Genomic DNA, 138,532 nt, shown 5'->3' with positions numbered 1-138,532 from the left:
AAAAAAGTGTGAAACAACTGAAAATATGTCATATTCTAGGTTCTTCAAAGTAGCCACCTTTTGCTTTGATTACTGCTTTGCACACTCTTGGCATTCTCTTGATGAGCTTCAAGAGGTAGTCACCTGAAATGGTCTTCCAAGAGTCTTGAAGGAGTTCCCCGAGAGATGCTTGGCACTTGTTGGCCCTTTTGCCTTCTGTCTGCGGTCCAGCTCACCCCTAAACCATCTCGATTGGGTTCAGGTCCGGTGACTGTGGAGGCCAGGTCATCTGGCGCAGCACCCCATCACTCTCCTTCTTGGTCAAATAGCCCTTGATGCCTTTAGTGTGACTCTACAATTTTCATAGTCATGAAAATAAAGAAAACTCTTTGAATAAGAAGGTGTGTCCAAACTTTTGGTCTGGACTGTATATATTACATGTGTTTTAAAAAGTACTTTGATATGACAAAATGTAAAATCTAGTTTTTTATTATAGATTATATTGTTTTGAACAAACTGTTTAGAGAAAACACTAGCGTATGATTTAAAAGGGGGAAAAAGTAAAATGTTTATGTCTTCCTAATGTAGAATCATAACTTTCCATTAACTGTTTATTACTTCTGTTACAAATAATATAAAATCTCTGGCTCAATGCTGCTACAGAGACAAATGTGTTTTACTATCTGTACTAATATACCTTGAAATGGAAAATAAGTAACAAAGCAGCAAATATTTGTTTTGCTGTTTATTACTACAACCCGATTTCCGGAAAAGTTGGGACGTTTTTTAAATTTGAATAAAATAAAAACTAAAGGACTCTCAAATCACATGAGCCAATATTTTATTCACAATAGAACATAGATAACATAGCAAATGTTTAAACTGAGAAAGTTTACAATTTTATGCACAAAATGAGCTCATTTCAATTTTGATTTCTGCTACAGGTCTCAAAATAGTTGAGACGGGGCATGTTTACCATGGTGTAGCATCTCCTTTTCTTTTCAAAACAGTTTGAAGACATCTGGGCATTGAGGCTATGAGTTGCTGGAGTTTTGCTGTTGGAATTTGGTCCCATTCTTGCCTTATATAGATTTCCAGCTGCTGAAGAGTTCGTGGTCGTCTTTGACGTATTTTTCGTTTAATGATGCGCCAAATGTTCTCTATAGGTGAAAGATCTGGACTGCAGGCAGGCCAGGTTAGCACCCGGACTCTTCTACGACGAAGCCATGCTGTTGTTATAGCTGCAGTATGTGGTTTTGCATTGTCCTGCTGAAATAAACAAGGCCTTCCCTGAAATAGACGTTGTTTGGAGGGAAGCATATGTTGCTCTGAAACCTTTATATACCTTTCAGCATTCACAGAGCCTTCCAAAACATGCAAGCTGCCCATAGCGTATGCAATTATGCACCCCCATACCATCAGAGATGCTGGCTTTTGAACTGAACGCTGATAACATGCTGGAAGGTCTCCCTCCTCTTTAGCCCGGAGGACACGGCGTCCGTGATTTCCAACAAGAATGTCAAATTTGGACTCATCTGACCATAAAACACTATTCCACTTTGAAATAGTCCATTTTTAAATGAGCCTTGGCCCACAGGACACGACGGCGCTTCTGGACCATGTTCACATATGGCTTCCTTTTTGCATGATAGAGCTTTAGTTGGCATCTGCTGATGGCACGGCGGATTGTGTTTACCGACAGTGGTTTCTGAAAGTATTCCTGGGCCCATTTAGTAATGTCATTGACACAATCATGCCGATGAGTGATGCAGTGTCGTCTGAGAGCCCGAAGACCACGGGCATCCAATAAAGGTCTCCGGCCTTGTCCCTTACGCACAGAGATTTCTCCAGTTTCTCTGAATCTTTTGATGATGTTATGCACTGTAGATGATGAGATTTGCAAAGCCTTTGCAATTTGACGTTGAGGAACATTGTTTTTAAAGTTTTCCACAATTTTTTTACACAGTCTTTCACAGATTGGAGAGCCTCTGCCCATCTTTACTTCTGAGAGACTCTGCTTCTCTAAGACAAAGCTTTTATAGCTAATCATGTTACAGACCTGATATCAATTAACTTAATTAATCACTAAATCACAAAAAACTGCTTGCTTTTTTAGCCATTTGTTGCCCCCGTGCCAACTTTTTTGAGACCTGTAGCAGGCATTAAATTTTAAATGAGCTAATTAAGTGGATAAAAGTGTAAAATTTCTCAGTTTAAACATTTGTTACGTTATCTATGTTCTATTGTGAATAAAATATTGGCTCATGTGATTTGAAATTCCTTTAGTTTTCATTTTATTAAAATTTAAAAAACGTCCCAACTTTTCCGGAATTCGGGTTGTATTATGTTGCACTCAAATACTGTATATAAAAAAGTGTTTTATACAATTTATAAAAAAATATACATTTATTCCAAGATTTCTGTATGTGAGCAGGTTTTTGAAAAGAGCTTTTGTCTTTTATCCAGAATAGCAACAGAAATAAAATGTTTTGTTGTTCCTTTGGAAACCGAGATCAGCAGAGTTTTTCCCTTCACATACACAGACAGCGCTAAAATGAAAACAGACTGATTTCTGGGAATGTGTGAGCTCGGTACACAAACACTGCAGGCTCATTTTGTTCAATCTCAAAAGGCTAAATCAAGGTCCAGCTCACACACTCTCCAAAAAGCCATTCTCTCCCATAAGACATTAAGCAGCATTACTGGCTAGTAAAGAAGTCATATTCTTATTTGAGAGGAAATGGTATTGCCCTTGATGTGGCACGAGTATTCTGCACCAGAGACAGAGGATTAGAGTTATAACTTTGGCAAACCCACTGGTTGGTTCTGCAGTTTTATGGGGCATTTGCATTTGGTCTGTTCTTCCTCCAGGATATTAGTGGAGAGGAACAGATTTACCTGCTGATAAAGCAAAGCCTTGTTATTTTCAAATGGCAATGAGTAAAAATTATTTGCTCAATGAGGATTGTTCGGAAAAATGCTACAACTGAAATCACTCAGTAAATGCTTTGTCTCTCCGAGAATAATTTTAAGATGCATTCTAAGAGTTTTCATGGTGAAATAGTGTAACATCCAGTACAATTTTAAACATGTTCCATTTACAAACAGTGACAAAAATACATTTTAGGAATATTATGGATTTAAATATACAGGCACACACACACACACACACACACACACATTTGGTAAAAAGTTTTAGATCAATCAAATTTAAATCAATGTTGAAAAAAGTGGAAAAAAAGTGACATGACATTCAGCCAAGTATGGTGACCCATACTCAGAATTTGTGCTCTGCATTTAACCCATCCAAAGTGCACACACACAGAGCAGTGAACACACACACACTGTGAACACACACCCAGAGCAGTGGCGCCCAGGGAGCAGTTGGGGGTTCAATGCCTTGCTCAAGGGCACCTAAGTCGTGGTATTGAGGGTGGAGAGAGCACTGTACAAGCACTCCCCCACCCACTATTCCTGCTGGCCCGAGACTCGAACTCACAACCTTTCGATTGCAAGTCCAACTCTCTTACCATTAGGCCACAACTTCCCCACTTGAAAACAGTAGTGTGCAATTTTTTTTTTCTCAGGATTCTTTGATGAAAGACAGTTCAAAAGGACAGCATTTAGCTGAAAAAGAAAGCTTTTCTAATATACAATACTGTCCAAAATTATGGGGTCAGTAAAAACTTTTTTTTTTTTTCTTTTTTTTTTATTAAAGAAATTAAGAAATTAATACTTTAGCAAGCATGCATTAATTGATCAAAAGTGACAATGAGACTTTAGAATGTTACAGAAGCTTTATATTTCAGCTAAATTCTGTTCTTTTTTATTTCTATTCATCAAATAATCTTTTTTTTTTCAACATTGATTATAATCAGAACTATTTCTCGAGCACCAAATCAGCATATTAGAATGATTTCTAAAGGATCATGAGACATTGAAGACTGGATTAATGATGCTGAAAATACAGTTTTGCCATCACAGAAACTTGCAGTAAATAGCATTTTAAAATATAATCAAATAGAAATTATAGAAAGTTATTTTAAATTGTAAATAAATATTAAATTATATGTAAAACAATTAGTGTATATATTGTTTTTAATTTTAGCATTGGATTGGACTAAATTTTTTGAAACTTTGAAAAGGTCAAAGAAAGGTCAAATAAAACTCCATAGTCATATCTTTTTGGACACTGATAAAAGGAAACAAAATAAGCAAAATAATGAATTTAAGACCTAAGTGCAATGTGAGCAAGAGTTTTTCCATGAGTGTATTTACTCATATCCCCCACCGGTAAGCAGGCAGATCATGGTCAGCAGATGAGAGACTAATTGAAATGCCCTTGATTTCATATTTAAAAAGCAAACTTCATAATCTGTCAACCAAGGGGGAAATTAAAATCAATCCAGTGTTAACGCAGGCCAGCTCTGCGTTCTGGACTTGAACAAAAAGGAATGAAACAGAAGGACTAAAGCAGGCAGAGGCTGAAAGATTCTCATAAGGTCTTTTTGAATAAATTGACAATCGTTTTGGAACTTCTAGGAAATGTTGCATTAAAAAGATCGGTGACACACTGGCTGCGTGGCGTTTCTGCTGCATGTCAGTTTCGTGGCGGCTGCTTCGCGTTTTCTGAGTCTTTACACACCAGAAGCGTGCCTGACGCGGCGATGGCGCGCTGCTGCTGCTGTAGGTAACATAGAGGGAGCCCGCCGACAGACCAGGCTCTCGTCTTTATGACAACAATATAAACTTTTTTTTACACAACTACACCTACACCTACTGATAAAGGACACTGTCAACAGTATTGACAGCAAAATATACTATGTTTGACAGGTGCAATATTTGAAAATCGATAATTATTTATTTATTTTTTAAATTACATTTATATCTGAATTTATGTCAACCTATAGAATTTCAAACATCAAAATGTCATGAATTAATATATATTTGTGTACAAAATGACATATAAACATATTTTCCTATTATATTTTGCCTGGAAACGCTTCCAACACACTTGCGTGTCGCGTGAAAAATAGTCATTGTCATCCTGAGCTCATTTTTCACTCGTTTAAAAAAAAAACTTTCGATCCCTGGAACATTTTGAATTGTAGCTAAACGTCTAGCGTCCTTGTCTTTCTTTAACTTTCTTTTTGCAAAACCACTCAATTGACGTCAGTCCATTTTGATTCATTTTCTGTAGCCGTTAAAAAAATGACACATTTGCGCGTACTTGTTGTGGACCAACTCAACTCTGACCGATTTGGGACGGAAGCCCAAATCATGTAATCTTTATTTATTTATAATTTATTATTATTATTATTATTAAGTTAGTGTTCATAAACGAGTTATGGTCTTTCATGAATTTCAAGTTAATAATAAAACAATTTACGAAAAATATTTTTAAAGCTTGTGTCATGTGGTGCCCCCCTAGTTGTTGTGAATGTGTCTCGGTTTAATTTTCCCCTTTAATGTGACCGATTCGGATGTGATCACATCTACAGGACATGTGCAGCACATTCAGTAAAGAGTGTGAATGAGTTCTTAACTGAGGGAAAACTGCAGTTTGGCTGAATTTAGATCAGCCCCTTCAAATGACAGCCATGTTGGCTTTGGCTTCAGGTGTTCAGCCTCAAAGACTGGCAGTGAATGTGTTGTGTCTGTTGTAGGATGCAACATCTAGTGTACACTGAATCTAAATATATGCTTTTGCAATAAGTTATGTTGCCAGATACATTTAGCAATGTTAGGAAAGGGAGGGTCTGTTGTTTGTTTCTGAGGAAGATGTTGACTCGTTCAATGCCTTTGACTCACTGCCATTCAAAAACAATCTTTTGGCCTCACACTACGACTGGAAAAACATTGTGCAAACTGCTTAAAAAATTCCCTCCTGTAATTGACTATGTTCATATTAAACAGTGTCAAATATGATAATAATATGAATATTGGTCAAAAAAAAAAGAAGAATGAATAATATCCAAAAACATCAAGCAAGTGTATTACATGAAAGCTGACCAAAACCATCCTTGAATTATTTTAATCAACCCAATGTGTTTCATAAATGCCCAAACAAATCAACAGGGATCAGAAGAAAAAGTCCAGAAGATTGAATTCTTTAATCCATCACAGCCAAGTGTCCTCAAGTGCTTCATTCATGAGGAGGAGCCCTTTTGGTTTGGCCTATCTGCTATGTGAGAAATGCCAATGGCAGCAGACAATGGCAGTCAGTGATGTTCAGACCTCCCAAACTGAGTTACAGTATTCCTCCATTTCCATCTACAAGCTATCAGCACCAATTTTAATCCCATTCTCTTCAACGTCTAGTGCTCGCTCTTTTTCAACCCCATCAATAGTTAATCAGCACAGCACAGTATTGAAGCAGGAAAGAAAAGGGAGAGAGAACCGAAGAACTGGCCAGGAAATGAATAATAGATTTGAATTTGACTATGACTATATTCTTGCCTCAACCAACCACAGTATATAGCCAACAGTATATGGACACCCAATTAACACACCCATATGTGTTTTAAAGGTGCTGTAAGGGATTTTTAAGTCAAATTACTTGTTTATCTGAAAAACAATGCCACAGTCAGTTATTCTCCTTTGAAAAATGCATTTCAGAGCTGGAAAGTCGGTCTCAGTTTTGGTTTGTGAAACCCGCACACTGCCAGTTAACCAAATTGTCTCCATAAACTTGCTCAGTAGCTCACCCGGTACAGCACTGCACTTGCAGAGTGTAGCGCTCAGGTATGAATTTCATAAAACACAAGTCACAAAAGCTTGATAAAAGAACACAAATATTTTAGAAGCAAGCTAAAATGGCATGGATGCTTCAACAAATGTTTTTGTTTTTTGTGTTTTTTTTTCATGTTTCTCTTTTTTGCACTAATGGTTAGGTTTAGTGCGGCTTTAGTGTAGATGGTTCATTAGTTTCAAATGCTATTGAGCATTAACGTTTTAGCACCAATAACCAGACATTTAATTTACTAACTGCTGCAATATGTTCAACAACCAACCACATTCACCTGCCTCTAAAAAAACTCATTGTACGTTTAGCTTCTCTGACTGGACATTGGTCTTTGAAAGTGATGTTAAATGTGCAAGAAGTAATGTCATATCATTTTGTGGTAATGTCAACTAACAGATCAAAACTCACTTTCACTAGTCTCACAGAACCATATTTCATAATGTGAAAACACAAAGCACATCTGTAACATTAGGACATTCTCACTTCTCAAGAAACCATGATGTGGCTAAGACCACATGGAAAAGGAATAAAAAATCATCCTGATGAGAAGCTGACCTGAGTGAGATGTCTTTCAGAGTAGTATTTACATCTCTCATCTACCTTGTTGGCTGGTTGCCCGGTAATGGCCAGAGGAGAGCACCTGGGTAAACAGATACTTCAGTGGTATGAGTTCCGCTAGTACTGAACCATGAGACCCATGGGACAGTGCCACCCATCATACCCTTCACCCTTTAAGCCCAGACCCGGCCTTTGGAATCGGATGTTGTATTCAAACACAACAAAAACATAGCGGTCTCACATCTCAACAGACTTGGACTGTTTGCTTTCCTCTCCCAGATTAAATCTTGCTCCAGGTTCCATTCTCTTTCTTTATTTTGTTGTCTTTCGGGCTAACTTGGAGGCTGAAAATCTGAAAAATGTCTTGAATACTTGAGTGTGCAAGAAAGCAAGCTGTAACAGCCTCGGGTAACCCATGTGCGAGATACAGACCTGCTCTTCTTAAAGTGACCCCTTCATACCTGCTGAAGCTTGTGATTGGTTTAGAGATACTGAGACAATGAATACACATACAAACCACTCAATTCATGAATGCACACGATCCTTCAGAAATCAATCTAATATGTTAATTTGGTGCTCAAGAAACATTTCTTATTAACAACGTTGAAAACAGTTATGCTGCTTAATATTTATGTGGAAAATATGAAACATTATTTCAATATTCTCCGGTGAATTCAAGTTCAGAAGAAGTGCATTTGTTTTTGATTTGACAGAAAAGTATTAATTTCTTTAAAAAAATCATTTCTTAATATTAATATTTTAATAACATAAATAACTAGTAACTCGTTTTAAATCTTCTAACAAATGGGCTGTTAAGAATTATTTAACTTAGTGATGATAGTTAATATTAATATCAACTTATAAAGCTACTGAGTTAATGTTACTGAGAAAATCTAACCTTTTATAGTAGGAGAATGAGAGCCCATTTCTGCCTCAGAATAAAAAAAAAATTAGGTAACTGAATCTTTACCTCACAATGACACACCATATTTCAAAATGTGACATTCTATATATATATATATATATATATATATATATATATATATATATTACTTATTCTCATTGCTGCGACAAAAACCAAGACAAAAAAATCAGAAAAAGGTTTTCTCTTTATTATACAAATGAACCCCAAATTATACAAAAAAAAGCTATTCATTCATATTTCATAAAAAATAAATAATAATAATAAAATAAAAACAATTCTAAGACTGGATCTAGCCTGTTTTCAAGCCGTCTTTTCTCTAGAAATTATTAGACTTGTGTTCTATTTCCATTTAAACCATTTCCACATAAAAGTAGAGATAACATCTTCATCTGGAGCAGCTCATCATATAATCTGATTGATCGTTTAGTACTTCAGTATCCATGCCTGTTGAAAACACCAGTATATGTTGTGCTTTGCTTGCTGGTCTGCCTACTAGGCTTTTTAACTAGCTTAACCACTCTTTTTACTAGAAAATCATGAAGCAACTCTGACCACTCTGGACTAGCATAGAAACCCGTGCTGGCATTTTCAACAGAATCGCTATGGCAGAAAAGTAAAAAGACAGATCAAATTTTCACATTTACCTTTACCGTGACATGCATTTATTAAGATTCCACACTGTGCCTTTCCTTTTAACCATGACACTGAGGTAAGCTTGATCTAATCTCTTCTGTAAGTACATGTACCATTAAAATAATAATTACAGGTGGCATCTCTCAGCTCTTGTGAGATCAGAATTTTTTCCCGAAGCAGTCAGCACGTTTCATCTGAATCATGACATGGAAAATTAAAACAGTGTAATAAAATAAAGAGAATCTATTCTCCCCTGGAGACTGAGGGGTCTTCAGCCAAAGCACACATTATGAGTCAGTTCAGAAGTTTTTTTTACACCTCCATCAAAGACCACAGTGAAATCATATTAAATGTTACTGATGCAACTGTCCAGTTATGACAATACACAATGTTTTAAAAAAATTGTGGATTCTGAGCTCTGTAGCTACACAGATGCACTGAAATCAGTGATCCTGTACAACCCGAAGTCCGGAAAAGTTGGGACGTTTTTTAAATTTTAATAAAATGAAAACTAAAGGAATTTCAAATCACATGAGCCAATATTTTATTCACAATAGAACATAGATAACGTAGCAAATGTTTAAACTGAGAAATTTTACACTTTTATCCACTTAATTAGCTCATTTAAAATTTAATGCCTGCTACAGGTCTCAAAAAAGTTGGCACGGGGGCAACAAATGGCTAAAAAAGCAAGCAGTTTTGAAAAGATTCAGCTGGGAGAACATCTAGTTAATTGATATCAGGTCTGTAACATGATTAGCTATAAAAGCTTTGTCTTAGAGAAGCAGAGTCTCTCAGAAGTAAAGATGGGCAGAGGCTCTCCAATCTGTGAAAGACTGCGTAAAAAAATTGTGGAAAACTTTAAAAACAATGTTCCTCAACGTCAAATTGCAAAGGCTTTGCAAATCTCATCATCTACAGTGCATAACATCAACAAAAGATTCAGAGAAACTGGAGAAATCTCTGTGTGTAAGGGACAAGGCCGGAGACCTTTATTGGATGCCCGTGGTCTTCGGGCTCTCAGACGACACTGCATCACTCATCGGCATGATTGTGTCAATGACATTACTAAATGGGCCCAGGAATACTTTCAGAAACCACTGTCGGTAAACACAATCCGCCGTGCCATCAGAAGATGCCAACTAAAGCTCTATCATGCAAAAAGGAAGCCATATGTGAACATGGTCCAGAAGCGCCGTCGTGTCCTGTGGGCCAAGGCTCATTTAAAATGGACTATTTCAAAGTGGAATAGTGTTTTATGGTCAGACGAGTCCAAATTTGACATTCTTGTTGGAAATCACGGACGCCGTGTCTTCCGGGCTAAAGAGGAGGGAGACCTTCCAGCATGTTATCAGCGTTCAGTTCAAAAGCCAGCATCTCTGATGGTATGGGGGTGCATAAGTGCATACGGTATGGGCAGCTTGCATGTTTTGGAAGGCTCTGTGAATGCTGAAAGGTATATAAAGGTTTTAGAGCAACATATGCTTCCCTCCAAACAACGTCTATTTCAGGGAAGGCCTTGTTTATTTCAGCAGGACAATGCAAAACCACATACTGCAGCTAAAACAACAGCATGGCTTCGTCGTAGAAGAGTCCGGGTGCTAACCTGGCCTGCCTGCAGTCCAGATCTTTCACCTATAGAGAATATTTGGCGCATCATTAAACGAAAAATACGTCAAAGACGACCACGAACTCTTCAGCAGCTGGAAATCTATATAAGGCAAGAATGGGACCAAATTCCAACAGCAAAACTCCAGCAACTCATAGCCTCAATGCCCAGACGTCTTCAAACTGTTTTGAAAAGAAAAGGAGATGCTACACCATGGTAAACATGCCCCGTCCCAACTATTTTGAGACCTGTAGCAGAAATCAAAATTGAAATGAGCTCATTTTGTGCATAAAATTGTAAACTTTCTCAGTTTAAACATTTGCTATGTTATCTATGTTCTATTGTGAATAAAATATTGGCTCATGTGATTTGAAAGTCTTTTAGTTTTCATTTTATTAAAATTTAAAAAACGTCCCAACTTTTCCGGAATTCGGGTTGTATAAGCAGTCTAGTTTCGGTCAAGGGCATACTATAGGAAATCACAATATTTACATCCAAAGCTAACAACTTTGAAAACGGAGCACGTACAGCATTTTAAAATGCCTTTTTCATTGAACCACACACAGTTCATTCACCTTTGGTGAATATTCTGCATAGCAAGCTGTAATGTTCCCACTTAATAGGGTTAAAAAAAAATTATCAATTTATAAAAATGAATACACAATTAACATCTACAAAAAATAGTGATACATTTACTAAGCTGACCGGTTTAGAATTTACTCCTCCTTTAAAAAAGGGCCAAAACAAAACACAATGAAAGTGGTCCATATGATTTGTGTGCTTTCTTTCCAGACTTCTCAAGCCACTGGCAAGATTTGTGGGAGAAACAGACAATGGTTTTCATTGTCTGTTCTTCACACAATGTGATCTTATACTTTAAAAAGACTGTGTTTATGTATGAGGAAAAAAAAATATATGAGTTGTGATGATTCCCATGAGGGAAAAAAATTGTTTTGATATTTCTACTTCAAAATTGCAATTTTAATTCAGTGAGTTACTTGCCATTTCGAAACATTTATGTATTTTTATTTATTTATTTTAATTATTTTTAGTGAAATTTACTAGCAATTTTCTGTGTGAATATCTTTTCAAATAAATCCAACAGCAAATTATTTTCATTTTATTCACATATTTTCGTCTTATGTTATACAATATGCAAATTTCTTCTTATTTCTCACACAAAACTATTATTTGTCTTGAAAGACAAAACATAAGTTGTATGAACTACTTTTAGGGTGCTTTTTTGTGCTTTTTTTTGACAATGGCCATGGACACTTTTTACTTGTGTGGAAAATATCTCTTTCTAGTAAAAGACTTTACTGAACTCTATATTTCAAAGTTGTAATATTTTAAGTAATATTTTGGTTGTGGTCATGGTAAATTATTAAATAAATAGACATCATATCTTATCAAAGAAGTTTTACTTTACAAATTTGGTCTGGGTCTATGTTTTTGCAGCTAGATCACAGTGAAATCCCACATGTATAAATCTGAACAACATTTTGCTAAATGAAACTGTGTTTTGCAATACTCATCCATGCCTAAAACATGCACCAATCCCAAGGGCAGTCGTAAGTACTGGTGAGGGTCAAAAGTGTACAGTATGAATCTCTTGTGAATGTATTTATCAGAGCACAAGGAAGACCTTGCGAGAAACAGATGGCCTGGAATATGTTCTCCTGGAAAACCTGCTAGCATAATGCTGCCGATATGAGACTGAATGCACTCATAATCGCCTGTTACACACTGGGACATGGTCTTTCATAAAGATCATTACAATCACAATCTTATCCCATATCGCACTTGATGAACATGAGGATCTTTGATTTTTCCTCAATCTAGATGGAGTGGAATGCTTATTTGTCTTAAAAACAGGGATCTTTTCTGGTTCCCATCTGGAAAGCGAAGCATTATTTATACAGGTCTGTTAGTGACGACACTGCAGAAGTGACAGGTCCATGGAGAGTTCATTTTACAGCTGACTCCCAAATACCTCAGTGCGAAAACAAAAGAAAAGCAGAGAATCAGAGATCAAGCAGTGTGGAAGAGATGTCAGGAGAGGAGAGGCACCGCCCTTCATGCCCCAAAGCAAGCAGTAAAGGCAGCGAGAAGAGTTAGTACAAGAGGCCAAAGATGGGAAGCCCAGAACTTGGAGGCTGAGGATTTGTTTCCACCAAAATAAGCCACCTGGGCTGCAAGGGGAAAAGGAAAGAGAAGCAAACTACACTGTTAATAATAAAAAATAAAAAAATTCGACATTGTAAATAAAATGTAAAAAAAAAAAAACTTAATGTAATTTAATTTAATTAGTTGCTCGCCTTTTCTTTGGAATTTTGAAATGTACTAGTCATTTCTAAACTTTTAAATAAATCTTAATCCTACTTTTCCAGCGCTGTCATTGGGAGAAATGAAAATTGAAAGATATTAGATGATAGTTGATGTAAAATAAGAGCATAGAGTTGTAAAATCAATTTGCATATAGTCTTGGATGTGAGAAATGTTTGAGCTCATGTTGAAATTTCTGACTTGCAAACTTTGGTAATTTGGTAAACTTTTTTAAAAATTTACTAGCACTTTTTTTTTTGTTGATCTTTGCATATTATAGCACAGGTTGAGATATTTTTGCCCTAATCTCAGCCTGAGACATCACGCCCTTGGACCGCTGACTAAACGTCTGATACATATGGGACAGAAGTATCAAAGTCGTCATCAGATTGGTTGAATTCTACAGGATTTCCGCGGAAACAAAGATACCCGTGGCACCAAACCCCCTCATGAAAGAAGAAAGCTGCTGTGTTTACAACAGTGACGACGAGCGCTTTTCAGGATCAACTAAACACTGGATTTTCAAAAGTATGTGAAGTATTTAAAGTTTGCGGCATATAATTTTTAAAATATGTCAGAGAGTTTTACACACCGGTCTGTTATTGTGGTGACATTTCCACGCCACAAAACTTGACAATGAACGAAACAAACTGTGATTGGTTGTTTGACAAACGGCCTCATGGGCAAGCCTTGGCCAATGAAAGCTGCCATGAATTCCAGACCTACCTATGTGAAATGAGGGCAAACAGCTATTCTCAGGGGCTTCTTATTATATAAATCCACCATAATCATCTGGCTTTAGTCTCAACTCACCTACACATGCTGTCCCTTCATGATTAGGCTCGTACCCCTGGTTACACCTCTTGTTTGCACGGCACTTGAAGCTCCCGTAGGTGTTGGTGCAGACAGGTCGCTCAGAGGGACAGACAGACGGGAACTGTGTGCACTCATCTTGGTCTAGACAAAGAAGAGGAGTGGAATAAACATGAGGTCTGATACATGATGCTCTCTCCACAAGTTTAAGAAATGACAGCCACATTTATTTGTGGGAGTGAAATGCTTCAAGATACCATTATATGTGTGCATCGAACCAAGAAGTCACACCTACTACACCAAACTCACGATGACTGACACAGTTTCTGTTCTTAAACCTGCTGAGTTGCCTTGCTGTCTGCTGCATACATAGGAAGATTCCAATTAAGGCAACATCCTAACTTAAATGGAATCTTACTGTATAAGTGACTGATTTGGACTGCTTTGCACCAGATGATGCACATGTGAATCACGTAGGAGTCTTGACTCACAATTTTCCGTTAGCATGTTGCTAAACTAACAACACAATACCTTTATTTTATTTTTTGCTTTCATTTTTGCTAGAAACTACTTTACTGTGTATGGTACATAATTCAGACCAGTCTCACGCTATATATTTTTTATAACTAGTGAGCAGCGACACAGTTAAGTTGGGAAAGACATACTGAGCACCTATCAGCTTTTTATTTAATAAAGGCAATCTGCAAATTCTACATTCTGGAAAATTATAGATGATTGCAGGGTTTGGATAACTGCATGCAATACAGATACTATTCACTAACAAAAAGTTCTATGGTACACTAACAAAAAGCACCATGGTATTTACTTTTTTTAATGAGAGTACATTGAAAGAGTACATTTGTTGCAATGGATTATGGAGTTTAGGCCTCTGGGAGGTTAAAGGTCAGATTGCTCAAAAACTTACCAGTGCAGCGGCCATTTTCATTGACCTCAAATCCTGGTCCACACTGTGAAAAGAAATAGATATTACTTACAACAATTCAACCTCTCAAATAAAGAAAGAACACATGAATATGACAGGCGGGGTACTCACTTCAATCTCCACCACTAGGGTCGCCTCCTCCTCATTCTCAGGGTAATAGATCTCCATCACTTTGTTCATATCACTGGGCTCCAGAGGTCTCGCCACAGAACGTCCACCTGGCCAGAACACTTCCAAACTGGTGGCCACATCCTTCCCTGTCAGGGTGGCAAAGCATCAATCCTTTTAGTACCTCGTGAACGTCTTTAAAACTTCCCCTCAGGCTTTGGAGACATAATAAATTATTTATTTTCATAATGTACATCTCTCCATGGAAAAATACCATTCTGGAAAAAGGGCCCTCCCAAGAAGTTCCTCGGCAATAGCCAGGTTGGACTAGGCTCTGGTTTGGCACAGACCACGTAGTCTCTAAAACAAATGCACAAGAATGTGTTCAGTCTCAGCTGTGGGCAGCTTCGTGAGCAGCGAGGCCTGAACACATCTCCTTTGATCGGGAGAACCGGTTTCTCATGACTGCTGGTGTGTGGGGTTCACAGGCCAGAGAGTTTCTGGCATAGCAGCCACTGAGGCATTAAAGCAATGAGGTTCTCACATGCCAGACCGATGAAATCTGTCTGTTGTTTGGTGGCTGCAATAAGGAGCCATATAAATGGCACAGTGGTTGGAAAGCACTTAATTTAAGAAAGTTTACAGAAGCATCCATTAACTACCTTCAATCTAATTGTCAGAGACACTTTCTCACAGACGGCGGGGACAATAATTAACATGGCCATTAGAGGAGACTGCCATAGTGATCATGAACGGAGAGATCGTCCATTGGAAATGAATGTGGTGGAGGAGGAAGACAGAACTTCAAAAGGAGCTGAAATGAGAAGGGACATGGTGGGCATTAGACTTTCTTTCCATTATAGCCTTTAGTCAAGCAGGAGAGAAGCTGACTGCCTTCCCAGTTCTTAATTAAAGCGACATTTCTTAGGTAAACAGATCCATGGGGCTCCTGGCAGTGCCCAGGCTGGCCCAGGTGCCTCTCGAGACAAAAAGCATGAGATTTCACCAGTGGTTACTGAAAGATGCAGTTTAGTTGGGAACGACATACTGAGCACCTATCAGCTTTTTATTAAATAAAGGCAATCTGCAAATTCTGCATGTGGAAAATGATAGATGATTGCAGTGTTTGGATAACTGAATGCAATACAGATACTATTCACTAACAAACAGTACCATGGTAATTAATTAATTAATTAATTAATTTAGTTAGTCTGAGAAATCAGAAATTCTAAATATCTAATAATCTAAATAATAATAATAGTAATAATTTATTAAATAAAAATCCATACATTTTTCTGTTGAGATGTATAATGGTAATCTAAAAACACAAAATGTCTAAAAAAGATTAATTAATTACATTTAAAAAATTGTCTTTTTTTAGAAGTATAATGGGATTATCTGAGAAATATAAATGTTTTAAATATCTAAAAATCTTAATATAATGTATTTAAAAAATAATAATAATAATAATTTAATCAAAAAAAGAGACATCTACCATAGTAATGTTTGGCATATAAATCTAAATATTCAAAATATCTAAAAATCTAAATAAATAAAAAATAATATAAGGTGCAATTGTGAGGTACCACAAGCTATATTTCCAACACCCTGTTGTTATGTGCATTTTGAAGTATCACATTAGAAATGAGTAATGGAAATTGCTAATAATTAGCAATTTCTGGTGATGGTGTTTTATTTACTGTTGGTTACTAGATTACCAATACCACCATCATCCGCTCAAACAACTAGATAGAAAGGCCCCTAATTGGCTTTTCTTGTTTGTTTTTTTTTGCAAACTCTGAAAATATTTGCTTCACATTTGGATGGAAATCGATCTACTGTAAGATATAAAGTCATATTGTGAGACAACACTGCCACTGCAAGAAATAAAGCTGCAATTGTGAGACAAAAAGTCAGAATTAAAAAAAAAGGAAAAGAAAGAAATCGACTTCCATAATTCGACACCGTAAACTGTACTATCGATTTATTTTGTAGTGCAGATATTTTACATCAATTTACAAACACTCTTACTGAAAGAAACATCGATGAGAGGCCTGAACACATACGCACATATTTACGATCCCTCAGGGTGATCCAGTGACCACTGATGGCTATCATTTTGTTTTTCACAGCACATTCAGAGCAATACGAGCTTCCAGCTGGCAGCCTACTCCTGCCACAAATCTGTCCGATAGCTCCCAGTTGAAGCCATGTGCCTCCAAGCATCTGTAACATGGCCGAGCCATGGGGAAAAGGTCCGGTTTGCTGCCACCGGCTGCTGCACCTGCAGGCTTCTCTCCGGACCTTCAGTCTATGAGGATATTCAAGGAACCGGCCTCAACATGGAGGATAATGTTACTGAAACCCGAAGCCCCCCACTGAACATGACCTGGCGTTACATCATAATTGTTTCTCTGTAATGAGTCAGCAGAGCGAACACTTGTTTTCCCACTACTCTGCGACCCTGAACATTTCCGAGACGGTGGATGCACTTATGAAATATATTTTACAGGTCTGGTCAATTAAAAAAAAATTTAGGCAGGCTTTTTAGGCAAAAGAGAGTGGGAAATAAATACATACCTAGTCCAAAGTGAGCCACTGGCTCCATCTCGCACAAGTACCCTGATCCTCCATCTATAATGCGTGTGTGAGGGCCATTCCACTTGGTGTAGACTATCACCTTTGCCCCACGAGCAAAAGCCCCAAACTGTGTGCGTGGAATCACACGGAGCCATTTATTAGATGAGCCCTGTAATGAAAAATCAACAACTTATGTCAAAACAGTTGTTAAACTTCAACCATAAATGCAAAATACTGTTTTAAGATGACCATATGTCCTCTTTTTGTCCATGTCCTGGCCAGGACTTCAAAATTGCCTAAAATTTCTGGCTTTCAGCTTTGTTTTCCTATTGCTCTCTCATAGTTTTTAACTTATATACCTCTACAAAATTTAACAACTGTTCTGATGCCATATTAGGCTAAATTATTTATTAAAATTTTTAGATCACAAAAGAAGACTTGCTTGCACTTGTCCATTTAATGAATTGTAACCTTCTTCAATCTTACAAAATTACAAAAAGAATTAAAATGTCGTAAAATTATCCCACGCAACTCGTTCATATTCCAAGTGTTCTTAAGGCATATGGTGGGTTTGCCAAGAAACAAGTATAAAATGTAATCAACTAAGTGAATGTCCAGTCGCATTCGTGTATTTGAGTTCACAGCAGTTTGCACCAGTACGTGCGTAAAAAAAAGCACACAAACTAGTCATTTTGAAGCACCAAGAGAAATAAAGTCATGATACGAAACACGATCCTTTCTTCTCTGAGGTTCTGAGACAATCAGATTATACAGCGTAGAAAGTGCACAGAAAGCACTCCCTTAAAAGCTGTCATTGACTTAAGTTCATCGCAATCTCCTGACGTTCCGTTAATCAGTGAAGCTGTCTGCACTGCACTGCACAATCTCTTATTTACATCGTATCTACATGTTGTTATAATGAGAGTTTTCGCGAGCTTGCAGAAGAACTCAGCACTTGTCAAAAATCGCCGTTTTGAGTGGTGAGTGAAACGTTGACGCTCTCCAGAACACAAATACACACTGGAGCATTTGCCAAACATGTTTCACCAATATCAGATGGGGCCCCCTGATTCCCTGGGCCCTAAGCGGCCGCTTACCTCAATTATTGGTTAGGTATTGGTTTGTCTCATTTCTGAATTCAAATCTTTTATTTCTCTTAAGGGATTTCAGAAGAAACATTTGAGAAAATGTGATACTGGAACAAAGCATAACTTATTTCTCAAAGAAATCTGAAGTGTTTTGTCTATTTAAATGTGGCTGATCGGTCTAAAACACTATCTCACCTGAGTGACTTGATACACAGAGATGGGTTGAGCTGCACTTTCCCCATGCACCACCAAAAGATCCAGCTGCCCATCTCCATCAACATCAGTCACAGCTGCTCCTGAAATACAGATCATCCTGCTCAGATACAGCTGTAGCACATAGTTTCCAATTCTCAACATTAATACCAAAAAAATCTTTAGACCACTTATACATTGATACATTGGCTTTCTAATGATGATGATGATGGTGATTTAGATTGAGGGGTGACTGAATGTCATAAATGTCATAAAAGTAACAAGATGCAGTTATAGACAAGCCTGGATTTATAATGCCATCTAGTGGTCGAGATGAAATAATCGGGATTAAGTTTTGGAGTTGAACGCAACCATCCCATCACAGCAAAGTTTAGTTGTTTGTTCATCTGTTCTAGTACACCAAAAACTACCAACTTCTTCTTTACACGAAGGTGTGCCCAATTAACATACACTACTGTTCAATACCGTAGTATAAACCAAAAGTTAGGGGTCAGCAACTTTTTTACCTTGGTTTTTAAAGGTTTGTTTTATGTTTCTTATCCTTTTTTTTATTAAGAAAAATACAGTAGAACAGTCATAATATGAAACATTATTACAATAAAAGTTTTCTTATTTTTTTAAAAATGTAAATTATTTCTGTGGTGGAAAAGCCAAATTGTCAGCATCATTACTCCAGTCTTCATTGTCACATGATCCTTCACAAATCATTTTAATATGCTAATGTTATTGTCAACTTCTTATTAATATCAATATTGATAATAGCTGTGCTGCTTAATATTTTGTGAAAACCATGACACCTTTTTTCAGGATTCTTTGATGAATAGAACTGTAAATATAACATTTGTAATGATGTACAGTAAGTCTTTGTCACTTTTGTTTTGTTTAATGCATCACTGCTGGATTAAAATATTAATTTCTTTCAAAAAAAAAAAACGTAATGACCATAAAACCTCTGACTAATAGTGTATTAGTATTTCACTAGCCATGTGCCTTCACTCTAAACAAATGGGTAAAAAATCTGCACTTTTGTCAATATACCAATTAATGTAAAATTATACCTCAAATGACAATAAATCTCAACGTGATCAACAGTTTTTTTTTTATCTTGACACATTAACACACAATGTCCAAGTGCAAAGTGTAATCTATGACGAAAAAAAGAGAAAAAAAATCAGAAACTCTCAGAGTATTAAATAAAGCTAATTTAAATTTATAAAAAAAGAAAGAAGAAAAAAGCACATTGATTGATTGACAAGCATATCCTTTGATGTTTTCCAAAACTCATGTTGTCCAAAATGTAATGTGACAAGCTTTTAAACAACATGGAGGTGAGAACATTAATGCTGTATTGGTAATAACATTTTGACATAACAGGCTCCTCAATCCTTTATAATTAAAAAAAAATAAAACAAATGTTCATTTTCAAGTTATTTTAAGGGGAAAATCTTAAATTTACCATTTGTAAAAGTCATGAATTGGATTTACAAGATAAACAGTACTAAATTTGGATGGAATGAACCAGCCAAACCCTTCGTACCGGTTCCCCGTCCCTCTGGTTCGGCGGCCTCCCCGACGTTCAGCTCCTCGATCTGTGGATCTCCGTGTTCTCTCCGAGAAACTCTGCCATGGTAAAGATTAATTACTTACTCAATTTGCATTTTGCAACTCGACGCAAATGAACAGTCAAAGACAAATGTACCTTGTCAGATGTATGTTATATAACATGTCTCAATGGAGATATTCATTTACAGGCTCATGAAACCCACACAATATTGATTCAGTTAAAACATTTTTTAGGGCTGGAAGTTCATACGCTACATTTTGATGACTAATAATGCTAACTAAAAGGTTTCTTTATACAAAAAGCTTACGGCTTTGCTTTCTGAGAACCGATGTCCAGAATGTTTGAGTATGGGATTAGAAACTAATTTGAAACAATGTCCTGTTTAATGCTACGTCCAGTCTTCTCATTAGAAAGCCATCGTTTAATGGGTGAGGTTGGACGTAAGGGGAATTTCCCATCAGGTAGAGTTGTGGTTGGACTGGGTTGTGTTTGTGGTCTGGCGGTTGGACTTGCTGGCTTGTCATGCCATCTGGGCTTACTACCAAATCCCCAAAATAAATGTTAAAGAAATAACTCTGTTACATAAAGTTAATACTGTTTTCTTAGGTCATTTTGATCAACGAGGCAATTGTATAAATCACAAAAGACAGGTTACATTCATAGAGTGAAATGAACTATCCTTCTGATATACTGTATTATGAGTGGGGGGGGGTATCAGAATGTTGATGTTGTTCTTTTCCCATACAATGGCAGTAAATGGTTACCAGCAGGTTTTATTGGCAACTAAAAAACTATTAAAAAAATTGTTTGTCAATTAAAATGCTGAAATAAAATAAACTATTAGATTTAAATATAGTTAAAAAGTTATAAACAAATATTATAAACTAACTATATAAAATAAGCAAAAAAACCTATGATTATTAAAACTAAATTGCAATGAAAATCATTGCAAGCTAAAAAGTATTAACAAAAATATATTTAAAAAATACACAAAATAAAATTATTAAAATTAAAATTAAATTTTCAATTAAAAGCTAATTTAAATATTAATAAATACTTTAATAGTATATAAATACACCAAAATTTGTTCACAACATTTCTACAGTATATTCCTCATTGGATTTGAGAACTATAACGGGGGTAATTTTTTATATTCCTGATCATGAATAAACTTTCAGTCTGTCCTTCAGACAGGTATTAGGTGACTTGGAAAGACATTAAATAATGCACAAGATTATTTTTTTTTTTTTGCCTTTGATGGCCATTCACTTACACTGCATAAAAAAATCAGTGTGAACATCCTGTTAAACATCTCCTTGTGTTCTGCATCCCTCTAAGATCTAACCTATGTCTGTATAGTCTTTTTGTTCACACCTGAAGAGTCTGTTGGCTGATGGTCCTCTGTAGGCAATGTTGTTGAAAAAAACTTCCAGTTCATTGTCATTATCAAAGTCGGCTGCGATGACAGTGCGAACAGGAGATGGCATGGAAAACTTCTGTGTGGCGACGTCCTGGTACAGAGAATATCAGCGTATCAAAATTTGAAACTCCACAGTGCTGACACTCTTTACACTTGGGAAAATACTTACAGTAGTTGTCTCTACATATTAAACTGGGACAGGAAAGTATTTTACCTTTGCTGACAGGAGAACATCAGCTTTAAGATCTGGAGAGTCAGATATGTGATATCTATAACAAAGTTCTAAGCTGCAGATAAAAACATTCTAAAACAGTCTAAAAACTGCAGGGAGTTTTAACAGAGAAAAGTAACTGCTATTGTTGCGCTTCAATAGTGCAGCAACGAGTCATGGAAGAGTTATTGAGCATGCCGGCACTCTCTCAAGTATTAACCCCAATTTTAATTATAGGGCTCATAAAATCTGCAGGAGAAAGCCCATGAAGTGACCTTCTGCTGTCTGGTTGAAGGAGAGACAATGGCCATCTCTGGACAGGAACCAGCAGAGGTGATGAAACAGTTGAGCACGAGACAATACTGATGCACTTGCAAATACATGCACTTCCACAAGCTGGTGTACTTGTTCAGCCAAAGTTGAATTAACACTCGGAATAACAAAGCATCTTAATCACAATGCAATTATATTGGCAAAGGTCACAATACCCTACTCGGATTCACAAATCCTTCTGTAAGGTCTACCATTAGACATTACCCCAACAATTCACCCCCATAAAACAGCTTCCTGCTGACATTTATCTCTGTGCTAAAGAAGCCGATCACTGCGGTTAACACTGAGATCAAACTAAAGCTGAAGAAGACCTACACACACAGCACTGTTCCATCCATAACAAAAGTCCAATAAAACACGATTACCTGACACACTCTGGTGATACAGAGCTCCAAAGGTTAATGACTAACTACTGCAGGAAAATAAATAGATAATAATGTTTTTTATTATTTATTTAAGGACAGGCTTGATTACATAGCCTAATTAAACCATTAGTTTAAGATTACCAGACTTACAAATTCTGACTGGCCCCACAGGACAAAGGTTTTTTTTCCTTCTGCTCACCAAAGCTGCATTTATTTGATCAAAAATACAGTAAAAACATGAAAAATTGTCACAATTAAAAATAACAGTTTTCCAGTCTTCAGTGTCACGGGATCCTTAAAAAAATGTAAAATGCTGATTTGCTGCTCAAGAAACTTTATTATTATCAAAGTTAAAAGCAATCGTGTTGCTTATTATCATTGTGGAACACCAATTATTATTATTTTATTTTTTTTGAGGATGTTTAGATAAAGAGTAATTTCAAAAGAACACCATTTATTTAAAATATTTGAGTCTTTACTGCCACTTTTGATTAATTTAACACATCTTTTCTGAAGGTCACTGTGCAAACAATAGAACAATGATTAGAGAATAACTAAATATTTCAATCAGACCGCAGATGTTATTATTTTATCCTCTGTTTTCTCTCAGAATGATTTAATTATACAGATCAGAATGTAGGGATCACAATTTGTTCTGTATAACAAAGCTGATCCTCCCATTATTTAGTATAATATATATATATATATATATATATATATATATAAAACAATCTTAAAGTTTCTGGCCTGGCAAGGACAGCAATAAAAACATCTTCTCTTCCATTACAGCTAAAAGAATTGCAAAGAGTGTTTTTAAAATCTGCACCTTAAACCTTTGCTTGCGATTATTGCTGAGCTGTAGGAACAGACGATGTGGCCCATTCCAGTTTCCATAGACAATGTCTGTCTTCCCATCCCGATTAAAATCTGCTAACGCCACTCCACGGCCATGCTGCATTGGGTCATCAACCCCTGTGACAACAAATACAAAAATTTCATTGCATGTTTGCTTTGAAAGGCTAACAAACTCACCTTTCAAAACAAAATCATCACAAAAAATGAAAAGCGCCAGCTCTTACTTACCCGCTTGTGCCGCCACATCTGTAAATGTACCATCCCCGTTGTTCCGAAACAGAAAGTTAGGGCTGTACTCATTGTCACAGAAAATATCAGGTAGGGTCTGACTGAGGATGGGACTCACCACGACCCCCCGTCCCCCTATAACTCACAGCAGAGACGGCCATCATCACCAAACGCACAGCAGATATCGTTAGTGGCTTTCCAGCTCATTTCCCCAGCAGCGGCTCTCTGCTGCTTTTGCTGACACAGACTCTGACTGCCCATAATCACATTACAGAGAGTGTGAACGTGCATTTAACCAGCTCTCTTTCAACACATCTCACCCAGCAATCACTATTCTACAGCTCTGACCTCCAGTTGAATTACAGCAGCAAGTAATTTTTTTGTATAGCGCTTTTCACAATGAGCATCATGATGTTTCAAAGCTGCTTTAAAGAAAAAAAGAGCATGATATTAAGAGTTGTAATTAGGGGTGTAACGGTAGGCAAAAATCACGGTTCGGTACGTACCTCGGTTCTACAGTCACGGTTCGGTTCATTTTCGGTACAGTAAGGTAAAGAAATGCAAACATTAAACTGCAGGTTGTTTATTACTATAAACTTTTTTTTATGTTTACACTTTTCTAAACACTTTTTTAATAAAATATAATTAAAAAATATATAAAATAAAAAAAAAGAATAAGAAATAAAATACTGCCGCAAAGTTCTCCACTAAATAAAATACTCTCAGTCTCAAACCAATATCACATAATAAAATATAATGAAAAATATAAATAAATAACTATTACAGGAGACCTTAATGATATGGGTGACTCTTCAAGGTCCGGCTTGTCCATACTGTCTATGGGCTTGTCTGCATTGGCCATGACCCTTTTACTGTCATTGGTCATGATGCTAGCTAGCGAGAGGCTGGGCTAAAGCATGCCGTGTATGTTGGTGTCATAGACAGTAAAAGAAATGGACACAGCGTAGACAACTATTGTCCCCCATTGGATTCAACGGAGACAAATGAAGTCAATTAGAAGCACGTACTTCCTGGGGGTCGGGCGTACTGCGCAGACTCAAACTGAGCTTGATGACGTAGATGTCACATGAGCAACCTGTAAGTCTTCTAATCGCTGTGCCAAGAGAAATCTGAATCACCCACCGAATCTTCCAGAGAAGGCGAGCGTGAACAGGAGCAAATTTTGGTATTTTTAAGTTTTTTAAATTTTAAGTATTCTGATTAATTATCTCCCTTGGCTTTATGCCTCCACGTCCCCACGATTGCCTTATAGACAGTAAAGGATTGTCTGCGAGCTTCTCCTCCTGTCCATACGGTAATTTCTCTACTGTGTGACAGAGATTCGCTGGTTATGACCTAATCATTAGCCTATTTTTTACAAAAACTGCTTCTACGGGACCATAACGTAAGATACAAGGTAATGGAGCCTTTTATACATTTTCGTGTTTCTTTAGAAATAATTAATGGACAAATGGAGTCTTTAAACGCCTCAGATGTAAAGTTATTTGCTGTCAAAGTGACGCCAAAATGAATGGAATGCTAACAGCAGGTGGGGGTCCGCTAGCCAATGGCGGCGCCCAGGGGTGCTTCAAAAAAATTTGAAACCCTGCCCCCCTGGTTGGTGTACAGCGCGCGGTGTGTGAATTATTTTTTTTTTTTTTAAACCAGTTCAGCGGAAATCCTGCGCTACAGTCGATTTCATTGGTTAAGGTTACAGTGACATCGGGTAGGTTTTAGAGCTGAAACAACTAATCCAGTGGTTCCCAACCTTTTTCAGCTCGCGGCCCACACAAGCACACACATATGTTTGCGCGGCCCACTTCAAAAAAATTAACTGACCCCGGTATTGTTGGGTTAATAACTAAGTAATCAGAAGCTAGATTGTTAACTGTATTTATTGAATGAACTAGGGCTCTGCGATATGGACAAAAAAAAACAAACAAAACAAACCTATCACGATTTCTTTGATAATTTTTGCGATTGTGACACACACCGATATGCTTTTACAGTCATAAATGCATTCAGGATTAATTTGAAACATATTTCCAAAAGAAAACCAATTAGAGCTTTATCAAAAAATTGTAACGTCTCTAGAACAGACATAAGTCAAAATTATCACTATAGTAAAGATGTATAAAAAAATGTATAGACTTATGGCAAACAAAAAAAAAAATCCCCTGTCCAGGGACTTTTTTTTTCTTTTTTGCCGTGCATTGTTCATAGAGCTCATTAATTGTAGCAGTGCCTCAGGTGTTTGGAGTGTGTATACAGTATGTGTATGCGGTCAGCAGCGAGAGCGCATAAATATAACGCGAAAGCACAGTAAAATAATGCACGAGAGCGAATCTCTCTGTTCGCACGCAGATTTCCTTTGCGCTGTCACAAAACCAGACGTACTTGCTCAGATACACGCTGCTCTGCGCGGAGAGAGTTTGCGCACTTAAAACATGTCTCCCCTCACTTAAACTGCGTCCTGTGCGCTCACAACTCTCTCTATGCTCATGTGCTAGATATTAATTATTTTCGCACGTTTTTATTTCTAGCCTTTTACCGCGTGTAGTGTGAACCTTCTGATCCGTTAACATTGGCTCGGAAAAAAGGCGCATCACAGACAGTGTGTGAACCTGGAGTTACAGGCATATGCCCAGTCTGTTCTGTTCTCGCGCTAGGCGCAATGCATTCTGATTGGATCGGATAGCATACTACGGGAGGTGAGGGCCGCAGAAAATCGTGCTATAAAGCGATTTAGAAATCGTGCACGCTCAAATCATGATTTTATGACGATTTCTATTAATCACACAGCCCTAGAATGGACTGGAAATGAACAGAAAATAACTCTGGCTGGCACCGCTCAGCAAAATGGGAAAACAAGATCCAGGCAGAGCTCGGCAGCGGGTAGATAGTCACCGGAGCAAGCAGTCAGGAGGAAACACAACAGCCATTAATGCACTGAATTTGTTGTTCTGTAGCATATGCAGCAAAAATATCTAAGATAAATTGGTGGTTTATTCTTAAACCAATCAGCGTTTAAAAACCAGTCAACATTTAAAGCTTTACAAACATTTTCTGTGATCAGTTTGTTATGGAAGCATATGGGTAGCAATATTCAATTTGGAATGTAATATGCAAAATGACAATGCAATATGTAAAATGGCAATGCATTTCTGTATTTACATTTACATTTTCCAATACATTTGTGCAACGTTTGGTACAAAATGAAAATGAAAATTAAATTACATAATTTTCATTTGCCATTTCTAATTTTAATGCTTTTTAAGTTGCTAAATTAAAATGAAAATGTATTACAGAAATTATTAGATATGTATAACATGTTCAAGCAAAAACTTTGGCAAAATTATCATTTAAATGCTATTTTTCTTAAATGCATTAACACTCACAGTCAAGACACTTAGGATTGCATTTTCATTCAATGTCCCGCAATGAATGTAGCAAAATTCAATGTGCCCGATCACGTGTCCGCCCCCTCTCGCCATGTCAATCACTGCGTGAACAAGGCGGGGCTTGCAGAAGGTCAGAGACTCAAATCTCAAGAATGAGAGAGGTAAATGTTTAAATGTATTTTATGAATGAGAGAGGTAAATGTTTAAATGTATTTAAATGTATTTTCACTGCTCTTTTTCACACAGCGGGTTTTTTGTGTGTGTCCAATTTTTTTTTTTTCTGGACAACCTTCTGATAGATTTTACTTTAAAATGTGAGTTCCATTCAGGTTTCATGCCATTGGCACTTTATTCGAAGGATTGTTTACAATTTCACAGCATAAGCTATAAAGCTGTTTCCCAGGTATAAGCTCTGTGTTTACAGGAAAAAAAATAATAAAATGCAATGCACTGCCATCTTATTCAGTTTTATTCTTATTCTTCGTGAAAATATGTTCTGAAAGATTTCTTAATAAGCTTTGTTCAGGATGTTAAACGAAAACTGATGTTTAGTGAAAACTGCCATGGTGAAAACATTATTTGAAATCTCCTTGCGAAATTTGCTAGAGTACGTATGGGTCTGTGTTTTGATTGCAGAAGTTGCAGTGTATGTTCCGCACACAAAATATTGCATTCGGTCATTCGGTACACACGTGCACCGTACCGAAAGCCCTGTACCGAAACAATCCAGTACGAATACACGTACCGTTAAACCCCTAGTTGTAATAGCTCTTACTTTCAAATATATGTTTGAAAAACATTTGAAAAGACATTTGGAAGAGGGAACAACTTTTGCTGTATTAAAGATTTGTTATAATTAAGTATTTATATTCTTTATATTGTTACAGACTGGTAAAATAAAATAAAATAAAATAAAATAAAATAAAATAAAATAAAATAAAAGACTGCCTTTGTATTACCCCTTAGCCTGCTTGCCGTTTGGACTTATTACTGTGGTTTTGACCCTTTGCCTGGCTTCACGTTACTGATTGTTGGACTGTACATTTTAAACTTCTGCAGATAGACTCTAATGCAGCTTCAGCCTCCTCATTAAATATGTAAATAAAGTGAAAAAATAGGTTTATTCATAAAATAAAATAAATGGTAAAATAATGGTAATGGTAAAATAAATGAAACAAACATATTGTGCTAAATCAATTCCATATTTTTGTGTCATTACATAACAATTATTATTACAAATAAAATAGCATGTATAATTTAAATGAAATAAAACATATTGCTGAATCCATTCCGTTTTGTGACATTAAATGTGTTATAATATGAAATAAAAAACTGTATTAAATTAAATTAATTCAAATATAAAATAAGTTAAAACATATTGTGGTCAAAGCCATTCCATGTTTTGTGTCATTCAATCACATGAAGTCTGCCAAGGCTTTGACAGAATCCTCCATAGTGAGGCAAGAATAACACAAAAGCTTCATTTTGTTACTACAGCGACATTTCCATTCGGAGACTATCCTAGTTGAACCCTTCTCAACAGTGCCTCTCCAAAACTGCTCTGAACGGTGGTCCAAAGCCCTGCTCGCCCCATAGTAATTGATGGAATAGCTGCTTCATTGATTAAGTCAGAGTTGAAATACGGCTCACTTGTCCTTGTGCCTTCACATGACTTTCAGTGGAGTAAACAGCTGAGTGCGCCAAAACCTCCATCTCTTTATTCAGCGCTCCCTTCAAGGGCCCTGTTCTCTCTATTACTGGCGGCTTTAGCTGATAAACACGGTCAATAACTCAGTGATTCAAAGCGGATATGAGCACCGAGCTCCACTGTAAATCAGCCACAAGACAAAAAACCTGGATCCTACAGCTCATGGCCATTAAAGAGTCCTGGGTAATATATTCACTGACATCATCGTACACTTACCCAGTCCCATTCACATATTCATAAATAAGCGGACATGCACCTGTGAACTTGTTGACTCCGGCCTGCTCAGCCACGTTTGACAGTGCAATGATTCCCTTGGACGGGTCACTTGAACTTTCATCCATTTCAATCAGAGCATGTGGACCTACAGTTCCGCTGGCATAGTTAGCAATGTAGATGGAATAACGACCTGTTCCCTTAAAAAAGAAAGAAAGATGCATTGTTTATATTGATTAAAATACTAATAATGCTTAATCTCATAAACAATTTTAAAAACCTTTTTAAAAATTCTCACAATTCTACAAAATGAAAACGATATACACTATATACTGTACAACTATATACAAATGTCTCTATGCTTCTACACTTTTGAACACTTTTCACACTTATTTGGTAATTTTTTTTTTTAATTAAATAATTATAAAATTTGATATTGTTGCATACAGGTTAAGACTAAAATAAAATATTGTGGTTAAAAACATTCTATATTTTGTGTTTTTTTTTTTTAAATTGATAACATGAAAACATGATGTGAAATACATATAAACATGCCTATATATATATATATATATATATATATATATATATATATATATATTTCCAACAGTAGATAAACAAATATACAAACAGGATAATTTGTATTTGATCTGAAAGTCATAACAATGACAACTCCACCATTTCTCAAATTAGGGGCAAAATTATTGTGGTGCCATGTGATTTGTGGAAAATCTGATGTACGGAAAATCATTTTCTAATTATTGCAAGAAAAGTTTCCAAGACATTCATGTGATCTTCGTACAACATAAGAGAAATAAGTCAAACACTCGTCCACATACAGTACAGTTGCATGCACATGCACACATACTTTCACACACCACACACATATTTAAACTGCCTCCCCTTGGATATTAATTTCACACCCCATTATCAGAAATATTCCCTGTGGACATGAAGTCAGTGAAGTAGCCAAGCAAATGAACTTGCACACACATTTTCAATAAAGACACCCACGATCCAACAACATGGAAATGGTGAAATAAAGAAATATATACATAAGTATATAAATATCAGCAGCTCAAGACCAGAATCCTAATGAGGCACAACAATGAAAATGTCAAACGCTCTCTGGTTTCTACATAACTGCCACTTCAGGTCAGAAAATACAGATTAAAGCATAATGGAGTTAAAACAGATGTTGCCCCAGAATGTATGAGCAACTCAGGTTGTAATGTCATGATTTACATTTTTTTCATGCTCTGTTTATAAAGAATTAGATTTACAGACATTTTGCTAGTAACAAGGACCAGAAAAGTATTGGAAACTAATACGTTCAGAGTATATTTTGTACCATCTCTGGTTTCATGGAAGTGATGGGTTGAAAGGTGGGTGTAAAACGTTGAGCTCCCACCCAATGAACTAAATAATTACAACAATAATAATAATTATTATTATTAAGAAAACATTACACACATTATTAACAATATTTAGTTTTTAGTCAATATTTAGTTATTTGTTATTTGATGTATGGTACATACATACCGATTAATACTGCATGAACATATGGGATACCTCTGTTTTAGCACTTTTAAATCAATTTTGTTCAGAGAAAACTCTTTAGTTGCAGACTTAACTATAAAATCTTGTCTTTGTGTATTATTAGGAGAGAAAGCTGCAATAATGCAGGTAATCACTAACCCATGCAGATAGGTAAATGTGAGGACCAATCCATCTCAGGCTCATGTGTCTTCCTGTCCACTTTTAAATAACAAATGACAGTGCTTTGGTTTCAAGCTGAGAAAAACTACATTGCATTTGAACATTAATGTCTGTGAAGCTGAAGGGAATATACAAAATACATGGGGCATTTTATAACTGTGCAGGTGCTGTCACTCATTTTTAGACTTAAGAAGTCGATTTACAGAATTCCAGTTCAATGTACACAGTTCCCAGAGGAAACCTTTGGTTTTTTAAGATGTCAGTTTAATGTGTTAATTCAATTTATTGGTTATGGGACTTATCTCTGTCAGAGAGATTTTCTTCCTCTGTCAAAACTTCGACCAGATTCCAACGGAGGCTGGAGACATTGAGTCCGAGTGGACCATGTCCTCCGCCTCAATTGTCAATGTTCCCACTCAGAGCTGGGGCCGTAAGGACTCTAGTGCCTGTCAAGGTGGCAATCCCCAAATCTGGTGGTGGACACCGGAAGTAAGGGATGCTGTCAAGCTGAAGAAGGAGTCCTACCAGGCCTGGTTGGCTTACGGACTCCTGAGGCAGCTGACGGGTACCGGCAGGCCAAGCGGGCTGAAGCTTGGGTGGTTGTGTAGGCAGAAACTTGGGTCTGGGAGGAGTTTGGTGAGGCCATAGAGAAAGACTATCGGTTGGCCTCGAAGAGATTCTGGCAAACCGTACGGTGCCTCAGGAAGGGGAAGCAGTGCTCTGCCAACACTGTTTACAGTGGAGGTGGGCAGCTGTTGACCTCAACTGGGGATATCGTCGGACGGTGAAAGGAATACTTTGAGGATCTCCTCAACCCCACCAACATGCCATCCGTTGAGGAAGCAGAGGTCGAGGGCTTGGAGGTGGACTCGTCCATCACCCAAGCTGAAGTCACCGAGGTAGTTATGAAGCTTCTTGGTGGCAAGGCACCAGGGGTGGATGAGATCTGCCCTGAATACTTCGAGTCCCTGGATGTTGTGGGGCTGTCTTGGCTGACACGTCTCCGCAGCATCGCATGGCAGTCAGGGACAGTGCCTCTGACATGGCAGACCGGGGTGGTGGTCCCTCTTTTCAAGAAGTGGGACCAGAGGGTGTGTTCCAACTACAGGGGGATCACACTCCTCAGCCTTCCTGGGAAAGTCTATGCCAGGGTACTGGAGAGGAGAATTTGGTCGATAGTCGAACCTTGGATTCAGGAGGAACAATGAGGTTTTCGTCCCGGTCGTGGAACACTGGACCAGCTTTATACCCTCGCCTGGGTGCTGGAGGGTTCATGGTAGTTTGCCGAACCAATCCACATGTGTTTTGTGGATTTGGAGAAAGCATTCGACCGTGTCCCTCGTGGCTTCATGTGGGGGGTGCTCTGGGAGTATGGGGTCCGGGGCCTTCTGTTAAAAGCTGTCCGGTCCCTGTATGACCGGAGCAGGAGCTTGGTTCGCATTCCTGGCAGTAAGTCAGATTTGCTCCCGATACCTGTTGGACTCCTGCAGGGCTGCCCTTTATCACCGGTCCTGTTCATTACTTTTATGGACAGGATTTCTAGGTGCAGCAAGCGGCCAGAGGGTGTCTGGTTTGGGGACCACATGACTTCGTCTCTGCTTTTTGCAGATGATGTTGTTATGTTGGCTTCATCGGGCCAAGACCTTCAGCATGCGCTGGGACAGTTTGCAGCAGATTGTGAAGCGGCTGGGATGAGAATCAGCACCTCCAAGTCCGAGGCCATGGTTTTCAGCCAGAAAAGGGTGGCATGTCCCCTTCAGGTCGGTGGAGAGCTCCTGCTTCAAGTGGAGGAGTTCAAGTATCTTGGGGACTTGTTCACGAGTGAGGGAAGGATGGAGATTGACAGGCGGATAGGTGCAGCTTCTGCAGTGATGTGGGTGATGTACCTGTCTGTCGTGGTGAAGAAGGAGCTTTCTCCATAGGGTGGCTGGGCAGTCCCTTAGAGATAGGGTGAGGAGCTCGGCCACTCGGGAGGAGATCAGAGTAGAGCCGCTGCTCCTCCACATTGAGAGGAGCCAGCTGAGGTGGCTCAGGCATCTGTTCAGGATGCCTCCTTGACGCCTTCCTGGGGAGGTGTTCCGGGCACGTCCCACCGCTTCTGGCAAAATACCGCTATAACTGATAATACGTGTTCTCTTCCTGTTGTCTTCTCACATCAAAATCCTCCAAAATATTTGCTTAGAACTGTTTTGGACTGTTTTGCTTTTAAACTGTGTTTGATCTGTGCATATTTATCTTCTGATTCTGACTGTTTGAAATTAAAAAATGTCTTAAACGCAGAGGAAGTAATGTAATGCTAAATTTCTTCAAATATTTTCAGATGAAGAATAATACTCATCTACATCTTGCCCTTAGAGTCAGTAAATTTTTTGCAAATTTGTATTTTTGGGTGAACTATTACTTTAATCAAACTGATTAAAGAGCATGGTACCCATTGGTAATTTTTTTGTTTTTTTAATTCACAATTATTTCTATTGCCTTGAATTAATTGAGAATTAAGATACAATCAAATAAATATAATATAATGAATGTATTTAAATAAAAAAAAATAATGCTTAATGCTTCTGTGACCTTGTATGACTGTAGTTAGGAATAAATAAGGCAAACTCGAAAAATCTGCATCAGCAGTTCATTTCAACTTGTTAAAGCTTCTTTGTGGATTGACATAGTATCCAATGACAGGGTCATTTTTTGGTTCCCAACTGAACTCTGTGAAGACCAAACACATTTTGTTTTGTTTCTCTCCAAACCTATTATAAGCCTGATCCTAAATCATTTAAATCATAAAATCATTGCTGAAGGACTTTTAACCAGCACCATCTCACAATTATGAGCCCAGTCAAATGACTGCAGTCGAAAAAATCAATTTCAATCCCTTGAAGTTCTTCCCTAGGATTACTGAGCATCCTTCACTGCTGACTGCTCCAAACAACAGCATGCAGTCCAGAAGTAATTGTTGAAATATGCTGTTCAGCTTATGGTGTTTTGACTAAATACAAATCATTGACATGTTTGGCCATTCATCATGACGTCTGGGATTAGGTACCAGTGAAGAGCAGTCAGATGGCGGAAGCTCTGATAACCTACGTGCAGAGAGACAAATTAAGGCAGCACTTCCCACCTAATACATCTCCTTACAAAAAGAAACAAATGAGACCTTGCATTTTCTAATTATTACAGCACATGATTCAATGTCAGAGACAAATATTGCAGAATTCTGAAAATGAACAATAATATTGGTTGGCTGAGGGGGGTAGGATTCAACATTAATGGTGGACAGCAAATGATGGCCGCAGAGGATTTTGAGTTTCTGAGGGTGAAACGATCAGACAGTAATGAGATGTAAACAGTCACTCAACACCATTAAGAACTCACTTTCCTTCAGATTCCACATGCTAATGTTTCGCAATCCTGTTGATGATCAATGCATACCTCAGGCTGCAACTTACTATTCACATTTTCTTCTTACAGTTATTCAAAAAGCTTTAAGCAAGAAGTTTCCATGATTTTCAGTCACTCATGATTACTGGATGAGTACTTCTAAAAATCTTTTATACAGACTGCACTCGAGAAGAGCATTTTCTAGTCTGTGCGATATTTTAGAGCTGAGGATAACCAGAATCATATGTTCTAAAAAAAAGTTATGAAAACACTATTTTTTTTTAAATGTCCCATTTTTTCAATGTTTTCAAAACGTTTTTTCTTGATTATATAACTGTTAAGAGAATGTTTAGCACTTTGCAAACATTATTTGCAAACAAGTATTAATATATGTATAAAAAAAGTTACATACAGGTGCATCTCAATAAATTGGAATGTCATGGAAAAGTTAATTTATTTCAGTAATTCTACCCAAATTGTTAATACTTTTGTATTAAATAAATGCAAAGGTTTCCTGAGCCTTCAAAATGGTCTCTCAGTTTGGTTCACTAGGCTACACAATCATGGGGAAGACTGCTGATCTGACAGCTGTCCAGAAGACAATCATTGACACCCTTCACAAGGAGGATAAGCCACAAACATTCATTGCCAAAGAAGCTGGTTGTTCACAGGGTGCTGTATCCAAGCAAGTTAACAGAAGGTTGAGTGGAAGGAAAAATTGTGGAAGAAAAAGATGCACAACCAACCGAGAGAACCGCAGCCTTGTGAGGATTGTCAAGCAAAATCGATTCAAGAATTTGATTGAACTTCACAAGGAATGGACTAAGGCTGGGGTCAGGGCATCAAGAGCCACCACACACAGAAGTGTCAAGGAATTTGCTGAACCACAGACAGCGTCAGAGGCGTCTTACATGGGATGAGGAGAAGAAGAACTGGACTGTTGCCCAGTGGTCTAAAGTCCTCTTTTCAGATGAGAGCAAGTTTTGTATTTCATTTGGAAACCAAGGTCCTAGAGTCTGGAGGAAGGGTGGAGAAGCTTATAGCCCAAGTTGATTGAAGTCCAGTGTTAAGTTTCCACAGTCTAAGATGATTTGGGGTGCATTGTCATCTGCTGGTGTTGGTCCATTGTGTTTTTTGAAAACCAAAGTCACTGCACTCGTTTATCAAGACATTTTGGAGCACTTCATGCTTCCTTCTGCAGACCAGCTTTTTGTAGATGCTGAATTCATTTTCCAGCAGGATTTGGCACCTGCCCACACTGCCAAAAGCACCAAAATTTGGTTAAATGACCATGGTGTTGGTGTGCATGGCTGGCCAGCAAACTCACCAGACCTGAACCCCATAGAGAATCTTTGGGATATTGTCAAGAGGAAAATGAGAAACAAGAAACCAAACAATCCAGATGAGCTGAAGGCCACTGTAAAAGAACCTGGACTTCCATACCACCTCAGAAGTGCCACAAACTGATTACCTCCATGCCACGCCGAGTTGAAGCAGCAATTAAAGCAAAAGGAGCCCCTACCAAGTATTTAGTACATGTACAGTAAATTAACATACTTTCCAGAAGGCCAACAATTCACTAAAAATGTTTTTCTTCTTATTATTATTTTTTTTATTGGTCTTATGAAGTATTCTCATTTGTTGAGAGAGTAAATTGGTGGGTTTATGTTAAATGTGAGCCAAAGTCATCACAATTAAAAGAACCAAAGACTTAAACTACTTCAGTCTGTGTGCATTCAATTTATTTAATGCACAAGTTTCACAATTTGAGTTGAATTACTGAAATAAATGAACTTTTCCTCGACACTCATTGAGATGCACCTGTAAATGTCCAACTAAAATGTTTTAGAAGAAAAACAGATGATGTATAACCCCTTTTTTGAGTAAACACTTTATTATAACCACATTATTAAAGACCAGCTAACTTTGAACTAATGTTCTATTAACTTTACTGGAAGAGCGTTTATTCATAACTTTAAGAGATCCTTGCCAGGACATTAGACAAAGTACTGAGAACATTCCATGTTAGCTGGAAACTTTCACAACAGCTGTGGTTTCCCATCCAAACATGGACCACAGGTCTGTTTTGACAGAGAAACATACTATACTAAGAGCAAATGCAATTTAAAATGTAAAAACGAAGATGTAGAAAAATAAATGAACGAGAAAGAGAAAACAGTCCCCATATAATTTGATAAATGACTTGGAAATGATTAGCCTCAGATTTTTTTTCTTTTTATCCTTGATATAGACTGTGTGATTTTAGAGGAAAACATACAAATTACTTATTTTTACACCTGGTCAGTTTTCCTGAAAAAAAGTGTTTTTACCATCAAGCTTTTGTTTGACACAAACTTATTAGAGGTGTTACCTTTCTGTCCACACATGCGACTGACCGACCAGCCACACGATTGGCAACATCTCTGTGTTCATTTATGTCATCATTCAGGAGATCTTCAAACCTGCCGTTACGAAACTTAAAGAGCTTGTCAGTGTACGTTGTTCTCCCTGCATGAAATGACATGAACAATTTACATGAAACTAACATCCATTTACTTTAGCATTTCCTTCAGAGCCTTGTTTATGGAACCATTTCATACCTGAGAAGGCATTATTAGTGTTAAGGACGTAAATTTCCTCTCTGCCATCACCATCTATGTCACATGCTGTCACTCCAATGGCATTGCCCTGTCGATCTCTAAGTGCATAGTATGGAGAACTGCGGTTGTCAACCGCAATGTTAACAAGCCTCTTCTTAAAACTGTCATACTTCAACACCAGATTTGGGCCATTGTAGCTAAAGAGAAAAAAAGTAGAACATTTTTGTAACTGTGTAATTGTGTAAATAAAAAAAAAGGCCACAACTAAAAATTCTTAATCAGTATGTATTTTTCTCCAATACTATTTTTCATATAAAAAGCATTTAAATATTAGTGAAATAAGTCAACATGCTTAAAACAAGAAAAACAAAGCCAGCGGGGTAGGAAAAATAAATTAAATTCAGGATGTATTCCCTGAAAATTCAACTCAAATAAAAAAAATACCTTGAAGGGTTATTGTATAACCATATCCAATTTGTTTGTTTCCGGTTTCCAACAAAGGAACATCATTTTTGGTGTATTTCACTGACCTACAATTCCACCTCGGCTGTCATTCAATTGAAGGAGAAACTGATCCTAGTTTCCATAGAGATTCGATTCTGTCAGTTGCACTTAATTTCATTCTTGAGCACAACTCAAACAAAACATTGAACTCTTCAATAACATCTATTTTCATCAACGCAAATTCAATAAGATCCAAATCATTTCACAAATGGTTTACCAATAATCCCAATTAATTGCTTTGACATTTCTGCTTCTCCTAAAATATCACTTTCAAGCCACAAACTGAGGTAATGTTCTTGGCCAGTGCATCTGTTCTGTCAATATAGCAAAAATGTAAATTCACTCAAATAGCACAAAAGCAGCATATAACTTCTAGAAAGTGATAAAGTATTTTACCTAAAGAAACATAATGTCATAAATGCTTCACTTTATTATACTGCTGAAAACAATGCATGTGATCTGAAGACTGTACTCACCCTGAAACAAACATCTCCAGATCTCCGTCTCCGTCCACATCAGTGACAGCCACGCCATAGTTGAGCTGCGTAGGGTTATTCTCATAGTCCGGCGGGAAAACACTTTGAGTTACTGAGGCAAACATGGGTTCAGTCCGCTGACCCCAGGACAGTCCCAGGACAGACACACCCGCAGTGAGCAGTAATATCCATGCTGTCATTGTCATCTGTGAAATTCATCAGGGTTTTTTTGTTTTGTTTTGTTTTTGTTTTTAAGAAAAAAAAACATATTTGGAATCAAACTAGGACAAGATCACATACATACTCACCTCCTGATCTGTGAAAAAATCTTTCAAAAAGGTTATGACTCTGAAGTGAGAGGAACTGTAAAACATCCTGAACTGAGCCACACAGTCGAGAAATTGCACTTTCATTGGGTTTTAGGAGACTGAATGGCTTTCTACAGTGTTAAGAGGCAATTACCTTCCCCGGCATTACACTCACAGCACAGAGACATAAATACAGAGACTGCAGACATGTGACAGGTCAGAATGGACCAAATTAAGATCTGAGAGTAGAAGCTATCTCACTGCACATGGGAAAGACATTCAAGACGGCAAAATCAATATGTGACAAAGAGTATGAGGACTGTATGATATCTGTCCATCTATCCATTTAATTATCTGTCTGTCTGTTCATCTGTTCATCTGTCTATCTATCTATCTATCTATCTATCTATCTATCATTAAATCGAATTAAGAGAATGTAGAACTCACTTGCATGTTTATGATCTATCTATCCATCAATCTATATATCAGTCTGTCTATCAATGAATTAACTGAATTCATTAAGAGAATGTAGTACTGACTTGCAAATGTATGCATATGTGGGTCTGATAACTATAATTTGTTCACCAATTACTATTGCAAATTCCATGTGTAAACATAAAAGTAAATGCAGATGTAGCCGTAGACAATGAGGCCCCAGTCCTAATTTTAAAAAGATAAGTCCACCCATTAGTGAAAAATCTGTTATAAATTACAAACCTTTTTTTTTTTTGTGGAAAACAGAAGTACTTAAAGCAGAATATCCAAGCAGATTTCATAGCAGGAAACAGGGAACTTTCTGGAAAAGTTATAAACAAACTTTCTTCCAGTTGTTACTAGAATGTTCGTTCAAATGTATGTGGTCTTTAATAATATTCTCAACACATTCTAAATCATTTATGGAATGTTTTTCTGAATATTTAGTTGGATGTTTATCTAAGATGGTTTAGAGAACATTTTAAATTTACATTCTCATATTGTTTGTTTGCACTTTGCACAATAATAAAATGGAACATTTCCCTTAATGTTGTCTTTAACATTCACATAACCAATGAAATAAGAGTTGTTTTCCTTTTTTCAGAGAACATTCAGAAATAACATTTCCAGATTATGAAAAATACATAATTATGAAATTATTATGAAAAAATATTATCAAAACATTCTTAGAACATATGTTTGTTAGCTGCATGGGTTTTATCCATACAATGAATGTGATAAAGAAGCAAGATTTTCAAGTTGAAAAGTAGATTAAATTTCATTCTGTTCCTTACACAAAGATATCCTACATTTTCAGAAAAAAACATGGTCTATGGGCTACTTTTAAGGGATTTTTAGTAATTTTTTGGAGCTTGACACTCTGGGTCCCCATCCACTTTCAATGTATGGAAGAGAACAGCTTGGACATTCTGCTGAAGGTCTCCTTTGGTGTTCCACGTAGGAAAGTCGGGTTTGAAATGACATGAGGGTGACTAATGTCAATAATGAAAACGGAAAAGGTACTTGTACAGGAAGTATATGCCAGGAAAGTATCCGTTAACTTATGGACATTACCTTTAACCCTATAAAACACAACTAAATGCAATGTGTAATTCAAAAAACAGGTACAACACCTGTGAAAATTCTATACGGAAAATTCCTTCATATTAAAACAATACATTAGGCCCTATTTTTACAGAGGGGCATTCACACCATGGACAATAATTGCAACTATAAAGATAGATGGATGGATAGTCTTATCATTCATTTAAAGGAATAGCAAAGTCCAACCACAATTATAGCAATAATGACATACAATATCATTGGAATCACTTTCAAAATGATTTGTTCCAGCTAATGAATGATAAAAAATCAATCACCAATCTGAATCCACCCTTAAAGAGCTGGAGCATTTAAAGTGGCGGGCCTCTAATAAAAAGAACGTTACTGTTCCTTGGTGTAGACACTAATATAGATATCTTTAAAGATATTTATATAGTTTTCTTTCATGTTTCAGAATGTAGGGGAGAGATAAAATCTGAATTCAGAAAAGGTATTTGTGCAGTATATGGCAAAGAAAGAGAGATGAGATGATCAAGTTGGTGAGAAACACAAAGTGGAGGGAGATAAGTTACATGTGTTTGCAGTAATGATTTCAGGAATATACATGTCTCTGCTCCAGTAATCAACCCACTAAACTCTAACATCAAAGCCATGTAATTAACTTAGATTAAGGTTGGCTTAATATATGCTCCTCTGCTTGAGATGAAAATGCTCAAACAAGCATTATATTAGTCATATTACTGGACCAAAGGTTTGAGCACAGTGATAATTTGAATGTTGATGACAGAATGCATAGCCAGACTGATTAAAGGCCTAAGCAGAGGTTGTCACTTCTATCCTTTCCTATATTTTAGCATTATCCCTTTTATATTAATAACTCAGTGCAAAACAGCCATGGCAAAAACAGTAAAAGCAGAGTAAACATTTTGTTTTATTGTCATTTATGTAGTGTTCATAGCTTTACACTCCAAATGGCTGGATAAGAGCAGTGAACACCAGTGCTCAGAGAGTACCATATGTACTGTCATCTTTCATCGTAATATGATGATGTAAAAGCTTCTCGGATGAGGTGAGAGCTGGACGTGTTCCAAACTAAAAAAGTCTTCACAGCTACGGGGTCATAAATCCAGACACAGATAGGTAGAGGAACCACAAAACGAGGTGAATCTGTCCTTGCAGCAGCTCTGCATCTCAAGGAGGCAGTTTGACTAGAAATGATGCGATCAGTTTCATCTCACTGCAGCTATCATCATCACACAGCACAGCTGCTGCAGTCACAACAGAGATGTAAGATAATATGCATTATGATGTCACATTAACATTTCTCCCTGTTCAACTATTAAATCAATCTGCAATACTAAACTCTTTGACTGTGATCTTCACCTTGTAAATAATATTTACTCTCATCTTGGGTGTGTATTCATGCATTTCTGCTCTCTGATCGGACTGCGACAAACACCAGCACAGTCACCAGCACAGTCCCTCAAGCATCTTTCAACTTATACAATAAGACACTGCTTTAAAGTAAACTTTAAGAAAATATACAGCTTCTCATCTTTAAAAGTAACAAAACAATCTGAGTCTAAATGAAGATGATGGGGGTTTCCTTAACTAATGAACTGAATAAAGTTTTGAAGTGGTTTAAAAAATAAATTAATGAAATATATTTGAAAATAAACTAGTAATAGAAAACAATTGTACTACTACTAATAATAATTGTTGTTATTGTTATTATGAATGATGATGATGATGATTAAACCACGAATGCAAAGCAAAGCAAAAAAATAAAATAAAAATCTTACAGAAAGCAAATGAAAAACATTCTTATGATGTTCCGTATTTGTTTAAAAAGTCTTTAAAATCCTATTAGCAGAACAAGTGAAAATATTAGTAAATTAAGACAATTACGAAAGAGCAAAAAGACCTGAAGCTGAGCATTCTCATGATCTCCCGAATATTTGTCAAAACAGTTGTCTCGTCTCATCTGGTCGGCTGAAAACATTTAATTAGATGCGCAGTGAAAGATCAAATCAAAGGAGCCGCTTTCACTTCAAAGAGGCTGCGGTAAATATAAAAGCAGCATTACTTACATGAATGAAAGTCCAGCGCCGCTCATAAATGACTTCCCTCTCATAGATTAAGATTCCCTATGGACCTTGACTATGTCTCTCAGTGATTTTACGCAACTTCCCAATAATTTACTTTATGAAATCTGCTGTGTAAGAATCCATCCAATAGCAAGCCCCTGCAGTGAATATTTAAAGTAGGCAGCCAATGTCTGCGTTGGAGGGCGGAGCTACACGTGCTGAATAACCCTTACCTGAGGCTTCTTACTTAATCATTTATAAGCACGGATTAAACACACAGTAGATGAATTTAGTTTCATGAATTTTAATAATTGTAATATTTAGAATCATTTCAATTTGAGTAACTTAAAGCCTACACATAGAAAAGAAGACCTAAATTATCTGTTACTTTGAGAAATAAGTTATCTTATATAACGTGCATCGGACCCTATTCTTTAAAAAAGAGCTCTTTTTAATTTAAGTAATTATTGCCACTCTGATCATCTAACCATTTTATGAATACATTGTATGCATCCATGCCATTTAAAGTGACGGCTCATCTCCAGTCTTGAATGGTGGCAGAAGTCCATCTTCCTACTCCTTTAATTGTTTCACTGGTTTAATGCGTTCATTTGCAACACCTACAGCAACACAGAAGCGCACATTCAAACTTACATTCTCACAAAAAATAAAAAATAAAACTTGAAATTAGTAGAACTAGAACTACAACTCTAACTCTGAAATCCCTGAATTTCTGATGTTAAAAACCTGAAATATTAAGACATGACCACCCAAATTTACAGTACATGTCAGTGACATCTATGTATTGATCAAAAAATTGGTCTGCCCAATCACAGTGATGTAAAAAGGAAAAGGACAGATATAATGTGTTGTATTAAATAAAGTCTGCCATTACAATTGTCATTACAGTTGTGGCCAAAAATATCAGCCCCCTTGGTAAATATGATCAAAGAAGGCTGTAAAAAAATCCTTTTGATCTTTTATTTAAAAAAAAATCACAAAAATGTATCCTTTCATTGGATAATAAGAATTTAAAACAGGAGGAATACCATTATGAAATAAAGGTTTTTCTCAAATACTCGTTGGAAACAATTATTGGCCCCCCAGAAATTCTTATGAGTAAAATATCGCTGAAGTATATTCCCATTCATATTCACAACTTTGAGCACTCCAGCGTGATTATAAACATGAAATTATCCAACCATGGCTACCTGTTTCACAGAAATATAAAGAGGAGGGAAAACAAAGCCCAAATTCCCTTAATCATCCATCACAATGAGAAAAACCAAATAATATATTTCTGATTTGCAGCAAAAGATAATTTAGCTTCAAAAATGGTGAAGTGGTTTTAAGAAAAGAGCTAGAGCAGTGAAAATTCCCATTTCCACCATCAGGGCAATAATTAAGAATTTCCAATCAACATAAAATGTTACGAAACTGCCTGGAAGAGGACGTGTGTCTATATCGTCCTAATGCAGTGTGAGGAGGAGAGTTTGAGTGGCTAAAGACTCTCCAAGGATCACAGCTGGAGAATTGCAGAAAATAGATGAATCTCGGGTTCAGAAAACCTTAAAAGAAATTGTCAAACAGAACCTACATCACCACATGTTGTTTGGGAGTGTTACAAGAAAAATTATCATAGCTCATCCAAAAACAAACTAAAGCATATTTAGTTATCAGACATGGCTGGAACTTCAAATGGGACTGGCTTCTATGGTCAGATGAAACTAAAAAATGAGATTTTTAGCAGCAAACACTCAAGATGGGTTTGGTGAACTGAGAGATAAAAAATACCCCATGTGTACAATGAAATATACAGCTGTAATTTTGATGTTCTGGGCCTATATTTCTGCTGGAGGTCCTGGACATCTTTTTTAGACACATCATGGATTATATCAAATACCAACAGATAAAAAATCAGTAAGTGACTGACTCTGTTAAAAATCTTATAATGGGCCATGTTTGGAACTTCCATCTGTACAATAACCCAAACACAAACCTCAAAAACAACACAGAAATGGGTCAATGAACTCAAAACCAAGCTTCTGCTATGGCCATTCCAGTCCTCTGACCTGAACCCTATAGAAAACGAGAGAAGTGAACTGAAGAGGAGAAGCACTAACATGGAGATGGGAATCTAATGGGTCTGTAGTGATTCTGGATGTAGGAACCTCATCTAGGCATTATATGAGAAAATTTAGACATGTTAAACTGGTAAATGGAGATTTCAAGTATTGAATAAAAGGGGGCCATTAATTGTGGCCTATGTGTATTAGAGAAAAACATTTATTTCATAAAGATATTTCCCCCCATTTTAAATTCTTATTATCCAATGAAAGGATGCATTTTTGTGAATTGTATTAATAAAAGATCAAAAGGATTAACAATGCAGATGAATTTTCACAGCCTTCTTTGATCATCAAGGGGGCTGATATTCTTGGCCACTACTGTATATATACTGTGTTTGGACTCTCAATGATGGCAAAGTCTTGTTTAGCCCCGTTTAGCATTTCCGAGCGTTTCCCTGATTTTGGATTGTGTTACTGCCTGTGATTCTCTGCCGCCTGCACCGACCTCTGCCTGGTACTGATACTGATTCTGGATATTCCTTGACATACTTGACGCTGTGCTCTGATTAATGCCTGTCTGACCATTCTCTTTATAAAATACTGTAAATTGATCTGAACGCCACTGACTCCATGTTACAACAATACAGCACAGTTATTATCACAAAAGAAACCTCAGTGCAAATTGGACTTGTTTCATACTGATGAATGATGATAATCACTGGCTGACTGTACTTGTCCCACTTACTACCTATACTACCTTACTACTATAAATAATATATGAGCATTAAGTTTAAATTATTTCACTAGCTTACTTATAAAGACCTTGTCAGGACACTAAATGCAGGACACTAAAATCTGACGAATCAAAATCAAGTATTCCAGAGGACTGTGTAGTAAATTAAACCTCAACACTAGAAGAACCAGTGAGAAAGTCAACATTGGTAAAGTTTGTCAGACCTTGAGCTGTTCCTGGATGCAACCCCTAGTTGCTCCAGAGGCGTGTGACCTCTGACATATATAGCATTTGTAAGTCGCTTTGGATAAAATCATCAGCTAAAATGACACGGGATCGAGGAGCAGGAGATGCTGGAGATTTCCTCAACATGGAATTTTAATTTAAAGACATGGAATTACACAGAGAACAGAGATGACATATAAAGGACTTGATGATGGAAGGATGAGAAACACCTGAGTCGGAGTTAGTTGGGAGGGAGTTAATGAACAGCGCTCTATTCCACCCTCAATACTATGGCATGAAATGATCAAAACGTACACGGACCAGGTGGGCTTTGGTTCTACTAGCGATTTGATTGGAGACCAACAACCAATCACAATTGACCTTTAATTTTCCGATTGGTTGATTTTGTGGCACACTTGTAACGCTGTTGTAAGTTGAGCGATAGTGTGTCAAGAGTTGAGCGTGCACAGAATCAAGAGATTGAGAGAGAGAGAGAGAGAGGGACTTGACAGGAGTGCAGAGAATAAGTTTGTGAGAGAGATCCTGAGTAAACTGCGTGAGAGGGGTTATTACTGCACGTTAATATGGATAATATCAAATACATTTATTGAGCATGGAATCGTTTTTTCTTTGCTCAAACATTTTTTTTTTTTTTTGCGATTAATTTCTGTTCAAAATATAATGTAATGTGCTTGCAAAATATAGTTCTCTGGTGTGTTTACTTCTCACTGCTCGTCACCAGGACAAGACCACAGGAAACAGATGATTCTTCTGCACAATCTGACTTTGCTGCCGCCTGGAATTGAACTACTGGTTTCGTCTGGTCAGAGGAGAACTGGCCCCCCAACTGAGCCTGGTTTCTCCCAAGGTTTTTTTCTCCATTCTGTCACCGATGGAGTTTCGGTTCCTTGCCGCTGTAGCCTCTGGCTTGCTTAGTTGGGGACACTTCATCTACAGCGATATCGTTGACTTGATTGCAAATAAATGCACAGACACTATTTAACTGAACAGAGATGACATAACTGAATCCAATGATGAACTGCCTTTAACTATCATTTTTGCATTATTGACACTGTTTTCCTAATGAATGTTGTTCAGTTGCTTTGACGCAATGTATTTTGTTTAAAGCGCTATATAAATAAAGGTGACTGCTGTGTGTGTGCACTTGGATGACACTGGAGTGAGCTCTGGGGCTTGAGCCGACACTGGAGGGCACTTTAGAAGGTGCTTACCAGGAGCAGGCACTAGAGTGAGTTTTGGGTCTGGCAGGCTTGCCACATTAACGTCCTTTTGGTTTGCCACATGAGGGTTACTTCATGGCAAAGTTTCCTTTACTACTGTTCTAATTTTCCATTGCTGGGTTTCTGCTCCATTATGATTTGTTCTCTGTAGTTTTCCATGAATTTGGGATTTGAGAAGTGAAAAGCACCTGCTTGGATCTAGAATTTGGTTTAGCCTTTTAGCCAAATCCATGCATTGCCTTCCTTTGGCAGTACAATAAAATGTCCTTGGCAGATCCTCATAGGCTTTCAGTGTACCAAACAGCTGATGGATGCCATCATGTGTCCCCTGCTCTCCCCAAACACACCATCATCATTGGCCCCCACATCACATTACACTAGAGGCCTAATCTATACAGAATATCCTATAAAGAATCACTGGCAAAATGAGTCCCACTAGGATGAAACCAGGAAATGTGACAAAGCATTATATTTGTTTTGTTCAGATGAGATGATTTTGATTTTCATAAAGTGATTATAGTGATTTAAGTAAATAGTGTTGTTCACAAGCTTTCGCATATAAATTTAAGAAACTTTACTAAAGAAACTGTTCATTTAAAATTATGATTCATATTTTGTGGCAAACTGATGACCTTCTTTAAAAAAATATATTCTTAAGTTAATATGTAGTGATCACTGTTTTTTGAGAATCTATGATTTGCAACTGAACTATTTAAACTCAAATATTTTCACTGAACCCGTTGTTCCAGTTCATAAAATGACCTGAATGGCTCCCCATATCAAAATATACTTTTTCTGGTGAAAATATATATTTAATTTATGCCAAATATTTATTGTAAACATTGAAGCTCGAATATATATTTTTTTTATTGAAATTATTTAGATTCAACCGTCATTTACCATCATTTTATAGTTGTATTATAATATTAGTATAATATTACTAAGTAGTTTAATAATTATATAATATAACATTTAGGCTTAATGCAAATGCAGATGGACTAGCCTTATAGAGGTAAAATGATTTAATAAAAGACAAATAAAAAAGGTTTTCTTCTGATGTGACATATGTGAATGCATTTTATTGGATTGGAATATATGGAGGGCAAATACATTTTTAAATTCTTTTAAGAAATAAACACTTATTTTTTATGTATTTTAAAAAACGTACAAAATGACAAAAAAGTTTAAGAAAAAATTATTTATGTAAACATATTTTAGCAATTTGTAGGCCACTGTCTATATATATATATATATATATATATATATATATACATATACCTCCAGAAGTCTTGAACTTTAGCATGAGTCATATTGACCACTTTTATGATACTTTTATGTTTTTGTCAGTAAAGGGTGGCCAGGATATTCTTTTAAAAAATTAACTTACCGTACACAATATTCAAGGAAGACAGAAAGTTATATGGGTTTGTGATGACATGAGCGTGTGTAAATGAAGACAGGATAGTCATTTTATGGTGAAATATCCATTTAAGTTTTTGGCTCACCTTGCTTGCCCTTTAGTCTAATAAAAATTAAAGCACCGATTAGATCAATTTATAGGATTCCAGCAAGTAAAACACTCTAAATTGGACTCCCCTCTGATATGAGAAATCCCTTTAATTGCCAAAAGGGGAAAAATGGGATTAGACTTATTTGTAATACTTATTCCTGTTTATTGCAGTGATATTTAATCTGCTTTTATGCCTATTTTTCCACTCTCTCTGTCTAAACATCATCATTCAATGCCTTAATTTAAAGTATGAATATGAGATTTATTTTCCGATGACATGGAGCATAAATATGCTTTGCTGTGTGATAACAGAGGTGATGTCCCCTATATTGATTTTGAGCTTAATAGTGTTGGTTCTTTATTGCTGATCTCAAGAAATAAGAGGAATACACAGTTTTGAATGTGCTCTCTCATGGTATCCAGCAGAGGGATGAAGCTACACCGAAACAACACGCACTTCCCCCCTTTGCATTATTTTACAGCACTGTGAAGAGTATTTTCATAGATAAATGAATAAGAAAAAGAAAATACTCAAATCTCACTAGGGTTTTAAAACCTCAACAGTGTCTTAACTGTCTTAAGTTTAGTAATTTAGTTTTTGCCATTTTTATTGTTTTAATATAGTTTTTATGAAGTTTTAGTTTTTAGTTGTAGGTTTTTTGTTTATTTAGTTTTATTTTAGTGCCTAACCTAAAAGACAATGAGATTTAATTTTTTTTATATATTTTTATTTTTTTTTACGGTAAATATTTATTTTATATAAATAAGTATTATTATTATGATTTTTTTTTTTGGGGGGGGTTTAGATCATGATAAAAACCCTGATTTGAACTTATGTGTTCTTTTATCTTAAAGGTCCACTGAAAAAAAAAAAAAAAAAAAAACCTTGCTTGTTGGCCCTGGTCTCCTGGAGCTTTGAAATAGCAACCTCTTCAGTTTGTTCCGTTATCTATAAATCTGAAAAATGCTTTATTTCAGGGGGGATATCTGCTTCATTGAACGCTGTATCTATCATGGTATTGCTATACCATCATGCACTTGATAAATGGATGGAGAAAGTTTTCTGCCACTGGCCTACATGCTTCCAAACTTTCCTAATGATTTTTTCTCAGTGTTTGTTGCATTCACTTTTTTGCCAATTTTTATTGCCTAAAATCCTGATTGTTGAGCAAATAAAACACAAAAGGCCATCACTCTGCCCCTGCTTTCCATGCCAGAGCTTAATGGCCCTAGGACCTGTCAAATCAATAAGAGAAATCAAAGAGTGATTCCCATAATCATGGTACAGACAAGCTGGTGACAAATAGAAATGTTCCAGATGTCTCAGCACATCAGCATCACAGATAAACCCTGTTCCAAATGCCCTAAAGGTGATGTCTCATTTCTCCTACATTAATACTATCCCAGTGTAATACTGTATATACAATGGTACTACACATTAGAATTTGGGGAGGGACCAATGAAAGAAGGTTTGTTATTTTTGTACTTTGGTGGCATAGAAATTAAACATGAATGTTGGTTTAGCACAGCAATCTATGTTCACACTGTAAAAGGGGTTTAAAATAGTGGAGTGAATCCCATAAATGAAGGTTTATGGAGTAGAAGTAAAGTAGGCAGGTGCAGGTTGCGATATGATTTAAGTTTTTTTATGAGCCTGTTTTTAATTTACTCATTTGTTTCTTTTCTAGTAAGATCTGGCAACACTAATGAGTCAACATTCACCTTATTCCCTATTATTTTATAGTACAACCCGAATTCCGGAAAAGTTGGGACGTTTTTTAAATTTTAATAAAATGAAAACTAAAGGAATTTCAAATCACATGAGCCAATATTTTATTCACAATAGAACATAGATAACGTAGCAAATGTTTAAACTGAGAAATTTTACACTTTTATCCACTTAATTAGCTCATTTAAAATTTAATGCCTGCTACAGGTCTCAAAAAAGTTGGCACGGGGGCAACAAATGGCTAAAAAAGCAAGCAGTTTTGAAAAGATTCAGCTGGGAGAACATCTAGTGATGAATTAAGTTAATTGATATCAGGTCTGTAACCTGATTAGCTATAAAAGCTTTGTCTTAGAAAAGCAGAGTCTCTCAGAAGTAAAGATGGGCAGAGGCTCTCCAATCTGTGAAAGACTGCTTAAAAAAATTGTGGGAAACTTTAAAAACAATGTTCCTCAACGTCAAATTGCAAAGGCTTTGCAAATCTCATCATCTACAGTGCATAACATCATCAAAAGATTCAGAGAAACTGGAGAAATCTCTGTGTGTAAGGGACAAGGCCGGAGACCTTTATTGGATGCCCGTGGTCTTCGGGCTCTCAGACGACACTGCATCACTCATCGGCATGATTGTGTCAATGACATTACTAAATGGGCCCAGGAATACTTTCAGAAACCACTGTCGGTAAACACAATCCACCATGCCATCAGCAGATGCCAACTAAAGCTCTATCATGCAAAAAGGAAGCCATATGTGAACATGGTCCAGAAGCGCCGTCGTGTCCTGTGGGCCAAGGCTCATTTAAAATGGACTATATCAAAGTGGAATAGTGTTTTATGGTCAGACGAGTCCAAATTTGACATTCTTGTTGGAAATCACGGAAGCCGTGTCCTCCGGGCTAAAGAGGAGGGAGACCTTCCAGCATGTTATCAGCGTTCAGTTCAAAAGCCAGCATCTCTGATGGTATGGGGGTGCATAAGTGCATACGGTATGGGCAGCTTGCATGTTTTGGAAGGCTCTGTGAATGCTGAAAGGTATATAAAGGTTTTAGAGCAACATATGCTTCCCTCCAAACAACATCTATTTCAGTGAAGGCCTTGTTTATTTCAGCAGGACAATGCAAAACCACATACTGCAGCTATAACAACAGCATGGCTTTGTCGTAGAAGAGTCCGGGTGCTAACCTGGCCTGCCTGCAGTCCAGATCTTTCACCTATAGAGAACATTTGGCGCATCATTAAACGAAAAATACGTCAAAGACGACCACGAACTCTTCAGCAGCTGGAAATCTATATAAGGCAAGAATGGGACCAAATTCCAACAGCAAAACTCCAGCAACTCATAGCCTCAATGCCCAGACGTCTTCAAACTGTTTTGAAAAGAAAAGGAGATGCTACACCATGGTAAACATGCCCCGTCCCAACTATTTTGAGACCTGTAGCAGAAATCAAAATTGAAATGAGCTCATTTTGTGCATAAAATTGTAAACTTTCTCAGTTTAAACATTTGCTATGTTATCTATGTTCTATTGTGAATAAAATATTGGCTCATGTGATTTGAAAGTCTTTTAGTTTTCATTTTATTAAAATTTAAAAAACGTCCCAACTTTTCCGGAATTCGGTTGTACTGCTCATACACATAAAAGACACACAACGGTGTTACGTTTTTGAATATTTCCACTAGCTCAGTTTGGTTCAACACACTACGTAGAATTTTTGTAAATGCGGTTGTCACTAAAAGTTTCAGGAGTGACTACTGCATTAATTGTCCATAGATTAAAAGAAAAGCTAAGTTTGAAGTTTTCAAATGTTTGTGGGATGCCATAAAGATTGTATCTGCAATCCGTTTCTGGGAGCATTTTCTGCCAAAACAGATTTCCAAAAGTAAAATCAGAACAATGTTTGATTTCTTGTCAGTTGGAATAATATGCATAATAAAGACAACACTCAACACGTTATATTAACAGTATATTCTCTCATAAGAGTAGTCTGCAATGCAAACTTGCACTGTACTAAAAAAGGTTTAGGAAAGCTCTATGTAGACATTCTTGCTTTTCTACTCATCTTCTGTGAAAGACAGAGATTACAATGATTCATCAATGTCATGGATTCCCTCCTCCAGACTTCACATCCCATGGTAACCGTACTGATATCTAGCCTGCTACAGCACTCCCCTTTCCCCGGAGATGGACATCATCCCCCCATTTCCTCTCTGAGACCTCTGTGAATCGATGGAAAATTAATTTTCAGGCATCAGTAGAGAGATGACATGCTAGAAAGTTCTTTACCTCATGCTGACAGCCTGCTTTGTCTAAACACAACAAGTTATGTTTGAGTTAGCTAAAGGCGGGGCCATCAGTATGAGTGGCTGTCAGTCATTGCACTGATTTATCTGTCCTGACCAGCCCACTTGCTCTAGTCCTGCACGTGAGTGAGTTTTCAAACATGCACTATATGGAAAGAAAAAACATGTTATTTAGGCTAACTTTTCACTCTTCTAATGCATTACATGGCCCATGTAAACAGCTAAATTCAAGTGTCAGTTCACATTTTAGTGCCTAATTCTGTTTTATACCACACAGTGCAAGAATTTACAGGTTCGACAACATTCTACAACAGAATTAACTCCCAAAAATTTCACAAAGTTACAACTGCATTTACAGAAATTGTGCGCAGTGTGTATAGAAACAAACTGAACAACTAGTTTTTAATGATGTATTTAATGGATATCAGACTTTTGTCTTTTATATGTTCTGTGCAATAAATCACAAGGTATGCTGTGTTTGTACTCATTAGTGTTGCCAGATCTTGCTAAAAAAAATAAAAATAAAAAATTTAAACAAGCCCATAAAAAACTAAAATCCAAACATGTTTTTTTGGAAATAAGCCACATACTTTATTACTTTATTAACTCCTTTACCCAAACAGCAATAAGTGGACATGGCAACACTTTACTGTAAGCCCATACTTCTAAACATAAACAAAACATGACGGCTCTGTTGACAGAGCTATACTTAAAATCAGGATAAGTCTTTGGTTGTTGTTATATTACTTTAGTCAAACAAAACAGATACCAATTGCCCAAAATGGCACAATGTTGCTATGGTTACAATCAATGCAATTTCAAGAGTGAGTCCTTTTCTGTACACACAAGAAACTATATTTTATGGGATTCACTACCATATTTTAATAAATCAATAAGACCATAAAAATAATCTTAAATAGAGTATTAAAGGAATAGTTCACCCAAAAATCTAAATTTGGTGAAAATGTTACTCTCAGGCCACAGGGCTAGACATTAACGCTTGTCCTGGACATGTAGATCTTTTAAAGAGGCAAGTGAGAGTTGCCTGATTAAAACATCAATAACAAAAATAACCAGGAAACACTGGATATTGGCCACCAAAAATCTTTGCACAATAATTATCTTTATTTTATTGCACTCAGTGTAAATGGCAAATGATAATGTATTGATGGTAACAATGTCGGTAACAATGTTGACATGAAAGATGCCACATTTAATAAAGTTAGGGAAAAAATGATTTTTTTTTTTAAGGAAAATGACATCTGTTTTGTTATATAGATTAACTTATTTTCAGTTAATTGTTATTGTTGCCTCTTTCGGTATCGGCAGGTAGAACATCTGAACTGTAGAACAAATGAGGTTATATGGTCAATGTAACAACTTTAAAATGGTAAACGTGTGGTTTCCTTGAATATAATAGAATAGAATAGAAAAGAAAAGAATAGAATAGAATAGGCTGCAAAACATCAGCAACATCATAAAAAAAACACTAAATGTGAGAAGTGCCAGACAGAACATTGTTATTTTGATAATTGCATTCCACTAAAATGTTTACAAGTATGCATGCTTTGACTGTAAGGATGCCTCCGGGTTCCACCTGCCTGCGGGGAATTATCAGCTTTAGATGCAGATTTTGCTTCGCTTTGCTCTACGTGAATATTCATGCACCGTAACAGCAGCAGTGTGGCCTGTTGGGGAAATTCACTTTCATTTTTAATTTCAGGATCATTGATCTCAACCCGCTTTATTGCTGTATGACATCCATAATCAGAACAACAGACCGACAGAGGAGATTAATAAGACAGCAGGAGGAAGGAAGGAGAGCAAGGGAGGGGAACTCGAGTCCATCTCTCATAACCTCGCTTTAATTACACATTTCCTTGATCTTGATGGATTCCACTCCATCAGCCATAAATTTGCCCTTTTTCCTGCATGATATCTGTTTAAGAGCACATTAGAGTGTGGAGATTAGCCACGGTTTAAATTAATCAGATGACTGCTTGTTAATTATAGTCGATATCATTAAAATAATTATTCCTGAAGTCACAGCTAAAATGGGAGAATCAGTGCAAGCCATAGTGCCGTAGGCACAGCATCTACAATCATCTAAAATACACAAATAAATTGATATTTTAGACCTTACGTGTGTTTTTTTTTTCAATGGTAAAATAATTATAATTTTTTTTCTTTCTCTAGTTTATATAGAAATATAAAACTTCTGAACAAAAGTGATTGGCTGACTTTTTCCTGCAGTCTTTCTCTTTGCAGACAGACGTTCTCCGATGCCAAATTAATATGCAGAGACAACTAATTAATAGTAAAAAAGTGTCAGAGATAATCTGCAGCTTCATACTTCATATAGCTGTTGAACTGAATGGCAGCTTTCTGAAGAGTAATTTACTGGATCTGTTTTCCATTCTGTGCTCACAGAGGGTTTCTGCTCCCGGTTTAGTTAGTATGCAGTAAATACATGCTACAGGAAGCCATGTGTCACTTTACTCAGTGTTTGCATACAGTTAAGCTTATCGGTGCTTAAGATGAATTGAGACACAGAGCTACAGTGCTTTATCTTGGTTAGGAGGGCCTTGTGTATCCTTGGAAGACATAAAACATTTAGGTTTCAAAAGCAGGTTCCTTGTGTCCTTAAATCAATGATGATGACTGCCTGAGCAATGGCTATTTTAAGTCAGGTAAAGTCATTAATAATTTTAAAATGTTAACATTTGAAGAAAACTAATAAATTCGGTACTGTACAGAATCTGTATCAATATTAAATTTATACAATTTATAAATGTTTAATGTATATTATATTATAAAACATTTGTAAATCTAGTGATTAGCACATCTGGCTATTTTTGTCTGCATCAGATGCATCAAACGGTCAGTGACTAGATTGTGGATGGTCTGTGGACAGGCCATCTGAGGCTAAGACTATAATAATGAAGGCCTAAACTTTACCAGGCCTGAATGACCTTTGGTATTGGGAGTTACAATAATGTTTGTTCTCAGTGTAGTTATTGTAATATGTTTGGGCTGGTGAGCACATTGCAAGTTAATTAAAAGAAAGAGGAAACAGCAGGAGTGAAGCGAGGCAGGTGGGGGAAGTGACAGGATTCCACCAATAAAATATTGATATAAGTCATTTGGTAAGGATGGAGGGTTTTAAAGCTGTACGGTAGAGAGTTTTATTTTTGCGTGGGCAAGGTCAGTACAGCAGCAGGGCAGAACACAACTTGATCTCACAACCCCTTCAAACAGCAGGGGAGGGGCTATAAAGACCCCGCCCTCTTGTGGTTTAAGTGACAGTGCCTGAATGATTCACTCTGAATCATTAAATCACAGCTGTAAATTATAAGGCAAAAACAATAAATCGCATTCTTCAGATGTCTGATGACTGTGTAAACTTTAGCTAAGAAACTTCCTGAATTGAATTTATTTATTTATTCTGTGGTGGTAATAAGATCCATATTCTCATCTGCCATTGGTGGACATAATCCCAGTTCAAACTCATGTGTATTACTTTGTTGGGCTGAACAGAATGTTTATAAGCGGCTTCTTTAAAGTTGTCTCTTCCGTTAATCTGGGTTTAACAAAAAAAATGTTTTTAATCAAAAATCTAATAGTGCACACTTCACCTTAAACATCAAGTGTTAAGTGTGAAAAGCCCTTTACTAAGAAATCTGCCCTAGAAATAATTTGCCATTGATATACCATTGTGGCTATATCTTCATGCAAAGGCACTTTCAATTATGCAGGCCAGTGGAGGGAGACAGAGCATGACGTTTCCGAAGTTCAAGCCAAACCAAAATCCTTTCCTATGGGACCCTAGAGGGAACAGTTTCACACCTGAGAGTTGGTTAAAGGGAAAATCTCTCCACTGCTGCCGTTTCCATTTACTTTCACTGAGTGAGGTTCAGAGATGAAGCAGGGTTATGAGATAGGACTTTTGGCCTTAGCCTGCAGGACAGAATATGTCATTTCATGTTGTAGTGACACATTTGAGGTGACAGACTGTGACTAAAGGAAAGACCACCTACTGTTCTCTTTACACTTGTGTATTTGGTTATTTCCTGGGGAGATTTTTTATTTTTTACTTTCCAGTAATGTATCAAAATGTGTGGTAGTGGTAAAAGCTGTACATTTTTGGGAATCCTTTGTTTAGAAATCCCAAGCAACCAAACAGACCATCCTAGTAAGTGCATAGCAATGCACCTAAAAATACCCTAACATTGTTGTGGTACATTTCTTCATAAAATGAAAAAGCCTAGTTTATTAGAATCACTCACTGTTAATGTGGATGGCATCTGCATACAACACATCACTGCTTGCTCTCAGATGCTTGAATTTTAAAACAATGACCACTAGGTGGAGACACACATTTATAATATTCTTAATTTAAGTTTTTCCTTCACTGTCAGATAAATGGTCTAATGGCATTGCTTTATGAAGTATTGACTCTTAAGATACAAAACAAGTATGGAAGCAGTGATTTAAAGGCAAATTCCACTAAAAAAATGAAAATCTGTCATTATTTACTCACTCTTGTGCTGTCCCAATTGTATCACCTTCTTTCTTCTGTGGAACACAAAAGAGGATACACAAACAGTTTCTTTTCCCATTGACCTATAGGGTCAAAATATATAATGCAAGACAATGAAACCAAAACTGCCTGGTTACAAACATTCTTCAAAACATCTTCTTTTGTGTTCCACTGAAGAAAGAAAGTGACACAGGTTTGGAACATGATGACACAATATTAATATTTGGGTAAACTATAACAACCTATAACTATAAGGCAAACTAAAAAAATATTTTAGCAAAATAAAGTTAGCGTCTTGCTCAAAATACAATTTTGTCTTGAACAATAATATTTTATGAACTGCCAGTTTTAAGTTACAAATCTTGCCGTCTACCCCATAATGATGGTGTAAAACATATGTTAGTGCACTTCAGAATGTAATCTGGAGGGTTTTTGCCTACTGTGAATTCAGACATGCTACTTTGTTCCTAAAGGTTTTTAATTTTATTTTATTTTTATTTTTTTTTTGCTTACTAAGCAAGCAAGTATGTGATTTCAGATATGAATGGAAATGCTAACAGACTCCTTTCTTCAGATACAGTATTATAACAAAGCTTTTCTATTCTTTCATCCCCCATGCTGGATCCCAAATAGTGTTAACACAAATCCACCTCACTATGCTAACAATGTTGGGTTATTAGCTCATCTTGAGAGTATTCAGTCCTTGTTCTATCCCACAATCCATCTGTGCCATGTCGGTTTGTGGAGCTTTCAGAGGAAGCCTCCTTTCTCGTCTCTGTGGCACGGACAGAAAAATGCCTCTGTCCCGATTACACCCTATAATCAGAGCTTTTAACAGCTCTCATTTTCTGCTGTATATATAACTGTAATTGTCAGGCAATACTCCCATGGCAATGCATACGTTCTGCCATTTGCAGGAAATTTCAGAGCAGAACTGTGAGGAACCAGAGAAGTTTACGCAAATGATTATAACACAAAACCAGCACACAGTATGACTAAATCATGTCGTTTGAACATGTTTGCTAAGGAAAAACCCAATTAAATATCATTAAAAAAGACATACTATTATGTTTTGAATGTCGAAGAGAGCATACGAATAAAGAATATAAATATACCCTAAAAGGCTTCCACAAGATAAGATTTAACAAAATAACTTGGGCTTCAAAACAAGTCTGAAAGTGAATATTTATCAGCTCGAAATGTATTCTTGACCTAAGCTTCACTTGTTTTATTGCTTTGCTCTGCAATACAACAGATCCTTCCCAGTGAACATAAATCTATACAAAATGATTGTAGAACTGCCATATACTTTCATAAAAATGTCACACTTCCGTTGATCAAATAAAATGTCACCTAGCTGTGCCACGTGCAGAATTGACAAATACATTGATATGAGGGCTGAACTGTGATCTGTGTCATGAGTGTCCAATGCTTTCACATAGACAGACTATCTGAAATGTGCACAATGTCCTCGGGCTGGTGGTTACAGCTTTTTCCAGAGCTCTTACAGGAACTAGATTCATTCATTCATTTTCAGTTGGTTTGTTTCTCATCTGAAGAGCAGCCATTTACCTTTATTTGGTAAAAAAAGAAAAAAGAAACCCAGAGAAAGTCTTTCACAAACACATTTATTGTTAATAGAGTCCCTGTGCAATGGATCATGGTACACAGTGAGCATAAAACAGAGTACAAGCAGCTAAATGAGACCTGATGAGTGATATTTATTCACATTTGAGATCAGCCGTTTGCAGACTTACTCTTGTAACACCCATCACAAAACAGTAACAAGAGTTTACATCACGTTGCAGTTTCTGGAATGATTTTGGTGTTACTTTCCCATTTATCTCTGTACTGGCCGATCTTACAAATAATTTTGAACAAACTGGAAAATATGCATATTTCATCCCTGAGAGTATTGCAAATTACATCAAGAACTTAAACTCTCAACTACGCCATGAAAAACTCCCAGAAAAGTGCACATTTAGCACCAGAAGAATATATATATATATAAAAATTATAATAAAAATATTAATAATAAAAGGTTTGCTGTGAATTATGGACTGAAATTAATTTATGCACCACTACTACTAAGAGCATACTGTAACATGCAAATCATAAATAAAAGCTTAAGTGAAATAAATCAGGAGTAACATGATGAAAATAAAGTATCCAATACAGGGATGAAGTCAATACAGGGAATAGGTCATATTTATGATCTTACAGATGTAAAAAATAATAATAATAATAATAATAATAATTCTATATTGTGAAAATGGAAAGTACATAAATTGACGTAAGTGATATCCCTAAACTGAAAATGGGTACAGATTATTCAGTGGAATCAACGTAAACAGTGGGAATAAATTAGATATCAATTTATCACATGCACAATAACCATTATGGTGTCTCGTACTGTGCAAATGTTTTAAAAAAGTAAAAACTGATAAGTACAGCTCAAATCCCCCCACCACCACCACACCCCACCCTGCTATTTATAGACAAAGAGTTAATTACTTTAAGAATAGATATAATGCTCTGGTCCATAAATGTTCATTCCCAGCATCACTGCTTTACACTACACAAAGTATTCCTTATACTCATAGATGTTTAAAAAAAGCTTCAATTACATGTGAGACTAAGAAAACCAATTCCATTCATCCACAAATCATACCTTAAACATGTTAATGGAAATTAAAGCAGTCAACCATTTATCAAGCGTTTAATAACACTATAAACTATGAAACTAATGAAACTAACAAAACTCTAATCCAGAAAATTTGTTTAACAATGTGTTAAATAAATTATCTTCAGCATATACAGTATACCTTGTAATCTTTTAGAATTCAGGAAAGTCAATTGAAAAATTATATATATATATTAAAAACAAATTTGAAAAAACATTTAAAAAGGAGCCATAAATACTTTAACCTAGTTATAAACAAATAATAAACAAACAAACAAACAAACAGACGTGTGTCTTGAAAGATGGTAGTGAATGAACCATTTCTTCCAGAATACTGAGGTCCATCAATAAAGTGCATAACTCAAACAGAAGAATTGAAATTAGATATAGAGCTCATTAATGAATAGAAAAAGTGAACAAACTGCATTTTTATGTTATATGAATTAGTTAAGAAAAGTATATTTTGGACTTACTAAGATACATTTATTCTAATATTTTTTTCTATAGAATCAGGAAATAAATATATGGGTGCATGTAGACTATTAAAAATAGTTATTTTCTAATGCTAGTCTTGGAACTACAAATTTTTCATGTTTCATTTTTAACCATTTTGTCAACAACAACTGCAGCTAATTAGTCTCTGAAATAAATGTCCTAGTTACTGGGTGGATAATTAAAGAAAAAGTTCACCCAAAAATACAGATTCAGTCTTTATTTACTAACTCCTGCAGCTCTGATCCAGGGCCTCTGCCGCACAGGTTTTCATTGAATGTCAAACTAACCGAGCCAGTGAGAGTTTTGCGGAGCAGCAAAAGGATCACACCACTTCATTCCAAAGCCCTGGGCACTAATCCGAAAACAGAGTCTACTAGTAAAACAGTGACCACTAAAGGCTAATTCAATCTGCACCACAGACCAGTGCCGACAAATGACCAGTATGTAATTTCTCAGACATTCAAAGACCTGACAAATGCAGATTCAACATGTTCAATAGTCATAACCTGACCAGTGTGTCTGTTGCCATTAGCCAGTGTCTGTCGGTGTGTAGTGTGAATTGGCCTTAAGAGACACTCTATAACGCATGACTTTCTTCTATGGAACAAAAAATGAGAATTTCTAAGGAATATGCCATCTACTCTTTTCAGTAAAATGAAAGTAAAAAGGACCTGGACAAACTATCAAACTTCAAAATAACAAATAGTGCACAATAAAAATATCACAAAATTATATTCCAAGTGTTCTGATACAAAACCATGTGTGTCAGGAACAGACAGACTGAAAATTAAGCTATTATTCATTGACATCCATACTCAAGAGAGGAATACAGATATCCAGTGTCTTAAATATAGTTCACAAATCTGTATCTATATATTTTGTGTGTACTTTTTGAAGGTCCAGTCTATATTTATTGCATAAGGGTGGAAAAGAACGACCAGTATTTTATTCAAAAACTAAAAGTCAAATATAAAATACTAAGAAAAAAAATCATGACCAAATCAAATATTTGGGTGAACTAACCCTCTAAATGATATTATTTTGTTTGATTTCCAAACATCTGCTAGAGATAACTAAATTCCATATTAAAAATGGTTTAGTGATGTAGCATACAGTATCTTGTCCACTCAGTGGTGCTACTGGAAGACTGTTCTGAGATCAGCTGAGAAAATATTTTCTTTCACCCAGGTTGTTATCCGCATTTCCGGGACCAATTAATTAACATCCTCTCCTCTCACCTCTTTTTAACAGGCTCAAATGAAGTTATTGCTGATCTGACGCTGATGTTCAAATAAATCCTCAGATTCAGCACTGTAGGCATCACCTGAGAAAGTGTATCAGAATTTAGACACTAGCATACATACATATGTCATTGTTCATTCATTGCTATGGGGATCATACCTGCATGACAGCCATACATAAACACTCTGTGTCCATCATATTTACATCGACAACGCATGACGTTGTTCATAAAATCTGATTCAGCCATGTCCAGGGACGGATTTACCTCAACCTGGCAAAACACACACAAGAATGAATAGAAATGGTTAGTAATGAGATCAATTTGTAAGGCAAGGAAAATTATCCATGGGTTCCCCTTTAGGAATTACAAATGAGTAAAAAAAAAAAAAAAAAAAAAAACCTTAATAGGATCTCTGGTTAACATTACTAAGAGACTTTGCCTTTTTCTACTACAGCAAAAATCAAACACAGGTATACCTCAAATATTGTTAAGGTGCCCCATTTTTTATAAACCACAATTTCTACCGAGCAATATTAAAAGTAATATAATACAGTACAATAATTCAATTTAATAATTTATAATTGACTATAATTACTATAATACTAAAAATATACTATAATACTAATTTACTATTATTCAATATAATAATTTACTATATTATATTATATTATATTATATTATATTATATTATATTATATTATATTATATTATATTATATTATATATTATATTATATTATATTATATTATATATTATATTATATTATATTATATATTATATTATATTATATTATATTATATTATATTATATTATATTATATTAAATATAGCTACTAGTGTGATTTAATCAAGGCATTTGTAAAAGTTTCACAGTTGCACACATTCAAGATTCAAGGTTTTTATTTGTCACATACATGGTTATAAGAAGAGTATATGACCAGTAGTGAAACATCCAACAAGGATGTGAAGCTTGTAAGGAAATGTTATGCAATCAGATTGCTCACCAAACCACTTTGCAAAATCAGGCTCCCAAGTTACTGTTATATAGTCACAATATATATATATATACAATATATATAATTTATCAGTATGAAAACATGCTGTTTAAGCAGGGTATGAGGTCAAACAAGCTTCTTTGAGCTACATTATTCTATGGAAATTTAATGTGATTATGCCTACTAGGCATTTGGAATGCTGAAACAACAGTTATTTTATTTTTGCCAATACTGTGGAAATATTTTTCTTAGTAGCCGAAGGTAATTATTTTGTGAGCACATTTAAATGCATGTCTCGCTTATCTTTTTTTCTTTGCTCTTTTAATGACAGTGTGCAACTTTAACTCTGGACTGTGGAGGGGTCTGTCTGACCATATGTTTGAACGAGAAAGTGCCTGTTAAACAGGCGGGTATATATTCGTCTGAACCTAATTGACCATGTCTAATAGAGGGGAATATAGCACGCCTTGCTCCTCCAGCAGGGAATGCTGAACATTTGGTTATTTTGGGTTTAGAATTAAAGACAAGCAACTCAAAGAAAAAGAAAAAGGTTTGCCTGGATCATCAAGTATAAATGCTTCATTTATGCAGCGTCTTTGCTCGGATGGGTTGGCATGGGATAGCTGGCATCACTCAACATGGAGATGGGAGCTCTGACCTTGTGAGTATCACCATGGCTCGTCGCTACGCCATACATAGCTGCAGCCCAATGCAGGTTTGTAATTAGCATCTGCCAAACTTGCCTAAAATACATGCAAATCTATCATGGCGACATTTCAAGCAAAAAAATCTTGAAAATGGTCAATGCACAAAGGTACACTTAAAGGTACACTTGTAATTAAAACAGAGCTTCACATCAACCTATATTTTATGACTGGGATGCATAAAATGACTCTTGATTGGCCCCTAAAGTGGCCCTTTTATTGGCTGGTTCTGCATGTGAAGCTCAGCTGTGGAAATGCTCACAGTGCCCACAGTGATTTGGATGATTAACGTGTTCCAAAGTTAATGACAGAGAAAAAGTGGCTAAACTGCATTCTGAAAAGAAAATCTACTCTTCAAGGAATAGTGAAAAAAGTTTTGTGCCATGACTGCCATGACTGCCATATTCCATGGTTCAGATGTTCTGAATCATTTCACCTGAATGATGTAGTCTCCAGGTCTGACATCAGTGATGTCAATCCACTGGCAGTCGATATCGTGGCGGTAAGTGTCCCAGCAACCAACCGAAATGCCTTGATCTCCGTAATTGTAACATGAAAAGCGTTTGTGAAGTCCTGAAGAAAAAACAAAACAGTTATATGTAGCTGTACTATATAAAAGTTTCCAATACTGAATAAAAAATAAAAAAGGTACTTTATCTCACATTCTAATTTTTGCAATTCTGATTCAATCGCAGTTAACTTTTTTTATTTTTATGTGGCAGAAGTGGCTTCCATATAAACCGAATGGCATTCATGTAAGATTTATGTCATGTAACACAACAAGACTTTTACCATCAGGGCAGTAGGTGTCTTCCAGACAGAAACTGGCTTTGTGTCCTTCGGCCACTCGGCTTCCATTGAGTGTGAGGAGGTCATAATGTGTGAACACTTCAATGCTGTGATAATGCCTGAATCAAAAATATTCATATCAATAAATGTTTATAAAATAAAAGTAATCAGAATACGTTACCTAAACAAAGTAATCTACATTACTACCAAATTAGTAACAATTAGTACAATTTCTACCCAGCACTGCTGGCAAACACCCACAACACCCTAGAGTCATGGCAACAGTTTTACACCAACTTTATTTCAGTATGTAAAAACCAAGTTGAATTATATTTCATGCTGGCTAGTGAACATGGGAGGAACAAAGGTTCACTATGGACCACTGCCTAATGACCTCACTGCTCCTACATGAAGGTGTTGGCTGCTACGGCAACACCCTTTCCAGGAAGTTGCTGTTATGCTGACGGGGTAAAACTTGCAGAGCTGTTTATTTAGCTCATCTGAATAGATGACAGCTTTGCTGGTGTTGTTTTAAAAGATTAATAAAACAGGATTGGCCTGTGAACTCACAAAACCCACAACTGAGCACCTTGTACCCACAGAATGGGTTTGCAATTATTTTCAGAACACATGTAAAGGCAGTGGAGGTGCTCAATGCAACTAATTAATCTAAAAGATGATGGCAAGCTTGCTGACCACCCATGACCAGTTTTAGAAACGTGAGTTGCAAGCTGCGTGCTTAATAAACTCCAGCTGGTCCAAAATGCAGCCTCTAGAGTTCTTACTAGAATCAGGAAGACTGACCATATTAGCCCAGTTATTAGTCCATTATAGTCCTTAACGTCCCCTGTGATCTCAAAATCCTGTCAATTTGTTAATACCTAGAATATCAAAATCAACTGTGAATGGCAGACCCTTTTCCTATTTAGCGTCACTCTGAAACAATCTACATAACACTGCTTGGGAGGAAGGCAGATACACTCTGCAAATTTAAATCTAGATTAAAGACCTATCTCTTTAACCTGGTTTACATATAACACACTATCACATTTCTATAATTCAAATCTGTTAAAGGTTTGTTAGGCTGCATTAATTAGGTCAACCAGAACCAGTAACATTTCCCATAACACCCGATGTACTTGTTACATCATAAGAAGAATGGCATCTATGCTAATATTAATCAGTTTAATTTTTATTCCATGGTCACCATAGTCACCCAGATCCAGTCCAGATGGTGGATCAGCACCTAGAGACAACCTCTACAGCCCTGAATGTCAGCGGAGACCATGTCAACTAGACGAGCCCTAGAGACAGATCCCCTGTGAAGACCTCATCAATCAGATGACCATCGGCACAAGACCACGAGAACCATACGAGTCCTCAGCACAATCTGACTTGTGTTACAGCCAGGAATTAAACCACACCACGCTGTTTCTTCTAGCCAAGGGGACACTGCCCCCCGACTGAGCCTGGTTTCTCTCAAGGTTATTTTTTTTCTGTCAGTGATGGAGTTTTGATTTCTTGCTACTGTTGCCTTTGGCTTGCTTAGTTGGGGACAGTTGGATGATGACATCACTGAATCAATGATGCAGTCATGAGCTTTGGGGCAGTCATGGCCTAATGTCATGGCATCTCTGTCTTATAACCCAAAGGTCGTGGGTTCAAGTCTTGGTACCGCCAGGGATTGCAAGTGGGGGAAGTGATGGACCAGCACCGTCTTCCACCCTCAATACCACGACTAAGGTGAGACCCTTGAGCAAGGAACTGAACCCTCACTGCTCCCTGGGCACAACAGCAAAAAATGGCGGCTCCGGGTGTCTGTTCACTACTCACTACTGTGAGTTTGCTCTTGGATGGGGTAAATGCAGAGCACAAATTCTGAGTATGGAACAGCATACTTGGCTACATACATGTCATGTAACTTATTATTTAGGTGCACGTCCTCTCAGTGGTGGTGCTCCATCTCGGGCCTGCCGGGAGTCTTCGTTTCCTGGTCCTGAGGAGACTATGGCTCCGCTTCCGTTCTCAGATGGCTTTGCTCCACCCATCCAGAATCCAAATTCCTCCAATCTTTGCTTCCGGAGTGGACCATCAGTCATTCAGTCTCGTCGGACTTCATCAGTCAGTCGGCTCCACTTGATTCGAAACTCACCAAGCCTCTGCGGTGGACATAAAGGCCAGACCTCCACCACTTTGCCTACAGCCCGCTCCTCCGACCCTCAAGCTCCACCTCCTTCCTCGGTCACTCCACCTTCTCCTCTGGCTTCCGGATCCCCACCGTTATCTAGAGCCATTGTCGCTACGGTTCTCCTCCATCATCACCACCCTGGGCTTTGCTGTTCATCCTCATCCAAAGCATCCTCCTGCATCCATCTGCCTGTGTGCCATCCCTTTGCCAGCCCCTTTCACCATCCCTTTACTACCTTCTCAACCTCGCCTTCTTGTCTTCATGGCACGGCGTCACACCTTCTGGGAGGGGGCGTTCTATCATGGTTTATATTAGTTTGTTTCATCACCATTTGCCTTAGTTTGTTTGTTGTTATGGACACTCATGTTCAACTTATGTCCAGCTGTGCACTCATTAATCACTTCAATATCACCTGTATTTAAGTTCTCTCTGTTTCAGTTCATTTTGTCCAGTCTTGTCAACTCTACCCTGTGTTTGTGGATTACCTGGGTGTTGGATTACCCGTGTGTTGTATTAAAAACTTTCTAAACCTTCATCTTCTTAGTGTGTTTGAACACAGCGTAGCATGTGAATTGTCTCACTTACTGAATGTGCACTAATATATACATACTAAAAACAACTATAACATCAACAATAATATTTTAACAATAACTTAATTTAAATACTTAGTGCACAGCGCTATTTGAGTGCATTAAGCACCTGGTTAAACTGGATTTCAGTAGCCAGTGAATAAAATGTAGATTTTTGCCCTGAAACACCATGAATTAGTTGTAGAATTATTTTATTTATTTTAACAGAAGGTCTTGGGTTCTATTTGGGCACTCAACAAGGGGAACTTTTTATAAAACATGACTAAACGATACAATATTTGTCTAGCAGCAATCAGGCTACGGTTTTATTCTGTATACACAAAAAAACAGGAGAAAGAAGAAAAGCCTCACCTGTGGCATTGGTGCCAGGTCCAGGACTCTCTTGAGGCTCGTGGACGGAAGTCAGCTCTACCCAAGTTCATGATACGGGAGGAGAAACGCAGAAGACGGCGGTGCCCATACGGCCACTGCATACGACTGGCAGAGGAGGAGAGACAGTTCTCCTCATGCGCACAGGTGAGCAGGTGCAGAGGCCTGTCTTCCAGATAAGCGCTCTCCTGCACGAGCTGTGCATCCAAAACCAGATCAGGTGCCGCTAAAACAGGATGTTAATTTATTCATTTGGATCCTTTAGTGCAGATAAAATTCTAAAGCGCATCAGATCAGATAGTTATCACTTACTTTCAGAACAGGTGACACCCGCTGCTTTAGCTCCGCCTCCTCGAGGGCAGTGGATGTAACTATTTTGGCGGCACTGCTGGATGGACATTTCAGTTCCCACACAGTGAGTCCCACTCAACAATACTTCTTCTGCCGCTGGGTCACCTTGCCAGTAATATGTGTCCTATACACAGGAAGGCTCATTTGTATCCATATGAAATAGTAATATACAGATTTATGTATTGTATAGTAATAATAATAATAGTAGTACAGTATAGTATAGTGTAGTGTAGTGTAGTATCGTGTAGTATAGTATAGTACAGTACAGTACAGAACAATACAATACAGTATATTATAGATTTTACTAATAGGGTATTTGACATGAAATACTTTTTATGAAGCTGTCTAGTTTATGTTACAAAGAGTCTAAAACTGTTTAAAATGAGCATTTGTTACTTAAATATTTAATAAATTTAATTAACCATAATATTTAGCTAATTATTAATAATAATAATAATATTAATTAATCGATTAATAATTTAATTAGGCCATTAAAGATAAATTAGTGTGTGTGTTAGTGTGTGTGTATACACACAAACACACTCATTTATCTATATATTGGCCTCATTTAATTCGTTTATCTTTATTTTGTCCTAATTTAGGTCAATATATGCCTATTGGAGCTTATTACCACAAAAAAGGTAATCCAGTTATATTCTTTTTTTCATTGTGACATTATTTTTATGAAAATAAAACAAAAATTTTCAATCCTCAACAAAAAACTGAACTGAATTTGTACTGATTATATTATTTATATTTATTATTACTTATATCATATTTGATTTACGATATATGAATCTTTGTAGTTCATGTAGTTTCCATTCCATTTTTATTATATTTTTTTATAAGTTTAACGAATATCAATATAAAATTCAATGCTCAAAATAAACAGGCTTAATTTCCTTTATAAAAAAGTATGATGCCTCCTTTATGAGATTTTCCTCATAAGGAGTACAGCACTGCACATGTGGTACAGAGACAGAATTGAGATAAGCACTGTGCCCTGAAAGTGTAACCGTCTTGATTCCTGTTCTCAACTATTGCTTTAAACAAAGTTGAAGTATGTGCAGGATGCATACCAAATGTACCTGCAATTCTGTCTGAAAATACACAGTTTACCGTTAACCTGTCCCACCTTTTCACCTCCACAAAACTACTACTGTATAACACCGACGTTGCCCAGAAATATCCTGCCCCCTAAACATGAGCTCTCAAACGCACACAGACTGAGGGAATCAAATCAAACGAGACAAGAGACATATTCAGAGCGATATTTCTGGAAAACACAACATTCTTCAGCAGTCTCACCTGATGGGCATGTGCGGCAAAACCAAAGCCCAGCTGCCTGCATACCACCATGGCTTCATTTATTCCCCAGTTTTCACTGCAAATCGTCCCCCAACGCTTTCTGCCCCCCACCTCCATTAGCACCTCCACACGACCCTCGGCCGGTTCCCTGCCCCCCGCCAACCGCACCTTAAACGCAAACACAATCATAGACATTAAAACTACACATACAGTATTTGAACACTTTTGGCCACTTAACTCACATTTAAAAATGTCTAAACATCACTGCATTGCATAATCTGTAAACAATGATGCTATATATATATATATATATATATATATATATATATATATATATATATATATATATATATATGTGATATATATATACATCATATATATATATATATATATATATATATATATATATATATATATATATATATATATATATATATATATATATATATATATATATATATATATATATATATATATATATATGTGATATATATATATATATATACATCATATATATATATATATATATATATATATATATATGTGTGATATATATATATGTGATATATATATATATATATATATATATATATATATGTGTGTGAAATCTTTATTTAAGTTTAACAAACTAGTTTAAAAGTGATGTTTGATAGAATAAGTTTGTATAAAAAAATTCCATAAAAAAAATCTCCAAGAAGCCATGACTAACAGCGAATATAGGGTGTCAATAATACCAATAATAATCGAGGGCCAGAAATTATTACAAATTATTTCAATATAATGCATTGTATGCAATGCATATTTATTTTAAAATAAATTTCATTTAATGCTAAAACATCTGCCTGTATATTTATAAAAAAAAAAAAAAAATAAAGCATCACATAATAAAAATACTTTTTAAGTGTGGCTTAAATGCCCAAATATTCTGGGGAGCTACAGATAGCATGACTGATCATATTTTTCAAAGCATGTAGAATCATATCAGAGTAAACTGTAATCATTTTGCTCACCATAGTCTCCACGCCTGTCTTAGGAACATAACATTTGACAGAAGCATCCTGGCTGTGTTTGAATGTCCAGGGAGGGACTTCCTGGAAATAACAATCCAAAATAGAGCGCTCTGTGCCAGTGCACTGCACTGAACTCATGTGGATCGGCCCTGTCCCTGTAAAACAAACAAACAAACAAACAAACAGTAAATGTCTTCATATAGCTTCACAAGTTAAAGTCTCAAATATAAAATAAAAAAAAATAAACACTCGGCCTGTTTGAGTACTTTCAGCCACAGAGAACACTCTCTTTACTGCTCTCTTTTTTCTGAAAGTTTCGTGTTAAAGCAGAATTTCCTCATAATTCACTAGAAGGCCACACACTAGAAGTCCACATCTGATCAGATTCAGAGGTGCGCTTTTATTTTCTGAAATCCTTATCATCACATTCTTGAAGTTCTATGGATATAAAAGAGCTTGACTGCATATCAGATGTCACAGTTCATTTCCCTCTTGTTTACTGTGATATACAAACGTTGGTCTTTTTAGCTTGAGGTGGCCACTAAAATCTGAGCCTAACATGAGCATTGTGCTAAAACTTCAGATGTGAATCTCATAAGAATGTGGAATCCACTACACTGCATAATATACCACAGGAACATTAATATGAGAGTAATTATATAGTTTAATTATATATCAGAAAAACATTCTGGGGAAAATCTGGGTACGTAAATGAAACAGAAAGCTGCATTAACAGCTGTGGAAAAACAGTGGTTATGTGCTAATGCACTGCACTTGGCTAAGTTCAAAAAGTCCTCTTTCTACCAAATTATAAAATAAATCATGACCCGCTGTTTAGTTTTAAACAAAAATGATAGACCCCAAAAGCAAACACAACACCCTATATGGCTTTTGCATCTGGGAAGCAAATTGCTAGAGATAAAACCCTGAGGGTTAGTAGGGAAATGTTCAGTCACAGAGAATATTACATGATGTAATCAAAGGTTAGGGTTCAAACATGAAAGTAATATATATATATATATATATATACGAATTCTTACCAATGCATATTACAAATCAAAAATTACGTTTTGATATATTTACAGTAGGAAATTTACAAATAATCTTCATGGAACATGATAATATCCTAATGATTTTTGGCATAAAAGAAAATTTGATAATTTTGACCCATACAATGTTTTTTGGGCTATTGCTAAAAATATACCCCAGCAACTTATATATATATATATATATATATATAAATATATATATTACGCATTAATGGGTGTTTTCCTTTCATAGGATGACTATAATCCCTATTTAAGGAGCAGATTAAAATGCTATATAAGAAATATTTCTCTCAGCTAAGTGCAAAGTCAGCATCAGTTCGAAGCTAGAGGCTCAGTGTGTATTTCATACAAAAATAAAGTTTATATGCTTATACGTTTTGCCTGCAAAGTGTGAATGTGACTTCAAATCCCTCACCTATAGTGTCTAACTGAAGTAAAACCGGCTGATACAGCATTCAAACAAATCTCAAGACACTGAATCATCTAGAAACGTCAGGAAAGATAGGTTTATTTTCCTCTTACTGGGAGGTCAGGCATCAGAGTGTCTCAACAGAATGTGCTGCTTCATGCTGCATTGGCTTTAAAAGATCTATTTTATCATGTACAGTTCATGCTAACTCCATGATCAAACAGGATAAAACCATTATCAGGAAAAAAAAAAAAAAAGTCCACCGAGAAAATGTGCTCCACAAAACAATGACAATGACATTCCATATTCTAGTCTGTTTCCACCACTAAGCACATTAAAGGGATAGTTCATCCATAATTGAGAGTAAGTAATGACAGAATTTTCAGGCATTTCCAAAACTGTATGACATTCTTTCTTCTGTGGAACATAAGATATTTTGAAAAACATGTTTCTTTAAAATTGGTATCCATATTGTTTGGACCCCATCTTTTATATTCCTCAGAAGATAAAAAAAAAGGTTAGGAATGCCATGAGGCCTCAGTTTTGGATGAAATATCACTTTATGCTATATTAAATTTCTGGAAAACTAGCACCATTATTCAGGATCATTTCTAAATGTGGTTACCACAGTCTGGTACATGTAACCCATCCCAAACAGATTTCCTATTTTTACCGCCTGTCCCAAAACAGTCCAGTTCTGTTCTGTCATTGAAACGCTAATTTGTGTCTCTCTTCACTCACTATATGTTTTTGTGGCCTCTGCTGCACTAGGAAAATTATATACATCAATAAATCACCTAAAGACCTCAAGCATACAGACGTACTGAAATCATAAGCTTTGATCTCTATTCCTGCTACTTCTACAACCAAATGACAAAAATCAGCAAGAGGAGTCACGCTTATGCACTACGTCATTCGCATGAACATCACTCTCTTGTGAACGCGCATAGGCTATTACAGTTAAAGGAAGCTAGGGAAAAGCTAGGTTTATAAAGTTTTAAATTTGGATATTTTTCACACTTCAGAAGACCTTTATTAATAATGTCAATTTCTAAGTAGTCATTTCTAATAATGCTCAGCCAACAGGCAAGTAACACGTCAAAGCTTGTTTGCATTTACAATATTTGACACTTAATGAGTGTTAAACTGAGACCTTGACTGGATTATTGAATGCGTCAACCTTACACAGGTTAATTTCAAGTGTCTGGACTCTCATATAGGTCACTACTGGTGCAATACAGCATATATATTAAAATAACAGACCCCTAAAATCATCATCATCCATAAAATAACATTTCAATCTTTTACCTCTTTGAACAGTGGCACCTGATAAAACAACATCTTTAACATCTTTTAACATCTTTAAGTCAAACCTCTTTTCACTTATTTACTTTCTTTAAACAACATTGCAGCTCTTTTTTTTTCCATCAAAACGATATTGGGAAGTCTTCGATAAATACAGTAGCTACTTTCATCACTTCTCTTTGGCAGAGCAATTATCCCATCTTGTCAGAGTGGACTGATGCCTCTTGGAATACAGATCACCAGTGTGCTTTGTCTCACTCAGCCAAAGTAAACTCACATGCAGTGTGGATCTGAGCCAATGAAAGTTCAGTGAAAGCTCCTCGGTTTAAAGCATCCTCACTGACATTCAGTTCATGTTTTGCACCTGAAGAGTGTGATATCGCTAATGTAAAACATAATCTCTGACTGCTTTCACATTCAACTGCAGACAGGCGTATCCCACAGATGAGCAGAGCTTACAAATTAAACTCAGACTCAGACTACTATGGAATCATGTGGCAGACTCAGTATGATCATAATCATGTTCGTAGCTCTGAATCACCTTCTTCCTATAAACACCATATTGACTCAAAGCAGATTAAAGGAACAGGTCATCAAAAAATGAAAATTCTATATTTTACTTGTCCTCGTGTCCTACTGAGATCCTTCAAGCTTAAACTAATTCTCACCTTGACCCATGTATGCTCCGGTAAGAGCCTCTTTGGCAGAGCCAAAGCCCAGCTCTCTACAGACCACACTAGCTGAGATCCGTTCCCACCGGTGGTCAACCACAGTTCCCCACTTCCCCTCACGGAGAACCTCGACTCTTCCTTCTCCCAGGCGTGGTCCAGCCTTTAGACGCACTGACAGCTATGAGAGGAGAAAAAAGACCAGCAAGGCTACTTTCAAGAAATCATATTTTTCCGTCTCAGGCCCAAAGCACCAGGGTTATAACCACAAGAGACATTTTGGAGCACCAGTGAGGTTCACGTCTTCCCCAGTCTTCAGATTAGTGGTCAACAAATTTTTTTTAATAGGCTGACTCTAAATTAAATTAGCCCCAACCCGAAATATGTGATTGCAGCTTTGCAAAGTACTAAGTCTACATTATTTTAACCCCCTAACAGTAAGTTTTCTATTTTAGTATATTGTAAAATGTTATTTTGTGCCAAGAACATTATTTTTTTATTTTCTGAAAGCATGATATTTTAATTCCAATAGTAGCATAATGAGGTTCAAATTGTATTATAGTATGATACATATAACTATAATTATAGTGTTTTTTATTCCATTTTTGAAGTTACCTATTCAGTGTAACCCATTAAAATGTAATGATGATAACTGGGACAAATTTGTTATTCTGTTAAATTACAAACATTTAAAAATATATCATACTTGCATATATATGTGTGTATGTATAACATTATACACTAAAAAGTCAAATCCAGCCTTAATAATAATCAGTTCATTGCACACTAAATGTTCAAATCGACCTTAGTCAGTTCATCCAAAATTAAAAAATTTTTTTTAGGATTACCTCTGCAGGGTGAGGTGCTTGGGGTCTGCCAGAGGACAAAGGAGCAAACTGTGGTCCCGGGACACAGCGGGCCACTGCATGGCGTCCGTTCTTACAGGGGGTGGGGCTCCGAGGGATTGACAGCTGGGCATGGCACTCCGCCAGGCTGGGCTCTGTGCCCAGACAATGTACTTTCTCCACCCAGAATCCCTTCTTCTTGGTCATCTGACTCAGTCTAGGATACATTATAAGTCACAAGAGCAATACTACATTAAGAGTTAAATTAGAGTACAAGAAGATGTTCTGATGGATGGTAAAGAAAATGTATTTCACAAATATAAAAATTGATTTTACAAATATAAGATCAAAAGAAAAGAGAAAAAGAAGAGTCAACTGAATTCACCTGGTTGTTGTATCCTTGACTTTCTTATCCCATATTTTTCTGTAAATGAAAAAAAAAGAACATTTGAAAAGTTGGGGGGAAAAAAACAGTGAAATTTTTTTAGCATTTTAGGGTGCGGCTACCCTGGACTAGCCAGCAAAAATAACAATAGTACACTGACTGGCAATAAAACAGTATAAATTTACAGAAAGCCATAGGCCACGTTTGGTTTTGTCATCATCAGGCAATTACAGTAAAAACTCACTTTACCAGATCTTCATTTACATTGGTCTTTTTTTTTTTTTTAGAAAATGCAACAGTCACCACTCCAAACTAAAGTTTCATTCATTTACATAGCGGTTATATAATAATAAAAATGTATGGCCAACAGACTTAGACATCAAAGAACACACACATATGTCCTAAGTCAGGGTTATTCAAATCTTGTCCCGAGGTTAATGTGCTGCAGAGTTTAGCTCCAACCCTTTGATGAGGGTCGGAGCTAAACTCTGCAGCGCATTGGCCCTCCAGGACAAGATTTGTCCTAAGTTAATCTACCAATAAACTGGCTTTCTAATATGTACATTCTATAAACAGATATTTCCACTGGCATACTGGAATTCCAGAACAGGCACAGCAAGACTTCCCAAAAAACAATCTGAGACAAACTTACACTCAAAATAACAGAGAGACCGAGAAAGAGAGATCCACCCGAGAACACCTACTCTCGATAATGCTCCCGTCATCACAGTGACACATGTTATCATCACTGTCATCATTATAACGTCTGTTCAACTAAATGTGGTAGTTATAAAAGATTTGACCTGGTAAGCCATTGGATGTGTGTTTAGTAGACTCTAGATTTAGCTGAATCTGTTTTTCTGACTGCACTTACAAAACAGATTATCAAATGTCTACTTAAATGGACTTTCAAAATAGGAAACTTTCAAAATATTCTCCTGATGGAGCAGTCTTAAATGAATTTCACATGAGAATATCAGTCAACAGAAAAGAAACCAAATTCAAATCTGCGTGGAATCTCAAGTTTAATGACCTCATAAAATATTTTGGATGTTTCTTCCATATGACACTCTGTAGTGTAGTAACAATAACTCTAAAGCTACAGAACTCCAGCCTTAAAATAACAGGCGTAGAATTTAGTGGGGATGCTAGGGACATGTCCCCTTATGCAGCGACTACTAAATTGTCCCTAGCAATAATTTTGATCAGACAATTTAATATATGCATATATATATATATATATAGTGTATATATTGTAATTTCGGCCGCATCCGAAATAGGTCATAGCACTGATATTATCTGAGAAGTTAAAGTAAATAAGCTGGAAAACCGTGCGCTTTCAAGGATGCACGTTTAATACATGTGCCGAGTAAGAACAGATAAGGGAACCAAAGTCTTTAAAACATTCGAGCACAGTTCAGTTGAATGATAAGGTTTAATGTACCCTGTTTAACCTTTTTTTTGTTATTTGATATTTACATCTCTCTTATAGACTAATACAATCACATAAAACAATAATTTCTCAAATATTTTTTACAATACTGATAAATTTTACATTCCCTTCAATGGTATGAGATGAGAATTTCAGCTGATTTCCAATTGATCTGTCACCAGCAGAATTGTGGTCAAACTATTAAAAAATATAATGCATATTTGTACATGTAAAGTAATGCAATATGTATTTGAAATGTTTATTGTGTCTATGTATTTGAAACATTTAAATGGACTGATAAATGTAGCTGTATAAATGTAACTTTTTGATTGGTCAAACAGACCAAAGAAACGTCACTTACAAAATGAGATTGATGAATATTTAAAAAATCAGATCAAAAAATCTTCTCTGCCTGGGGACACTGGCAAAAAAAGTATCTTCATTAGAAGAGTGACAAAAACATCAACTCACTTCAGTGTCCAACTTATATAATAATTATTTACATATTTTATTACTATTTTTTTTATTTATTTTTTTGGAGTAACTCATTAATCTGTTGTTTGACTTCTTCATTTAGTAGGGACACTAAAACCTGTCCCAATCAATATCCAGCGACTACTAAATTGTATCTAGCAATACTTTTGATCAAACAATGAAATGTCTGTTTTCTGCTGTTATATCCCATTGCCAATATCAAATCTTAACCCTTTTTAAATGTTATTATATATTGATATATAGAATAAGTTTATTTATTTATTTTTATTCTTAATTTATAAATCAAGTTGATTTATAAGCTCCACTCTGAACATGAAGACACTTTTTAGACAATAAATGTCTGTTTATTCATTTGTTCTTACAGTTGCTGGCCCAGAAATTTCCACCTGCTCATTTAATTAGTCCAAAAGTTCCACCCTTGGTTTACTGCTGAACCAAGGAAACTTAATGATAGAATGAGTTGGTCTGTTAGGACAGAACAATCATGCCACTGTTTTAAGCTTTAGTCTATACACATACACACACAAATCTTTCTTTCTCTGTACATTTTACGAAACATGCTGTTTAAACATTTATTAAGCATTTGGGCACTTTAATCTGTGATATAGTGAGAATATATACTGAATATCTCACAGATGAAGGACCAATCTAAATAGACATTGCATAATACAAAATTAACAATGCAAGTTTTCTTTTTTAAAACTTTTTTAAAAACTTTACAGAGTCGAAAGAGTCTTCTTATAGTTTTAGTTAGTTATGGACTTGAACACCACACCACAAACTTGAACATATTTTCCTGATTATGGTGTTTGACCCCTTAAGGTGATACTCAATGGACAGAAAATACAAAGTTTAAAGCCTGCCATTAAATGACACGGAGCCAGATGTCACAGTACAAACTTCATAAATACAGAAGGTGATTTTTCTTTCTGCGCACAGTATGACTGAGGCACTGCTTTAGACTGAAAGGACAGAATCAGACTCATTAAAATATTGTATTTCATTTCTTTAGATGCTCATCTAAGGATCTATGAGGCTGAACTGTGGCTTAAGTCTTTCAATTTCCTCAATTTACACAGACAGAGTATGTCCTGCTGACACAGCAGCCAAAGGACACAGCTATAATTGTGTTTTGCTAACTCGCAAGAAACGTAGATATCTTCTAAGTGGCCCAACATTTAATTACAGCATCTTCAGCAGAGGATCCAGAAGAGGCAGTGTCAGGGTGGGGTGGCTTGCGATCTCTGAGACACTGGTGCTCTGTGGAGACTTAACAAAATGCACGTACGACATGGTGAGGTCAGGTACTGGGCATGCTCACAGACGAGGAGGAGCCGAATGGAGATTCCCTAGGATGCAAACCACAAAAGCCACAGCTAGCTCTATAAGCTCTAATTTAAGTTCAAACAGCATCTCTAAGTTGCTGTTTGTGGCATGTCTTTGAGTCATGCATAAACAAAAGCTCACTTAGGTGTTCCTGTGACCTCAAGATTACGATTCGCAAGGAAAAGGGCACTAAGCCTAAAAAAGCCTAAAAATGTACCTGTCAACAGTCTTATCTGCTGGGTAAGAATTTTTTTAATGTTCTGCTACAACAGACAGAGATCATAGAGGAATCATCAGCAGGAAGCACGTACAACACTTACAATGCTCCAGCACAAACCTACGACTAAAAAAGCTGGGGACCGCAGACCCATAAGATTAAGGCGGTGCTTTTTATAATGAGCATATGGGTCAACATGCCAGCATGGCCAAAGCTCATTCAGACGATGGAAATGAAATAGATGTGCTGTTAGTGCACTGTGGTTACTCAAAAAATGACTCTGAACCACAGCGGACTCCTATAAGACAATTATAAAATGAGGCAACAATGAAAAGGAAATAACAAATGAAAGAAAAAGCAGATAGTAAGCTTTTCAATTAGGCAACTCTTTTTTAAACCAAATTATTAACTAACCCAAAGGAACCCGCTCAGAGCTTTTGTGTTCATGTTCATGAAATAAACATGTGCTACAGACAGACAGATAGGTAAGTAGATATGCAAGTACACAGATCAGTAGGTAGGTAGGTAGAAAATAAACAGAAGTGGGAAAATAAAAATGTGATTAAAAAGATAGTTAGGTATATAGATAATTAGCTTGGTAGCAAGGTGGTAAAACTAGCAGGCAGACAGATAAATAAGCAAACATATGTAAGCAGGTAAATGGGTAAACAGATAGTTAACTAACTTGGTGGGTTGGCAGATACGTAGGTTTGTAAATGGTAGGTATAGGTTGTATAAGAAGAAAATAGGCAAGGGTATCTTCTAGATTCTGTACATGCATGGGCTGGTAAAGGAGGCAGATTATTAGATAGTTAGGTAGGTTAAAAAGATAGGCAGGTACAGGTAAGTGGAAATGTAAAAACAAAAGATATTTAGATGGCTATGTAGGTAGGTAAGAGGGGAAGAAAATAACTAGGCTAAAAAGAGCAGGACTAGACCTTGCTCTAGGATAGATTGATTTATAAATACACATATCCTGTATCCTGTCTATAGAACTCCACGAGAAGAATCTGTAGGCATCAAGCTCCAGTAGCCTTGCATTCACAGCACCATAACTGTTATGCACAAACCCACTACAAAGATAGAGCTCTGAAAGCACAGAACACGATCTGAATAATAACAATTCTTTTTAATAACAATAGCCAAAGTCCAGAAACTCCCAACAATAAATTGCTCTTTACATAATTAAAATAGCTGATCAAGTGAGAAAACACTGTCACAGTACAGGTTGGTTGAAAACACTGTTCAGGGAAACGGAGAAGGCAGGAGAAAGTCAAGGGTGGCAAGTTCAATACAATCATTAAAACAAACCTGGAACTCTTTCTCCAACAACAGACACTTTGAAGACTTTAAACTGATGTCCCTTTCCAATAACATTCAGCAAGGATATTAGACTTCTCACTTAAACCTAAGCGTTCTGAACAGACTGTTCATTTCAGGAACACTGAGGTCCAGATAGCATCAGTAGGTTTGAAAGATCTTTTAATCATTGGTTAAGTGTTTAGGTTTGTGAAAGGTGCCTGCATGGAGATAAGGAAGACAGATGTGCCATTCCAACCAAAAGAGGCATTGAATCTTTTACTTTCCATTATATGCAGAGACAAACATCTTTCAGTGCTTAGACATGAACTTTGTCTTAGAATATCATCATCTCTACACCCTGTGTGGTCCACCAAACATAGCAAATCCCAAAACAAACAAAAAGAAAAATATATACAGACAGGATTCTGAAGGATCATGTGACACTGAAGTCTGGAGTAAATTTCTGCTAAAAATCAACATTTAAAATAGAATATATTAACATATTAAAATAGAAAACAGCTATTTTAAATTTCAATAATATTACTTTTGATAAATATATATATATATATATATATATATATATATATATAGCCTTAGTAAGCATAAGATACTTTTTTTAACTGATTTTTGTTCTTTTCAAAAATATTTAAAAAATCTTTTTTTTTTTACAGTAGCATTTAACCCACATTTACATGTATTTAACCTGACATAAGCAGCATGTATAAATAAAACTGTAGCTGGTTGCTACTGTTCTGCTACATTTCAGCCAGACAGTCATTTCCTGTCCAAGAGGGCAGTTTTTGGCCAGAATCAGCTGCAGTCTGGACTGGATTTTATGTCGCTAGAAATAACTCTGGGAGGCCCTGTACTAAAACAATGAAATTAAACAAAACTAACATCAGCCAACAACAGTGAATTAGTGCAAAATGTTGGTTTTTAATACAATACTAACTCTCTCCAAAACCTCAGAGACTAATACCAGTGCTCATATTGTATTTTTCATTAGAAGCCGAGGACTCACTTGTAGGTGTTCATGTTGGGCTGCTCCGCATCAGGAAAGCCAAGCATCCCACACACAACTCTGCTGCTGTTCAGACTCCAGCCTTTATCACACACCTGTCTCCATCTCCCAGCATGCTTTACTTCCACCACACCCTCCGTGACAAGGGCATGCTTCTTTGTGACCATCAAGATCGGCTTGAGACGGACTTCCTCGATCCTTACCCTACTGGCAGACTGGAGGAAGTTTGAAAACATTTTCCCATGAGCATAACCTGTGACTGAAATTCTGTTTAGTACACAGAAGTATGATTTTTTTTTATTAAATATAAATTAATATTTATTAATCAAATTTATAAAATGCATATCAGATGTATTATGTATGCATTAAAAGAAAGTCAGATCTACTTTAATCTCTGTTTACCGGATTATGAAACTGCTGTCTGGAGAATTGATCCCAACTGGTATGATCCTGGGAATGTCCATTTCCTTGTCGGAGATGTGCAGGTGTCCTTGAACTGGAGTAAATGTCCTGCCAACGGTTTGAGGTGACTGCATTTGGTCTGAGAGCAATGGTGTGCCCTCTTATGGTGACTCCAGGATGCACTTGATCTAGCCTTCTCTCCGGACTACAGACCACCCCGAGATCCTCAGTGTGTTTGCAGTCATGAACACCCCACCCGTTCGACTTGCAGTCTTTCAGAGTTTTCTCCGTTCCTTCACACCTCACATTATCCATCCAGATAGGGCCTGTGACAGATGTAACAGGTTGCAAAAGCACCCCAAAAATGAAAATTCTGTCATCATTTACTCACTTGCATATCGTTCCAATTCTCAGTGACTTTCAGACTGATCAGGTTCTCGAGTTTATAAAGCAAGTGTTCACCCCAAAAAATAAAATTAGCTGAAAATATATTCACTCTCAGGCCATGCAAGTTCTAGAAGTGTCTGTTTATTCATTGGAACATATTTTAAGAAATATTGCATTATATCACTTGCTCCTCAATGGATACTCTGCAGTGAATGGGTGCCGTCAGAATGAGAGTCCAAACAGCTGATAAAAACATTACAATAATCCACAAGTAACCCACATGACTCCAGTCCATCAATTAATGACTTGTGAAGTGTAAAGCTGCATGTTTGTAAGAAACAAATCCAAATCTATCTATTAAGGCTTTAATCCATGAAAACGCTTCCTTGAGTGAAAAAGTCTATCCCCTGTTGTCCTCTCACATCAAAATCCACCAACATATTTGTTTAAAACTGTTTTGGATTGTTTTCACTTGCAAACGGCATGTGATTAGTGTATATTATGGATAGAGGACTTACATTTTCATCAGAAGCAATTGTTTGAAGTTAACATTTTAATGATCGATTTTTTTTTAATTATTAATATTATTAAAACCATGCAGCTTTTCACATCACAGGATGTTAATTGATGGACTGGAGTAATGTGGATTACTTATAGATTACTGTGATGTTTTTAGCAGCTGTTTGGACACATTCACTGATCCATTGGTGAGCAAGTGATGTAATGCTAAATTTCTCCAAATCTTGGATGACCCGAGGGTGAACTATTCTTCAAAAACTTAGAGGAGAAGATTATCAGTGAATTTCAGTTTGGTCCGTTCATCACATACAGTAAAGTTATTAAATGGGTTTGGAAGACTTGGAACACGGCACACATTACATTGATAAATTTTATAAAACTTTTATGGTACATCTTTTTACGTTTAAAATATTCAGTCTCAAATCACTGTAATTGAATTTAAAATCATCAATCAGTTTCAAAACTTATTTTGTGTTCTACACACCATAAGGATGAGTAAATAATGACATAATTTTTGGATGAGCACAAGCCACTACCAAAATAGCTCCACAAATGACATAAAAGCACATTTTTAAGGAATGGTACATACCGTAACGCAAATGTATAAAGTTGAACTCTGCAGACTTCATGTGCACAATACAAGTTAATATGGGAAAGAAGCATCACCATCAAAAGCGTTATGAAAAAGCTCTAGTGAAGCTGTCTCAAGGTTTTGTTTTAGTTTTAATTACAGTGTTGTCTTGCCAACTAAGTGTTATACATGCTTTGGGTTAGTGGCTGTCTTTATAGCTGCCTTAAAGTGAAATTACAGGGAGCGATTTAGGCGATGTAAAGAACAGTTGCGCTGTGCACTTGCACTAGTGAGAAAAAGTCTATTTAATACAGCCTTCATACACAACTGTACTCAAGCCTTTCACATAATCCACAGTTAAACGTAAAATAACAGAGATTACAACTCTTAAACCTCAGCTATTCAGACAGCAACTCTTTAAAATAAATTTAAAAAAAAGGCACAGTTAGATTGGTTACCATTCATTTTCATTTATGGGAAAGAGCAGCACAGACATTCTGCTAAACATCTACCAAAGAAAGTAAATCATACAGGTTTGGAACAACATTAGTAAATAATGACAGAATTGGTGTATTTTAACAGACATTCCCTCACCTTCTCCTTCTCCATACTTGGCACTGTGTGCCCATGTTAAGCCACTTTGGAAACCCAATTCCCTGCAAACCACATCAGCGAGTTTAATGTCGACCTCGTCATCGCATACGGTGCCCCATGTCCCGTTGTGCAGGACTTCAACTCGTCCCTCATTTTCTCTCTGGCTGCTACCTGCCAGTCGCACTTTGGCAGCAGGAGCACGCCGTGATCGGCCAGGTGAGTCAGGACGTGCGCTCATGCACACAAAGAGGAGCGCAAAGAGAAGAACACACATGGGACAGATGCCCCGAATCATGATTGAACACAGGTGAGGCTTCTGAAATACAAAACAACAGTGGCCCTCGTTACTAAATGAACTACAAATTGAAATGAACAGTAATTTTTAAGTTACAAAGATAAATTGAGTGGTATTTGTCTGGTCATGTGATCGCAAAATGATCGACAGCCTCTATGAGGTGACCCACTACTAATGAAATACAACTTTTTAAAAAGCTTGTATTAAATTGCTGATATGACTTTAGTCTTTATCTGAACATATTTAGCAAAAATACTTTTTAAAGAAAAGGTAAAAAAAAAAAAAAAAAAAAAAAAAACATCAAACAGCTCTATAACAGGGTCCAGGACACATTTCACTTTAAAATGAAAAGGAAAAAAATTGAACAAATATTATACAATAATTATAATATAACAACATACATAATAACAGTTAAGTCTATTTCAAGATCATTGGGATTTTTTGTATTTTGAATTTACCTACACAAAAAATGAAATGAAATGAAATGCAATTAAATGACATAAATTTCTGGTTTTATTCACATGACTCAGACATGGTCTTAACAGGTTTCTGTGAGGTTCACCCAACATATTTGTGCATATTGCATTACAGCATGTGATGGATGGAAGAAAAGTTTAGTAGAGGTTTGATATCCGGAACCATAATAATAGGACAAAAAAAAGTAAGAATTAGGAACAACTAGGGTGTACTGTTTGTGTGCATGAATAGCAACATGATTATACAAGTATCCAAACAACAAACATGAATAAGAAGTTATTATTTCACCATCACTATGTGGAGACACATAATTAGAGATACAAATTAGATATCATAGTGTATAACATATTTCACCTCATCCCAGTATTTATTCATAAACCAATATATAACACTCATTATGACATAAAGCATGCACTAGAAGGGCAAGAAAGAGATAAAAAGCACATTTAAGAACATCATTAGGAAATCAAGAAGATGCACTAAAGAGTTAAAAGTCAAATTTCACTCACCTAGCAGCCACACGTAAGTCACGTCAGTCATGCACTGGAGAAAAATGAATGAAGGAGAGAGTTGAACATACACTCTGTCCCTCTCCTCCCTCTCCCTCTCTCTCCCTCCATCACTCCAACATCCCTCCCACAGATGTCTCCATCTTTATCTTGATGTGTTTCAGATCAGTGCCTTTCCAGTAGAACTGTGATGTTTTTTTAAGCCGTTTGTTTTCAATAAATGATTGAATGACTTTAAAAAGTTATTCAGTATAGAATTTGCAATTTTTATAAATGTTTATATACACTGATTTATATTTTAATCTCATTTAAAAGAAAAAGTCTCTGGTGGACTTCAAGGTTTTTGCATCTGAATATATACCGTTTATAATACTAAATGTTAAGAGTTTTTCCATATAATTCAATTGTATAATAAATAATATTTATAATTCATTTTCTTTCTCGTTGTTTTTTTTGTTTTTTGTTTTTTTTCAATATGGTGCACAATATTCACATTCAAGTCCATGTGATAAATTACTTCAAGTAATCTAAAATAATCTAAAAGTAATTAAAAGTTACCTAATTTGTGTAATTCAGATTATGTTACTAACTACAATGTTCATTTTCATGTCATTTGTAATCAGTTATGGACTAGCGTGCACAAGTATGTGTGTGTGTCATGTATTGTAATGTATTTGTAATGTATAGTAAAAATGAAGTTGCTATTATAATTTGATAGTGCAACTTACATTTTGATCTGCTCACACACTTAAAACTTCATATGGCCAACTTTGTAACACTAAGCCACAGGAAGATCTAAATTCCTGAATATATCCATTTTTCCACAATTCCAAGTAACTAAAAGAACCTGCATAACCACATAGTAGATGTTTCTTCAGTGAGGTGACCACAAACCTCACTCTCAAAAAAGACAAGACATCCTTCTCTTTAAACCACTGTAAGAATTGTCTTAAATATCTCAAGACTCATTTTTGCCTCCATCCATAGTCCTTCACTCTAAAGATGGAACAAACAGCTACTTGTTTTATTTGTACTTACTTTAAATGTTTGCATGTCTGTGAGTTTGTGACCAAATTAGCATGTTATGCTGATAGTCTATTAACAAACCTCAGAAGGACCATTTTAGATTCACAGGCCTATTTCTAGCGAATCATATCCATAACTGTGTGCAAGGTGGGCTGCACCTCAGCAACAATTACCATAACTTCCATGTACAAATTTAGAAATAAACAAGAGAAAAATTATAAAACATTAGGGGGAAAATGCTCTACCATCTTGAGAAAATATTTAAGAGTTTCCTCAATCACCTAACCTCTGTTGTTCACGTTTTCATTGTGAATAGAAAACTAACAATTAAGTTGTTTTTGTGCCAAAGTTGGTGTGACCATGTGCTTGAATGCAGGTCCCTCCCACTGGTAAACCAAGACAGGAAGGGGGATCCTGTTAGAGCAGCTAATCAAAGAGAAACCTTGCAAAATGACTGAAAGAGACAGGAAAAAAAACTGCCAAAAATATACATATAGCACCTCAAATCAACAAGACTGCTATTACTACCAATATACATTATGTGACTCATGGGTGGCATTCTTGACATTCACTATACCAGCCATTAGATTATACCAGAGTCAGATTGTGAATTATAAAGTCGTATCTACAATTTAAGTCACATTTTGGGATATAGAGATGCAGATGCAACTGTGAAATATAAAAAAAACTGGTTAGTAAATATAAAGTTAGAATTTGATGATATAAAGTCACAACTGCAAGATTTTTTTTAAAGAAATTAACATACAAGTTTGGGGACAATAAGGTATGTACATATGTATTTAAGTTTTATTTTGATTTAATTTTCATTAAATTAATTGATTTTAATGGATTTGATTTATTTATTTTTATTAATACTTTTACTCAACAAGGATACTCAGCAAATGATCAAAAGTGACAAAATATTTCTATAAAAAAATGCTGATTTTTTTATTCATTAAAAAATGTAAAAAAAAAAAAACATGATTTTCAAAAAATAATTAATTAAAAAAGAATTCACAGAAATAAATCATATTTTAAAATTTATTAGTATAAAATTTTAAAACTACTGTTTTTACTGTAATTTGATCAAATAGATGCAGCATTAGTGAGCGTTCTTTAAATAAATAAATATTTTACAAATCCAATGCATCATTAGCTGAGAACACAAGTGACAACTTCAGCATGATGTTGGTTCCTCAGCAAGTGCATCTAATGGATGTACTGTAGACGAAAAGTCCTCACTGACTGTGTGTGTGTGTGTGTGTGTGTGTGTGTGTGTGTGTGTAAAGGAAAGGCACAGGCTCTTATGTGGTGGGACGCTGCCTCGGCTTTGTAATTACCCACCGAGACCGGGCTCTGCCCTTAGCCACAATTTGCGGTGCCATGAAATAAATACATGCTCTTCAACAATAAACAACTGCCTTTTCAAATTATAGCACCTCCTCCGGTTTACCCCACCATCACCTCCTGTTTTCGCTCTCTTTGCATGAGTTGTGAGTTTCATAACGCAGGCCATTATAGAACAGCCCAGCACATCCATGAAGGGCACCACAGTCTGAGAAAATACTACCATGGTTTTCACACAAAAAAAACAAGCTCTTTATGCTGCTTTTTTTAATATACTGCCAGAAAACAGAGTAAAGCAGTGAATTATGCATTTATTTATTTAAAATATTAAAATATTAAAAATATTTAACAGCAAAAGCCTAATTCAACAAAAAGAATAGTTTAATAAAAATAGCTGAAAATGTAATCACCCTCTGGCCACCCAAGACATGATGAGTTTGTTTCTTCATCAGAACAGATTTGGGGAAATGTAGCATTACATCACTTGCTCTCTAATGGATCCTCTGCAGTGAATGAATGGGTGCCGTCAGAATGAAAGTCCAAACAGCTGATCAAAACCTCATAGTGTTTCACAATAATCCATAAGTAGCCTAATCCACATAACCCCAAGTCAAATCCATAATCAAGGCATTTTAACTCTAAACTGTTGCTTCCTCCAGTGAAATGTCCATCCCCTTGTTCTCTCACATTGTTTTCACTTGTAGAGAGTGCTTGTTCGGTGCATATTTCTCTCCTGATTCAGACGTGACAACTTTTTCACTAGAGAAAGCATTGTTATGGATAGAGGAATACATTTTTTTGGGAAGGCAACGGTCTGAAATAAAAAAAAAACATCATAAAAACAGGGTTTCTTGCGAACACACAGCTTTTTGCTTCACTATATGTTAATTGATGGACTGGAGCTGTGTGGAATATTGTGGAACACTGAGGTTTTATTATTATTAATATTATTAAAACCATGCAGCTTTACACATCACAGGATGTTAATTGATGGACTGGAGTCATGTGGATTACGGTGATGTTTTTAGCAGCTGTTTGGACACATTCACTGATCCATTGGGGAGCAAGTGATGTAATGCTAAACTTCTCCAAATGTGCTCCGATGAAGAAACAAACTCATCTACATCTTGGATGCCCTGAGGGTGAGAACATTTTAGCAAATTATAATTTGTGGGTGAACTATTCCTTTAAATGCTTTAATGTTCAATTAAATGTCAATTCAGTGGACACATTTACTGGGAAGGACTGACTGAGTCACAACAGCTGTGTTATCAATAGACTCTTCCTAAACAATACATACAGGCCAGAAACCACTGGCTCTAGGCCACAACAGCAGGCTGGAAGCCATACACGCTCTGATAGAGTGAAGGCTTGCTTATATATCCAGCAGTATTTTCCCTGACTCTCGTACTCTGTGTGCCAAGTGCTCTTCATTTGGGATGCCTGCCCACACTAACCACAGGTCACTTTCAAGTACTGCTGATGAAAGAAGAATTTTGTGATGGTTCAGTTATTTTGGATGTCTATATCCTGATGCTCTCAAGACATACTAGATATTTGTACAAATTACAGAAACATTTGTTTCATTACGTTTGTTTATGCTGAAATTATGGAGTTTAGTTTATTAGGCATACTAGTGAATTTATTGTTAATCCTCTGAAAGAAGGCCATCTAGTGTCAGTTGATATATACACTTGAATTTAGAGTGTCAAATGATCCTTCAGAAATCTTTCTAATATGCTGTAAAATATATATATATATATATATATATATATATATATATAAAATCTCACTGACCCCAAACTTTTAAATGGTAGTGTATATTTTAAGGGCATTTATTTTGGCATCAAAAAGCGAAAAGATCCATGCTAAATAACTATTTTCAAGAAAACTAGACAGTAAGCTAGTATTCCAATACAAACTCTGCCTTACAGTGAATAGCACCAAAAAAAAGCAGATGAGGAAAATCAAGTTTCTATACATTTATTACAATGACTTTTTCCCAAAGCGGTGCTAAATAAAAGTAAAAATACATTTTGAAAAGAATACGGAGCATGAATGTGACAAAAGTGAGAAAGATTACAGAAGAAAAATCTAATGAAATTTGAGAATCACTGCAAAAAGAGAGAAATTTCTCCATGTGAGTGATACATATCCATTAATGAATGACTTAACTATTAAGGGCTCTTTGAGGAAGTGAAGAATTGTTCAAATAAGTCACTTCCCCTTTGTTCATGGAGGACCTCAGCTTAAATATTAATGCCAAAACCACCTATCTGATAATAAAGCAAATATTTTCAATGCACTCTGGACTGTCACATAGAGTCAATAGAAGCCCAACTAAACTTAAAGCCCTAGTGTGTCTACAGCCTAAAACTGAGGAAAAGACATTAACTGAGCGTAAATAGTGTAATGTTCAAAAATAGCAATGTGTTTGTCTGTGGTACACTAGGTTAACATTAGTGTTTATTTGGTTAAGTGTTTCAGAACAGCATTTTCAAATGCAATGAAACGAGAGTATCGCTTGATGAAATCATTATCATACCAATAATAACTTAAACAAAAAATGTGCATGCTGTTCTACAAGATGATGTCATGAGGTGTCCTTCTTATCCACTAAACCCAGAGCAAGAATGTTAAATAAAAGAGGAAATGATGATCAACTTTGCGCTGACGGCATGAAAAGTGCCAAAGCAAGAGTTCCCTGTGTCTCGGAACTCTTGCATAAGAAAACCACAAGATTTTCTGCATTTTGTGAAGCAGCATGACATGATCTATGACCGAAAACGGTGTTTTTGATCACTTTGTGCCAAAATATTATTCCACGTTTATATTTATAGATAAATGTAAATAATATCTAAATGGCAATGGCATGCCATTGGAAAATACAATGAAAAAAAAAAACACTGATGACCACAGATCATCAATACCTTCAGCAACAAGATTTTGACCACCTAAGAACATCCACTCATCTTAGGTGAGGAGGAAAAAAACACCATCCATCATGTTTTTCACTCGAGGAACAGCCTAAAGCTCACTATCTGATACGGTAAAGTGCAAGACAGCTAGAAAAATCAAAACAAAGAACTGAAAATCATTTATCAAGAGACTTAATTTCTTTTAAAGCTTCAAATTATTGCGCAAAGCCCTTTGCAATACTGATATCCCCTCAAATGTCTTCCATTTCGAGGCGTTTGAGAGAACTTGCTGGAAAAGTCCAATTAAAAATCTGGATGAATGAATAGATTGAGTGTGTCTGAGGTGGTGGAATCAAAGCAAAACACACAAGTCAAACTAAATAAGCTCATTTTCCCTGAATGCCTTTTCTCTTTCTCAATGTAAAATCGACATATGGCACAGTATTATTCTTTGGTATGATCCACCCATCCAAATTTTGAGGGTTTGTGACCTCAAATACAGAACTGAAGTCATTCTCTTGGGATGTACTCAAATGTCAGATCAGATCTACGGCTCTTCTTTGGGTTGGTAGTGTTGGCACAGGAAGAGAGCATATGATATGAGAGGCCGTGTAAACCTCAGCAGGCGGCGATGCGGTGCGCTCTGCACCACCCAAACCTCACCTCAAAAGAGACACTTTTCCCAGAGTCCTGTCTGCTTTAAAACCCTGTGAGGTTCCGAGTCTGACAGTGAAGAACTCTGACCTCAAGAGAGCCGTTATAAGACTCTGATCCACAATACTAGTCCTGACCTACAGTTAATCAAAGTGAAGTTTACAGTCCCTACATTCATGCAGTCATCTCCCAAAGAGGCTGGCGTTGACTCAAGGTTGCCAGTCTTTTCCTCGATGATCGGGAATGTGCTTAAAGCGACACCTATCTCCAAAATGACAGCCGGTGGTCCTCCAAAAGTAACACTCATCTTCGTTGACAGGACCTCTGCGTCTTGACCTGGAATAACCACAAATTAGTTTGGACATCTGTGTTTCTTTTAAAAAACATTTGTTTTTTTTATGGAAGACAATAAGTGCTGTTGATAACATCTCATTAACAACAAAGAGACTGAATTACCCAGCAGCCCCTGCAGGTTGTTGAATTGCAGGTGTTGGCAGGACTCTCTGAATCCGTCGATCTGGATATCGAACCACTAGTCGGGTATTCTCAATAAAATGTCCCTGAGAAGAGTGCGTGAGAAGAGTGCGTGTAAATACATAAAAATATATTAATTATTATAATTAATTATTTTTTTAATCACATCTTTGTAAAACAAAAGATACTTGATTAATAATGATAACAACAACAAAAAATAATAATACTTAATTATCATCAGTGTTACCCTTACATGGAGTTTCTCCATCGCACGGGAGGCCATGTTGGCGTTCTTAAAGTTAACAAAAGCACAGAAACGTTCATGCAGAACCCGAATGCTGTCAATTTCTCCATAACTGGCAAACATCAACAAAAATGAAAAAAGAAATCATTGCAAATAGTTTTAGAACTTCAGTTTTGTAAAAAGACAATGTTATTCAAATCTCACATTTTGAAGAGGTCCTGCAGATGTTTCTCTGTCAGTTCTGTGGTCACGTTTCCCACCCACAAGGAATTGCAAGGACTTGTGAAATACAGAGAAAAAGACAGAAAGGTAAATATAGATACAGAATTAATTGGAGAGAGCAACATTTCAAAAATAAGTAAATGCAAAGATTTAAACGGAAATCAGTTAAATGATGTCTTACCCTGGTTGGAGGAGAGCACAGTCCTGATTTGAAGCTGTATAATAAACATAAAAAATTAGCCATGAGAACTGAATTGAGTGTGGCGAATTATCAAAGGGGTGTTATGTACAATAAAGCAGAGTTTAGATGTTTATGTTGGCAGAGAAAGATTGTGTGACACTGGAGACTGGAGTAATGGTGCTGAAACTTCAGCTCTGCATCAGGAATAAGGAACGTTTTAAAATATATAAAATCAGAATTTCATGTCATTTAAGATTGTGGTCAAGAATAACTTCCGATTCTCAGTGTCTCTGATGTAAATCAGTGTATCAAGAGCACCCTCGTGTGGCTCAATATAAAATTAGGCAAAATGAAAAAGGGCTCTTACCCTTGGCTGCAACAACATCCTGCACCGTGTTGTATTTTTCCAGCAACTGAATACTCTGTTCCTCATCATATCCAAGATCCTAATAATGAGAACACCTTTTTTCATCACTGCATTACTTGCATTGTCTGCAAAATGACTAAATGTAAATTACAGGCCACAAATTATATTTTGGTGTATACGTGGTGTATACTGACCCCGTTCTAAACTAAAATACTTCACTCAAACATGAAAATTATTCTCATTCTATTGTTATTCAAAACTTGTTTGACTTTCTTCTGTGAAAAAAAAAGGAGATGCTTGGCATGTCTGAGCTGCTTTTGTTCCAACCAAGGTTCTGTAGCTCCAAAAATATGGGTGAATCATGGCAGAGTGTCATTTTTTCCCACTGATCTTTCATTGAAAAGAAATCAACAAAGATTTGGGGAAAAAAGGAAAAGAAAATGATTTGCAGAGGCTTTTTACGAAGCAATTTTGGCTATTCTGAACGTACAAATTTTATGAGCACGTTCTATAGTTTGTTCTCTGGTACTCGATCCCATAACCTTGTCTTTGCTAACTTTGACCATGCTCTACTAATTTAACTAAAGTGAGAAATCCTGTTCTTACCATAAGTTGTTGCACCTTACAGTACAAGAGGTCATTGACCGCTTCCTCACAGTCTTCGTCCAGATTTAGCACCTGTTCCATGGCTTTCTCAGCTTCACAGTACCTCTATTACAAACAAACCCACATACAGATTCACTGATACACAGCTATATGCAGATTTCCTCCATACACAGGAAGAAAAACACATAAATATGCCACTGGTCCATACCTTAAGTCCCATTAGTGCACTTCCCCTACGATAATAGCCTTTGGGCCAATTGGGAGCCATTTGGATGGACTTCTCAGCATCTGCGAGGGCCAGAGGATACTGCTCCAGACAACAGTAGCAGTAGGAGCGATTTCCAAAAAACCTGTTTTTCAAAAATAAGTCAATTAATAACAACAAAAAAAGAAAGATATGTGGATATGATTTCATGCATATCAGTGCATCACCTGTAGTCTTTCGGGTCAAACGTGATGGCCTCTGTAAACAGACTAAGAGCTTGCGTGTACTGACCCTCCTGAACAAATCGAATCCCTCTTTCTGGAGTGAAGAAAAAGGAGGACTCATATGGAAGAGATTATGGAAGAAAAATAACGACAAATGTCTTTGAAACAAAAAAGCATGTTGTGTTGCACTAACTGACAAAATAATCCATTGCATTAAAGGTGCTTGAACTTTAATGCCTTGTTTTTTAAAAGACATTTGTCCTAATTTTTCTTGTGTATGTGTATAGGTAAAGAATAACAGGACAAACGTTTGACTATGATATTACTGTTTAAAAATGGTGTGAAACTGAAGCATTTGAAATATTGTTAAACAGATCACCTAAAAATGAAACTCAGTTCATTAATTATCTTTCAAGTCTTTCCAAACCGATTTCTTTTTGAAGAACATTCTGAAATATATTTCCAATAATGAATGTGAATTTGGACTAGTCTTCTGAAGCCAAATTATGAAATTTAAGTTTGGAACAATGACCATTTTAATGTTAGGGTGAACTACAAAACACACACACACACACACACACACTAGACATTCCTCCCTTCTCTAGTTTGTCTAGAAATGTATCAGAAAGAAAGACATTTTACATACCTACTAGTAAGGCACTTCTTTTAGTGTTAGCATCTGATAAGCCAATGACCTGTGTAAAAAAAAAAATATATATATATATATATATATTTATATTACAGGAATATTACAATAGTCCACTGCTTTTGAAAGAAGTTTCTTATGCTCGCCAAGGCTGCATTTATTTGATACTGGGGACACATTATTATTAAATATTTGTATATTTGATCAATTTAAGGCATCCTTGATTATATTCATTTAAAAAAATTACTTACTATGAACTATTTTTGAATGGTAGTGCACACTAAACTTAGCCAAGAAAAACCAAACAAACTAAAATGTGAAAGACATACAGCAGTAATTAAAGTATTATTTCACAACAAAAAATGACATGTAGGAGATACAGAAAGAAGTCATGTGCAAAACTACACACAGTAGTTCTATATTTAAAAAACGTGTTTAAATTCAACATGTTCTAAAAGCACAAAACAATTGGCCTTGGTGGATAAAGGCAAAATCTATAGTAAAGTGAAACATGCAATCCATCAGGACAGTTGCAGTACTACCAGCTGAAAGGAATAGAAGCTGTCATATAAGCCCAAAGTGACAGCACATACAGATTTATGAACTATGTTAATAACCAAGAATCCCAACGCACAAGTTCAGCATTTATGGGCTCCACCTTTACTACACAAGAGTATGGGAAGCCGGCACAAGGCAAGAAACCACAGGACATTAAATAAACCATTACAAAAACTCACTTCTCCTGGTCTGCTTTCATTTTCCTTGTTCTCTTTCGACTTGTGAGCTCCTTTACTTTTAGCTTTGGGTCGAATATGACTGACGGCATTGGCAACAAAAGCACTATTCACATCCCACCCCGGGTCCTAAAGATGAAGAAACAGTGTCAAAGTTAGTCATTTAAACATTCAAATCACAAACTCTCAGCATCCATCAGCGGGAACAGTATAGTTGGCTCAGTTTTCGTACCTCCTCACTAGACCGGGCCGTCGGCTGCCGGTTGCTTTTGTTCCCTGATGCCAGTGGAGCTTCAGAAGAACTTTTTCTTAAAGGAGTAACTGGCTTCTCTTCCACCTTTGAAAGGCCTATAGCTTCCACCTCCTCTGGCTCAGACTCCTCAGACTCGTCAAGTTCAGAATCAGCTCCGCCATTCTCCTCCCCCTGAAAACAAATATATACACATTTTAATAATAATTATTGTTTGTTTTTATTGCTACACCAGCATCTATGGCTATTTTCATGGAAAGATCAATGTAAATTAAAATAAATAAATAGGATTATAATACAATAGTAATAAAAAACAACAACTAGCAACCAACTCCACAACCAACAAGAGAGTAAAGACTTTTACATTAAATATTTCAAAGGATGCTGAATTAGAATGATTTCTTAAGGATCATGTGACTTTGAAATAATGGCAGCTGAACATTCAGCTTTGCCATCACAGGAATAAATTACATTTTCGAAGATATTCAAATAGAAAACTGTTTTTATTTGAAATGGTAATAATATTCAAAAATATTACTATTTTACTGTATTTTTGATCAAATAAATGCTTCCTTGGTGAACACTATACATTTTTAATGGCTCCACATTTTTAGACAGTGTGTGTGCAACAAAAACACAACTATTTTTAACATGCCTTCTTAAATACCCAATAATTATGGTTGTAAGTGACATTTCTGAACATGATGCACTGATTTGCAGCAATTAGGGGTGGACAATATAACCAAAATCTTTTTTTATTGTATGATCAATTTTATTTCACATTAACGATATAATCACAATATAGCTTTTATTATTATTATTATTATTAAAAATAAGACAAATAAGCAAAGTACAAACAAAATAGAACAAATAAATATTAAACACACTTTTAATTTATTCAGCTTCAGTAGGCTAGGTTTAACATAGTAATATTACAGAATAAAGTTTATAAATAAAACACTGCATAGCCTTCACTGCACCAGTCAAACATGAACTGATTCTTACTAAAAATCCAGTGATTTAGTCAAATGCAGTGAATCATTAACATTAATAATGACAGACAGCAGCAGGTAAATAAGAGTGTTGTCCCTTTAAGACAAGCTGCATTGGTCCAATATACTGAAACACATCCGCTTTTCACACAACTGTTTATGTTCATTTAACACATAACCGAATGCGTTTACATGAACACTCCACACGACGAGCATTTTGACATAATTGTGTGTGTATTTGACCATTCAAGCACCATGAAACACGAAAGAGATCTGTTTTTGCGATCACATGCTGTCTGAGAGAGGGGCTTTCAGTACGCAAGCTTCGGCTGTGTGCCAGTCAGCACGAGCAGCAGATTGAGTTATTTTTCACTGCTTATTGTGCTTAATAATTTTATTAAACATCATGCACTTCCCAAATTGGTGAGTGCATGCTGTCTGGGAGAGGTGCTTCCTGAGTATGTGTGTGTGTGCGTGTGTGTGTGTGTGTGTGTGTGTGTGTGTGTGTATGTGTGTGTGTGTGTGTGTGTGTGTGTGTGTTTGTCAGTCAGAGAGAGCACCACACTGAGTTCATTTTCACTGCTTATTGTACTTAACACTATCAAGTGCTTCACACTCTTTATTTTCTCACTCATGCATGTTTCCTTGTCACTCAAATGTGTATATAACCTTTAAGTAGTACTGTCACGCAGACATATTTGCATACCGGGGAATACACAATATAGAAAAATCTCTAATGATATTCTGTCTAAGCCCTCTCACACCATCCTCAGCCTTAAACTAGTTTCAATTTACCTGTTCAGTACTTTCATCCTTTTTACCCCGCTCTAGTTTCTTTCGCTGACGATGACGCTAAAAAAATAAATAAATAAAAAGACAAATTAAAATGTATGTTTGGCAGCAACACAATGCATGTAATAAAATCTACTTAGGGCTCTATTTAGGGCTCTGTTCACAATAAGAAAAAAACACAATGCTCAATAGATCTACCCTGACAGACGGCTCTAGGTTAAAGTGGACTTATTCTTGTACATAGTGTGTTAAAGTTCAACTCCTCTCACCTTCCTCTTGGCTTTGCGCCTCTCTGCTTTCCGTCTGGCCCTCTCTTCCTCACTGAGACCCTCCTCACCAATAAAGACATCCTGTAAAGCACAAATATAAAACTATCAGCACATGCAGGTACTGCTTTCAGAAGAGAAAAATAATTGTGCAAAATAGCAGCAAACAGTGCAGCAAGTCCCTTATTTAAGAGGTTTAAGAAGGTAATCCTACTGTACCTTATTCAAAATAGATTTCTTTAGCTATATTTGCTACAATAAAATTAAAACAGTTACAAAACCACTGTGGAGGATTTTGGCCTCTATAAATCCATATGCAGATTGATAATATACAAATGAATGAAAGTGAATGAAAGCGGTCTTGCTCATTCTGTGAATGGTTAACCATTTCAAATGCAAATCAAAGCTTAAATTCTTAAAGACGACCGCAGTGAAAAAGGTATGGGGCAGAAGACATCTCTTACACTCTCTAATGTTACTCACTGAAAGAATGCACACTATCATGGACCGATAAGACACAATTAAAATGTTTCAGCATGAATGCGAAACATTCACCAAAATAATACACAATGTTACTTGGAACAAAAGAGCCTCAAAGCAGTTGCACAGTATATGCTGGGAGTATCTCTGTTTGGAGCACACTGACCTGACCTTAACCCAACTGATATGTTGAGGTATGACTAGAAGATAATGTTCATGCACTAACAAAAACACCAAAGACCCAAAGATATCTACTATGGCCCAAAAAAAATATGGACACCCTAAAGCCATACTTCATCGGTATCAGTGGCTTTCCATTACACACAAATATTATCGGCATCTGTAAAAGTTTTTTTTACTCATTTGTACTATTGATTTTGACCAACTGGTGATTTTTAGTAGATAATAGAAGCGAGTTTACCTCAATATGCAAATAAAAAAAAAATTTATTAACTGTATATGTATTTACTTCCATCAAACATTTGGAGTTGATACGATTTTTAAAGATTCTTATGCTCATAGGGGCCGTTTACACCTGGCCACTTCATGCGTTTTCTCAGATCGGATAGCTATCCGATCGTGAAAAGACCAGGTGTAAATGCCCTCCGAAACGCATTTGAGATGGATTTGAATCCGATCGCTCAAACCACTTCAGGAGGTGGTCTGGGCCGCATTCCAGACAAAACTAGACAAGTGTAAATGCATCTGGTTGTTAAAACCACATATGTAAATTGTACTCCTCCCCAAAATGCTAAAAAAATAAACGTGTGAGGGCGTGTTATAGGCTATATGTAATGTTATAGCCAGATATGACGACGCTACTGGAACACGCACCACCAGATGAGAAGCTGAGCATATATTCATTAAACCAACGTGCAAACTATCGCAAATCAAAGTGAAAGTAAGTCGCGAACGCTTAACACACAATCATCATCATTAATAGTAGAGAAACGAAATGATCTTACCAGTGCTGTTGTCGCTCTCTCTTATTGCGGTCTTTGATTTTGAAATTTTAGCTGATGATCAATAAAATGCAGCTCATATCTGTTGCTTTCGGTGACGTGCACTCCATTAAATCTGCATATAGCGCGGGAATTGAAGATCGGATTTAAATCCGTTTCGCAAAAACACATTCATGTGACCAGGTGTAAAGGGAACCGTTTTGATAAATCAGATAGCTATCCGATCTGAGAAAACGCATAAAGTGGCCAGGTGTAAACAGCCCCATAAAGGCTGCACTGATTTGATCAAAAATACAGTGAAAACAGTAATACTGTGAAAAATTATTATAATTTAAAGTAACTGATTCTATTTAAATATATTTTAAAAAGTAATTTATTCCTGTGATGCCAAAGCTGAATTTGTCACATGATTGTTCAGAAATCACTTTTTTGTCAATGTTGAAATGTTGAAAACAGCTGTGCCACTTAATATTTTGGTGGAAAGTCATACATTTGTTTCTAGATTCTTCCATGAATAAAAAGAACAGCATGTAGCAGAAATATAATTTTTTCGTATAATTATATATATTTTTACTGTTACTTTTGATCAATTTAATTTGTCCTTGCCAAATAAAAGTAAAAACATTTTTTTTTGTAGAAATAAATATCATACTTAACCTTTGACACTAATCAAAGATTTTGGCATTAAATGTTTCTATAGTGGCTTTAAAAGTGTATAAATAAACAAACTTTATACAGTATACTATCTAAGGTTATTGTGCAGAAATTGTGCAGGAATAGTTGCCATAGTATTTGAAAGACCTTAATTAAATTTCACACTTTATTTTCAGATTTAATTTCTGACTGAACTAGTAAGTCAAAAAACATCTGCAAGCAGCTGGTTCATAAACAGGCTATAGCTTATACCGACTGTTCTTGTACCTGTGAGAGTGTGTGGACATTCTGCTCGGGGAGGGCACCCATGTCCGTCTCCTCTGGCCTCTCATCACTGGAGCCTGTGGAAAGATAAGAGAGAGAAAACAATCAATAAAGTCCAGTTCAAGCCAAGAGAATCAGTCAAGCATAAGCCAACATCACACTCTGTGAACAGAGTTAAAACATTCAATAAGGCAGAAATGAAAAACACAAGCCACTTGTTTTGTATTAGAACATAGTCAAATCCCAACATTTACCATTTCCTATAGTCCATCCCAAAGCCATACATTTGTGACAACTTTTACACTTTAAAACTGCCAGACAGTCATTTCAATCAGAGTGCTACAATTACAAACCCATGAAACTTTCACAATCAAGTCTTGGTTTTACTTCTAGAACTGCATTAGTTTCTCTACTGACCAGAAATTCAAGGTCTTTGTGAGGGGTGTCAAACTCAAATCCTGGAGGGCCAGAGGCCTACATAGTTTAGATTCAACCCTAATTAAACACACCTCATCTGACTAATCAAGTCCTTCAGGCTTATTTGAAAACTACATGGTATGTGTGTTGGAGCAGGATTGGAACAGAACTCTGCAGGGCTCCAGCCCTCCAGGAATTGAATTTGACACCCCTGGTCTATGTTAGAAAATTTTAAACTTGATTTTAATTTCACATTATCTTTGCTAAAAGCCAACCAAATCCAGGGCAAACTGAGTTATCAGTGAGAAGAAAACTGCACTCATAAATTACTCAACAAACATGGAACCCAAAGTCCTTGCAGGATTGCAATTCAACTGTCAGATAGCCTAAAGTTTCCTTTGCAGTGGTAAAATTAGACCTTGCAGTCATTTCTCCAAACTACATGGCCTCAGATAAACTACACAGCTCAAAACATTCCTCAAGAAAGCCATTTACACTGCTGCCTAGTAAAACAATGCTTTCTTTGAAGATCCTCCAACAGCCGTGATTTGGATTTTGCCATCAGCTAATATAAGCAGATGGTTTTCAGACAAAATTTTCAGTTGTTTTCTGTTATGGGATTCTTGACAATTCAGTGATAGTTTTATTCTTGATTCAGCCCAGAGCTTTGATACATTACAATAAGCAACCATCTGCGGAATATCCAAAATATCCATTTTTGTTTGACATAAACAGAAAAGAATCACCAAGTCACCACATTTTTTTTTCCACAGTTGTTACCCAAACACTAGAATTCCTGGTTCAGAAAGAGATGTGGATTTGACTCTTTATATGCTTGTTAACTGATTCCTTATTAGAGAGAATCAAAGACACATTAGACACTCCCTATCCTCAATCACCTCCATTAGCCATTGCCACACTCTTAATATCCCAAATGCAGAAAAGAGTTGCACACAGCTTGCCTTCGGTTTCAAATCACAGTAAATCTAACACCACAAATCTCAAACAAATGCAGATCCAAGCAAGCTGTGATCTGAGGCGTGATGCATTGGCTAGCACACTTCCCTTAAAGTTACTCATCTCACACTTTGACGGCCTTGTGACAATGGCGGTCCAAAAAAACGATATACCTTCGATAAAGAAACCATGTGGCCCTGGGCTAGTCACATCTTCTTTGGATCATGCAAACTGTTCCATGCAAATGATCCCAACTGATAGTGTTTTCACTGCTGTGAGTCAGTATACGGAATCCATTGATTAAAACTGAGAATCTTGACTCATACTACAAATTAGTACTGCACGCAACAGCAGAAAAGACAAGTGAGGACTGTAAGGATGTTACAATGGTAACAAAGACATTCATTTCAAAACCAGGAATGAGGTTGAAAGCTATTCGAAGCATCTGACAAAACATCTGAATGTTTTACTACAAAATGCAACAAACAAGTAAATAGCAATGTACAGCAACAGCCCAGAAAAAAAAAAAAAACTATTTACACTTTTTGCATTTTATGGTAATGGTTCTTGTTCTTCTTATGAATATTACATTTCTACTACAAACTTTAAATACAGCCCAATATTAGACAAGACTAGCAGTACTTCATGTCATATAGGAGAACCTTTAAATGTTCCTCAAATAATTTTCATTTTCTTTATAAACCCCCCATGCAACTGTGGGATCACGCTCTAATGCAGGGGTTCTAAATTCCAGTCCTTTTTTAGATCAAAAAACATTATAATTTACAATAGGCTCTTCCTGCCCTATTTTGAACCCCTCATCGCTTTGTTTGAATAGGCATGGCAGATTGTAGACTCGGAAGTAAACGCCCACTGGGATGATTAGCTAACAGTTGTGTATGTTTGTCAGCCTTCATCCTACACAGATGGACTCTGCTGTGATTTGGGTTATAAACATAGAAATACCAAGTACATATCAAATGATCTGTAATAACAGACAAAGCAATAGTGACCACATAATAAAAACAGCTACTCACACTTTTGTGGTGCGACATTACGGACAGATCCAATATAGTCTGCACAGCATCGTCATTTAGTTTCAATCTTTCAGAAAATCCTGTGTGGAATTGTGCCTTGTTTGTAAACGAATCACCGGTAAAATAAAATGAACAAAGAACCAAATTCTTACTGGATCTTCATTAAAAATCAAGTTTACCCACTCTTTCCTAATATTGGGATCAGAAGGACGACTGTGTTTTTCCACAACTTGGCACTGCACAGCGTCTTGTTGTCTTCTGAGTCCCTTTATCGTTTGTCTCTCTGCGTTTGTCTCTCTTGTTATTTACTTACAACATGCACAAATTGGTGGGCGGAGCTAAACAGGCAGTGCTGTAGAAGCAGGCATTGATCTTATGAGGAGGCGGGGTTTAGTCACACTATTACATCATAAAGTGGCACATTCGTGTATGTGAGTTGGACCAGGGTTGGAATAAAACTGATTGAAAAACAATCTTGCCCACCTTAAGCAATATGATATACTAGCTAAGTATATCATATTGCTTAAGTTAAGTTTGTTCCAAATAACAGCTACAAGCTTGTATTTTCAAGGTTAATAACTTTTGTTAGATTTCCAAAGAACCATATAGGGGTAACTTGAGAATCCAAAATGGTTATTGATCAAGTTTGGTGCTTATTGTTAAGAAAGAAGAACCTTAAAAAAAAATACATGTTAGCCCTTGAGGCAAAAAAGACTTGAGGCAATCCTACTGAAATTATTACAAATTATCATTACATTAGGATGCAATCTGAATCGGTTTGTAAACGTTTAAAAAACACACTCAAACAGGTAATGACCAGCTGTTAAAATCATTTTTAGTGTCTCTGTGATTCAAAGGCTTCACTGCTTCACGTGATTTCTACAGTATATTTGCATTAGTTTTAAACAATAAACCAAACTGTATAATCAAAACGCCTCACAAAGAAACTGAAACTTATTATTTTACTTTTATTTTTCGTAACATTTTAATATTGAACATTAAATATGGATTTGACGGATTTTAAGGTTTGGAAACAATTATGGTCTCTCCGGTTGACAACTGCAGTTATGTGGAGTTAAACAACATTTGCATAATTGACATCATGATATATATGATACATTTGTAATATATATATATATATATATATATATATATATATATATATATATATATATATATATATATATATATATAAAACTGACTGGTATAATAAAACAATATATCACTGTCACTAACGCGCGTTAAGGTGAGATAAGCGGGTTGTGACGTGTGTTTTACAGCTCTGGTACGTGGAAAACTAACTTTACATCTCGGACAGTCAGAAACAAAGTTTCCATGCAGTGAAACTCACCGCTGAGCCCCAGTAACCGGGAGAAATCCAAACTGAACTTCATTAGTCCAACCATCCAGCATTATTACCCTCAGTACCGCTACAGTAACGTAAACACGATAAAAATACACGTCAAAACAACAAATGAATAGTCATATTTAAAGTTGCGGCGATAGATGTGTTGTTTCTCTTCCTGGGCGTCGAGCGGAGCGTCAGGCGGCGGGTGTGTTGAACTGAACTCAAGCACCTCCCAAAATCCAGCGTCTTAAAGGGCCGCAGGAGCCATAGTGTCCTGGAGTCATACTCCTCTCGATAACATAAAGCCGCACCTTAATTTCATATTTCGTTGACTACTATGACAAGACACATTTTATATATATGTTATGATCTAATATATATGTACAACAAAGCACTATATATATATATATATATATTAACATTAAATAGAGTGCTTTGTTGTACACTGAATATTTGGAATATGTACTTTCGTAGGTCATACAGGTTTCAATGAATGCAGAAAATTTGCATACTGTGCAGTTTACATACTACTGTATATATATATATATATATATATATATATATATATATATATATATATATATATATATATACTACAAAATAGTAGGAGTTTTATATAGGTTAGCGTGCTATAACGAACAAAGTCTTAAATTGTTTTGTTTTCTAGAGTGTGTGTGAGTGCTGAAATTTATGTAAATTAAAAATCCTTCTAATATTATTTTATGTAATATTTTTATCAAAGGTGAATTCCGCAGTTCTGAATTAGCATCACCCGAGAGAAATGCTAAAACGTGCTTTAAAAAAAAACGGCTATAAAGCTTCAAACAGCAGCCCACTTTCATAGCACCAAATTATTATTTTTTTTATTCTCAAAACAATGTCACAGCTTTTTGTGAGAACATTTAGTGTGGTTTAGTCACACGGTACATCACAAGTTATATAACCTGCAAAAGTAGCCTATTCCTTAGTCTGGTTAGACACCATATTGAATTTAACACACAACGAGGCTGTGAGGGATAGATTTACAGTCTTTACAATGGTACACACTGTACTATGGTCCTAGATCATGTAATTATTACAACTCACAAAATTGTCACAACGTTTTTGTCTATTTTAATTTTTTTTGTTTTGTTTCAGCAGCTGAACAATTGCAATGTTGTTATATATCACAGCTGAATCCATTGAACGCACTGTACTGCAGTCCCTCACAACTCACTTTCATTCCTGTCAAAAACCAAATATAGTGCTACCCTGACTCAAGTACATGTATTAATTTTTATTTATCAAAATTTCACTGAAAAAATACATGTCATATTATAGAAACAGATTATGGGAGTGTTTAAAATATAGAAGAAAACACATACAATGTTAACAACACTTATCATTTGTCTTCATCTCTCTTTTCATTAAAATATCCCTTTGGAAAATTAAATTCCCCACTGAAGGCCAAGATCAAAGTTGCTTGAAATCTGCTAGAACTTTGAGAGCTGAATTCCAGCCAGCTGCACCCATAACACCTCCACCTGAATGAGACAAACTCACATAAATGCTGGAAAACACAGAGGAGGTTATGCACTTCACGCTCAACATTTACCTGATCTGGATTTATGAAACATGAGATCACACTGGTGACATTTCTAAACCCAATACGTACTGTTTTAGCTTTTATTTATTCAGGCACAGACCTGGATGGCTGCCGCTGCTACATAAGTACAGTCCTTTGACTGGTGAGCAGTAGTCTGCGACAGAGGGCAAAGGCCTCGCCAGGTAAAGCTGATCCAAAGACATTGAGCCATGAAATATATTCTGTGGCATAAAAAATGCATGTAATGAATGTTTGGAATGATACGACGTGCAAATATACCACAATTAACTTCTGAATGAAGGTCCAAATCATTTATTAGATTCTGTATGCCTCTGAAAAAAGGTTATGAAGGTACAAAAAGTCCAGGTTCATGTTTATTAAATTTAAATATTCATACCCCTCCAGTGAGACCAAAGACCCTCTCGAGATCAGGAGGAGTCAAGATGTCTTTGCCAACTATAGACTTTTTAAATCCTGGTGCGTAATGCTCAACCCAGTCGAATACTGTGAAACAAGAAACATGGGACCAATTACAACAAAGATCTTATTACTTTGAGGCATCTGATATCACTGCGCTAGCACAGACAGTATCACTCTGTTCAAAAGTGACTAGTTCATGGCCTGCCTGACCTGTCTATCAGAGTGTGAATATTTGGATGGTTTAAGGGGGAGGAAGGGTTTGGCTCATCTAATGTTGGGGGGTCATAAAGAAATGGATACACTTAGCATAAACATGCGTATTTAAACAGCTCATGAAAAGTCTTTCTTGAATTACAAATATAATATTTTATATTTATTATATAAAAAAACAGTAATATTGTGAAATATTATTGCAGTTTGCTGATTTCGTACCTTACTAATAATTTTATTTTAAGTGTAAATTTTGAAAACAGTTTTTGATGGTTAATATTTCTGTGGAAATCATGACTCTTTTTTTTTGTTTTTTGTTTAAGCAGAAAGTTGAATTTATTTCTGAAGGACCGCGCGGTACTGAAGACTGGAGTATCTTTTTTTTTTAAAAATCAACTTTGCCAAAGGAATAAATTGCATTTTAAATTATTAATTATTTTTTTTACTGTAATATTATTTTGCAATATTACTGTTTTTTTGGTCATTAATGCAGCCTTTGTTTGATACTTCGTTCAAAAATGGTTATATATTATAGTTATAATATTTGTGTGTGTGTGTGTGTGTGTGTGTGTGTGTGTGTGTGTGTGTGTGTGTGTGTGTGTGTGTGTGTGTGAGACTGACTGATATACAGTAACTAATATATAAGTCACTGTCTATGACATGCTGAACTCATCAAACCTGTCTGGATTACACTTTGAAAGACCTTCAAGACCTTTTACAAACACAAGGCTTATAATACCCGTGCACACAAACACCACAAAAAAATGCAAATAGGACACTAGGTACCTGTGTCAGCAAATCGATCTCTGTCCTCATCCGTCCAATCGCGGTGACCCTCCAACAAATATGGGGTAAACTGGATGAAGAGAGACACCACATGACAGCCGGGAGGCGCTAGAGTCGGATCCAGCACTGAGGGAATGGTCATTTCTATCATAGGCCTACACAAAACCACCAGAAGATGAATCAGGATATCATGTAAATCGCTGTGGTTTGGTGCACTGGAAAACCATCACCATAAACCCTGTCCACGGACAACAGATGTATTTTCTGTGAAACTCTGGTCATGACTTGCAAATTCAGATGTCCTGATGCATTCGTGTGTGTAATGTGCAACTATTATTTGTTCAATTATAAGCACAACAGCAGGTTTTTCCCACCTGGAGGACGGGTATCCCTGCTGGCCCTCCCTGTAGGCCTCCTCCAGCACCTCCACACTCTCACAGTTCAGGTGGATTGAACACTGATGATGTGGACCCGGATTTCCATCCGCACTATTCGGAGCAGCCAAGAAATTAGGCAGCTTGTCTATAGCCACTGTTCATTTGCAAAGGACAGAGACTGATAATTAAAATCAAAAAATGTACAAGAAAAAGACTAATTGAACTCCATTAGTTACATTTCTTGCAAGGCAGCACCCCAGCTAACAAATTTATGTTCTAAGAACATTAAGTTATGAAAACGTTATTTCTTATTGTTCTCTGAACGTTCAAAATGTCCACATGTTTTTTTTTAATGCGAAGAAAGATCTTTTACACTGCGAAGAAATTATTTTATTTCTCAGTACTTTTGCTTTGTTTCCAGTACAAATATCTATAAAGATCCTTAAATAATAAAAACATTTACTGGAGAAAGCAAAATTACTTGTGATATTATTCCAATAAAAAGAATAATTAAGAATGAGTGATTTCATGCTTAAAACAAGAAAAACATCTGTCAATTTTGTAAAAATTGGTATTTAATTGGAAAATTAGTTTATTATCCTATTGGCAGACATTTTTATATGTATAAAGTCTGTATAAAAATTTATAATTTTGATCATTTTAAGAAAAAAACAAAAGACTTGTTATCTGACATTTTGATATGACATTTGCTTATGTAATTGAAACTTAATTCAGGAATGTTTTGATATTTGAAAAACAAGACAAAAATACTGAGGAAGAAAATATTTTTTTGTAGTGCAGCAACTAATTTACACCAAAATGCTTAAAATACAGGCCCCATTCAAACTTTGATTCGTAGATAATTTCCGAGTTGTTTTGTTTTTAATTCATTATTTAAAATTATTTTAATAATTATTTACAATTATTTTAATAATTATTTACAATTATTTACAATTATTTAAATAATTATTAAATAATTATTAATTATTAAATAATTATTTTAATTACTGAATTATTCATTAAAGTACTGAATGTCATTTTCCACCACTTAAATGTAATGATAGTGATGATGTCATCATAAAGTTTGGACTCTGAATTCCAGCTGGAATACTCTAATGCTCATATTAGCATAATGAATTATCTGTGGTCTTATCTTGCTTGCTTATTAAGTGTCAAGACAACACTAAAAGTTCCTTACACAGAACCAAAGCCTTAAATATTAACACTCTTCTTTTGCTGCTTTGCCAACACTGTTGAAATGCACATTTAGTTTGATGAAGTGAAGCGTTAAATTCTGTGTAATCTTACCATTTATCTTGGTAACAGGAGAGGTGTAGTCAATCTGATCTACAGCCGTGATGAATGCCTCTGGCAGGGCATCCTTTACCGGGATAACCACAGACATAAATTATTCAGAATTGTCATTAACATTTAAGTAAATGGTTGTTCATTTTTCCACATTATTATTATTATTTTGTTTTCACCTTGGACTAATAAAAACAGGTTCAATAGAATTCTTTTTTTTTTTTTTTTATAGATAAATAATCCTACTTTAAACTGAACTAATTCACATGTGGACAGTGTTGAGAGTCAAAGAATGGGGTCACTCCTTCAGTAAATACAGGTAAAATGACTCCAGCTCAAGGCACAACAGAACAGGATGACATGAACTGTGAAACATTTCGAAACATCTAAAAATGAGCTGAACTGACGTGGTCTTGGGACTTCAGGTCTGTACCTGTGGTGTGAGCTGTTTGAAGGTGATGTAGGGAGTGGCGTTGGACAGAACCGCTTTACTATGGACTTCGGTTCCGTCTGTCAGCACAACACCCTTGGCAGAACCATCTTGACCGATAAGGACCTGTTTAACGTCCTGCAGGCGCCCAGGAAAGCACTAGATTAATATTAGTGAGACAACCGGTTCTTTTGAATGAATGTGCCAAGCACAGAAACAATGGCTTGAGAAAAGGTTACACCTTCTTCCTGAATACTAACCCTGTTTGTAAAAATATCTGCTCCGAGAGAGCGGGCGGAGCTGGCGATCGATTGAGAGACTCCGCCCATTCCTCCCTCCACGTAACCCCAGGCACCTTTCTCTTTCTCCAGCTCACCCATGACATGGTGCAGCAGGACGTATCTACAGGACGAATCATACAGTATCCACAACACCAAGCACAAGATTTTCTGAATTAGTTCGATCACATAAAAGTCAAACTATCCTCACCCACTTCCAGGATTATTTGGGCTTGTGTTTGCACCAATCACAGAGTCGGTGGCTAATGTGGCTCTCAACGGCTCCGATTCAAACCAGCGATTGAGCACCTACAGAAAAATAAACAAGAAGGCTTCTAATAACATGAATCACATTCTCAAACTCACAAATAATTAATTTCTTAAGCAATGCTCATAAAAGCAGAAAATGATTGATTCATATTTTGATGTGTATTTTTAAAAGGCATTTCTTATGCTTATAAAGACTGCATTTATTTGCTCAAAAATACAGTGAAATAGTAATATTGTGATATTGTGCACTTGTTTGCAACAAAGGGCATTGTGAAAAGTGCTAGATAAATAAATGTGAATTGAACCGAATAACTGTTTCTATTGTAATATATTATGAAATGTAATTTATTCCTGTGATGACAAAGCTGTCTTTTCAGTAGCCATTTCAGTCTTGGTGAGCATAAGACGCTTTTTTCAAAAACATTTGAAAAAATCTAAATTATTCTACACTTTTTACTTTCAGTGTAGGTGCAAGCAACAATAAAGTTGCCAAGCTTGCAGTGGCAGATGTGTTTTAACCTGAACACAATCCAATAATCAGAGGACAAAATAACTGATTGCATTATCTGGAAACTGAGCAAATTTACATTGCAAATAATTTACAATGCCTGACCCCTAGGGGGCGGAGTCCCAAAATTTCATAGAGACCCTCAGGCCACTTTTAGTTTTACTTCTTGTTTGGCTTCTTTGCTGTAAAATTTGACCTTCAGGGGGTCTGGTACTTTTTCGGTCAAATATATTCAAAAATTACATGTATTTCTTTTCTGTCAAGGGCAGGAGGCATAACCCACCTTCATAACTGGAGCTGTAACAAGTTCATAGAAATCGGGTATGTTCTTTCCCAACTTCAACCCTTTAAACATAGAAGCACGTGGATTGTCTTTAATGTATCAGTTGTAGAAGTCCTATTCTAATAAGACTCTCTGTCTTATGTAAGCAGCAGCAGAACAACCAAGGAAAATCTGGTTTATTATGTGTTATATAACCATGAAGTATCATTACCAGACTTCACCAAAGGTTTCAAGCTCCCTAGGGCACTTATTTTCTTTCTCAAAGAGCCCTGAGTCAGTCTTGGTATGTCAACGGGTGGAGCGTCTAAAAGAGGGTGGATGGCACAGGCAAGTCTTTCCAAATAAGATAAAAAATCAGGATAGACCTTTAGTGATAGGACAGAGAAAAAAAGCATATAAATTATGTATATTTAGTTCATTATCTGAGGTAGAAGGGTGTGTAGGCAGTTTTCACAGTATTTTTATTTCTAGTGTCACATGCAAGTTTATGAAAGTGCTCTTGCAAAAATCTAATTCCTCTAGTCAGTGATACTGAACCTTGGCATCTTTCTCTGAGAATTTGCCAATCTCTTGCTGAGTCTTTGTCAAGTCAGCTCCAAGCGTTAAAGACCGCGGTGGCCGCCCTCTTACACCATCCTCCAACATGGGGGTAAATGAATAGGGGTCCCTCATGTACACCTTCAGGCCGTGTTTCTGCACAGAAAGACACACTGTGGAGAACTGCTGTCATTTTAGCCTGTTTCTTCTCCTTCTGAAAATGAAGTGTCCTTCAAAGCTTAAAAGTGTATTTAAAAAATTGTACTTGCAGATAATAAAAAAGATAGTACAATTTAATGACTATGTTTCTTAACAAAGAGAGAATCTGGCATGTAACATCAATGAGAACACCTTGAGCTCCAGGTCCTGGTAGATGTGTGGGCGCAGTAAACTGAGCAGATAGGAGGCCCTGGAAAAATGGAACCCTGAAATCAACAGGCAAACTACATTGATTCACAGCTGAATTTTTATACATCGTCAGGGTCAACCAGCAATCTAGACTTAAAATGCTTAGACTACGTACTATATCTATTCTGAAATTCAAATTATTGATGATAAAAGAGTGCTTTGAGAAACTGATCTTTGGCCAATCTGTAGGGGATTTAGGGAAGCATGGTCTGGTGATAAACTTGAACTTGCACCTGGAATAATCTCTTCAGATACAGCTGCTCCTCCGAGCACATGCCTGCGTTCCAGGACTGCTGTTTTCAGGCCTCCCTTCTGCAGATATGCTGACTGGGCAAATCACAACAGGTGGTTTTTAGAGATGAAACTGTTGTGCAACTGGTCAAACACATGAGAACACATTTGGTGTGTACTTACAGCAATAAGGCCATTGTGACCTGCAAATAAAGAAAAGGATTTTAGGTTTGTTCGAAGGAGTCTAAATTCTACAATCATTTATAGATGTTGAATAATAGCTGATCAGTGTAGCATTTTCTCATGAAACATGAAGGTTACAAAGCAAAGTATGACTGTTGTTCAAAGTATGCAGGAGTGTGCAACTACATTTTTACATATAATAAAAAGGACACAAATAAAACACTCTGCATGTTTTTACAGTATAACTTTTACTCCTGCAGGAAAAGCATGGAAGGTTCATGGACATTTTTTATCTCACTGGGACATTTGTATACATAATATCATAATAATTTAAAACTATTGTGTATCGCTTGGAGACTACTAGGCATATAACCGTGTTGATTCCTCGTCTTCTGCTGCTACACCCCCCCCCCCCCCCACAGGTGTTTCAGGCTAAGTACTTCCTGCCAAAGTGTTCCAGTTCAGTGGCTGCTTCAAGACACCAGAAGGCTCCATCTACTCAACAGCCTGCTAAAGCCGTGCCCTCAATGACCCAGACTCCTCCAAGATATGATCCTGGGCTTGCACAGCACTTTCAGGCAGCGAACCAGTGCTCATTTCCCAACCGCCAAGGACCCGGCCAACATGTGATGCTGGATCCTGAGCCTCAGTAGCTGTCTTGAGAGAGAACGAAGAGAGGGTCTCGCAGAGGCCGGACTTCCCTCAAAGAAAACTCTCCGTTCCCCTGCCTTGTGGGCAATGGAAGCTCTGTTCAAAGTGGACCCGCCCTTGACTTTTAACTTTTGTTGTTTGATTAACATTATTACCATAAAAAATGCATATTGATATACGTCCAATAATTTCTTAACTGTTTACGTTTTCTTAAGACGGTACCAACAGCTATTCTGACATAATTTTGTGTGTATTTGCTCAAGCAGACATGAAATAGAACTCGTTACTTGCATTCTATGCATGCTTCATGTGTGTGGATAGAAATTATCCATCCTAGTGCTTGAGTACTAAATTTAGATCTCTTTAGCGCTGTATTGTGCTTTAATGGCTTAAATCACTTTATTATTTAAACTGACAAGACTAAAAAAAAATATTTAGCCAGTAGATGTCGGCACCTAGAATTTTGCCAGGTTAACCCCAGTACCAGCTGAAGTGCAGGTACACGAACATGAACAAATCAGGCTTCAGTATCAGAGTAAACCGAGAGTTCATCCCTTATCTCAGAAAAATTACAGAGAAAAGGGGCAATCGAAAAATACATTTTAAATATATTTAATTGATATGTTACAAAAGGTAATTTATCTGCTAAAACTGCATTTATACCTGTGAATAATTTTGTAAAGTGTTAATTTTACTTTATTAGAAATATCATATTTGTATGGTAATGTCCAAAATGCTATGCCTAGATAATGAGGTTTAAGCCATTTGGATTTACATGGAGGGTGCGACATTAAAGGAGTTATTAAAACGTTTGTCAAAAAAGGAGAGACCATTTACAAAACTTTTGTGATATTTTTACGTTTGAATTATTATTAAATCTGAGATTTTGGTTAAGATTATTATGCCACTGGGAATAGCCTTAATTAATTTGTAAACTTCTTTTTCGTGACTGGTTCTTCCTGGCCAGCGTTGAGAAAAACAACAGGTGCCATGTGACCACGTTGTCTGCGCGCTGCTTTTAAAGGTCTCTGAATAATAATTCATATCTGTACGACACTGATAAATGGTCATTAAAAATAAAATTTAAACACACACTGAAGAGGTCACGTAAAATAATAATTATTTACATAGTCGAAGAAAAGCCCTATTTAGGCACTCAATTTCGTTCCATGTTATATTTTTGTTGTGTGTCTTTAGGCCGTGAATGAATGGCTGTAGCCTACCTGCACCAATAACGATCGCATCATATTGAGGTTTGAGGGCAGTGGTGCTGTGCCTGCCGCGTCGTGTCACTGAAATAAAGCCCCTGTGCGCGCGACCTGCCCTGACAGCCGCAGCCATGACGAGTCAGCTAACCCAAAGCTCAAACTCCACAACTGCGCCCCTCTTCACAGTGTACTAGGGGGAGTACAAAGTTATTTTTCTCTCCTTGGAAAACTCCTCCTCCACATATATAAAAAAAAAAAAGCAGGGACCAGGGGTCCTCATTGGAATGCTAGGGGAAAAGTTTATAAATGACTGAAAACACAGATAATTCTATGATGGGGCATGGTCCTGCCTGGGTTATTTTTTCAACCCAAATGCATGGATTGAGCTTTTGGATCTTTTTTGTGTGTGTGTGGGTTGGGGGGGTTAAGTGTTTGGGTAGTTTTTGTGTCACCCGGCCCTTGGGTCAAGACTTAACCCAGCAGTTGAGTTATTTATCGCAGGGTTTTTTCATCCTCTTCTGAAGAGAGCAGTTGTAAGTGTCATCGAATTGATGCATTTTTCTTTTCAGAAAAATACAGGTTTGTGTATATTTTATTTTAGATAAAATCGTTACTGTGCTGCACATCGTTCAGTTCAATGTAGAGCAAGGGGAGCGGAGTGAATAACCTAAGAGTTAAACCAGTGTTGCATCTGTGTTTTCGTGTGATGGAAAGGCCTGATGCCATGCATAAAATAAATGATTTTATTCATAAAGATACAGAATATAAATACTTTGGATGTTAAAATATGTCCTCAGAGCTGTTTACTGTTTGTTTATGGGCAGGTTATGCAGGCAGTCACAGCATATTTCGGCTATGAGTGAAACGCAGGGCGGCGGTCTGAAGGTAGCAGTTCCCCACCAAACACGATTCCAGCTTGGGCACAAGGACCAGCGCTGTTACTATGGAAAAAGAATAACAAGAGACTTCTAATGTTTGTTAAGCCAGTTTAAATATATGCATGGCCTACGTATTAAAAACTATATAAACAATACTGTAAATGAAATAAATAAAAGGAAAATAAAGGAAGTTATCATGCAAACCAGGGGTTAATTGAGAATTTAGAAAGAGTTTAGAGAATTTAAGTTAATCTGTAATCATTAATTCATGTATGAAGTAAAAACATAAGCTTGTATTAGGCCTATAGTAAAAATAAATCAACTCAGTTTGCTGGGTAAAATTAACCCAAAATGTGTTCTGTCCAATATTTACCCTGGCCTTGGATTGAAAATAACCCAAATTGGGTTATTTTTAACCCAGTGCTTTTTAGAGTATTCTAACAAAACATACCATATTTTTGGGCATTGCAATTGCATTGATTCTACTGAAAAGCACTTCTTTTGTTGATTTTATTGCTGTTTTTCAGTGACAGTGTATTTATCAGTCTAAAAAATCTGCAGAATAGACCCTTTTATGCACTTAATAACTGGTATTGAGGCAAGTATATAGAGAAACGGCTGCAGAAAGTTCAGTTATAGAGTCACTGTAATATCAGCAATCTCTTGGTAAATCTTTATACCACATGGTACATGGTTAACTGTCTGTTGTTTTTCATGTCTAGATAACTATTCAAAGTGACAACATCTTGCATTTTGAGAGTGTTAGACCGAGGTCCAAAGAAAGATTTATGGTCAAAGTGTTGTTTAAAGAAACCAAGTCTTAACCTATAAGACTTTAACCTTGTTTTATAATCTGTACTTGATAAAAGGGATAGCAACCTAAAGGTATAGGTCTCAATATAAATACTTAACAGAGTGAGAGTGTTCCACTCCTTTAAAAGTGTGCGATGAAAGCACATATCAAGACAAAACAAGTTAAAAGAGCTTTGTCTATAACTACCGTGCTACTTAAGGCACAAGGAAAAATTCAAAGACAGAGCCAAATGATCTCACATCAGATTCACAGTAGCTCCATTGTATTGAGTTGTTTGCTTCTTAAAGCTGCTTTACTGAGAAGACTGTGAAAACTGATTATGATTAAGATGAACAGATTATCACCTGTTTGTGGCATGCCTGTGATCTCAAGGTTTGTGAGCATGTTATCAACAAAATAAAACTAGACAAATTTAGAAGTACAAGCTGTTTACTGTATCCTCATCATTTCTGTATCTTACACTGAGAAGTGTGAGATATCTTGTGTTCTCTGACTTGTCCTGAGAAATCCTGTTTATGAAAGAAAAATGAGAAGTGAAATGACATGAGGGTACGGACTTGGGGTAAAACCAGTACTGAATACCAGGGCCCCAAAGGAAGAGAGGGCCCTTGAAAAGTCCGGAATATATTTTATATTTTATTTGGGGGCCCATCAGGACTGCCTATGCATAGGGCCCGGGATCTTGTGCAACGCCCCTGTATGTATATATATATATATATATATATATATATATATACATACACACAAGGAAATTCACTTGCCATATGCCACATGCTATAATTCAAATACAAATTAATTATAGCAATGGTTAGCTTTTCAGAGTATACATTTGTAAAAGAAGAAAAATATCTCAAGTCATTCAAAATATGATAGCATTCAATTTTTTCATTAATTACAAATATTTAATATAATATTTTATTTATAACATTATGTTCCTAATTTGAAAAATTATTTTTGCATGTAATTCTAAGGCATTCTGCATTTAAGAAAGAAAGAAAGAAAGAAAGAAAGAAAGAAAGAAAGAAAGAAAGAAAGAAAGAAAGAAAGAAAGAAAGAAAGAAAGAAAGGACAAGTGCCGAGATGATATCAAAGCCACATTTTATTCCAGTAGGTGGCAGCAAAGACTTTGGGTTTTCTTACAGAGGACGGGCTCATTCCTTTATCAGAAACAAATATAAAAAATAAATTTAATTATCATTACAGGTAGACATAATCATCTGAACCATTTTCTATGTAAAAAAGCATAATAATTAATGCATGATTTATTAACACTTCACAATTTAATGTCAATAGTTGAACAATGTACAATACATCCACAGTGGCCATCCAATATTTATTTACCAACCAAAAGCAATCATATTTTAATAGATTGTCAAAGATTAATAAATGCTGCGAAAATATTGCTCATGTTAGCTAATGCATTAACAAACAAAGACAATATTGTAAGGTATTAGATGTATTATTTCTGTATCAGCCTTTAACTTTAATTAATATCCTGCTAACATGGATCATTGACTATTTAAGATTGGAATGTCAGTTAATTCAAAGCCATTTGAATATTATCTGTTTCCATTATAAGACACTCAAATAAAGTTGCTTCAAAGCCTTGGCATACTTAAGAAATATTCTCTTCAGCTAAGAGAAATCATCTTGACTGAAGAGCCTGTCTGAAGAGATCATAAGTGGTACTCTATCTATGCTAAATATGATAAGAGATGATGTATAAATGTCATGCTGATGGGACTGCAGACAGCTTTTAGAGACATATTTTAAAAGCAGGAGGTTTGTGGCTTTGTGCATTTCACTCAAGTAGCCGAAGATAACCAAAGGTTAGACCTTAAATGAATTAGCACCTCAATTTGAGTCTATATTATGTGTAATTGCTGTGACACAGTATACAATATCTTTTAACTTTTATTTGTTTTGCTTATGCTGTGAAAAACAACTCCTATTGATTCAGGCTCTCAGAAGGAAAAGAAATAAAGTAGCCTGCTATTAGACAATCTGACACCTCTATCAGAGCATGTCGTCAGGGAATTATGGTCAAGAAAGAGATACTCTACAGGCACGCCAGCTTGGCTTTCCTTGAAGGAACACATCTGGACAACACACAGTCAACGTTAATTTGATCAAGGCCAGGGATTTTTTTTCTTGTAAGCGAAAATTAACACTTCATTGCCTTTGTCGGCAGAAATTCTACACCGTGGACGGTCAAAATGAAATTAGCTGAAAATGGTCCTGCTTTAAAGTATAATTAGCTCATTATTGAGAACCCTAGTTAATTTTCTTCCAGAGAGCTAGTTTGCTGGCATGGGATGATTTAAGCTGGTCTCCATGCCTAGTAAAACTATAGCTGGTCAGCTCAAACCATCACACAGACCGGCCTGATAAGGCTTAGAAACCAGAACCATCTTAGACTGGTTTCTGTTGATATAATTTGACCTTCAATCCTAAAGCAAACATTCAAATACAGCGAATTCCTGAAAATAATGTGGTTCTCAATCATTTTACTCCATGGCCCCCTATAAGGAAATATTCCAGGGCCCCCTCACAAGACTTTTTGACCTCAGAGAAGCATGAAAGTGATTAAAAACACCTTTTAAAGATAGGTGCTAAAGTGGTTGCCCAATGATTATGAGCCAATGGGCCATTTTTTGTGCTTTTTAGCACCACTTTTACAGTGTATTTTATCCATATGCCTCAGTTTTTTAATTTATAACCTGACTGAGGCACCAATAATTATACAGAGAAGTCGTGGCCTAATGGTTAGAGATTCTGTTTTATATGGTTGCAAGTTTGAGTCTCAGGCTGGTGTGAATTGTTGGTGTGGGAGTGAATGCACAGTGCTCTCTCCACTCTCAATACCACGACTGAGGTGCCCCTTACTGAACCTGGCTGTTCACGGTGTGTGTGTGTGTGTGTGTGTGTGTGTGTGCGTGCGTGCGTGTGTGTGTGTGTGTGTGTGTGTGTGTGTGTGCCGTGCGTGTGTGCCGTGCGTGCGTGCGTGCACTCTGAATGGGTTAAATACAGACCATGAATTCTGAGTATGGGTCGACATACTTGGCTGTATGTCACAACACTTTCAGTTTTTTAATGTTAGCTGCAGCTAATGTGAGTTGAATCTTTCATTAAGCCAGTCTGAACAATGGATCAGATCAGACTGAATTACAGATGAAGAATGATTAAGTATTTAAAAAAAAACTTGTTTTATGAATGTTAATGCAGATTATATGTGACCCTGGAGCATAAAATCACGCTCAAGTCGCTGGGGTTTATTTGTAGCAATAGCCAAAAATACGTTGTATTGGTCAAAATTATAGATTTTTCTTTTATGCCAAAAATCATTAGGATATTAACTAAAGATCATGTTCCATGAATGTATTTAGTACCGTAAATATATAAAAACTTAATTTTTGATAAGTAATATGCATTGTTAAGAATGTGAAGAACTTTAAAGGCAATTTTCTCAATATTTAGATTTTTTTTTTTTGCACCCCCAGATTCCAGATTTTCAAATAGTTGTATCTTAGCCAAATATTGTCTTATCTAACCAACCATACATCTTGTACGTATACATATTAATTTAGAAAAATTGTACACTTAAGACCAAATAAAGTGGTCGAGGATAACATATTTTATTAAAACATGCAACAACAACAACAACACTTTTCAGTCAAGAAATGTAGACTAAATTAATTTTGGAGCTGTTTATAAATGCATGTTACATTTAGGGATCTAACTATCTTAATAACAATTGAAACATTTTCAGGTATTTTATACATCGTATCTCCATATTGTGTATATGGTAGCCTACTTTCCACACATAATTGACAATTTATTACCCTAATTTTGTTCCATATAGCAAGAAATATGCCAAGGCAGGAGGTCAAGGACCACGTGATGAGGAAGTACTTAAGACCAGCTGTTGTTTGGAATGATTTTTTGACACAACATGTCCAAAAGAGTGAAAATGTGTTTTTATTATTATAATTATTATTATTATGCCATACATCAAAAGAATACAACGAGGAACATTAACATGTTAAGGAAAAATAGAAAAATATGAACAACATTAATTAGAAAACCGTGCCAGAGGTTTTATGTTTTACATTTATGTATGTAAAACTTACCAAGTAATAAGATTTAACACAAAACTGTGACTTTTATCTATCTCTTTTTTGTCATAATAAAAAAAACATCCCTTTTCTCTATGCAAATTTTAATTCCACTCAACATATTAAATAAATATTCCACATCAATCCAAAAAAACTTCACATACAAGCATTCAAAGAAAAGATGTAAGACAGTTTCAGTATCCTTTTTACAAAAAGGATTCAGAAAGGTCATTTTTATATCGTTTAGTTTTAGTAACTCATTTGTTGGGTAAATGTTATGTATAATTTTAAAGTATATTTCAAAAACTTTATTATTAATACAGTATTTATTATTATAAGTCCAAATCAATCTCCATTTAATATTTCCAAAATGTTCATTCCAAAAATATTTATTTCGGGGCGTAGCAGGGCAGTGAACCAAGCATCTAAAGAACTTATTATTATTACATTTACTATCTTTTATATCAACTGTTTTTTATTCATTCATTGCTTATGAGGTTCACTACTACCTCTCAAGAGTCTCAATAAACCTTCTGGAATTGCATCAAAGACTATACTATACTCATTTGGAGTTATTGGAATCCTAAATATGTTTAAAAATTCAGTATATGTTAGTAAGTAACCCTCATTATTCATCAGTTGTGAGACCATTAGAATATCGTTTTTAATCCAATTGTCATAGGATATTGATTTATTCTTATATTTAACAATTTTATTATTCCAAATTAACTGTTTGTGAGGGGAGAAGTTATGTTTGTAGCTATATAAGAAGCCAACATAAAAGAGCCTGTCTATGAAAATTGGATAGCCTAGCTGAATGGGGAGCTTGTTAACCTCAAAGTCGCATTTTAAAAGGAACTCTATACCACCAACTTTTTCACAAAAAAAAAAAAAAAAAAAAAGATTTGAAATGATATACCATAGTTTATCAGTATGCTTAATATAGTGTTTAATCCAGTTCAATTTGAAGATTGTATTAGAAGTATCAAAATCAAGCACATTTAAACCTCCTTGATTATAAGAATTACATAAAATATTTTTATTCAGATAGTGTGACCTGTTTTTCCATATAAAGTTGAAAAAGGTTGAATCAATTTTTTTAATACAAGATCTAACACCTTTGCAGGATAGACTAAACGAGTAAAAATGAGTCGTGTTTCCCTCTCTCTAGCTGCGTTACGTCACCGTAAATAACAACTGCGCGCGTCCTGTTTTGAATGACAACGGTTTTCTCCAATCAAAGCGCAGGACAGTGCGAGAGGGCGTTTCCGTTTCCCCTTGCGGCCTGTTCTGTCGGTCACCTCCTGCTGCGCGGTTCTCGATTAACGAGACGCGTCCTCTCCCCGGTGCGCAGGAGGGAGAGGCCCGAGCTAAACGCGTAAACACTGGGCATGGGACGCATGATTTTAAAGGACTGGGTGCAGCAAATGGAAGCGGGTGGTTTTGTGCGCAGGCGGCGGATGACAGCGGACACACCAGGCAGCGATGCCGCGGTGGCCGGGGCTTCCGCGGGAGAGGAGATGCACTGGCTCGGCGGCAGGTTCTGGGGTGTTTCCGAGAGTCTCGTTGGCACTTTGACACCTCGGATAGCAGGAGAAACGGAGCTTAATGTTGGACATTTCTATGGTTCCCAGAAGGCCAATGATTTGTCGAATCCGGACTATGAGGGTTTGCCCCAGGGTGCCTCCACCAGCACGCACATGTTAGCAGGAGCAGTGGCAGGAATCATGGAGCATTGCCTGATGTTCCCTATTGACTGTGTGAAGGTAAATGACGCAGTTGCAAAACATCAAGGGTTTTATAAAGAATTCAAGCAAAGTTTAAATGACCATCAGGCCCTTGAAAGATCCGCCAAGCTGGCAAGGTCGAGTTAACGTTAGTTCCCCTGGGTGATTTCCATACTAACTTTTATATTTTAGTCTACATGCTTTGCAAACAATATAGTTTCCATCTGCTCCGTTCTCTGATTTTAGTTGTTTACATCTAGCATTAACCGTTGCACTTCATATTAATTGCAGAAAAGTTAGTAATGTTAAGAATAATTTGTAGTCATGTAATCTCTCCACTGTTTAATTCCGTATGGACTAATCTAGTAATAACTAATGTAAGTACCAAGCATTTAATTCCACCAGCACCTGCTTGGTTGTGTGTTTTTTTTTTTGGTGGATTATGATATGATTGTACTTTGTCCTGGTAGTACCTGTCTGTCAGTGAGGTGTCATTATGAAACATGAACATGAGATAGGAAGGTCACATGTGGCTTCTGCGCTCCTAATAAACCACATGACTTGTTGACGCTGCGATGGGATACTGCGCATGCGCATTGGGTCTGTAGTTCAAACGCAAGGTGTGTTCGACATCGGCTGCGGCTGGATGCAACCGATCGGCGAGAGTAGCCGCGTGCAGGTGGGGAGGAGCTGCAAACGGAGATATGAAGCCGGACACGTTGTGGCTCCCGTAGTTTGCTGCAATTACGTCAGTCATGGCAGATCACGTGGCGTTTGCTTACTTGATCGCGTTTAAAATGTGTGTATAAGTGGTGTTTTGGAAGGGTGTCTTCCAAAACAAGATAACATATTGGATATATACTGTACTTTAGCAGTATGACATGGGTGTTTCTGCTAATACAAATTGATAAAAGTAACCTATAAAAAAATTCCCTGGTGGGTAATGGTATGTGTTTTTTAAGAAGGGTTCAGCAACAAGATTTACAGTACCCTCCTGCTGAGCTCTTTTTAAAAATTTAAACATAACACCACTGATTTTCATATACAGAAAAGCACAATTCTGTTGGATTTATATTGTGATTTAGACCAACTATTTGAAAGTGAACAGAATGTTGTCAAGTTGTTAAGTTGAAGTTACAGCAGGTTGTTAGCAGTTTGCTAACCACATGCAGGTGAAGTATAAACACAGCAAAATAAACTAGAGAATATGAAGAAACCAAACAAATGGAGGAACATAATGTATTATGTATCATTTGTATAGGAGCATACATTTATGACCACATTAGATTGTATGTTTTTAAGATTAACATTTTAGTTATTAAAAATGCTCATTCGAATAGGTTATGCTGCTGAATACTGTAAAATGTCTGTATAAAAAAAGTCATGCAAAAAAAACATACACAAACTTGATATTGACAATAAAGTAAATACAGTAAAACAATATTTAATAAATATGATTTATAAGATGAAGACGACATAAAAACGTATTGAACTGTTTTAAAAGTCCATATGAGAATTTCTGAAACTGAAGTCGACTAGCAATAAACTTGAAACGCACGTCATCTGTGTCATCAGTGAATCCAGCCAATCGTGGATCAGTTGTGTCGTCATCAGAACCTGTGCAGCCGCTCTTCAGAAGCTGCGCTGGTTGAGTTCTCCGGCTACTCTCGAATCACTCTCGCGGTACTTTGATGGCACACGTCACAGTCATGGGGCGTCAGCGCTGTATCGAGTCGGACAAAATTACTAACCGGCATGCACTGCTTCAAGTCAGCCGACGATCGGTTTGCGCAGAGCTCCATGAAGTCGAACAAGCCTGCAGTCTACTGAGAACTACCATAGAGGCAGTACGCTAACTGAAAGGGTATTATGTTTTTTGACATACACCATAGCACATCCATAGATATGCTACCGGTTGTGTAACTACTAGGCAGATACTCAGACTGCATACTTATCACTAGTGTTTCCCTAAACAGGACACTTTACTTCAGGTGTCATTGAAACTGCTTTACATTTAAAGTGTTTGTGGTGGTTGCACTGATCAAGATGCATTGGCAAACTGTGAGCAAGTATAACTTTAAGTGCTCAGCTGCTCTTGTCAGGATGAAGTGAAGGGTTCTCTTGAAACAGAGTCTTGATTTATGTCTTTTACAGCTGTTCTCTCTCAAATGTGCCAGTCCAGACTGTGATCCTAGAGCACACTGATCTCTTTTGTTCAATTTAACTTAGTTTTTGTTTGATTACACCTTACATATATACTATAAAAATAGTATTGACCTATATATAAGGCTATTTACCTCAACTTTTCATATTTTTAGAATGCCGCACATTTGAGAACAATTTTCAATTTTATTTGCTTGTGCACTGAAATGATTTTTAATGACTTATATCCCACCTCCTACATCTACATGAAGTAAACCACTTTTTAGACCGTTTTTAATGTATCAAATCAAGTTCAGCCCACATTTATTCATGTTGAATATCTTTTCATTTGGAAATATTCTAGTAATAAAACTGGTTGGGAGTATTTAATGTTGACTTTTAGACTTTTGCAGTCTGTCTCCTTACAAAATATGTCAATTCCGTGCTGAGATTGATTCACGGCAGTGTGATGAGGAAAGGTAAAGCTAACAGTAGGTTCTGTTTTAGGGCTGCAACAAACAATTATTTTGCCAATCAATTAATCTAACAACTATTATAACGATTAATCGAGTAATCATCAATGATTTCACAGATTAACAAATAGGCTTTGTTCTTTTATTCAGATTTTACAGTTACAGTTTGACACTTACTAACTATTAAATAAACAAGAGGCTAATCTTAAACTTTGTCAGACAATAATATTGCTATTGTACTATTGATTCTGTTTAGAATAAAAAATGGATGGGGTAAAATCTGCTGCCCTCTGCCAGAAAGTTGTCAGTGGGAAGAAGGTTTCCCTTCCAACATAACAATGACCCAATGCACACAGCAAAACTAAGCACACAGTGATTGAAGGAGAAAAATTTGAATGTCCTTGCATGGCCTAATCAGAGCCAAGACTTAAACCCTACTGAAAATCTGTGGAATGACTTGAAGACTGAAGTCCACAACTGTCACCATCAAATTTAACTGAACTTGAGCAGTTCTGCAAAGAAGAGAGGGTAAATATCGCAAAGTCTAGATGTGCAAAGTTAGTGGAGACAGAAACCTCTCCCAACAGACTAAAGTCTGTAATTAAAGAAAATGTTGTTCAACAAAATACTGACGCAAGGCAGCTGATCCTTTTTCCAACTCAGGGATTCTGTCTGGATACATCTTTGGTCCTTAGATTTCCCAAAAAGAAAACATACGAAATATAATTAAAATGGAAAGTGCAGATATAATTAGTAAATTACTGAATGATAACAGTTCTACTTTGTTTCAAACTGATTGGGGGATTTATTATACAAGCATTTAAACATTAGATTAGCATATGATAAAATGTTAAAACTTGATACTGTTGATTTGGTTTATTATCCTTAATTGTTAATGCCTTATTATATAGTGACTATATGATTAATTGAAGATTCTCTTGTTTGGGTCTAAACTGACGGGAGTGAGTTACTACAACCTCCAACAAGAAGTTTCAAGATTGAAACTTCTTTAGACGCATATATATGATTATTTCCCAGACCATTTATGGAAGTATTGTTTCATTACAGGAATACTGTTACTCATGCAGCCACAGCAGGCATCTTAAATTTCACCACATTGCAGGCTTGCAGCTGTTGTTCTGAACTTTTTCAGCCTCTCTGACCATGTCATTACAAACATGACTTTTGTGGTATAGGTTCAAGGCCGCAATGTAAATCTACAAAATGTGTTGTGCAACCAAGTACATTACTAATAACATAAATTTTTTCCCGTTCAATCAATGCCAGTGTTTCTGTAGAAGCTGGGTTACAGGTAATTGCATCCACAATTCTCATGTATGTCAGGTGATACTGTAGATCTGCTGGGAAAGCGGATTAGGTGGTTAGATTATGTCCCTGTTTGACCTTATTGCTGCAAACTTCAGTTCTACAGATCCAATGACTTGGCTATGTGATGCATTGTTTGTAAAGCGTTATTCTGTCATGGTTGTTGGTTTTTTAAACCGTGTTTTTATGATGTGTTTTAAGTTGAATTACTTTCAATGTAAGATTCATAAATATTCACACTCAAATATTTTTTTTCACTATGTGTGTGTGTGTATATATATATATATACATATATATACATTAGGGATGGGACGATAACCGGTTTTATTGATAACCGTGATAAAATGTGCTGAAGGTTAGTAATATCGTTTAAAAATGAATTTTTGAACACTTTCATCTCGTTTCAACAAAACCGTGATAATATTGATAATCGTGATAATTTTAGTCACTATAATCGTGATATTAAATTTTCATACCGTCCCATCCCTAATACATATACATATATATATATATATATATATATATATATATATATATATATATATATATGTATATACATATATATATATATATATATATATATATATATATATATGTATATACATATATATATACATATATATATATTTGTTGCAGGCTTGAGATAATAAGAAATTAATAGGAGGAAACTTCCTCAGTGATGCATAGTCACCCTCTTTTTGTTCAACATTTTTTTTTATTCCATTTTCTTTTTCTTTTTTTCTCTCTTGCAATTGTAAGCATTTATGTGAAATACAGTGCAGCATTGTCATTCTAGCTAATGTTTTTTTTAATTATTATTATGATTACTGCAAATGTAAACTTATAAAGGTTTTTATGAAAAATTTGTGAAAAATGAAGCATACAATTTTTTTGCAGTCCATGAACATGAACATTTTTTACCTGTTTATACTGTTACTTTAATCTACATAGTAAGACTTGTAAGTTTAAACAATTGTTCTTTTTGCAGACGCGCATGCAGAGCCTTCAGCCAGAGCCAGCTGCCCGTTACCGCAACGTGTTGGATGCTTTGTGGCGAATCATGAGGACGGAGGGAATCTGGAGGCCAATCAGGGGTCTGAATGTTACAGCTGTAGGGGCGGGGCCAGCCCACGCACTTTACTTCGCCTGTTACGAAAGGTTGAAAAAGGTCCTCAGTGATATCATCCATCCAGGAGCGAACAGTCATTTAGCGAACGGTACCAGTTTTCCCACCCATCAGCATTGCTAAATCTCTCGCAAGCACGTTTCTAGTGCAATCAGTAAATATGGTTTTTAAAATCTTTGTTGCTTTTTCAGAAGGCCTTTTCAACTTTATTTATTAGTTGCAAGGACAGCATCAAAATTAAGTGAAGTTTGGCAGTGGTTTGAAGCTATCAACATTCTGGAACTAGTGATTTGGCAGTGACTATGTTATTTGTATGTATCCTGTATTACTCAAACATCTACTGTACCTCTTTAAAAATGTCCTTCTAGTATGAGGTCAAATCCAAAAATAGCCATAAATGCCTGAACTGAATAGCATTGCTAGCTACCTTAAAAGCTAAACCCACAGTAATGTCGCTATGCAAACTATACTGGCCTGCTGTACATCCTAATCTAATCTAATATAATCTAATCTAATATAAGCTTTTCTAAAGACATCACCTTTTCATTATCTGTGTAGTAGTAGAAAATTGTGTTATTGATGTTATGGATATATATATATATATATATATATATATTTATTGCATTTGTCAGATTGTGCTGTAATGAATATTTAGGCTTATCCTCAGCTTCAGAGCTCATGGTGAAAGTAGTTGTTTTTTTGTGTAGTGTCTCTTTTATCTCCCTTTCGTCCAGGTCAGAGTGAAAGGGTGGTAAGTAACTGCTGCCATATTACTGTTTATCAGTAGAATTGCCTGAAAATGAATGAAAATGATTATTGAAGCTGCATCAGTTTTTGCTTCTTAATATAAAACAGAGACATGATGAGTGGAGTAAATGCCGGTATCCTGAACAAAAGGCTCTTTTTCTCCTGACTTTACATTCCCCAGAGTTTATCCTGTCAATCCCTAATCTCTCTGTTGAATCATATTTGGTGGCTGTTCAGAACACAGTTTTAGTCTGACTGTCATCTGATCCGTCTGTATATCTTATTGTTGTATTTCGAGTCCAGTCACTATCCACTCTGTGCATGCTCTAATTTTGTTGCTAATGTCTGAGGGAATGTGTTACAGGGGCCGCTGGATGTGTTGCCACATTGCTTCATGATGCTGCAATGAATCCAGCCGAAGGTATATTTGCTTTAATCTCCACTTTCTAAAAAATAATTATTATACCATTCACTACTATTCAAAAGTTTGGGGTGAAATACTTTCTTTTTTTTTTTTTTTTAAGAAATTAATAACTTTATCCAGCAAAGATGCATTCAAATGATCAAAAGTGACAGTGAATACATTTTGTAATATTACAAAAGATTTTGGTTTCAAATAAATGCTGTTCTTTTGATTTTCTTTTGATTCAGTTTCCACAAAAATATGAAGCAGCGCAATTGTTTTTCAACAATTATAGTACTAATAATAATAATTCTTGAGCACATAATCAACTTATTAGAATGATTTCTGAGGGATCATGTGAAGAATATAATGTTCCAAAAATGCACAAGTGGAGTTGTTGCAGCCCTACCAACCAGCAAACCTTGACTCCTTTGGTCTGGAAGTACATTGTGTGCTCCCAGCCAGGAGATGGCAGAAAAGATCTAATCTCCTGGCTAATTTCATCAAAAAAAAAAACAGCCTTGTGAGAGCAGATTGGCCTTGCTCTAATTAACAGCTGTGCAATGTTGAAACAGTAACATTAGCCGAAATTCCCCAGTGGGCCAAATCTCAGTCTGACAGCAGTGTCTGTTTCTGCACTCTTGAGGCTCAAGGTTAATCAGCGCAGGTTCCAGACTAAAACCTTGCATAGACACCTGCTCTCATTCACCTCCTCTGTTCCCTGCAGACCGCTTGACTGTAGGTCAGACAGGAGACGCGTTTGATCCACTCATGTCCGGACATTTCTGCTTTGATGGGGCTACTGTATTTCAGTCATGACCTGACTTCTTGCACTTGCCTAATGTTCCCCTTCCTGTCCTCTTTTGTTTCCTGTCTGATTGGCTGCGACGACCGCCCTTGTTCAGTGGTGAAGCAAAGGATGCAGATGTATAACTCTCCATACCGTGGCGTTCTGGACTGTATACGCTGTGTGTGGCAGCAGGAGGGGGCATTGGCCTTTTATCGCAGCTACACCACACAGCTCACCATGAACATCCCATTCCAGGCATTGCACTTCATGACCTACGAGTACCTGGAAGAGCTGCTGAACCCCCAAAGACATTACAACCCCTCCTCCCACATGGTGTCGGGCGCGCTGGCAGGTGCCATCGCCGCCACCGTCACCACGCCACTGGACGTTTGCAAGACGCTGCTGAACACACAAGAGTCTCTGGCACTCAATTCCATCAGCCGGAGCGGAAGACACATCACAGGCCTCGGCCATGCCTTCCGGACTGTCTACAGGTTTGGCGGCCTTCCCGCTTACTTCAAAGGCGTTCAGGCCAGGGTCATATACCAGATGCCCTCGACTGCCATCAGTTGGTCTGTCTACGAGTTCTTCAAGTATGTTATCACCAAACACCAGCACGAGAAGTGCAGGATCCAGAGGGACGGAGAGAAGTAAGCTCTCACAGCTGGCCTGACCTTGGCTGTCTCTCGCATAACCAACCAGATAAACACTCGAGCTGCAAAAGGACTAATTTAATAAATGATACGCACATATAGAGTCCAAATACTCATGTCTGTTTACTTCCTTTCAGTTGGCATTTAATACTAAAACTTTCCTGTATAATTCAACTAATAATCATGACCTAAGATCTCACTGTGAATGCTCAACTTTTTATTCAAGACATCCTACTTAACACCAGTGTTGACAAGTTTGTGATTTTCCTGCGGGTTTAAGCGATCCCAAGTGATATTTAATCCCTAAAATGCTAATTTTACCAGGGGAATCCCAACAAAAGTATGTATTTTACCCCACAAAAATGTGACTTACATGGGGATCCCCCTCAAAACATGATTAGGCTGGTTTTGAGCAATTGGGCAGGTTTCTTTCAACCGTGCTTAACACTTAACCCAAAATTATACCTCCCACAAGAGGGCATCAGAAGCCTGTTTAGGCGGTATATGCTAATGAATGGGTGGTCTTTAAGTTTGTGGGAGGGGTTTAAAGCTTCTAAACTTCTCCAAATCCTTCTTTCTTCTAAACTGTACTTGGAACAGCAAACCTGACTCTTACTTTTTTGATAATTTTCCAGCCAAAGCCACCACGCACAATTAAAGACACATCTGTACATTCAATTTGGGATTTTGAACATCATTAAAATCATTTGTTACATCAGAATGTAGACCTGTACAGTAATTTATTGCCTTCATTGGCTGAATGGCACTCAGAGATAATGAAAGCTATCTATGTTAGAGGTATTTTTGTAGTATTTGGCGGAGGCTTTTCTTCAGCAGTTGTGGGAAAAATTCCTGCAGTTGATCCAAAGTTCTAAGATCGAATGTATTTTGGTTTGCTCTTAACTGAATTTGAGCTCTTGTGTTTGAGAATTTCAGCTCAAATGCACTTGGCAGTTGAACATGTAAGGAGTTTTATAGACAGAAGTCTGCCCCATTCCTTTTTGTTCTTAAGCTTTCAGTAAATCAGCAGTGCAGGGATTTCCCTGACTTGCAAAAGCTGATTTCAGTGTGAGTTCAATTATTTATTCAGAGAGTCTAATTCAAGTTTGAAGTTAAAGGTATGTTCTGGGTTGACATGATTTAATTGTGAAAAGGAAAAAGAAATGTTGCAGTAATGCACTAGCTGTAGAAGTCTTTAAGAAGCAGCAGCAGCAGCCTCTTCTTAATGAAAACGCTTCATTTATTTGATCAAAAATACAGTAACTATTTAAAAATTTCAATTTGAATATGTTTTAAAGTGTAATTTATTTCTGTGGTGGCAAAAAAGCATTTTCAGCATCATTAATCCAGTCTTCAGTGTCACATGATCTTTCAAAAATCATTTTAATATGCTAATTTGGTACTCAAGAAGTGTATTGTATTATAATAACTAATATAATATATAAACGGATGTATAATTTAACTTTTAAATATAACTTAATATAACAGTGTACATTTATGCTGAAATTACTTGCATCACAGATTTCCTTTTAAAGTGCATTACTGAACATAGCTAAGTTCAGAGACTTGTTAATTACCTCATAGGATGATTAATCAATACTCAATATCTGAAAAGCTATCTATTACATAGACTCTTTTTTGTTATTATTGTAAAAATCTGTTATTACTTGAGTACATTTTACAAGAAAATGTTATTACAGTCTTTCTACTTCAAAATTTTGCATTTATTTCAATGTGTCACTTAATATTTCTTTGTAACTACTTGTGAAATTTCCTGGTGATTTCTGAGTGAAAATTGTTTCAAAGCAAATCCTACACCAGATTTTTTCCAGTGTACATGACTTCAAGTAATTCCTCAGTGTGTACTGTAATTCTTCTGCCAGTGTCCTCGGGAATTAAGGAGCAGCACCTCTAAGCCGTAAGAGTTGAAAGATCTCTGTTGGTGGCAAGTTCAGTGTTTGGTCTAAGACACAGGTGCACATGTGACCTTTGACTTTAAGTTTCCCAACAATTGCCAGGAGTGTGGAGTAAATCTCACTTTACCTGCCTGCTAATGTCTGGACAGGAGAGTTAAATGTTAATTTTATTATGTTGGCAAGCTCTAATGTGGTCCTAAAAGTATGTGAACACTGAAACCACACTTTTTCTAAGAACTAACCTTTTTTGTGTTTAGCTTTCATTCAAATGGTGTCAAAGTAATTTTCAGTAGATATATGAAGTCAGTTGTCCTCAAGTTCACACAGGTGTAATTTATCTTATGAGCTATATCATATTAACTACTAACTATGTATACATACACACACACACACACATATATATATATACAAAGGCAGTTCTGAAGGCGAAAGGTATGTATGTATATACACTCACCTAAAGGATTATTAGGAACACCATACTAATACTGTGTTTGACCCTTTCGCCTTCAGAACTGCCTTAATTCTACATGGCACTGATTCAACAAGGTGCTGAAAGCATTCTTTAGAAATGTTGGCCCATATTGATAGGATAGCATCTTGCAGTTGATGGAGATTTGATGGAGCATATCCAGGGCATGAAGCTCCCGTTCTACCACATCCCAAAGATGCTCTATTGGGTTGAGATCTGGTGACTGTGGGGGTCATTTTAGTACAGTGTACTCATTGTCATGTTCAAGAAACCAATTTGGTTCGATTCAAGCTTTGTGACATGGTGCATTATCCTGCTGGAAGTAGCCATCAGAGGATGGGTACATGGTGGTCATAAAGGGATGGACATGGTCAGAAACAATGCTCAGGTAGGCCGTGACATTTAAACGATACCCAATTGGCACGAAGGGGCCTAAAGTGTGCCAAGAAAACATCCCCCACACCATTACACCACCACCACCAGCCTGCACAGTGGTAACAAGGCATGATAGATCCATGTTCTCATTCTGTTTACGCCAAATTCTGACTCTACCATCGGAATGTCTCAACAGAAATCGAGTCTCAACAGACCAGGGAACTTTTTCCATTCTTCAACTGTCCAATTTTGGTGAGCTCTTGCCAATTGTAGCCTCTTTTTCCTATTTGTAGTGGAGATGATTGGTAACGGTGGTGTCTTCTGCTGTTGTAGCCCATCGCCTCAAGGTTGTGTGTGTTGTGGCTTCACAAATGCTTTGCTGCATACCTCGGTTGTAAAGAGTGGTTATTTCAGTCAAAGTTGGTCTTCTATCCGCTTGAATCAGTCGGCCCATTCTCCTCTGACGTCTAGCATCCACAAGGCATTTTCACCCACAGGACTGCCACATACTGGATGTTTTTCCCTTTTCACGCCATTCTCTGTAAACCCTAGAAATGGTTGTGCGTGAAAATCCCAGTAACTGAGCAGATTGTGAAATACTCAGACCGGCCCGTCTGGCACCAACAACCATGCCACGCTCAAAATTGCTTAAATCACCTTTCTTTCCCATTCTGACATTCAGTTAGGAGTTCAGGAGATTGTGTGTATGTATATGTGTATATATGCAAAAATTGCACCATATCAGCATATAATGATTTCTGAAGGGTCACGTGATACAGAAGACTGGAGTAATGGCAGCTGATATTTCAGCTTTGCATCAGGAATAAATTACATTTTAAAATATATTAAAACAGAAAACAGCTATTTTAAATTGTAATAATATTTCCCTCAATATTACAGTTTCCCTTGTATTTCTGATCAAATAAATTCAGCCTTGGTGAACGTGAGACCTGTTTCATAAACAATAAACGATCTTAATTATTTCGAAAATTTTTACCAGTAGTGTGCGGTAAAAAATATTTAAGTTGCAAATAAGACAATTACAATTTCAGTTTTCCTACCACCACATTTTCAATGCCTTTCTTCCTGTTTCATTGTTTGTGATTTATTCATACATACATACATACATATATTATATATATTTAATAAATACTTATTAAGTTTGTATGTCCCATGTGTGCTTTTTATTTATTTTTTTAAACCTAGCTGACACAATTATTTCCTAATAATATAACAGGTAAGTAACATGCCACAGATAATAGGGTTCAGAAATTTCTCCTTTTTACTGTAAAGGTATGGGAGAGCAGATGACAGATGAAGAACCATCATCAGCCCCACTCCTGAGAGCCGCAGCCAGCAGAATGTGAACTTGACAGTCAATCTGCCAGGTGGACTGTAATGGAGCTGCTCATGGACATAGCTGCAAGCAAACCTGATTCAAATGCCCTAGACAAGTGGAAAAAGGGAAATATTCTCAATGCAATTTCATACATGTAGGTTTGCAACTGATCAAAAAGATCTTAAAGTTCTTGCACACTGATATTTATTTTATTTAATTTTTTAACTGGATTAACCAAACCTTAGAATGGTGATGTTGTCTTTAGTTTGTCATTTCTAAGCACTTATTCGATTTGAATAGGAACCTGACATGGAAATCAGGTCTGGAGAAAACCTTTCTATCCTTAGATGGCTCAATGGATAGACAGTCTAATGTCAGTCCTACCTTATGGGTTCATGTCCTTCAACTGACTTTCTATTCTATTTGCAAAAAAATAAAGCAATAAAACACAGTGGAGGGCATTGAGTCATTTGTTTTTGGAAATGATCTGTATCACCTAAAAAGTAATGCAGGATTTAACGCTCCTTGCAAGCTTAGAATCAGTGAGAACATCGGGTAACATTGTAAACGTACAAAATGGTAGACAAAATACAAAATCTGGGTGGTTTTGCTGCTGGTTTAGTTTGCAAGAGGTTTTTTTAATGCAGTCTTTATATACTCTTCCAGACATATACTCTTGTCAGATAGACATCTGTTCAAACAGGGAGTGTTAATGAACACTCTCTGAATGTCTGAGAGTGTGTGATGGTGTGTTTAACCCCACCCTAGCATTCGTTTATGTCTCTCCTCCCATCCGTGTCACAGGTGGCCCGCACAAGCTTGCCCACAATGGTGCTGATGAGCCTCCTCAGTAGAGTCTGTAGGGGATTATGAGGAGGTGTTTATGTTTCCTGATCCAGCCAGTGATCAGCCCTGCGCAGTTCTTTAAGGAGTCAGAGATGGTAAATGAGGTATTTGTAGGGAATTATGTGATGTTATTGTTGGTTTAGAACATGTGCCTGGGCTGATGTTTGATCAGCTGAGTCAGAGAAGGACTTGGAGTAGTTTAAGTGGGAAAATGTGAGAAAGTGTGTGTTGCTTTAGTTTCTGGACTGCTGACAGACAGTGGAGTGTTTGCTTTCTCTTCTAATGCTAGCTGGTTTGGTAGAGGATGTGTCTCATGAGACACGTGTTTGTTTGGGTTTTTCTCTATTGCTTTGCCACACACACACACATGCTGAAGAACTTTTATTGAATTTAATATTCAGTGTTTTTGCATAAGTCTTACCACTAAATTAAACCCATGACCTTGTGCAATGCAATCCTATACCAGATGAGCCACAGGAACCTGGTCCAAAACTGTCCATAACCCTGGTTCTGTCACTGTATTGTCCTGAGCAGTGAAACTCCATGTTTGTATTCTTCTCTAGTTGTTCAGTGATGGATGAAAGTGGTGGATGAAATGCAGAAGTAATTTACATGACTTAAAGTACCATTATCTGTAATATTACCCTATTAAAATATACATTTATATTTCTGCTAAAGTAAAAGTTAATATTTTTTAATATTTAAAGGGATAGTTCACCCCAAAAATTTAATTTACATCACCATTTATTCACCTTGAAGTTGGTACAGACCTGTAAGAGTTTATTTTTTTAATGGTAAACACAGATATTTTAAAGAATGTTGGTAACCAACAGTTGTTGGTAGCCATTGACTTCTATAGTAGGCCTATGGAGGAAAACTGAAGTAAAATTTGAGTTGGCTACGACCGAATCATTGAATCAGCGAGTTGTTAATCACTGTCAACTTGTCCTTGTCCTTGAAAAAATTGTCTCAAAAAAATGATTAATTTATGTATCGTGCCTCTGTTTTTTCAGTAAGTTGCAATGGAATGTAGTAAAATATATTCTGATAAAGTACAAATACTCGAAAAATGCATTAACAGAGTTAAAAACGTACTGTAATGATTGTTTGAGATAGGAGCTGTTCACCTGAGATGACGCCTCAGCAGGTGTGATATGAAGCTCGCTCTCCCTGAGGCTGACTTTCCAACTGTAGTTGACACATTGTCATATCCAAACACATTGTCATTTTACCCTCCTAACATTAACCAGAACCTTCAGGCCATTTAAATGATCCGTAACAGCCACTTATTGCAGAGAACAGGTTTTTTTCAGCTGTGATTTATAGGCTACTAATTGGTCTTGTGCTTTGCCATTACAGATGTGTTTGTGTGTTGGTTGACCCCAGAGGCCTGATAACAACTGCGAGACCACTTGACTGTGAACTTTGACGTGGTGGTCATCTTCTTGTGGCCTTTTACAGAGGTCCTCCACCTTTGTGTCTCTGTAAAAGCACACAGTCTTCCCTAATCTAAACTATTTAGTCTGGCTGTAAATTCCTCTCAGGATCAGTACTATAATACAAATAATGACCAATTTCTGGAGGCTAGATATATTGTATTCAAGATAATACTAGGGCTATCAATTTAATTTATTAATCTGGTGTCATACCGTTCCTAAGTTTGGGGTCAATATAGTTGTTCTTTTGTTTTTCTTTTTTTTCTTTTACATTAAACACATTAAATTGATCAAAAGTTACAGTAAAGACATTTATAACATTAATAAAGATTCATTATGCTTTATATTTCGAAAGATTCATTATATCTTCATTATATTTAAAATAAATGCTGATCTTTTGAACTTTCTATTAATCAAAAAGTTGTGAATCGGTTTCTACAAAAATATTAAGCAACATAACTATTTTCAAGATTGATAATAAGATTTTTCGACCCCCTAATCAGCATATCAGAATTATTTCTGAAGGATCATGTGACACTTAAGACTTTTTATTTTAAATAATAATTGTGTTTAAAATATTAATATTTTTAAAAACACTCAGCTATAGGATAAATGTGCTTTTACTTTTTTGGCATTAAAGGGTTCATATGATCCTTTTTTAAGATCATTATTTTGTGTATTTGGTGTAACAGAATATTTTGACATGCTTTAATGTTCAAAAAACACATTATTTTTCAAATACTCTCAAACATGTCGTTTCCTACAAAGTTCTCCTTCCAACGAGAGCAGTCTGCTCTTATTGGCCAACTGACCCAGTAAATTGTGATTGGCCGAACACTGCAAGCACTCGACAGAAATGTAACGCCCCTTTCCATTATCGCAAGCTTCATCTTTCAAAATAAGTGTTAAGACAGTTAATAATGTACCTAGTTTTACCATCAACTCAAGCCCGAAAGGGGAACAGAGACAGAGTAGAATGACAGACACAGTGATGAAGCTCGTATGTGTTTGCAGAACACAAGCCACAGACGGTTAACACAGCTGACTCCACTGTGTGACCCTGTCTCTCTCTCTCTCTTTCTCTCTCTCTCTCTTACAGCGTGGGCACACACACACGTGAAGAGCAAAACTCCATTTGAACATTCAACAGCAAATACTTAAGCTAATAACAAAACATACTTAAAGTAGCTGATTCAGAAGCGGCAGATTGTCATAGCAAAGTCAGAATTACCTCCTCTCCTGGGTTCACCAAATGGTCATCCATAAAATGCGTTGCTGTTCTGTTGTAAGTAATCTTAGGGTGCTTTCACATTTCTAGTTCAGTTCATTTGGTCCAAACCAAGGGCAAACAATTATACATTGTAGCATTTTTCAGCTTTTTTGGTTCCTTTTCACACCACACTGATTGCTTTGGTCCGAACCAGTTGAAATGAACCAAAATGCAGTCACATGACAACATCCACATCACTCATTGGCCATGATGTATTTCCTAAACTGCTTTTCGATTGGTCAGAATTTACGTGCGGGAAAATTCCAACATAAGAGGAAAAGCCAGCAAACAACACGGAGACAACACAACTATGGAGAGATGACTGCGCGGGCTGGTTGTGTCCCTGGCCATAATCTATTACATTGTTTGTATACACCACAATATGCAAACAATACATTTCTATAATGAAGGGCAGATGCGGCTTGAAAACAACGTTCTAATGCACTGCAAACGGCGAGCGGGCAATTCTTCTTAACTCTGACATGCTCATGGTCATCTGACCAAATTTCTAAAATCTCCTCACTACTCCAAGTTTGTCCATGACCTGCCATGCTAAAGTGCAAACTGTCAACAAACACTTCCTCATCCCATAATGCACAGCGCAGCTGACTACGGCAGCTGGTTTAGTCCAAAAATGATCAGTACTTTTTGCAGTTGGGTCGGTTCGAGGTCGGATCACGTTCTCAACACAAACGAACCGCTCCAGAGTTCGTTTGAAAGCGTACCGAGACCACCTCTTAAAACAGATCTCGGTACGCTTGTTTGGTCCGCCTTTGGTGTGCACCTGAGTGCGATTGAACCGCACCAAAGGGGGAAACAAACTCTGGTACGATTCAACCGAACTAAATGAGGCAGGTGTGAAAGAACCCTTTTAAAGATTCCTAAATGCATCTACTTTTGGAAGACCAAATAAAGTGCTTTTGCTTTCACCTAGAAACACACAGCATCTCCCTGACATGACTGCTTCAACACAAACTGCAGTTACTGAAACCACGCCTTCTTTCTTTGCATGAACATTTGGGCGGCATTACCCAAAAATTTCCACATAATGACATAAACATGTAGGGCGTGTTTGAATGAGCTGTTTTAGGGGGCTGGTCACAGCCTTAACTTTGATAAAGAATATCTCTTTGGATTTGAGACTTTAGTCTTTGCAACTTTACAGATGTTCTTTATGCACCAAGGGCTTGTAACACTCCAAAGAGAAAGGAAAAAATGAAAACACATGAAATGACCCCTTTAACCAACCTCAAAAGCCTCTGATCTTGTTTTTAGATATAGCACCACTTAGCAGTCATGGTGAAAGGCATATGATTTATCAGATAGACACACTCTTAGTTCTGACAGCAGTACCTGGCAGGCCTGCAGGCTTTGAGGAAGCTCTTGTGTTTATCCAGTTTTCCATCACAGATCTACTTTCAGACCCACACTCAACTCCATTTGTTTTCATTCCCTACAGCTGACACCTCAGCTCTCCAGTCCATCTCTATTTTCTATTTTCTGATGAACACATAGGAGCTCTTTTGTTTCACTTTTACAGGAGTCATGAAAGTGCTCATTCCTTGACTGACTTGTGTCATTGGGCCTGGAGACTTAATAAACAGCTAAAAGACATGTGGTGCTTGTGGTACCTTTGATTGATCAGGTTTGTTCCCTTTGTGTGTGATGTGAAATATGTGCTTCTGTTCTGTATAGAGGACCAAACATAGCCAGATTAATATAATGGCCTCGGAAATAACTAGTTTGTGTCCCAATGGTTTACTATTCATAATGAACAGAATCAGATAAATTTACAGATATCAGCCATGCAGATAGCTCTGTAGTACTACATTTAATGAGTTACATAGATAGCAGAAGATAAAAAGTAGTTCAAAATAAATTTAGACTTTGTTCGACTGTGTTATGTGACAATGAGATAACAAGGCAAAACAGTGATCATTGGATATGATCCATACGGGGAAAACCAGACTGTATTTACAGGTCTCACGTTAGAAAAGATCTAAAGTTACCAAATCTAACATTCACAGACATTTATGGATATTTAATATAGAAGCCATCTCTTTATGCCAGCGCTTTTCATTCACCAGTGTTATATACAGAGCTGGATTGTGGATTAAATCTAAAATTGGTAGCTTCTTTGCTAAATGTTTTCAGGGACCTGGCTAGAACAGATCCAAGTATTTTAGTTTTTTCTTGGAATCTCTGTTCATGTTTTTGTATCCACTGCCATTTACTTTGCCCTCTTGATTGTCATAAATATGGTGGATGAGTGATAAATAGGCCTACTGTTTCAATATTTCAACTCTAAAATTGTAGTTATTTTATTTCAACTGAAGTAAAAAAAATAAGTAAAATTATTGACTGTGAATTAAGTGATCCAATGAAATAAAGGTTGGCACAAAATACTTTTGTGAAATTGAAGTGAAATTTTATGGTGGTTTATTTGTTTGTTTATTTATTTTCATTAATTAATTAATTCATTCATTCATTCATTCATTCATATTTTATTACAAGGTAAAACCAATACTGAAATAGCTTAATTCCACACTTACCAGGTTGAAATAATTCTACACTTTAGGTTTAAATTTAGTAATGAAAAATAACTTTTGGTACTATGCAAGGCAGTAACTGGTAACCATATATAGGATGAGGCTAATAGTTCAAAAATAGTCCATATTCATTGGCCACTGGCAGTGTCTGCGGCTGAAGTGGTCTAATATGATTTTTTTTAGAGTAGTTCCTGGTTAATGTCTAGCTCTCATGTTAAATCTGATGGGTGAGAGGCAGTCTTTCCTTTGGCAAGGTTTTTGATCATATCTTCCTTCTCTCACAGGGAGCGTATATTTTGGATAGACAGTATGGCGCCCGGTTGCTTCTGTGTACGTTACGGACAGACGTGAAGCTCTCAGCTGAGAGGGGAGACCTGCGCTGGATCTGAATTCTCAGAGTTGCTCTGCTGAAGAATCCCATTGTCTGGCTTCCCTTGAGTAGAGAGTGGTTCCCAGGACTTGGCTTGTCTAAATAAGCCATGACAGAGTGGACTCCCTCCTGCAATGGCCTCTCTGACTCACTTATCTCTGGCAGACGAACTCTCAACACAAACCAGTGCCGTCTCTCTGTCACACAGCCTAATCTGTAATGTCATGGTTCACTGAAACACTCCCACTCTCTCCAAAAACTGGCACGACCTCCTTCAGCACTCTGATAATCCAGTATGATTTACACACTACCGTTTGAGGTCAATAAGATTTTTTTTTTTATATATATATATAATTCTCTTTTGCTCACCAAAGCTGCATTTATTTGATCAAACATACAATATGAAGTGTTATTTTGCGAAATATTATTATAATTAATATGTGTGTGTGTGTGTGTGTGTGTGTGTTTTATTATTTTTTTAATGCAATTTATGATGCAAAGCTGAATTTTCAGCATCATTACTCCAGTCTTCAGTGTCACATGATCCTTCGGAAAACATTCTTATATGCTGATTTAATGCTCAATCAGCATTTATTTGAAGTAACATTATAAATGTTTTCACAGTCACTTCTGATTAATTGTAAAGCATCTTTACTGAATAAAATGTTTTCTTAAAATCTTACTTGAGCAAATAAAAAATCTTCATTGCATTAGATAACAAATATCAATATGTTCTCCATGAGAGTAGCCTAATAAAATACAAAGTTAATTGGGACTTTTGTGATTTATATCTCACAGTTTCTCATAATTGTTTTTATCTCTTAATTTGACTTTATTTCTCACAGTTGTGACTTTATTTGTTCATATCAGTGTTATTTTATCACCGAGATACTAATTTTATAAATAGTTTTATAAATAGTTTGAATTAGATTTTATTTTTGCCATTTTCTGGTTTAATTTTAATTTATATATATATATATATATATATATATATATATATATAATAAATAATATATATTCAAAGTGAAGACAAAGCGATTCTGAGACTTTTTTTTTTATTATTTGTTTGCAGACGCTTGATATTTTGTCATCTAATTCAATGAATTTTCTTAAGTGTGGCTTAATTGTTCAAATACTTTTTGGCCCATTCTACTTGCTCAATTACCAAGCAATCATTTAGCAGTAAGTCTGTTACATTATACAAGCCACACATGCACACAAGCATGCACTCTCTCTCTCTCTCAATCTGTCTCCCTTCTGTTGTGTGCCTAAGCCGATGTTTTGGAAACATAATCTATAGGTCAGAGCCCCTCAGCGTGTGCACCTGTGGAACAGCCCAGGTAGAGTAAAACCCCTTGACAACATGCTCCACACCTAAAAAAGAGAAAGCAGCAATATCCTAGAATCCCCTGCTGATACTGTTGCCTTGCTTTATAGAATCTCTGTTGACATACAGCTTGTCTGGTCTCATGTCTATTGGCCTGAAGGCAGTTCTGCAGTTTGTTTACACACCAGTAGTCAAACATTTTTTCTATTATACTGTTGACAATCAGGAGACCGTGAATCATTTTGTTGAATATTAAGCTTAAACTTGACAAATTTGTTTATAAGTCACACTGTAACTCTCGCACGATACTTCCCAGGTGAGATATGCACATGACAAGTCTTCATTCTGACAGATTACCTGAAGCTTTGTGGCTCTGTGAGTCAGGCAGAAACCCTGAAGGCTGTTTGAAAACACACCTGCCCTGACTTTCCCCCGTCCTTCCCTCTGCCTGTACTGAAAGCTGCTATATGTCTTTCTGTCTGTCTTCTCAGTTTGAGAAACCTTGTGGTCAAGCCAAAGGACAGAAAGGTCTTTCTGAAACACTAAAGTTCAAAACTTTTTTGCTCTAAAAAACTGCATTTGGTTAATCAAAAATAACATAAAAACAGTAATATTGTGAAAAAAGATTACATTAGTTTCTATTTGAATATATTTTAAAACGCAATTTATTCCTGTGATCCAAAGCTGCATTTTCAGCAGCCATCACTTTACCTAACATAAAGAGTTCTGAGAGAAAACCTGCATCATGTTTCCACTTGGTTTGATATTTTGTTGTATTTTTCATCAGGTGTTATGTGTGA

General features: G+C 36.4%; 5 protein-coding genes across 6 annotated transcripts; 1 reads left to right on the top strand and 4 right to left on the bottom strand.

The window, feature by feature from the left end:
- Positions 1-12,525: 12,525 nt before the first annotated feature.
- LOC132110287 (cartilage acidic protein 1-like) lies at positions 12,526-41,533 on the bottom strand. Its single transcript, XM_059516858.1, has 15 exons — positions 41,432-41,533; positions 37,498-37,703; positions 36,518-36,714; positions 36,289-36,425; positions 28,861-29,017; positions 23,496-23,630; positions 23,239-23,384; positions 21,458-21,594; positions 20,057-20,139; positions 18,502-18,602; positions 17,219-17,387; positions 14,642-14,787; positions 14,513-14,555; positions 13,588-13,731; positions 12,526-12,641 (listed from the first exon to the last, which is right to left on the bottom strand). Exons 2-15 carry the CDS (start codon positions 37,701-37,703, stop codon positions 12,526-12,528), a joined length of 1,917 nt encoding a protein of 638 aa, XP_059372841.1. The 5' UTR covers positions 41,432-41,533.
- A 17,543-nt stretch (positions 41,534-59,076) lies between these two features.
- Positions 59,077-81,809, bottom strand: LOC132110471 (lysyl oxidase homolog 4-like). The gene is made up of 14 exons (XM_059517101.1): positions 81,424-81,809; positions 79,353-79,678; positions 78,951-79,165; positions 73,158-73,196; positions 72,776-72,989; positions 71,928-72,108; positions 68,497-68,651; positions 67,487-67,654; positions 66,140-66,302; positions 65,810-66,053; positions 62,684-62,799; positions 62,328-62,464; positions 60,353-60,464; positions 59,077-60,275 (listed from the first exon to the last, which is right to left on the bottom strand). Exons 1-14 carry the CDS (start codon positions 81,716-81,718, stop codon positions 60,205-60,207), a joined length of 2,436 nt encoding a protein of 811 aa, XP_059373084.1. The 5' UTR covers positions 81,719-81,809; the 3' UTR covers positions 59,077-60,204.
- A 5,237-nt stretch (positions 81,810-87,046) lies between these two features.
- On the bottom strand, positions 87,047-101,210 carry LOC132110470 (uncharacterized). The gene is made up of 16 exons (XM_059517100.1): positions 100,975-101,210; positions 97,216-97,289; positions 94,856-94,936; positions 94,590-94,646; positions 92,785-92,976; positions 92,556-92,681; positions 91,819-91,867; positions 91,176-91,266; positions 90,952-91,093; positions 90,744-90,848; positions 90,138-90,216; positions 89,771-89,804; positions 89,572-89,646; positions 89,377-89,479; positions 89,106-89,209; positions 87,047-88,985 (listed from the first exon to the last, which is right to left on the bottom strand). The coding sequence occupies exons 1-16, from the start codon at positions 101,027-101,029 to the stop codon at positions 88,859-88,861; spliced, it is 1,494 nt and encodes a 497-aa protein (XP_059373083.1). The 5' UTR covers positions 101,030-101,210; the 3' UTR covers positions 87,047-88,858.
- Positions 101,211-101,807: 597 nt separating this feature from the next.
- On the bottom strand, positions 101,808-110,821 carry LOC132110469 (pyridine nucleotide-disulfide oxidoreductase domain-containing protein 2-like). Of its 2 annotated transcripts, XM_059517098.1 has the most exons (16): positions 110,657-110,821; positions 108,783-108,802; positions 108,602-108,695; positions 108,312-108,385; positions 107,961-108,116; positions 107,635-107,788; positions 107,424-107,485; positions 106,574-106,671; positions 106,345-106,486; positions 106,088-106,222; positions 105,658-105,730; positions 104,347-104,503; positions 103,973-104,127; positions 102,954-103,060; positions 102,657-102,777; positions 101,808-102,494 (listed from the first exon to the last, which is right to left on the bottom strand). In XM_059517098.1, the coding sequence occupies exons 1-16, from the start codon at positions 110,772-110,774 to the stop codon at positions 102,424-102,426; spliced, it is 1,737 nt and encodes a 578-aa protein (XP_059373081.1). In that variant the 5' UTR covers positions 110,775-110,821; the 3' UTR covers positions 101,808-102,423. The 2 variants fall into 2 exon arrangements, with proteins under 2 accessions (XP_059373081.1, XP_059373082.1); XM_059517099.1 differs by lacking the exons at positions 108,602-108,695; positions 108,783-108,802; positions 110,657-110,821 and having other exon boundaries at positions 107,961-108,159; positions 108,312-108,350.
- A 6,878-nt stretch (positions 110,822-117,699) lies between these two features.
- LOC132110468 (mitoferrin-2-like) lies at positions 117,700-126,556 on the top strand. The gene is made up of 4 exons (XM_059517097.1): positions 117,700-118,214; positions 123,105-123,333; positions 124,354-124,410; positions 125,298-126,556. Exons 1-4 carry the CDS (start codon positions 117,840-117,842, stop codon positions 125,834-125,836), a joined length of 1,200 nt encoding a protein of 399 aa, XP_059373080.1. The 5' UTR covers positions 117,700-117,839; the 3' UTR covers positions 125,837-126,556.
- Positions 126,557-138,532: the final 11,976 nt, after the last annotated feature.

This window comes from Carassius carassius, chromosome 30 (genome assembly GCF_963082965.1).
Source record: "Carassius carassius chromosome 30, fCarCar2.1, whole genome shotgun sequence".
NCBI lineage: Eukaryota > Metazoa > Chordata > Actinopteri > Cypriniformes > Cyprinidae > Carassius > Carassius carassius.
The sequence above is the reverse complement of the archived record's forward strand: the minus strand, read 5'-3'. Positions and strand labels throughout refer to the sequence as shown.

Excerpts from the sequence above, each read along its gene's own strand:
- LOC132110471 (XM_059517101.1), bottom strand. The coding sequence starts at position 81,718 with ATGATTCGGGGCATCTGTCCCATGTGTGTTCTTCTCTTTGCGCTCCTC. Across the intron at positions 79,166-79,352 it reads GACAGCAGTTTCATAATCCG|TCTGCCAGTAGGGTAAGGAT; the intron begins GTAAACAGAGAT and ends AACTTCCTCCAG. Across the intron at positions 62,465-62,683 it reads AGACACCTACTGCCCTGATG|GACTTCACAAACGCTTTTCA; the intron begins GTAAAAGTCTTG and ends TTTTTTCTTCAG.
- LOC132110469 (XM_059517098.1), bottom strand. The coding sequence starts at position 110,774 with ATGGCTGCGGCTGTCAGGGCAGGTCGCGCGCACAGGGGCTTTATTTCA. Across the intron at positions 108,803-110,656 it reads TGCGATCGTTATTGGTGCAG|GTCACAATGGCCTTATTGCT; the intron begins GTAGGCTACAGC and ends CTTTATTTGCAG. Across the intron at positions 103,061-103,972 it reads AGATCGATTTGCTGACACAG|TATTCGACTGGGTTGAGCAT; the intron begins GTACCTAGTGTC and ends CTTGTTTCACAG.
- LOC132110470 (XM_059517100.1), bottom strand. The coding sequence starts at position 101,029 with ATGGTTGGACTAATGAAGTTCAGTTTGGATTTCTCCCGGTTACTGGGG. Across the intron at positions 90,217-90,743 it reads GTAAGGTGCAACAACTTATG|GATCTTGGATATGATGAGGA; the intron begins GTAAGAACAGGA and ends TCTCATTATTAG. Across the intron at positions 88,986-89,105 it reads CAACCTGCAGGGGCTGCTGG|GTCAAGACGCAGAGGTCCTG; the intron begins GTAATTCAGTCT and ends TGGTTATTCCAG.
- LOC132110287 (XM_059516858.1), bottom strand. The coding sequence starts at position 37,703 with ATGACAATGACAGCATGGATATTACTGCTCACTGCGGGTGTGTCTGTC. Across the intron at positions 23,631-28,860 it reads CGGAGTCAACAAGTTCACAG|GGGGACGGGGGGTCGTGGTG; the intron begins GTGCATGTCCGC and ends TGTGAGTTATAG. Across the intron at positions 23,385-23,495 it reads AGATGTGGCGGCACAAGCGG|GGGTTGATGACCCAATGCAG; the intron begins GTAAGTAAGAGC and ends TTGTTGTCACAG.
- LOC132110468 (XM_059517097.1), top strand. The coding sequence starts at position 117,840 with ATGGGACGCATGATTTTAAAGGACTGGGTGCAGCAAATGGAAGCGGGT. Across the intron at positions 118,215-123,104 it reads TCCCTATTGACTGTGTGAAG|ACGCGCATGCAGAGCCTTCA; the intron begins GTAAATGACGCA and ends TTCTTTTTGCAG. Across the intron at positions 123,334-124,353 it reads GAACAGTCATTTAGCGAACG|GGGCCGCTGGATGTGTTGCC; the intron begins GTACCAGTTTTC and ends AATGTGTTACAG.